This window comes from Diadema setosum, unplaced genomic scaffold (genome assembly GCF_964275005.1).
Source record: "Diadema setosum unplaced genomic scaffold, eeDiaSeto1 scaffold_41, whole genome shotgun sequence".
Taxonomy (NCBI): Eukaryota; Metazoa; Echinodermata; class Echinoidea; order Diadematoida; family Diadematidae; genus Diadema; species Diadema setosum.
In genome coordinates this window covers 140,243-281,235 of record NW_027307667.1, presented here as the reverse complement: position 1 = coordinate 281,235, position 140,993 = coordinate 140,243, and the positions used below count along the sequence as shown (strand labels likewise).

The following is a 140,993-nucleotide window of genomic DNA, read 5'->3' as shown; positions in this document are numbered from 1 at the left end:
TTAAGCCGAAATATCTTTATAAAACTCAAACGTAAAAGTTCGGTGACTTATAATTTTCCGCCTGTCTACTGAAGCTGCTACGCAGAGTGCGATGCTGCAGCAGGTAGGTTTTAAAGCATAATATGCCATATTGTGCGGTGAGCAGAATGATATGAATATTCACTGTTTAGCTAAAGGAATTGATATGCGTCTGTGTATTCGCTTGCGAGGGTTGGATATGTGTGTAGGCCTACGTGGTTTTATGTTTATATGCTTGTCTGAGCCAACACCTGCAGAAACCTTGTCCCGTCATTGAACTTATAGTTCAATTTTTAAAGAGTGATGGTCGGGGCCTATGTATGCATATAAGCTGCCAACATAAAAAAAAAATAAATAATAATAATAATAATAACAATAATAATAATGATAATAATGATGGGCATCTATATTGCGCAGCTACTATAATGATATACTCTACTGTACATTACAAAGTAATAATCACTTCATACATGATTCAAACAAAATGCATTGTTCAAAAGATGGCTGTCTTTTTAACCTGACCTTAAATTCAGTAATTGTAACTGCTTGCATGATTAAGTGGTTCTTTCTCTGCATTTATTACAAGTCATAATTGATATTACATCTCTACCCCGATAATTTATTGTCATAATCATCGTTACCACCACGCCACGTTTCAAAGCATCTCATAACTATATATCAAGCGTCCAGACTTTTATCAAGAATGTTAAGGGCAATGATCCGTACCCTGAATCTTCCATTTGCACGTGGCTAACGCTAGGTGGCGCTGATCCGACTTTACTTGCAGGAAGTTCTTCATGATTATTGCTGGCCGACCCGACGTGTTGCTGAGTAAAGTGATTACATTACGCATATTGTCGTAGTATTGTGATATAATATGATATAATATGATATGAAAAGAATCACAAGAAAATAATTCCGGCCTTTAAAGTTTATGTTCGTGAACCGCCTGCACTGTAAACAACACAAAATACTCAATTCGTTAGAAGGAGGAAGTGTGTGAGCAAGTGATGTTCATTTCCAAATTTGCTGCTGAGAAAGTTACGTCGTTCCTGCAGTGGGAAACACAAAATGAAGAGTACCTGATGTCTATGGCCTCTACACTTAGAGACCTACTTTTGTGAATAAGAAACTTTTATTTTTTATCATTAATTGAGTGAGTTTGCTATAATCTATTGAGTAATGTATGAATTCGTATCTGTTTAACGGAGGAGGGGGGGGGGGGGGTCACTGCATGGGCTCGCTGTATTTCCCATATACTGTAGGTCGTTTATGGTCTCGGATGCGAAACGGACCAACAACCATGCCAACTGGTCCATTTTGGAAGTAGCAACCTTCTGACAAGCCTTGGACTCGCTCTTATCTTCCAACATCTTCCAATATGAAATATGGCAACTCTATCACACAGTGCATTCTTATCAAAATGCGTAAGATAAAGATATTTAAGATTGTTAGTTGCACTTTAATTGTTTCATGGCTGCTAATTAAATTGTGTATAAATGACATCCTCGTTTCTTTCATTTTTGTGTGTGTGTTTTGTTTTAAGAGCAAAACACACACACACACACACACACACACACACACACACACACACACACACTCAAAAGATCATGAAGATTTCTGGGTGCTGTTCGTTATTCCGAAGGTTCGCTATTCCGAAGGTTCGTTGTTCCGAAGGGTCGTTAATCCGAAACACGCAAATTCCCTATACCTAGAGGTTCGTTAATCCAAAAATGAAAAGGGGTTCGTTAATCCGAAAATTTGTGGCGTTATTCCGAAGGTTCGTTATTCCGAAGATCGGTTAATCCGAAAATGAAATTCGGAACAATGAACCTTCGGAATAACGAATCTTAGGAATAAAGAGCCTTCGGAATAACGAACCTTCGGATTAACGAGCAGTAACCGTTTTTTAAACGGAGGTCCCTTTAACCCGTAGGTTGGGTAAAAGTTGTATGGATAAGATTTTCAACTGAATCTCGAGAGATTAACCTGTTGGCAATTTTGCTCAATTTTGTGTGAGGACATAATTATGTTTGGGTGACTAATTAAGAGAGAGCTAGTTTGGTAAATTTACAAAAAGAAAAGATCACAGAGCTAGAAATCCATACAACTTTTACCCAACCTACGGGTTAAAGGGACCTCCGTTTAAAAAACAAACAAACAAAAAAACAAACATAATTGGTTACCATTGTGAAGAAAAATGAAGGATTATAGAGTAAAAAATAATGACGGTCAAGAGTTTAATTATATAATTATATGGGGAATAGTAATTACAGCTAGAAGTGACATGGCCAGATTAAAAAGGATTCCATCTTGATTCATAACTGGAACAATAAATTCGAGACAATATATCACATCGAACAATAATTATTAGCAAAGGAGCCATGCCTCTTGAACTGACCGATATCCTATACGAAATATGACAACAGAGCACGGCACTTCCATAAATTCATTAACCCTCCGTCTCCTATACATTAAACTCCTGTCCATAGGTTTGTGTGAGAAATTTGTGCACATTTCACCCATTTGCACAGAAAGGGTTAACAAAGTTTTTGATTGTCATGGTTACATCTCTTATTTTGCTGAATATTTTTGGAAACAAGAAATTAAGTTTTAAAAACATGTAACGGTGATTTACTACACAGAAGCCAAACATATCTGTTTCAAAAATAACTACGTGTCAACTGCTCTACCAACCAAAATCTAAAAAAAAAATTGATGAGACAAAATCAAAACATGTAGTCAGCCAAGAGAAAGAAAGAATGAAAGAAATAAACAACAAATACACTGAATAAATTGTGCAAGATTTACTAAATTATATATTCATAATTATGTCAAAGATACCGATACCCAATGAATCAACCAGTCAGTCCTGTGGCGATGTTGTTTAAGTGTTTTTTTTTTTTTTTTTTTTTTTTTTTTTAATCTCATGTCTACACTTTTGATCCTGAAAACGATTTCTGGCCAGACAAAAGATGATGTACTAGTTGAGCAAAAAATGTGCATGGCCCTCATCCTCAATACTGCTGCTTCGACAGAAGTATTTAGTGTTGCAGATCGAAAGCCTCAGGTAAATATTAATGATCTATCTAAAATTATCATATCTGAATGTTGATATTGAAATAGAAAATTTTATGAAATATATAAATAGGTGCATCCATAGAAAGTTTTTTTTCCTGAATTAATATTTGCAAAGCGTGAGCAGGCAAGGTATCCCTCATCAAGTAAGCATAAGGTCTGTTATCTACACGTCTCTCTAGCCTCACAGAAAATAAAGTTAGAATCGGAATGTCTCTAGAGTAACCACAGACAGACGTAATCTTTACCGACAGATGACCGACGGATACAGCTTTTGCTGATCCGATTTTCTTCAGAAAGATACACCTAAGGTTGATCATTAACCTGCACAAGCATGAATGTGATAACGCAAACAGAGCGAGTAAACAATGTCGTTATTTCGTTGTAAGCGGTCGAGCTGCGTGACTCCACTTTATTTTTCACATCGCTTACTGGATGTTCTGCCATGCACGATATCCAAGGTTGCACGTACTCAAACAAGCCGTGGTCACAACTCGCCGTACTTGCAAGTGCGTGCTGTCTACTTACAAAAACGTGGACAAAATTTGGGGATCCGTACGTAGTAAGTACCGCCTCCGCAAGAATTTTCGAGCACGCAGACACGCCGTAGCACTTTTAGGACCCGAGGAACTTTCGCTGCGTTCGGGCTACGGATTCACCCTAAGTGCGGGCAACGTACGTGCACTCTACAGTGAACGTGCGTACAACCCACTGACTCCGTGCGTTTTTTAAAATTTTCCCACCGTCACTTGCTCGGCTGACGGCACACGTAGCACGTACGTGTTGAGCACGTAATAAGTGCGCAGCCCGTGCTTATTCGACACTTCCCTGAGTTCAACTGTTCAATAGAGCACGCAGACTGTACCGAACTTGCCGAATAAGCACCTGCTCCGCACTTAAAACGTAAGTTGTACGCAGTGATCTCTGCAAGGTACACGAACCGAGCTGACGGACGAGTATCATCATTTTCGTCTCCAAGATGTCATGATGATGGCAATTATATATTCATACTGTTCTATTTCACCTACCGGGCAGAAATTTCCTGTAAGGATTATAGGATCGAAAAAATCGCATACACAGTAAAATGATTGTTATATCACTTGAAAGGGCTTTCAAAACTCTTTCGAATTGTGTCACAAATCGAAATTATTATGTTAAAGGACCCTTTTGCCTGGTAGGCGATTAGTAATATATTTATATATATGTATATACACACACTTGTATACACTTGTACCATGTTTTGTGGCACATAAGACAAAGTAAAAAACATCTTGAAGAAGCAAAACATAGAAATCTTGAGCTCTGAATGGTCAATGCATGAAGTACAGTGGCGTATCTAGGGGGGGGGGGGGCAAGGGAGCACGTGCCCCGGGCGCCACTCTTGGGGGCGCAAAAAGTGAAAAAAAACGAAGAAGAAGAAGAATAAAAAAAAGAAAAAAAAAGAAAAAAAGAAAAGAAGAAGGAAAAAAAAAAATCACCGGGGGGAGGGGGGGGGGGGGGGGGAAGGAGAATGGTGGGGGGGGGGGGGGGGCAGAAAACCAAATCAAACAAGATAATTTAAACAAAACATGATGATGACACTGACATAATGACAATGTTTATTGTGTTCACACAAGAATTCCATGTTCTGTCAGCTGAAATAGAAAAATTTTCGGCTCGCTCGCTGCGCTCGCTCGCCAAACTTTATATAAAAAAGAAGTTTAGAACAAAACGTGATGATGACGCTGTAAAATGTCAATGTCTACTGTGTTCACACATGTCATTTTATATTTAGCAGGCAATATGTTTCACGAAGAATTGTAAGATTTGATGAGCAAAAAATGACGAGAATTCCATGTTTTGTAAGCTAAAACATAAAAATTTTCGGCTCGCCCGCTGCGCTTCCTCGCCAAAATTTATCAAAATTCATTACATTTATATCACCCTCAAAAGACCCCTTTTAAGTGCTTGAAAAAGCATATCATGAGGACTTGCTTTAAAGTCCCTACCGGGATGAGGTTGGGGTTGAACACTTTTTCAGAAGTTAGGGGCGCAATTTTCGCGCTTGCCCCGGGCGCCGTTTTCCCTATACGCCACTGATGAAGTAAAAGGATTTTTGGAGTTAAAAAAAAAGTTACATTTAATCTGCACAAGCGTGGTTAAAAGGCATTGATCATCATTGTATACATATGCAGAACAGTGATAAAGTCAGTATTCTCTGAAATTGAGACTGTGTATATTTTGAAATTAAGCAAGGAAGAATTTTCTATGACAGTATTACCTTATATAGGGCCTTAATTGCAAACGTGACACCTTTAGTCTCAGATGAAACTGCAAACTCATAGGCCTTCATTCATTGTTCTATTAATATGCTGATAAATCTAGCTAATAAATGCCTCCATGTCTGAAATGACACCACCTCTGAAACTGGGTATAAAGATGGCAGACTTAATAACAGCAAATTATACGCATCTCACCTCTTGAAAGTGCCAATGTGTTAGGATGTTTTAATCCAAATAATGTTATACAATGTCATTGTATACCTGATATTGGCATTAGCCTATTAGCCTATATCAGGTATACAACGCCATTTTATACGTGATGTAACCTAGGTCCTATACATAGAACTGTACAGCTCTATGGTCCTATACCTGATATAGCCTATTAACCCTTTTTCTGTCAATGAGTCAAATATGCACACATTTCACATATTTCACTTAGTTTATTTATTTCAATCTCATTTCTTTCAACAGAATCTAAATAAAAACCTATAGACATGAAATGAATATGACACACAGAAGGTTAAACTACCATATACATCCATGGAGAAGAAGTATGATTATACATCTGAAGAACCTTGTAAGGTGATCCTATAATTAGGCCTACCCCTAGTAGCATCTGACGGGGAGAAAAAGAAATCATCGCACTTGCACGCACTTACAACATGCGACAGAGTAGGGATACCTTACGTGAGCAGCACGTGTAATTACAGCCTCCGCAAGAGAACGTAGCAATCTCACGCAGATTGTAAGTTGTAAGCACGTACAACTCACTTACCACGTGCACAACGTACGATGCACGTAACCCCTCATTGCCAGGCGTGGCGTGCGGGCCACGTACTTACATCCTGCGCAACCGTGCGAGTGTCGTGCGTTGACGTACTTCCTCCCTGCGCTAGTCACTTCCTCCCCACGTTTTTAGAAAAAACGTGAACGCCGTGGCCTCCGCCAAGAACGTACGGACGAAAAGCACGCACGGCGAGTTGTGACCAGGGCTTAACAGTTGTAAGCCTACAGCACTCATGCGACAGTACATTTCAGGTCGGCCTTTGGACATGAAGAATGAATCCAACACTATGATAGAAAAGAAAACTGGTCGTGCTGAGAATCATTTCGGATCATTATCACGGAGATTTTGCCCGTTGCTTTTTTTTTTTTATAGAATTTCAGTAAGCGATCTTGAACACACAAAATAGATAGAATACTTGTGAATTTTTTAAGTGAAATGAATAAGAAAGAAAACATTCGGGGACGTTGTAAATAATGGGTTGCAAGTCAGGAATCATACAACCCACAAGTCATACAGTCCACCACGAGCTGGTTTTTAAGTGTTTTATTGCTCGTGGGCCTTGATAACTTGATTGGTGTCTAGCTTGTGGTCTGTGTGAATTGTGGGTGTATGACTCAAAGGGTGCTGTTCGTTATTCCGAAGGTTCGCTATTCCGAAGATTCGTTATTCCGAAGGGTCGTTAATCCGAAACACGCAAATTCCCTATACCTACAGGTTCGTTAATCCGAAAATTTGTGGCGTTATTCCGAAGGTTCGTTATTCCGAAGATTGGTTAATCCGAAAATGAAATTCGGAACAACGAATCTTAGGAATAAAGAGCCTTCGGAATATCGAACCTTCGGAATAACGAGCTGTAACCGACTCAAAGACCCCTCCTGTCTTCAATAGCTTGTGGGCCGGATGACTCGTGGGTGTCTACATCGTGGGACAACGCCGTTGAATCGTGGTAAAAAGTGTCACTTCTTCCGTGGGTCCGTCTGCTCTGTGAACTTATTATGGAGGTATACTGAGCAGGGAGGGCGTCAGAAGGGTATCCTTTCATCTATTCGAGGGAGCTTTTACATTATTGGCATTGTAATTTGAAAACATGGTGCCCCGCTTTTGGTGGCTTTGTCACAAGTATAGAGTCTGACAGCATAAACACCATAAATACGGGTTCAACTCTGCACCCGATAGGGTGCACAACTTTGTCGCTATATCTATAGGATCCTACCCTATAGGCTGCAACTTCACACCCCAGAATAGGGTGTAAGTTCACACTGCACATCCTATGGGGTGCAGAGCTGAACCAGTATATTTTAAGTGTGTAGTAAAGGGATCGAATAGTTTTGGTTGAGACCTAATTTTAGGTTTCTAACACTTTTTGGTGAGATAATGAGAAACCTCTTCTGAAATATGAAAAAGCATGTAATTCTATAAGGAATTCAACTTTTATTTGATGAAAATTGGTCTTGAAATGGCTGAGATATCCAAAAAAAAAGAGTGATTCTAATGAAGTGTAGGACCCACACTTTATTACGATCGCTTTGTTTTACTTTGTTTTTGGATGTATGTATGTATGTATTATTGTGAAAGTTAAGTAGGACATAAACGTGTCAATTTTTCACCCCCCCAGAAATGTTTGTATTTATGTAAGTACATGCATATGGCTGAGTATTATGTATGTGTATACCTGCATATGCAGATACATGTTCATCAACATATTTGCTAGATTAGTTCTAATCTTTTTGTAATTCTAAGCGTTGCTTTAAAATATTGCTATAATCATTTTGGAGGAAATTACTGGGGGCCGGGGAACAATATTTTCCCCTAATATTTTCATTGCCAACTGCCCCAAACCCTCCCCCGCCCCGCCCTTCACGATTCATGACTGAGCAGCTCTTATTTCAATATCGGGAGAGGAGGGAGGCTTAGTAGGAGGGGATGAATTTTGGAAAATGACAACAATCGTGAAGAAAGCCTTTGCTTTTGAAGAAACTGTCGATTTCATTTATTAACTTATTAGCATAATTATTTTTTTTTCTAGAATCAGAATAGATACGAATGTGTGTGTGTGTGTGTGGGGGGGGGGGATGAACCACAAATGAGTCACGAAGAACAGTATAAAGAGTAAACACACTGCACGATCGATAAACGTTTTGAATATTAGGCTAAGCGTAACTCTTGTTTATATCTGTTATTTTTTATGCATTTTCCAGTTGATTGCTATTATATTCGTTTTGTATAAATGCGCGGGAGCAACGCCACCGAGAGCCCGACAATTTTGGCATTTTTGCCTATCTATAAACGTCATTTCTACCGTCAATTAAATTAACATTAATGCACATTAAAATTCACATTAAATTCTTAACAAATTAAAAATGGTTTTAACTAGGAAAATCAGGCGATTTATCATGAACACATATATCATGATATCTCTAAAACCTGCGGGGGATGATTGTATATACCACCGCCCTGCTATCTACGCCCCTGCTTGGTGGGGAGGGGTGCTCTGGGAGATGGGAAGAATATAATTACGAAATATGATATTGCTGTATCGGAACGAACATAATATACATGATAAGTGACAGGTTTATTAACTGAGCTGCCTTCTCCACTCCACCTCCGTAAATCGATCTATAAGCTTGACTCTGTTATCTTTTTTTTTTTCTTGCAGCTTGTCAAAAAAGTTAGTGGTAGTGGTCGTAGACAAATATGCCCTCTCCGAAGTTCGCCCCTGGTAAATCCACGCTATGTGTTAATATCACATTTTGTTGAGAAATGCTTATGATATTACTTTTGTCAATTGTTGTTTGTAGGTTGAATAACGCCAAACGCTTATTTAATGATTCTATTTCAAATTTCCAGAGTAAATGGCTAAATAGTGCAGGTCTTTGATTTGGTTTTATTCCCAATTAATTGCCTAATCTATTTTCAGTTTTTCCCCAAAATTTCAAAATTTCAAATGGAAAGGCGTAAAGAGAAAGGCGCATAGGTACGTATTATTTACTGTCTCAATTCATTCATAGTTTAATATAATATCAGATAGTTTCAGATAATAAAGAGCAAGTTTCTGCCTTCCGTGTGACAAATACGTATTCAAGCACTATTCTTTTCCATGATAACAATTTGTGGAACATGGTAAATAGCTTAAAAAATCAGGAAGGATATCAATTTTCACATTGATTGCTGTTGAGTGGAAGAGAAACTCAGATTGCAAATCCATGACGCAATGAGGTTGGATGTCGCAAAGAAATCTATATATTGACTTGCCGAGTTTCAACAACACAGCTTCTTGTCTTCTTGTACAAACAACTGGTCATCTTGATTTCTTGTCGTAAGCATGTTGAATTGGACAGCTCCAACAGGTCATCATCTTGTCTTCTTATCCCCCAAAAGTCATTTTCCGAGTTTCAACAACTCGTTATCTTGTCTTTATGTACCAAGCAAGTCGACTTGCCGATTTTCAACTCGGCCTCTTGTCCCAAACAACTTGTCATCTTGAATTCTTGTCCCCAACAAGTCTACTTGCTGAGTTCTAACAGCTCATCATCTTGTCTTCTTGACCCAAACAAGTCGACTTGCCGAGTTTCAATAGCTCGGCTTCTTGTCCTCTTGACTTCTTGTTCCAACAACTTGTAATCTTGACTACTTGTCCTTAACAAGTCGACTTGTCGCGTTCCAACAACTCATCATCTAAACTGCTTGTCCCAAACAAGTTACCTTTGCGAGTTTCATGAAAAGGTAATCTTCTTTTCTTGTCCCAAACTAGTCGACTTTCTGAGTTCTAACAACTCTTCATCTTGTCTTCTCATTCTAAACAACTCGACTTGCCGTGTTTCAACAACTGGTCATCTTGACTTCTTGCCCCAAACAAGTTGACTTTCCGAGTTTCAACAACTCGTCATTTTGTCTTTTTTGTCCCAAACAAGTCGACTTGCCGAGTTCCAACAACTCGGCTTCTTATCTTCTTGACCCAAAGAAGTCGACTTGCCGAGGTCCAACAACCCGTCATCTTGTATTATTGTCTAAAGCAACTCGACTTGCTGAGTTTCGACAGCTCATCATCTTGTCTTCTCGTCCCAAACAAATGAACTCAACAACTCAGCTTCTTGTCTTCTTGACCCAAACATGTCGACTTGTCTTCTCGTCTTCTTATCGCGTCATCTGGTTGGGACTTATAAGCTTCCGTAAAATAGGCCATAAATGTGTAATTTTTCACCCTGCCCCCCCCCCCCCCCACACACATACAAAGGTTCGTATAACTTGTGTACATGCACATGGCTGTGTATTTGTGTGTATACCTGTATAATGTATTGTACGCACATATCTACTTATTCCCATCTTTATCCCTCCTTCTTCATCTATCCCTCTCGTATCTCTACTCCATAAGATTCTTCCGTATTGATGCTTACTTTGAGGATCACTCTCATAATGTCATTTCCCCCCATATTACTGCAACTCTGAATGGAGATATATGACATTTTTATGTACATAATGGGACAGTTGGAGGATTTTTTTTTTTAAATTTGATGTTGTTATTGTTATTTTGGATGATGTTTAAAGAAAATGTGGGTTACAGGTATTGGAGTACTGGTCGTGGTCGGATGAGAGTGTATTCCCAAGTATAAGTTTCCTGGGATAATCTAATCATTAGAATGAAATTTGGTTACGAAATAATTTATATATCATAAACAGTTGATATAATTATATTTGGCGTATGTGCAATCATATTTCTAAATATTTTATTTTTGGTTATTATCAGTCATGTAAAATTGATGTCTTACGTATGATGTTATGTAGTCTCATTGGAGTAGAGGCAAACCAGTCGTCACAGTATTTTCCTTAATGGTTCTGCTTGTTTTGCAAAATGTGGAATATGGTCCTATCGTGCATGTTATTTATCAAATATTGCTCAGCCTCTTGATTTGTGTATTTACGATATTTTTTTCACTCATTTTTATCATACGTGTTAAATGCTTTATTTCGTAAATGTATGAATGTTTGAATTTATCTGTATATATCATTTGTAATGTCATTCGCAATTTAGCCCCTGGGCTATGAGATATGATATAAGTAAATAAACCTTTCTATCATATTTTTCAGTCATTGCAAACTCGATTTTCATGAAATAAATTTTGAATTCCTCTTAAAATGATATACTTTGTACTATTTCACATATGTTTCCTTGGTATCTCGCAAAAAAAGTTAAATCATCTCCAATACTGTACCATCCCTTTAGGATAAATTCATAAAATGCATTCGCATGTATCCAAGATTTCATCATGTAGACTAATAAATGCAAGTTAAGTGGAACAAATTTTCCTAAATGCATTTCTCTTTAGGAATGAGCGGAGTATCCCAATTCAAAAGTAATCATGCAGTTTATCACAATCAAGTCTCTCTATGGTATCTTGAACGAAAATGGCCAATAAGCACGGGTCTGTTGCAATGCCCATGTCTGACGTGGAATTCTTCTTGCAGCTTTTGCTTATCTTATTTTAGAATAATACTCATACTCATTTACGCTGTGCCCTCTTTATTTTAAATGTTCTTCATAATGACAACGTAAGGTCAATGAAAAGCGTTTGATAACTGAAAACATACGCTGAATTTTTCTTTGATTATCGAAAAGACACGTAATCACTATTTCCATGTCATAGGCCTTCATGTTACGATACTGAAGTCTTATTTTTGGATTTTGGTTTTGGTCGCGTAAATGTACAAATTTTGGTGTGTATCTGTGTGTTTTCCTTTTGTAATTTCTCGCTGTTTTACGCATACTATAGCTCAGATAAGAATTCTCTGTTACTCCATCATGAACTGCTTCACATTTCTGTTATTGCGTCTCGGTACATGTCCTTAATGCTTTTTAGCACACGCGTTATTTATTCACGAATGCAGTCCTCTTTTGAGCGAGCCTTCTGCTACACACCAGAAAACGTGTCAATTCTTTTTTAAGTCACTGCCCTTTGTAAACATGTCGGCAAGCAGTACTTTTTCGACTTAATTTGATTTCACTTCTTACCCACATTTCAACGTATATGCAATTTCAGAATTCCAACCTTGCTGTATGCTTCCTACATGTTTTTGGACATGCAAGTTTCTTGTCTTACGTAAGTCCTCCAACAAATGCTTAGCAAGTCTTTGAACTGACATGACTGATACGCATTCTTTTTAATCGACCGAATTCCCAAGTTCAATCTTTTTTGTTCCCTGTCCCAGATTTTTTAAGTCTTTTGTTTGGCGATGTCGTAGATTACCAGGTTCACTTGGAGTAGTTTGGAAGTATGTGGTTTTGCAATTTTAAACTGGTTATTCTTTTCTTGCTATTCATACCACCGTATCCTACTTGTTGACACCTTTCCTTCTAACATTTTTTTCTCACTCTCTTTTGTTTTGTTTTTCTTTATATTCTTGTCTTACGTAAGTCCTTGACCCTGAAGTTAAGTAAGTTCTTGAACAGCTGCACATTGATAGAATAATCGTTGATTTATGTCAACACATCGACAGAATATTCAGCTTTACGTGCATTATCACATGATAATCGTACATTTTTTCTCTTTCTTGCTGTTGTTAGTATAGCATTCATTCTATACTTCCCACTCGTTTTGATATGCAAGTTTCTAGTCTTACGCAAGTCCTCTGACTAAACGCTAATGCTTAGCAAGTTTTTGAACCGATACACATTCCCTTTAATAGATCCAATGTCCAAGTACAAACGTTTTGTTCCCTGTTAAAGGAACCTTTCTCCGATTTTTGTTTGTTTTGTTACAAGTTGGGAATAGGTTAATTCCCTCAATTCATTATGATGATGGTCCCCTGCATTTCATTTTTATCATTTCCTATTGCTTCCTTTCATATACGATATTCGTTCTTGAAAAAAAAAGAAAGAAAATGTATGTAAGATCCAAACGTTACGAATATTAGCTGTGTAAATGACTATGTAAGTATTTTGTTGATTTGTTGATTTGTATTGATTTTGAAATGCAGAAATAAAAACTGAACTGAACTGAACTGAACTGATTATCCTTGTTTAGTCTTTGTCGATGTAGCAGATTACCGGGTTCAATTGGTGCTGTTTTGCCCACACCCAGTTCAGAAGTATGCGGTTCTATACGTTTTACTTGCTAACACCTTCCCTTTAAACATTCTTTTTTTTCTCTCTCTCTTTCTTATTTTTTCTTTCTTCATATTTTGTCTTACGTAAGTCCTTGACCCTGATGTTGAGCAAGTTTTTGAACAGCTGCACATTGATAAAAAAAATTGATGATTGATGTCAACACGTCGATAAATTGCTCAGATGTACATGTCTTATTTCATGATATATGCACATTTTCCTTAACCTGTACAGAGTTCTTCTGATCTTCTGTTTTTATTGAATACGTCAAAGCCCCCCCCCCCCCCCAAATCTCTACCCTTTCGAAGCCCTTGGGTTTATTCGGTGTCATTCTGCATATTCCAAGTCCACTGAGACGAGACTCTCCCCGCCGCACTTATTTCTTTTCAAAACACAAGGTGCTCTGACAATGTACTCTCACTATTCAACCTCTTAATCAATTATCCCACTTTCTCTTTTCTCCTCTTCACAAAGGCCTACCTCATTCCATGTATCTCGATATAAATCAGCTGTTGATGTTTTTTTAGCACTTATTGGCGGGAGCTCTACCCGCAACTGGGATTACACCCTCGTTTCATACGAGAAATTTACCTGTACTGTAGTGTATCGTGTTAGATCAATGTCCATCATGTGTATTTTCAACATTTTGTTCTTTTCTTTTCTAAGTATGTTGTGTTTTATAACGAAGTGTAAGCCTACAGAGACATTAGCCATGTTTGATATTTTCTTGACTGTTCAATGCTCCTCTTATTTCCTTGCCTCTAACTACTCTATCTGTACCCCTGGTTTTGCTGACAGCCAACTAGCCCGAACATTTTGTTTGTATGCCTGTGAGAGGCACGTACCCTTCATTGTCACACATGGCGCCAGCCTACCATTTCACTTTGCGCAGAATGCGGTGCGGTATCTGCCGCGTCGACTTTGCTGTTATGCCTATGCTGGTTTCTCCCTGTTAGCATCATTTGCGCGCTCAACTGTCAGAGAATTTCTCATTCAAAATGGCTGAAGGGATAAATGTGCCTTTTCATTCCGTATTGGATGATGAGTTTTTTGATCTATTTAGACCTACTACACCAGAATATGATTTCCTAGATGATGTAGTTTCTCATTCGCATACATCTTTTTATGATAAGTTAGTTGCCGATAATATGAACTCAACAGCTGAAGAAATACAGTATGATTTTGATGATTTAACCCAAACCCCATTATGTAGTTATGTTACTATGAATCAATTTAAAGAAATTCGTAAGGGTTTATGTAAAGACACATTTTCGTTGATACATTTGAATATAAGAAGTTTAAGTAAGCGTGTTGATGAATTACAGTTATTGTTGGATAACCCAAATGACCCTTTATTTACAGTGATAGGATTAACTGAAACGTGGTTATCTTCATGCCCCAAACGATCTTTTTCGCTTGAAGGATATAATGGAATTCTTTACCCCCTAATTTAAAACAACGTACGTCGTTGAACATGTTCAAACGAGAACTAAAAAACACCCTCATAATCCAGTATACTTCTGACACATAAATATTCATACCACCTGGTCAACAAACACCCTAAACAAAGAGTTCACGGCCATAACTGAAGTAACATTCACCTCATCACACTGATACACAAAATAACACTCAACGTACAAACCAAGATTCATCCCAACACAATGCACACCGCACTGCACCGCACGCTCTTCGCACAATTACTTCCCACTCAGTGAGTGGCAAGATTTTCTTTATGTATCTCTTCGTTGAGCCCTTTGCACAATTACCCCCCACTCAGTGAGTGGCAAGATTTTCTTTATGTATCTCTTCGTTGAGCCCTTTGCACAATTACCCCCCACTCAGTGAGTGGCAAGATTTTCTTTATGTGTCTCTTTACCTGGGGCCATCATCCTCGTCAAGCTTAGCTTATGATGATGGTCCCCTGCATTTCATTTTTATCATTTCCTATTGCTTCCTTTCATATATGATATTCGTTCTTGAAAAAAAAAAAAGAAAATGTTTGTAAGATCCAAACGTTACGAATATTAGCTGTTTAAATGACTATGTAAGTATTTTGTTGATTTGTTGATTTGTATTGATTTTGAAATGCAGAAATAAAAACTGAACTGAACTGAATAATGTTTTTGTGAATAACAGACCCGATCGTTCTGGCGGTGGGGTTGCCTTATATGTTTTAAGCAGTTTTGAATGTATTGTTTGTGAAAAGTTAAGCAAAATGAATGATATTGTGGAGTCCCTTTTTGTTCAAATTAATGTTCCTGGTAGTAAAAATATTGTGATAGGTATTATTTATAGACCCCCAAATTCTAATAACAAAGATTTTTTTTTATCATATCTCACCGAGCTGCTCACAGATCCTTTATTTGCTAACTCAGAGTCCTTTATACTCGGTGATTTTAATATTGGTTTGTTAAAACATACAAGAGACAATAAACCGGGTGAATTCCTTGATACATTCTTATCCTTTTCTTTGTTACCTCTTATTTCTAAACCAACATGTGTTTCTAGTCATTCGGCTACTTTGATTGACAATATTTTTTGTAATGTTTTAACTCTCCCAGATTCTTCTATAATTTTGTCTGATATGACTGATCATTTTCCTATTATGACGCATTTTAAAGGGACTGTACAGTACTGGTTGAGGTAGGGATTCATGTTTTGAACATTCCTAAGTGAGATATTGAAAAGTCTCTTATGAAATATGAAAGAGCATGTAATTTTAAGAAGGATTCAACGTTTGTTTGATGAAAATTGGTTTTCAAATGGCTGAGATATCAAAAAAAGAGCTAATAATAAAAGGCGACATGCCCCAACTTTATTAGTATCTCTTTGTTCGCCTTGTTTTTGGATATCTTAGCCATTTCAAAACCGATTTTCATCGAATAAACTTTTGATACCCCTTAGAACTGCATGCTCTTTGACATCTCATAGAGTGGTTTCTGAATATCTCACAAAACGTTAAAAGCTAAATCTTCACCTCGACCAGAACTGTACACACCCTTTAAGTATAATCATAGCAATGTTAATCCATTTCATTGTCAGGAAAGGCGTAGAGTAACTCAAGAAAATTTGTTTTCCTTTTGTGCTTCTTTAGATAATGCTAATTCGGGATGTGTGTTTGATACAGATGACATTAATTTGTCTTTGAATAATTTTTTTTTTGATGTTTTGAATAATCATTTGGATATATGTATTCCCAAAAGAAAATACAAACGGGGGAATTATAAAACAACACCAAGGCTTCCTTGGATTACAAAGTCCATTTTACGATCTATTAATAGAAAAAATAAATTGTTTTACTCATTTAAGATGAAAAGAAGTGAGCAAGCACGTTTGAAATACACTTCGTATAAAAATCACAAAAATATTACGTATAGAAAAGAAAAAATATTATCATAAGCAATTGCAGAGATATAGATATGACATAAAAAGTACGTGGAATGTATTAAAATAAGCTATGAATATATCAACCGAAATCTCTGGTATATCAAATATTCGATTTGATGACAAGGTTATTGATACTTCTCAAGATATTGTAAATATTTTCAATAAATATTTCACAACTATTGGAGAAGATATTGCTCAAGAAAATCCCAATACTGAGAAACATTTTACTGATTTTTTGAATCAGTATAATACACATTCTATATTTTTTACTCCTACCACTAGGTATGAGGTTATTGATATTGTTTCTGGTTTGAAAAATAAAAAAAGTGCAGGTTATGATGATATAAGCAATATGATTTTAAAAGGAGCAATATATTCTATTGTGGATCCTTTGGTGTATATTTTCAATTTGTCAATGTCAAATGGTCAGTTTCCGGAACAAAGGAAAATAGCCAAAGTTATTCCTATATTTAAGAATGGTGATAACTTAGATATTAGTAATTATAGACCTATTTCTTTATTATCTTGTATATCAAAAATCTTAGAGAAAATTATATATTAAAGAACAATAAATTTTTTGAAGACGCATTGTGTTCTAACAAACTCCCAGTTTGGTTTTCGAGAAAAGCATAGCACCTCTCATGCATTTTTGAATTTCATTGATAAAGTAGCACATCCTTTAGATAATCACTCTCATATGATCGGTATCTTCCTGGACTTCTCCAAGGCCTTCGACACTATTAATCATAATATATTGCTTTATAAGTTATCCCACTATGGTATACGTGGGAAGGCCTTGGAGTGGTTCAGGAGTTATCTAACTGATCGTAAACAATATGTTTCAATAAACAATTATAACTCTGATATGAGAGAACTAATTTGTGGCGTGCCACAAGGTAGTATATTGGGGCCGTTGTTGTTTATTGTTTATATTAATGATTTATGTGCTTCCTCCCAAGTGTTATCATTCATACTTTTCGCCGATGACTCAAATGTGTTTTATTCTCATGAAGATCCAAATACTCTTGTGCATACAGTAAATTCGGAGTTACAAAATTTACGAGATTGGATACGAGCTAATAAGCTGTCCCTGAATATCAATAAAACCAAGTATATGTTTTTTACTAACACTTTAGATAATTTGAATATGGATATTTATTTTGATGATACTGTTTTAGAAAGTGTTTCATATACAAAATTTCTTGGAATCACAATAGATAATAAACTTTCTTGGAAATTTCATATAGATTATGTTTGTAAAATTATTTCACGTAATATAGGCGTCATTAACAGGTTCAAATTGTTTCTTCCCCCACATTCTTTATTTATACTGTATTCGTCTTTGATATTACCTTATTTAAATTACGGAATTTTGGCATGGGGAAACACGCATCAAACATTACTAGATAGGGTTTTATTGTTACAAAAGAAGGCACTTCGAATCATTTGTAATGCCGCTCCTTGCTCTCATACAGCTTCTTTGTTTTCTGAAAATAAGATTCTGAAAATTAAAGATTTGTTTTTATTTCATTTAGGACAATTTATGTATAGTTATAATAACAACTGTCTTCCGTTTATATTTGATTCTATGTTTCCTCGTAACCTGACATACCATAGTTACCCAACAAGACAGTCTAATGAATTTCACTTGCCCCTGCTTAGAACTGTGTTAGCTCAGCAGACATTCATTTATACAGGCCCAAGATTCTGGAACTCCCTTAGTCCAGACATAAAAAATGCTCCTTCTTTGTTTTCATTCAAAAAAAGATTGAAATCATTCCTCTTTAAGTCTTATAATGTAACAGAAAGAAATTAATTTTGTTTGTTTATCTTTTTCAGTAAGTAGGTTTTGTAAGCACCAGGATGCTATTGATTTTTCATAGGCTTGTTATAGGTCGCGTCTTTCGCGGAATTCCACATCGCATCCCCTGTTTTTCTTACTGCAAACTTGTACATTATTACACGTGCCTTTACAGAGCAGATAATATGTTCTGCTATCAGCAATTCCATACAATTGTATATATCACTTTCTCGTCGCTTTCAACGCTCTACACTTCTAATATGGCTAATAGTCTCTGTTGGTTTGATCTTGAATGTATCGATTGATCTAGGCTTTTTGTTTTTAGTTGTCTCGTCTCTTTACTTGTATTTCTGCTTCTTCCCTTTCCCCTTTTCCACTTCTTTTTTCATCCCGCACACTTGTAGTTAAGTTTTCACCTTTTTTTATTCCTCCTGTGAGGTGCCCACGTTGTACAAGCATAGTCTTTTGAGTGGGTACCTCCACTTTTTTTCGCAGAATGTATAAATATGTCTGTATGAAAAATGCCTAATTTTGTAATGATTATTGACAAATGTTATTCTTTGCTATCTATGTATCATTCCTTCAAACGCATGTAGAATCTATATTTTTTTTTTTTGTACATTCTGTTGAAAGAAGTGAAAATAAAACCTTTGAATTGAATTGAAATTGAAAAGAATGAAAGATACTTGTTTGTGATGTTTCAGGTTAATCTATAACTTGTACATGAATAGGATGATTAATCAAACGCGAGTGATAATGTATTTATGCCTGTTTTTACTCGCACTGAGCACCTATACTCACATTTTATTGTATGATAGTGAGACATGTGTACATACACTGAATGACACCCCCTCATGACACACAGCTCGAGTTCATCCCAGTATAGCTTCATGTACAAGCTGCTTCAAGGGATTACTACATCAAGGTATCAAGGTATGCCATTATTGTTAGAAGCTCTTGAACTGGGTACACTGCTTATTTCCACAGCGAATGATGGATGTTCCGTCGTGCACAGTTCTAGATTGCATACACAACCACCACAGAGCACTCACGGCATTGGATTTCAGTTTGGCCTTTACTGCCCTAAATAATGAAATTACCCTTTGTTCGATAAGTAAGAACCTAGATTTTTTTTTTTTGCCCTGTGAAATCATAAAAAAATTCATGCATCCGTTTGCCAACGCTACTGTGTAAACAAGCACAATTTATCCAACCTTGTACTTTGAACCGACGTGTCTCCCGCCGAGAGAAAATGTATTGTTAACGATGTGATATAGATATGTACGCCACAAGGAAATTGAGATAATGACATTTCGACAAACCAGCAAGCAAATGGGTACGTCGAGGATTTGAACGACGCATTTACTTCTCCATTATATCGCTAATAAAAGAATCCCTTTATCCTGAAAAGGTGCAGTGTATGTGGTGTGTTCAACAACCGACATTGTGAATGATAATATTAGTGATAATTTGACGGGAGTAATGATTTAAACGTGCGGTAGGATGCTATACTCACTTTGTTTTATGCAAACAGTATGAAACTTTGTATAATGTGCGATGGATGGAAGATACGACCTCGTTCTCCTACTGACACTGACGTCGTTTACGTTCTGGTGCCCCACTGCAAAAGGTATGTGTAACATTTCCTAATTGAAACTGTAGATCTAATGCAGAAATCATGGAACAAGAGAAACTTGTTAAATTTGATTATTTTTATTAGAGGTTCAGATACCAGATAAGATTGACATCGCTAATTCTCTCAGTTTAGGGAAAGTAATATATATATATATATATATATATATATATATATAATATATATATATATATATATATATATATATATATATGTGACCCGCTACAACAAAAAGGTCCTAAAGTCGCGCACGGTCGAAGCCGTGAAAATCGAGTTTGAAGTCAGAGCATCATAATTGATCAAAACTTACGATTTTCTGATTTTGACATATTATTGGAGTCTGACATGTCTTCTATCATCTGTCGAAATTTTGAAGCAAAATGATGAAAGGAAAGACCTAAAAATAGCGTTTTTCTGGGCCATGTTTTTGGCGTTTCAACCAAGCAGAAACCGGTTCGAAAATTTGGATTGAGCGCCACAGATAGGCTCCGCCCCTAACAACGACCGGAGTGATCTCATTGGTCAGTTTGCTGCTTGCCGCTAACTGAAGCGTGAAGCTCGCACACTGCCAAGTCGACTGGTGCGTGCGGGCGGGGTGCGCTATGCCCAGCCGCTTTTCCTGGCATCCTGGTCACTGATTGGTCGGTGAGGAGACCGCTGACGCTGTGCTTGAATGAGCATTTCGGGGGTTGCTAGGGTTTGCCTTCTATTGTCCGGAGGTGAAAACTGACTTGCTGTCCCTTGATCGTGATTGCGTCGCAAGGAAAACTTTTAGAGCGCTTTTCTCGAAACAGTGATTTCCCATACGTCTCGACATGCTCTCTTTTAAACATCGATATCTCCGCAGCCGATTATTTTCATAAGATGTGTTATATATCAATTTAAAGCAGAAAGATTAGGGAATTTTGTCATGCAAATTTCAAATAATCGACCTCACCCGACTTTAGGATCATTTTGTTGTAGCGGGTCACATATATATATATATATAAATATATATATATATATATATATATATATATATATATATATATAGATATATATAAATATATATATATATATATATACATTTATTACGTTCAAATTCTCTAAGCGGAAGCAATGTTAAAAAAAACAATAATGAGAAGCTTTGGCCGCAGGAAAAGAAAAACACATTAGGAGGTGAATAGATTCAAATAAGGCAGCTGGTCTGGATAGCTGACTTTCGAAGGTTGCTGCTGCTGTTGATTAATGATTTTGAAAGTTGCGACGGGGTAGGATTCAAATGACTTGTCTTTCCCAATCTCTGTTTGACTTCCTTTGTTTTAAAGGTTTTCATGCCGATAACAATTTTCCCGAGTATTTAGCTGCTCAAGGTGAATTTTAACGTACTGTATATACAATTAGTGTACATGACTTTGTAATGTACCTTTGTCACGGCCGAGCAACTCTGTTATCATGGTTGTGGTGGCTTAAGCCTCTCCCCCGCCCCAATCAACTTCTTTTTACCCAGTCATCTTCATATTTGACATACATGTAAAACTAAGCACACTACTCAAGTTTAATTCCTCAATTTTAAATGCTCGAGGTTGCAGAATTGCGGCTCTATACGAACACATACCAAAATAACTGTACATGGACGATCTTTGTGAAATGGTTTTTGTGGCTATTGTGGCTTCCTTGTAACAAGTTCGGGAGTAACTGCGATGAACTGCGAAGCATGCATTATTCACACTTCGAATACTTTGTAATGAAATGTTGTTTCTAAACAATTAGTGTGTGAATGCATGGGATTCATGGGAGTGGCCGGGGAAAATTCAGACACGAGCCAGAGAAGTCTGGCAAATGAAGCTAGAGAGAAAGAAAAAGAAAATAGAATGGGGACAATCAAGTATTTATCATGCCGTGGTTGGTAGTTGCAAAGTATTGAAGTGTCATGAATAAGCAACATGCATGAGAACAGAAACGATATGCCTACTCCAAAACTAAAACTTTGTATACCTAATGACCGCATCTTGACCATTAATTGCCAATATCCTAATTCCATCATTCCCCACATTTTAGAAAAAGAATGTCCAGAATAATCCGATTGACTTCTGATTTATTTTTCTTCCAAAAAAGTGCTATTTTCTAACCTTTTTTTTTGTATCATGGAGAATGAGTAACAAGATAGACCTATAAGATCACAAAGAACCAAGAATAGAAATGCAACAATAATTCTCATTACAGAATGCACAACCCTAGAATTAACAGACCTATTTAGCAAAGTGTTGATAAAAAGAAATATTTTTCAATAAAGCATCACTTTAATTGAGAGATTTAACCTCATACAATGTATATAATACCAGCTGCATTCTACAAACGCGCTATGTTATCTCATCTCTCTTAATGCCGTGCATTCAACACTAAGCTTTCTGGTGTTCATCCAACCACAACAGATTACTGACTCTAAACATTCTATACACCCGTATCCTTGTAGGATTTTGTCCGCAGATTTTAATGGTGTATATTGCGAAATCATGATACAAGTACAAAGATTATAAGTCATAAGTCATAAGTTCTGCAGGAAATTGCTTTTACAAGGTAGTATGTGAGAAAGACTGAATACTGCCTGGAACAGAGAGGTAGTTTTGAATCTAAAGTGTTACCAAAGGGTGGACCCATTGTCATGAATGCAGTAATACATAAAGATATACATATATACAGATATACAAGCGTCATGTACCTGATCACGGACAAAGAAACATAACGTTAATCCTTGTATACATGTTAATGTGTTTAAATTATGTTCACGGAAGACGATAGCACATTCTTAGATTCAAGATGAACTTTGCCAATCCTAGCAATGGGAAAGAGTGCAAGAAATCAACGAAGAGGAATGTAAGCATAATATTTTGAATGCGGGAAATTTATCAAACATGGCAAAAGTAGAGATTCAAAGACAAAAGAAAACAAAGAAGGAAACCGCCCCCCCCCCAAAAAAAAATCAAACAAGAAAAAATGAACACCTATAGGATCATTTTCCACCACGAGCCATGTGCATGCTTATTTATTCTTAATTGTTTTATACACATGTCATATTCCATTATCAATATGCGTCTATCAAATTCGCCGTACTTGTTATGTCAGCTCCTAGTGAATAATTGCCTTTTTTGATTTTTTTTTTTTGGGGGGGGCGGGGGCATTAAAATGAGGATGCCACATTTGAGAATATATATACACAAATTATATGAATCCAAATATCTTTAATTTAAGTTGCTGATTATGTTATAAAAGTAAAGCAGCCAAAATTGAATTCGACAATCATGCATGCAGTTCTTGTGGTGACTGCTCAGGCCAATAAGGAAACTCTCAGATTTCAAAAAGTCCTACTAATTTATTACCGCTTATATAGATTTACATTTATACATGCTGAGATGGAAATTAGACGTCTGAATTGATAAAAAAAAAAAAACTGTGAGTAGAATAGAATGAAAACTTGTCCCACTCCGGACCTGACACAATTTTGAGTGAGCTCTATGGCTTGTTTCACTGCCCATAGTAATGATAACACGTTTACAGTAACAATTTTACGTTTGTTGTGCATATGATAAGGACTTTCTTTATTCAATTAAATTTCAATTCAATTCAATTCAATTCAATTTATTCGGCACAAAATAAATCAAAAGTACATTATGTACACAATAAAAACAAAAGCAATGTGTAAGCATACATGCACATGTTATGGAAATTAATGCCGGGACCCCTTTGAATCACCTGGTGCTTGTTGTTGGGGCTCAAAATATGGTTATACAAAATACAGTCGTTAAATGGTATATTTTGCAAAAATGAAAAGAAAAAAAAGTACAAAAAAAAAATCAGCCCTACACACATACACCACGTTCTTATCACACACACAGCGCACACCCAACACACTCATTCAGTAGCAATGTCAGGATCAGAGAAGTAAAGAGAAGAAGAAATTTGGTAACAAGCAGTCTACTCAGTCATGGATGCTGTTTGAATAGTGTTCTGAAGCGAGAAAGTGTAGTGCTGAACTTGAGATCTGGACTAATTGAATTACATTCATTTACGCCTGTAAAACGAATTGAAAGAGTTCTAACTGTTAAACGGGCTAATGGCATTCTCAGGCTATATCTTTCCCGAGTAGAATAATCATGAAAACACAAATCACATTTAAACATATCATGAAACAAAGTTGGGAGAATACTTTTATGATACTTAAACATAAACACTAATATATTAAATCGAACAAGGTCATAAATGGGTAGAATTTTTAACTTGACAAAGATTGGCACACTTGAACTGCGAGAATTCAACTTAGAAATCAATCAATCTTATCGCACGCTTTTGTAACATATAATTTCTCAACATGAGTTGTATATGTCTTACCCCATATTTCATTACAATAATTAAAATGTGGTAATATTATTGCATTGTACTAATATAAAATAAAATGTTTCTAGGTACAAAATCTACCAATTTAGATAACACTCCAACACATTTTGATACTTTCGAAAATATGTTTTCTAAGTGGTGCTTGCATTCAAGAGACTCATGAATAGAAATACCAAGAAAATCTATAATTTGAGTTCTTTCAGTCATTCCATTTTTAATCTTAATCAAATCAGAATTTACGGAAATTTTCTTTCTCTTAGAGTGAAATAAAACATACTTTGTTTTTGTAAAATTCAAAAATAAGTTATTACATTTAAACCATTCATTCAACGATTGTAATTCATTATTCAGGGTAAATATAAGTGTGTTTACATTTCTGTGATAATATGATACTATAGTGTCATCAGCAAAAAAAAAAAAAAAAAAAAATCAGTAGTTTTGAACAATTGACAATACATTAACATAAAAATAACAGTGGCCCCAGCACAGAGCCCTGAGTTACACTGATGTTTACCTCTCCTTGCATGGATTCGACACCATCAACCACCACATATTGCTTTCTATTCAATTAGAAAACCAGTGTAGAGGTAAAGCCCTTATTCCATATGAACATAGCTTTGTTAAAAAGTCATGGTGGTTGATGGTGTCGAAAGCTTTTGAGAGGTCCATGAACTCTCCACAACAAATATTACCTTTATCAATTTCTTGTAAAATATAATCAGTAAAATATATAAAATTCAATGAGGTGGAATGATTTTTCCGAAAACCAAACTGTTCAGGAATTAAAATATTCTCCATGGTAAGATAATCATAAAGCCTATCATACATAAGTCTTTAAAGTAGTTTAGCAAAAATAGAGAGGAGAGCAACAGGTGTATAATTTTCAATATTCTGTGAACTCTCTTTTTTACAAAAAGGAACTATTTTGGCAAGTTTAAATTCATTTGGCACTAACAGCAGTGCTCAATGACATATTAAAATATTACATAATTGATCAACGTTTGTTGGTGGTTGTTTCATACTATTCTCGACATGCCATATCTTTTTCTTATATAGTTGCTATGCATTTTGAAGCACCTTTTTGGAAACATAATATTCCAACGTGTATAACAAAATGTCTACCCATTGATTGACACACTTAACGTCTCTCGGAAGTTTGATGGAGGAAGGACTGTCATAGATATATAAAAGATTCCTTTCAATCTTCATTATAACATATATACCGTTTACTGTTTTTACTGTTTTGCTTACGAAATCTTATTCCTTGTTATCAGATTGTCTTTTAATTGGACTGGAATTTCATCGAAAAAAAAAAATCGGGTTTTTCTCCCTGACCGAAGTCCACAAGTGGATTTTCTGCTAAAAGCAACTCCTTTGTGTAACATTTCGTATTGGAGGTAACATGAGGTGGCAAAAGGAGGTTGTATATACTTTAAATAAGCATGCCATTAATACTTCGACGTATATTTATCGTCTAGCCTCAATGGTAGGCACCGCTCCTAACGTTCTGGGATGGAAAGGGGATGACATCCGACTACCGTGTGAGTTCCAGGAGGAGCCTGTTGCTGTTGCGTGGATCAAGGAGAGCGTCTCACATCAGAAGGAGACCAAGGCTGGATTCTTCGATGGGAGCTTCGAGAGCACAGAGGAGCGATTCAATGTCGACAAGAACTTCAACCTCCTCATCAGTGACTTGGAGGTGGCAGATGAGGGTCTCTACCATTGCGAAGTGGCTCTGCGCGATCACCAGATTTTAGAGAATTCCACCCTCATGACAGTTAATGGTGAGTAACATTTTTTTTTTTTCATATAGACTTTTTTCGGGAACAAGGGACAACCTTACATGAAGTTGATGAAATAAAAAAAAAAGAAGAAATGTAAATGTGCAAGCTAAATCGATTAAAAAATTGCTGACATAATAACAAATATGTCAGTATGAAACATATAACTTAGTGTGGCATTAAATGATAGTTGATAAAATAGAATTGTCTTCTTCACTCTGGTTGACGACATTATTATTACCTTTGTCTAATTCTGGTATTTTTGTAAATCTTTTCATATCCACAGTTTTTTTTTTTTGTCAACAAAACGGAGTAAAATGACAAACACACATTCTGCCGTTATGTCGTATCAAATCTCATTGATGAAGTCCACCTGCATTGTACAGTAACATGATAGAAAAAGTGAAGGGAAAAGATGTATTTCTGTGGATATGAATAAAGGGGCCATGATGCCAAAGTCTTAACGAGAGTCCTAGTAGACATATATCCAACTCTATTTTTACCTTAACTTAAATTACGGAATATTGGCCTGGGGGAATTGCTCAGACTAAAATTGATTGGTTATTTTTGATTCAGAGAAAGCCCTTGAGGATTATCAATTGTGCGTATTTTTTGGATTATACAAATGAATTATTTGTTTCCAGTAAATTACTAAAAGTTTCTGATTTGTATTTGTTTCACGTTGGAATTTTATTTATAAGTTGAACATTAACGTTCTTCCTAGTTTACTTTCCTCAATGTTTGTTAAAAACAGTGGAAGTCCATAATTACCCTACATGACACAGTGGATTATAACTTTCCCCCTGTTCGTACAGTTTTAGCCCTTGAGACAATTACTTCTACCAGCCCTTCTTTCTAGAATGAGTTAGATTCTGTTCGGTTGGAATCAAATTTTCGAGTTCCCTTAAGCAAATCTAAAAACCGTTCTTTTTTAATCCTACGTTTATATTCTTGCCGTGATCATTTGATGTATCTGTAGGAATTCGCAATAATGCCTCGCTCGGGTGACTAAATTTGCTTGACCAAAACTGCAACCTTATGTAGTATTGAAACCTTGAGTTTTATCATGAACATTACTATTTTGTACATACCGTAGATTTTATCATAATCTCAACATATTATTTCGCATATATTTCGTCATCTTTCGTAGTAAGCATGTTGTATTAGACGCCCATATTATAACTTTGGAACCTACATCCTACAAGCACTGCTTTTTAGTAGGTTCCTCAGATTACACATCATTATATTATATGTCCTTATAGGAGGACGAGAGTAATCAGGCCAGACATATTAAATAGCAAACATATCTCCGAAACACCAACATTTACACATGAAAACGTACAAAATAAGGGTGCCGTGTGCTACTATGATAAAAAGGTACTTCAGGTATGAATGTCTTCAATTTGTCTCCCTCTACAAACTAAATATCTTAAGATCGCAACTGCTGATCTGTAAATTAACAAACATGTCAAAAATGAAAGGAACCAGTGGGACTCGAAGCTGTAATCTCACTCCTTTCCGGGCAGCAACACTACCACCAGGCTGTCCCAGGCTGCCGGCAGTGACACGATGACCATGGAATAAATACCCAAGCTCCGGAATTATAACGTTAAGTTGTCCAAGGCGAAAAAGGCATTTAATATGCCTTGAAAATTTAAGGAAGAAAATGGAGTAAACTTTTCTTTTTGAGAAAGGAGGTGGGGCAAACACAACCCATGAAGGCTTGCATATAATGTAATCATAATTGTTTAAAAGTTTGATATTGTTTTATGTTCATGTGAAGAGTTTGTTTGCAAAAACCGATAAGTCCATTTTTGAAGATTTTGAAGTAAATATACGGTCTCTGTCATAAAGTACAAAATAATACCCTTTAAATGATATATTGGTCACAACATATAAAGGTATATTTTTTAAGTTACGGTCAAAAGAAGCAACAATTTTCTTATTATTCTCTCTATTTTTCTTGACCTTTAATCGCAAATATCTCCATTTGACAAATATGGACTTATCGGTTTTTGCAAACAAACGCTTCATGTATTCTTTGCTTTGCATCTCATTAAATTTTCAATTGTAAGGTCGAATCAGCAGTGCATCCAAACAACAATACGACAATCTAATCATATGTCTTGATATTGTATGCTGACAACGCCCCAACACTAACCCGACAATGACAAGTCATCAGTGCCGCAAAAGTAAACAATAAGATAGTAATAAACAGCAAACAAGACGTACTGTTATACAATGTTCATGTTGTTGGTTTCAATAAAGTCAATCATGTTGTTTTTTCCCCGAAGGTGTCAATCAACCTTCCATATTATGCTCGTCTGCAGGCCAACATAGTGCCTAATGTGCATGCCTGTATATTCCTTTTCGTGAAACCCCAGTTCAAATTTGAGAATGAACAGGTAGACCTATACTGCAAATCTTCAAAACCATAAATTCAAATAATATAATAATAGTATAATATATATATATATATATATATATATATATATATATAATGATAATAATAATAATACCCCAAACTCACTAAATTTAGGCCTTCTTTTAATTTAATGCAGTTATTTGGAGCAGGTTGCCTATTCACGAATTTGAATGACCGACGAGATTCCGTCGAAATGCTGACGAATTTCGTGCTCTTCTCTAAAATCTGAATGCTGCGATGGTGAATTTTAGAGTTTCGATAGTAAATTCGAATAACTGGATTTTGAATTTGATTGCTGATTTAGTGCTACGAGCGTGGAATGCGTGAAATCGAATGCTCGGAAAAGGAACATAAAGGGCAAAAGTATAAAATTGACCGGGAAAGCCTATAGACCTATTATTCTTATCATTGTATTATCATTATTATCATTATTATTATTAATATCAATATTATAATTAGCATTATTTTCAAGATAAAGCAGCATATCAAGTAAATTCGTAATGCGAAATACACATTTGCTTCACAGCTTCCCCTTCTCCACCACAGTGATAACTGTCACATTCAAATATGACATGATACACAGAATATTCACAAACCACGAGTAGATAATAAAGCAAAAGAAATATGCCAGTAAATACAATTATTTCACGTCCTGAAGCAATCCTGATAGTTAAGTACACATCATAGACGCCTGGATAGAAGATAATTTGGACCTGCGGAGGAATTTGATCGTCACTAGCATTAAGAAGGCACTCTAAGTATCTATGAAACATGCAAAATAACATGAGGGATACCGGATGTGTCATGACTATGTCTTATATGTTCCATCATCATGTGCACTTATCAAGTTTTGTATCTTCTTTGAACATTGTAGAATCATTTTACTGATAACGCAATATTAAGTTCTTACCATAAAAGTTTATATAAGAAGTGTCTTTACCATTTCTGGAGGAAGCTGGGTTTGAGTTCAAGTACCAAATAACATTGTTTGAACATTTTCATTTATTGTTTGTATTTATAGCAATAGCAACAAAACATGAAATCAAGGAATGCATCGGTAATAGCCTAGCCGATCAAAGCCGTTGTTCATACCAAACTCCTCTCAGCACTCCTTACATGAATCTAACGTGTGTCGTTAGTGGATTCAGACCAAACATTTCGATGTCATGGACCGAGAATTCGGGAAAGAGACTGAATTCCGTGGTTTCGCGACAGACGACACTACCAGACGACACATACGAGAGGCTCGAGACAATCACTGTCTTTGCTGAACATGGGACAGAGCAAACCTTCCTGTGTAATGCTACCGGTGACTCACTGAATGGAATGTCTACTGCAGAAATCACTGTCCTACCTATATCAGGTTCAGTGAAATCTTATCTGTGTCATGCTTCAGAACATTTAAGAAAATGCATTTTTATTCCCTAGTAGTCAAGAAAAAGAAGGACGGTTAGATGATAGAGTGATAAGTAGTATTCAACCAGAAATGTTATTTCTATCTTTATTATTATTAGTGGGATGATATGCGTGTGATTCTAATTTACCTAGGAAAAACTTAAAAACTATACTGTCCTACCTCACGGCTTTTCGAGATATTTTCTGTGACCATTTTGCTAAAAGAACTCATTGCGTAGTATACATGGTATACGTACACCCTTGTTATGTTTGCAGTCGATTACTTCTTGGGCACGTACATGTTTAAGTAAATCATATTAAATAAATTTATTGATGATATATAAATAATGTATCTCAATCTCCTACAAATTTCAGGAACAAGTGATAATTTCGGTCTCATCATTGGACTGACTATTGGTCTTCCTGTTGCCGTAGTCATCTTACTCATCCTTGTTGCTGTACTTCTGCCAAAGCACTATCTGGAGGACCTCCGAAAAAGTATGAAAAAATGCTAACCAAATCGAAGTGAACAACACATGATTTGGATCTAAGGGAAGACCGTTCGAAATATTATAAGCTATGTAACAATGAACATAATATCGGCCCCCTTCAATAATAGTATATGTTAGTGGCAATCAACCACTTCTGCGAGATATCTAATGGTTTATCCATCATTAATTAGAGAAAATACATGAAAAATATGAATATCAAAATGAATAGTCAAACTCCTTTCTTGTTAAGTTGATATATTTGTAAAGCTGCAGGAAAAACCAAAGAATCCAAAGGAAATAATAAGAAACTACAGCATATTCTTAATCATAACGTCTACAATATTCCTTGTCATGTCACAAGTCAGGTATTACCGAACAAGTCTAATTTTCTAATCTCATGATGGACTTACTTCGATTTTTCTTTAAATGGCGCTGAGCTCATTTTGCAATAAAACTATTCAATTACACCATTGCATTCGTGATTTGTCGACTGTTCAACCACTTCTGTCAGATATGGACCTTTTTATGGACGACAACAGCATTGACCACAACATATACACACACGCATGCACACATACACACACACACACACACACACACAAACACACACACACAAAAAAAAAACTCATGCCCACATGTATATATATTATGTATATGTTCATAAGAAATATATCTATATATAATCTATATCTGTATCTAAAGAAACATAAACATATAAATATATATCAAAATCGTGTCACAAATCAAACATTGCTACCCTTATCATTTGGCACAGGTATTTTGACATTCATTAGCTAAAGGTAGGCCTCGGTCCTGAATGTTTCCTCTGCTCTATCGTCATTGCATTAACTTGAAATATTGGTCACTGAAAAAAAAAATAACAGCATGTACAGAATATAAATAATGTATATATTAATGCTATAAAATATAGGGAAACAAGGTATTCTCTTTTAACATTCAAATACTTGATTTGGGTTTAAATACAAGTTCAGGCCACAAAAATATATTGTTTTGAAAATTTGGTAGTTCGAAACCAATTTTCAATGGCTCAGGGCTACCAACAATATCGAACCTTGGATAAGGTCTGTGTGAAAATAAAAGTTATCTCTTTAGTCATACGTGAGTGCTTTCACATTATCGACGAAAGACTAAAATGTGCACGTGCAAAATGTGGTGGTAACGGTCATTGATGCGTGTGTGAGACACTATGTTCGTCGTGAGTGTTTAAGTGCTGACCCTTCACAGTTGTCGTGACGCATTCATTTTCAAAGGTGTAACGAAATTTCGCGGAAATATGTTCAGATGAAAAGGAAATTAGATATAACACGACACACACACAAAAAAAAAACCGACATCAGATACTGTTGCTAACACGTAACAGCACTTGTGTAAACGTTCAAGAGGTTCGTTATGTCGTAGTCGTTTAAGTCTTGGTCTTTTTAGAACACAATAATGGTGCAGGAACTGTCAAAATGTTTATATGGCATAAGGAGGTAACGTAATGGATGATAAGGCAACAGCAACAAATTAACATGCACCAGAAACAGAATGACAATTTCGTCTTCGCCATTTTCAAAAATACTTTTCTGATCAATGAGTCCAGTTGTCTTTAAAAGAATTAAACAATTTGATCACGCGGATTAAATTGTCTGTTGAGTAACCTTTATTACACTGTTTATGATTTTGTATTTTCTAATGATGCTATATTTCACAGGATGTGGCTGGAATTCCAACCGAAGACGGAACAATACACAACAAGATGAGGAGGAAGGACTGCTGATGGGTAATCTGAGTCAGAGAAAGCTGATAAGAAAGTTGTTGTGCCAATCATAACTTGCTATAGTTGCGAATGGTTATTCAAAAGGAGGTACAATACTTTTACACTAAACCCCTTTGCTTATTTGCATCCATGACCAAAATAACCTTCTTTTTTTAATGTAAAATTAGTTTTATTGAACATTTCAGAGTGGGAATGATTATGCGATAATATGGAATACACAATATATCTCTCCACCATTAGATATATATTTACTTACCTTCTTCCATTAATGCTAGTCCTAAGCACATAATAAACGCAAGAAACCCAAAAATTGTCGCTGAAACATAATATTTATGTTAAACATCACTGCGCTAAAGGGCGTAAAGGTGCTTAGGTAAAAAAGAGATGATTGTTTAGAAATCAATGTGAATAATTATCTTTATTATCATTATCTTTACTTGATAATCTATTTATCTTATTTAAGATTTCGTTATCACAGTACTTCTATAGGACATACATTCATAGCATGAAAGTATTTAGAAGCATATGGAATATCAATCCAGGTCTTACTCCTCTGTATCAAAACTAGATTTACCACCTGATGGTAAGAAGCTAGTCTTTATAAAGGCAACGATAGCCAGTATATCAAAATGTGAAACGTTATCGTTTATTTCGCGTATCGCTGAGAAAGAGCTTAAAATTTCAGAAGAAAAATATGTAATCACTAGTCCAACCCGAACTAGGAAAGAACACATCAGACCATAGTGTAATTACAGGGCTAGTTTAGGCAGCGGTTGATGATTTTGTGTGTGTGTGTGTGTGTGTGTGTGTGTGTGACCTAGAGTGGAGACAATGCGAAGTCTAATAAAACAGTACAAGTGATATATTATTAGAATTAAAAGCAAAAGTTTCTTATTTACCAGTCGTCACCAAAAACTATGCAAGGATATCTTTCTAGAAAAATGAGTGTGATTAACAAAGACTTTTTTTTGCATTAGTATTATTGGCTAATATGATGATAGAGCTAATAATATCGGATACAATTCGAGATGATGTCAGAATTATGTTGGTACTTCAACTAGCATAACTTATGCTAATAATGATATAAATCACATAACTAGAGTTCATAACGTAAAAACTCTGATCCACAAGTCCCAGACTCTACAAACAGTATGCTTTACATACAATTATTAATGCAGGTTGAATGTTGAAAAAAATCCTGGAATTGTTAATTAATCGGAATTGTTAATTAATTAATTGTTTCTTTAGATAATCTATGGTGAATTAAGGAGCTTAATTTAATAACAAGTTTGAGATATCTTTGACCGGTATTTAATTAGACCATGTAGTGAAACGTATGTTCTTTTAGGCTTTATAAGAATACATCTTGCAAAATAAGGGAATTTTCAAAAAGAAACCAAATGTATTTTTGGGTGAAGAATTTCCACTGACGCCACCACATAGTGGCAGCAAGTGGGTCATATGTAGCTGTAAAAATACAGTAATCACCCCTACTCCTAGAAAGTTACTGTTAAGCATGGGGTCATACCACTTAATCAATTTACTCGAACTTTATATCTAATAACGTGTTGTTCACTCATTTCTTATGTAACTTATAAAATGAAGAATAGTGTTGTTACAATCACATGCGAACAAATGAGAAAATTACAAGTTATAATCTAAAGAAACAGTAACAGTAGTTTTCTAGTTGAAAACTAATCATTTCATAAACAAATGTTTAGGCAGCAAAGTAAAAAAGAACAAATGATGCACATGGATGTTTATGTTGGCTCGTTTTAATTTGCATTTATGCTAATTAGAAACATGACAAAATAACCTCATGCATCACCAATTCATAAATTTGTATTAAAAATCCCAATCGGAGCTGCTAGCCGATATTTGAACGCAAGTAGGCCTACAGACACAGACACAGACACACACACACACACACACAGCACACACAAACACACACAACTAACGTTTTTCTAATATGCAAGTTCCATATCTGTGATATCTTTCTCTGTCGTTTATCTTGTCACTGACGATTTCCTTTTCTTGTCCCTGTTGTTCATTTCTAAGATGCTACAAGCTATCCGTCGCTCACAAAGGAACAAGTGCAGCAATGCAAAGACGAACTAAAGGATTACTACCGTGAGACTCGACGCAAGGTCACAGTGGATCCGCTTAACTTTATGGAGCGTGTAGACTTGAATGACATCTACACCAATTTGAGTTTAGTAGACCAACGCGGCATTCGTAAAATACCAATAACATACGAAGATCTTCTGAAAAATGATAGAGGTGGAAATATTACGCACCGCCTTCTGATCCATGGTGAGGGAGGTGTTGGTAAAACAACGCTTTGTTCAAAAATCGCCTGGGACTGGTGCAAGGGAAATATTCTCCAAAATCTGGAAATGGTGCTGGTAATTCCTCTCCGAGAAGTCACTGTCGGCAAAACAATTGGCGACATTGTGAAAAAATATCTCCCTGACTCAAATTCAGTGAAACCAGACCAAATAGATGACTACATTTCAAAAAATGCAAAGAAAGTGCTACTTGTGTTCGACGGTTTCGACGAGTTCGACGAGACACTAGAAGAAAGCAGCAAGAGTGTGGTCATTCGAATTTTAGGATTAGAGCAATATCAGTCATGCAAGGTAATAGTGACCACACGGCCTTGGAGAACACATGAATTTACTATGGCTGGGACTCTTTCCGATGCTTACACTTATATTAGCGTCGAAGGATTTAATAAGGGGAATGTATCTGCTTATATCAAAAGGTACTTTCGGATTAGAGAGAAGGACGTTCTTGCAGAAACCTTGCTCAGATTTATGGAAGAAAATGATATTATCCGGTCGAACATGGCCCCGTTTCCAATATTCTGTGCAATGCTGTGCCTCATGTGGAATGACTTCAGTGAAGAGAGACGGGAAGAAATGCAAAAGATGCAAACTTTTTCTCAGATTTTTGGAGAAATGATCTTTTTTTTGAAAGAACACCATGCGGCAAAATTCTGTATAAATCTAAAGATTCGGAATGCTGCTATGTATGTAAGGGAAGCTAATAAAGCAATTCAAGAAATAGGCGACAGAGCACTGGCTGGTATATTAGACAAGAAGCTTTCATTTCCTGAAGAGCACTTCACGAAGTGCCAGGATGCAATGGAGATATGCCGCAAAGTGGGCGTTTTGACAAAAGAGCAAAATATCATTAACAGAAAACTACGGCGCGATGCCAACACCTTAGCATTCGTTGAATCAACAGTTTCGTTTCCCCATAAATTGTTTCAAGAATATGTTGCAGGAGTATATATCGAATATTTGTACTCTACTGATCCTGCCAAGTACGATCAGCTAAAAAACGAACTTGTTTCTCGATATGAAGAGTTCCGCTACCTACTCTACTTCGCCTCAGCTTCAAAAAAGGAGCTCGGTCTTGATATCATCAATGAATTAATAAAGTGTTCTGATCGTGATTTCTGTGTTGACGTTGCATTCGAATGTCATACCGGGGAGGCCGCCAGAGCAGTTGGAAAACAATGGCAAAAATATGAAATATCACCAAATACGTCAGAGCATACAAAGTCAGCAGTGGTATTCATGGGGAGCTGTGACCAGGCAGTGAGTGATGCATTATATTATTATTATTACTATTATTATTATTATTATTATTATTATTATTATTATTATTACATTATATAGATGATGACTGGCGGGGAAGGCAACATAACGAATGTTCCACCCGAAGGGTTTGAAATGCTATTGAGGGAGGTTACAAGTCCCGAGACGAAGTCGAGGGACTTATAGCCTCCCGAAATAACATTTCAAACCCTGAAGGTCGAACGTTTGGTGTGTTTCCGACAACAAAAGTCGTCATCTGTTATATAATATGGGTTAGTCAAATACCATCATTATCACGATCTGAAAGTGCCGCATCAAACCGTACCGTACCTTATTGATATCATGGTACAGGTACGCTTAGCGTAAAGGTCCAGCACGCGCACAACGCACTCGATCGCGCTAGCTCGCGCAGAGCCAAATTCACTGTGCGCGCGGGTATTTGTTACGTGAAAATGTTTTCCAATGGGAGAACAACAAGAATGTTGGCCCATGGGGCGGACATAACGAATGTACCTCCATCACGTGACTGTGTCTAGCCAATCACTAACCGGTATTTGACTAACCCATTTAATATTATTAGTTATCCCCTGCTTGTTCACGAAATACCGGCAAATATCTACGGTCTGGTGCCATATTCCATGAGGCCGAAGGCCGAATGGAATATGGCACCAGACCGTAGATATTTCCCGTATTTCGTAAGAACAAGCAGGGGGTAACGGTTTTATCTTTTAGTGTATTAAAGTGCTAACCTTCTTCTCACTGATTTCCCCTCGTGAATGATGTTGAAATCGCCGGCTGTCAGCCATGACCATGTTGACTTAGGCCTACGTCTCGCGAGCTGATTACTGCATGCGATGCTTGCATACAAATACGTACACGTACACGCCATAAGATACTGCAGTGCAGTAGCCAGATAGATATAAGTTGCTGTTGTTTATCAAGCGTCTAGTGGTCTCAGGTTATGTGCGCAATACGCTTGAGGACCGCACGCTGTCCATTTGTTTTGTACAGGATTAGCGCGCACTTTCCTATAAGCGTCTTTGGTACACGCGCAGCTGGCTGTGTAATACAGTATCATGACGTCGTATCCACGTAATACGTTATATATTAAGTGGTTGATTGACCAATGAGATTACAGAATTCACGATCACTAAAAGATAATACATTATATTTCATCTTTTAGTGATCGTTAATTCTGTGATCTCATTGGTCAATCAACCACTGAATATATCCCGTATTCCGTGATAAGGTCATATTGTGCGCATGCGCTAAATCCACCGCTGAATATAATTCCGTGATATGACGTCATGATATTACACAGCCAGCTGCGCGTGTACCAAAGACGCTTATAGGAAAGTGCGCGCTAATCCTGTACAAAACAAATGGACAGCGCGCGGTCCTCAAGCGTATTACGCACATAACCTTAGACCACTAGACGCTTGATAAACAACAGCAACATATATCGGGCTAGTGCAGTATCTTATAGCGTGTACGTGCACACATGCGCGCATACAGTAATCAGCTCGCGAGACGTAGGCCTAAGTCAACATGGTCATGGCTGACAGCCGGCGATTTCAACATCATTCACGAGGGGAAATCAGCAAGAAGAAGGTTAGCACTTACACTTAAAAAGATAAAATCGTTACCCCCTGCTTGTTCTTACGAAATACGGGAAATATCTACGGTCTGGTGCCATATTCCATTTGGCATCCGGCCTCATAGAATATGGCAACAGGCCGTAGATATTTGCCCGTATTTCGTGAACAAGCAGGGGGTAACTAAGAATATTATATCATATTATATTTATATAATATTGACTGGCCTCAAGGGAAATACCCGAAAATATTGCCCGAACTGAAAGAACATTGCCCGAGTCGAAGACGAGGGCAATACACTTTCATTGCGGGCAATATTTATCTGGTATCTCCCTCAAGGCCAGTCAATATCATGATTATTACCTATCCCCTAGGTAAATTAAGAAAATGGGTGAATACGGCTATACACTATGTTATAGATCAAGCCACATCTGACTACCTTTAGATCATCAACATGTCGAATAATTGAAAAATTGTTCATTAATGTATATCATTTAACTCCAACTTCAAAGATACATATGTAGTTGTAATAAGCGAAACCTCAAACATCTGAACGCTTTTACCCTTTATTTTTACTTCTGTTTAAATTTGGAGAGTTGTAAAATTGATGGTCGCTGTGCAATTATTGAGCACAAATGGACTAGTCATTGTTTGACGCGTAGTGCTGCTGTAAGTGGTCGACCTTGTTTGAGTTGATTTATCAGCGTTCTTCAGCGGTGCGTGAAAAAGACACCCAGCGACGTCATGGAATGTTTTCTTTTCGTGTTCGATCGCAATGTTTGCAAATTAAAGCAGCAAGGAGGTGGGGAGAGAGATTCCACTCTTTCTCTTCCCACCTCCCTGTGTAAAGTGAATGGCGAAAACCGGAAGATTGCATTGTTTGCACACATTGTTTTGTGTACGGTACGGTGTGTGTAACTGACACGCAGCGACGTGGCGAAACGAATATTGACTGCTGACCTTTGACCCTGCAAAATAACAACTGCTGACCTTTAACCCTGCAAAATTACAACCACAATTGCCTCGCAAAACCACCTCGTATAGGTAATAATATCGTTTATTATATAAGTCGGGTGCAAATGCGTTTTGTTTTGCTTTGTATTTTCCTAAATGCGAGAAATCATCAAACTCCTACATTACATGTACAATATGAAGTGGATGAGAAAGTAATTCACTAAATATTTCAATACCCAGTAATAGAAATCAGTTTGTTTTTGATAGTTTAAATGAATTTCTTACCGTTAGGGGGTTGTATGTTGAAGTAACGTGTAAGTTGATTCGAAGCTAAGTTAAGTGGAAACCGTTTTCCCGTATCATGAACCTTTAATAAGTACTCTTCTTGTTGTTGTTGTTGGTTTTTTTTTTAAGACAAACAATAGTTTGGCTTTGATAGCTGTTCAATAATGTTTCATGCTCGGGTAAAATCTGACAGATGTGAGAAAGCGATATTTGCTAAGCTGCTTCTGGTTTGATAAACATTGAATTAGAATAATGACTATAGTGAGGATGATGTGTATCTCAGCGAGATGTTATACTGCAGGGTGTTGTATCATTACGTATATTAGTGGTACATAGTAACAAATCTGATAGTCAAGTCCGTTATTTCTCACCTCTTCGTCCATATTACTAGTACCCTGCTGCAATGACCACAGTGTACTACAGTATGAACACAGTGTGAAGCATATTGTGAAGCGTTTTAACATTGTGAACACATTATAAGATCATTAATTCACAGCGTTAAACAGAGCTATTAGAACATTCTATGGAAACCAGATAAAATGTGAAATCATCTTCATTCTGCTAAATTCTAGTGTTTTCAAATAGCCAACTACGTGAACACACTGTGAACGTACTTTGAGACATGCACTGTGCTCTTATTCCAACATGGTATTATATTCTCTATTACAATCGCTACATTATATACCAGTAATACTTTGTTTCCTGCATTGCTGTTTACTGGATCATGGCCTTTTAATACCATCAATCACTGTTCGTTCCCATAGAAATCATTGCACATTACTAACGTGAACTTAGGAAGGACGGCGTCACTTGATTTGGCGAAGGGCATATATTCTAGCCGTGTACTGTGCAAAGTAGACATACTTGTTACACAGTTACACTCTGACTTCTACAAGATCGTCGGTGCAAACTCTTCGAACTGTCAGGTAAGATCTTATTCCTTCATTCATTCATTAATCAAAGCTTTAAACACAAATTACCTTTGTACCATATACGTAAAGATCAAACAACAGTCCCCAACAGAAGAAGAAAAAGGAAAAAAAAAAAAAGATGCTACCTTTTGTCGGGTTCACGTCACGAGACCGACACCCACGAGTCACACAGCCCACAAGTTATACAGCTCACAAGTCATCCAGCCCGCGAGTCATACAGCTGACAAGTCATACAGCCCACTAGTTATACAGTCCACGAGTTCGACACTGAGTAAACAAAGCCCATGAGTTCGACATCAAATAAAATGAGCCCACGAGTTATATAGCCTATGAGTTCGACACTACGCACAAAAGTCTCACGAGACCGACACTAAGCAGAGAAAAACCACGAGACCGATACAACGCTTAAGAGGCTCTCGAGACCGACACCCACGAGTCATACAGCCTACAAATCATACAGCTCACAAGTCATACAGCCCACGAATCATGAAACAGCTCACAAGTCATATAGCCCACTAGTTATACAGTCCACGAGTTCGACACTGAGTAAACAAAGCCCATGAGTTCGACATCAAATAAAATGAGCCCACGAGTTATATAGCCTATGAGTTCGACACTACGCACAAAAGTCTCACGAGACCGACACTAAGCAGAGAAAAACCACGAGACCGATACAACGCTTAAGAGGCTCTCGAGACCGACACCCACGAGTCATACAGCCCACAAATCATACAGCTCACAAGTCATACAGCCCACGAATCATGAAACAGCTCACAAGTCATATAGCCCACTAGTTATACAGCCCACGAGTTCAACACTGTGTAAATGAAGCCCATCATTTCGACATCAAGTAAAATGAGCTCACGAGTTATACAGCCCATGAGTTCTACACTACGCACAAAAGGCTCACGAAACCGACACTAAGCAGAGAAAACCCACGAGACCGATACAACGCTTAAGAGGCTCTCGAGACCGACACCCACGAGTCATACAGCCCACAAGTCGTACAGCTCACAAGTCATACAGCCCACGAATCATGAAACAGGTCACAAGTCATATAGCCCACTAGTGATACAGCCCACGAGTTCGACACTGTGTAAATGAAGCCCATCAGTTCGACATCAAGTAAAATGAGCCCACGAGTTATACAGCCCATGAGTTCTACACTGCGCACAAAAGGCTCACGAAAGCGACACTAAGCAGAGAAAACCCACGAGACCGATACAACGCTTAAGAGGCTCTCGAGACCGACACCCACAAGGCATACTACAGCTCACAAGTCATACAGCCCACGAATCATGAAACAGCTCACAAGTCATATAGCCCACTAGTTATACAGCCCACGAGTTCGACACTGTGTAAATGAAGCCCATCAGTTCGACATCAAGTAAAATGAGCCCACGAGTTATACAGCCCATGAGTTCTACACTGCGCACAAAAGGCCCACGAAACCGACACTAAGCAGAGAAAACCCACGAGACCGATACAACGCTTAAGAGGCTCTCGAGACCGACACCCACGAGTCATACAGCCCACAAGTCATACAGCTCACAAGTCATACAGCCCACGAATCATGAAACAGCTCACAAGTCATATAGCCCACTAGTTATACAGCCCACGAGTTCGACACTGTGTAAATGAAGCCCATCAGTTCGACATCAAGTAAAATGAGCCCACGAGTTATACAGCCCATGAGTTCTACACTGCGCACAAAAGGCTAACGAAACCGACACTAGGCAAAAGAGGCCCAGGAGACCGACACAAGGCAAAAGAGGATCAAGAAACCGACGCTAGGCAAAGAAGGCCCACGAGACCGACAGGATGAACAGCGCCACCTATAGACCGATAACTTGTACAATTGCCCTCCCTCACCCCCTGAACGGTTCAAGTTCTTTCTTTGTTTTTGCGAAATTATTCACAATATGGTCAGTGTTGTAGGGCACACCTGCTTTACACGATATGGGGGGGGGGTAGTCATCTGTAAAGGGGTAGTCATTTGCAAAGAAAATAATGTAATTGGCAATTAAGGCAGCGTTAAAAATTCGTAAAAAAAGAAGATGCATCCATGAGAACAACTTTTCTATTTCATGAAAAATGTACCGTTTGAGAAGAATAATTTTACAAACACAGCCACTGAAATCAAGGTGAATCGCTGTGATAAAAAACAAAAACAAAATTATCCGTTGAATTTCATAAATCATAGTTTAAGAGAAAAAAGAAAGAATGAAACTCTGAGCAGGCAGAAAGGATATCTCATAAGGCCTACTTAAAGGGGCTGTACAGTACCGGTTGAGGTGGGGATACATGTTTTTTTACATTCCTAAGTGAGATAATGAGAAACCACAAACTGTGGTTGTCCCCTGAAGAGGACAATTTTATTTTTAAAAAAAGAAGAAAAAATAGTAGCAATGTCGCTTTCCGGAGCGAGATAGAACTGCCCCCTTAAAGCCACACGTGTACAAATACATACTTAATTTCGTCGATATGTAGATGGTGCTGTTGTTGATTAGTTGCAATGTCTCGCTCGACAGCGTAACGAAATGGCACCCACTAGTTTGTAATTTTCCCCTAATGGAACACCCTGTACAGGTACATATTGGTAATTGACATGTAGATGGCGCTGTTCATCCTGTCAGTCTCGTGAGCCTTCTTTGCCTAGTGTCGGTCTCGTGGGCTGTCTTTGCCTAGTGTCGGTCTCGTGAGCCTTCTTTACCTAGTGTCGGTCTCACGAGCCTTCTTTGCCTAGTGTCGGTCTCGTGGGCTTTCTTTGCCTAGTGTCGGTCTCGTGAGCTTCTTTGGCGTGCTGTCGGTCTTGTGAGCCTTACAAAGTGTGTAGTGTCGGTCTTGTTGGCTTTCTTTGCTTAGTGTCGGCCTTTTGAGCCTTTTGTGCTTAGTGTCGAACTCATGGGCTGTATGACTCGTAAGCCGTATAACTCTTGGGCTGTATGACGCATGGACCTATTTTTTATGTCGGTCTCGTGGACCGTATGACTCGTGGGTGTCGGTCAAATGGGATGACCCCCTTTTGTCATACTGGGAGCACCTTTAAAATGAGCACATTGTGATACTGATCTGAGAGGTAAACAGGTTCCCGCAGAAGTTATCCCCAGTGTGACATTGGTAAATGTGCAAAGTTGAATCTATTCTTTTATCAGGATGAAGAGATACTGCTTTTCGAATATTCAATTCACTTCAATTCAATTCGTTTATTTCCATTTTAAATCACAAAAGACAACAATAAGCATCCAGTGTTATAGGATGAAACATGCAAACATTCACATATAAATAACATACAAATCACAGTCATAAAGTGTTCCAGCTTACAACATTTAAAAGGTAAAATGGAAAATGGTGTACACATAAAAAGCTAAAAAGGCCTGTAGGCGCGCGTAAGAATTTTTAATTACTAATCAATAACTGATTATTTTTTTCTACTAATCATGCAAAATTGGAATCTAAGTTATTTTCAGAGATCATAAATCAGTTTAATACAATAGGTACACAGAATATTAACAAACATAAAACAAAAAAGGAAAGAAACATGAAAAAAATCGTCAATTACATTGATGTAGCTTCAATAAAAAAGACAAAGGATGTTTTTTTTTTATACTGCTTCTTAAATGAATTAAGTATTACAGGTTCATGTACTGTAAGTGTGTTTATTTGAGTTCAAAATGTGAACAATGCATGTTCATGATGTAAGTATATTCAGTGTGTGTATTAACACTGAAGTTTAAATCATAGGTCGTGATACAGAAATAATCAAACTATAATATGTTTAATTAAAATTGGAAATTAAAAATAATCGGGGGGGGGGGGGAACCAATAGAAAGGCAAGTTATTGTCGAGTTAGGTTGTCAAAAAAAAAAGTCGGAACACAAGACCATGTATACAAGACCATGTATACCTGCTTAACAACTATGTCGAGAAGTCTAAATCCAGATCACTTCTAAATTCCAAATCATCTTTTAATCCACGCTGTAACCAGGGTATATTGAAGGAAACTTATTCTTCAAGGGAACCCGAACCCCAAAGAGCAATGTGGATTGAGTGAAAGCAGCAACATTAGTATAATACATCACTGAAAGTTTAGAAAAATTGGACAACCAATGCAAATGTTATGAATTTTTACGCTTTTGGTTGATTGAGGAGACTACTAGATGTTCTGACGTATATGTGTGGACAGCAATACACAAAAGATATGAAGGGAATTCTACAGGAATTTATTTCTCATGAAACTTACTCATTCCATCAACTTAATACTGCCATATGTTAAGGGTAGATATTATACCTCTGGTTTCTAAAAGCGGTTAGTCAAGTGCTCTTCTAATACGCTACAAATGTGCATTTTTTTTGGTGGAATTTTCTATATTATTTTCTGTATATTGTTGTCCACACATACGTCATAACTTCTAGTAGTCTCCTCGTCTAGCGGTTCCAACACAGAAAGTTTAAAAATTCATAACGTTTGCATATTTTTCTTTTTTTGCAATTTCTCTCAACATTTTCTGATGTGTTCTACAATAGATGTTACTGCTTTCACCCAATCCTCATTGCTCTTTGGGTTGGGTTCCCATTAAGCTTATTTTACGATTAAATGTATGGAATCCGGATTTTCGTCATCAGCATTTAAAGTAGTCAAGTTTTGGGTATATGGTACATGAAATTTGTCGATATATTCATCAATGCGTTTCTTTGTACTAATAAGATATAAAAAAGTTTATTAAAAAAGATTAGTCGATATTTACATCAAAACTCATAAATTCGCTAAATGAATAAATCTATCCCAATAATCAAAATCTATTCCAAGAATATTACTTTTTTACAGGAAAAAAGTGTGAGCACGTTAATTGCAACCATAAATACACTTTGAAATTCTCTATTGCCTGATCAATAATCTATAAATTTAAATGATCATGGTTACAATAAAGTTGAAAAAAATATGATATTTTAACGGGGAAAGACAAGTTCAGTTGATGTTGTTTATTACCAATATTGCCAATCACGTGAAAAAGATGGCGATCTGCAGATACCACCCTCGCTATTACAAAAATGTTAAAACTCTTTACCCGTGTAAATTCAGTGGTCTATCAAGATGAAAAAAGCCAAATAAAGAGAAAGATAATTGTTTTAAAAAAAAGGAGGAGATAAGCGAAAATATCTTAATTAGAATCGAAGCAAAACAAATTACGAAAAGTTATGTTACGAAAATTGTGGTCTCAAAAGTATCCAAATCGACAGAAAAGTTCAAAGTTCAAATTGAGAGAGAGAGAGAGATAGTAAATTTCAGATTTGAGTCTTCAAATAAACACTGAGACGGCGAGGATTAGATTCAATTTCGCAAAAATTGGAATTCATTTCCTGGAATATAGGTCGTTTTGGTCATATTCTTTACCGACAGGTAAATGTAAATGTGCCCACTGGTCACCACAGATACAGGTTGTTTTTATGTTATTGTTGTTGTTGTATTTGTTTGCTACAGATTCAAGACCTGAATTTGTCATTTGATAGCTTTGACGACAATTTTCAAGATCACTCCTTGATAGGAGTAGACTTGGCCAACTGGGTTTGTACTATGCCAAGACTTTCGACCCTCAGTCTGACGTCCCCTTACTTTCCTGATAAATTCCTCTCAACAGCTGCCGACTTAGCCACATCAAGTCAGGTATGTCACATTTGACTATGCATGTCTGGAATATGGAAGCGAATGTGGATGTGTTTTTTTAAGAGAACAATCATGCCCACAGCGCGCTTTACGTCCGCGAATTATAGCTTTGATTTAAAAGCTTTTGATAGATCTGTTTATTAGATACTTTATTTTCTGCAAATCAATATACATAAGTTACATAATCATGAACATGTGGGAAACATACTAAGTAAATAAAAAAAAGGGTTGGTTTGACTTGCATAAACAAAGATATAAAAGGAAATTAATGATATAATGTACAGTATGCATGTCTATGCAGCAGGGATCACAATAACAATTGTAGTTAAGAAGCGATTTTGCAGAGGGCCGCCATTTAAGCATTGCTTGAAAAGATGGCCGGCCCGAGGAAATAGTAGGGGCCTACTAGATAAAGTATCAATACAAATTCTGCTGCGAAGATAGCAGGGGAGAATAAACTCTGATGTATGATGGTGGTGAATGTGCGTACAAGTGCTTGAAGGTGCACAAGGGCATATAGGCTGGAGTTTGACATAATAGAATTGGTTTTCTGGAAGAGGGAACGATATACCATGCTGCTATCGGGAGATCAACATTAGTCGTATAAGTTATTTGTTTTTGGTTTGTATTTGAAGTATACTGTAATAGAATGTGCTTCTTTAAGTTTGCTTTGAATGAAAACAAGGTGGCGCACTGTTTCAACTCCTCAGGAAGAGTGTTCCATGTATCCGGACTGTGATGTCTAATCGACTTTTGAGCAAGTAGAAGTTTTGGAATGCTTAAATGAAAATCATGGGAACGACGGGTAGGGTATGAATGATTATGATCATTGGTTACTTGGGCATTATGAAAAGATGGTAATAAATTTCGAGTGTTTTTATACATAAATATGGCAGTTATAGGTATAAATGTATATCATGGGCCTTAAGAGTTTTTAGGCGATAAAATATGGGGTCAGTGTGAGCCAAGAAATTTGAATGGGTGCATATACGAAGAGCCTTTTTTCTGGAGAAGAAAAATTGTGTTCAATTTAGATTTGCTACAATTGCCGCATACAATATTATACAAATAATGACCCGAAGCGAAGCTGAGGGCATGGTTAGGGTTTTCACATCACCGAGGGCCTACATAATTTTAACTGTGTCCCGAATATCAAGCAGCTATTATTTGTTTTATATACCGAAAATATCGATTCTAGTCTCTTTTACCATGTTTACAGCACTCGTAATCAATGCTGATCGACAGCGAGGCGGTCGTATCATTGGTACGTACATGAGTGATCATCAATATGTGTACAGTGTACGGGGTTGCGACTGTACGTCTCCAAACCAGTCCGCTAGTCTCTTTCACAGCACGCTGATCGAATGCGCGGCGGTCGTATCATTGGTGCGTACATATGAGCGATCTATGTGTACGGGGTCGCGACTGTCTCCAAACCTATTTACTAACTGTGCCCGGGCCCCGGTCACAGTAACTGAAAAAAGGGGCACAGCTATTTTCATGACTCCCCATTTAAGCAATCAGATGAGAGGATTCTAGAAATGAGGTATATAATGCAGTACTGTACATTACATATGGTAAAAATAAAGTGTTATATAACATTATTAGAATTTGATCATCAATTATTTTATCCTCCTTAAAACACCAGTTGCTTTAGGCATTGCTGTTGTAATATTTTGGACATGAGTATTCCAAGCTTATATGATATCTTACTTTTGCTATTTTGGAGACAATTTCCCAGGGCGACTCTATCTAAGAGATTATATATTTTTGATTAAAGAAATTTCAAATATTCCACGAAAAGCGTGTACCAAATCGATTAAAAAATCTCGATTTTCTGAATGAAAAACTTCCTCGTGTGGAGGATGACACCACAGCCAGCACAATCTCCTTCTTTCCACCTCAATAGATTTAGTACACGGTTCACCTTGTTCCTAAATATCAATTCTTCTAACTTGGTTGATCGAAATGAAAAAAACAAACAGACAAACAAACAAACAAACAAAAAGAAATATTCCACTTAAGTGTGTAACCAGATCAGCGAATTTCTTTTCTAAATATGCGAAAGGTCCAAACCACTACCCCCCCCCCTTCCCTTCGGGCAACCCCATAGACCTTAGTCTAGGGAGCTGCACATGTAGTACAAGTGCACACTCGTATCAAGCCGTGCAACCATGCGCTTGTACCCCTGATTCACATTCTTCTTGAATGTATAGTGTAATTCCTTTTTATTTGCAATTTGCGCAAAATTTTCACAATGATTGTGCGCAAGATCATTCAATTTCGATTCTAAGAATGTAAAAGCTTTCTCGTATAATCTGATACCCCGTCCCACACTCTCTCTTTGCTCTTTCACTGGCATGACGTCTTTTTCCGACACAAGACTTTAATAATTTTTTGTTTCCCGTCCCCCACTCGTCACATAAGATCGACGCCAGTAGCGCGAATAGACAGCAGCCTCGGGTGAATCGCGCAGGAAGGCGATCTTTTCAGTGTTCTCTGTGCGATCTTTTTTTGCGATCTTACGGCGACTTCCCCTGGGAAACGCTTTGGCCCCATACAGGCCAGTTACACGCTTGCGTTATGGTCGAGGAATATAACAAGGAACGTGTAACTTTTTGTTATTTTTAGAATGTCGTCTGCTGCTGTTGTTTTATTTAATTTTTAAGTTTGAAGGGTTGGTATATTGGTTGAGGTGAGGATTCAGCTTTTAGCTTTTTTAGAGATATCAGAAAGAACTTTATGCAAATGCTACAGAGCATACAATTTTGCGAATAATTCTGAGTTGATTTGATGAATATTGGTTTTGAAATGACCGAGATATCCGAGATGGCCGAGTAAGGTGAGCATCACCGCTTCACTGCCACTGCTGCTTGGGACCATGCTTCCGAGCAAGATTTTACCCATTTTCTTCCAAATGAAGTTCATGTTATAAATTGAAACCACATGAATGGGCCTACTCATTTCTTCTGTGTTCTGTGATAGTTCCCCCTTAACTGTCTACATTGATGTCCCGGTTCTCTCCCATTTGTGCAGCTTTGTATGCCTATGTCTTTGTATGTGAGCTTGTGACTCTCTGTGTCCTCTGTGAAGTTGTGCAAGAAGGGATTCCGATAGTTTGAGCATTTGACAAGAAACACGCTCCCATTAAAGTCTGCCTGAAACTTTACATTTCCTCTCTGTCACCTTTACGGAGATACCGTGGTTTTAGCTCAATGCCAGTGCACACCAATATTTTAATGAGTGTCTAAATACAATGAAACAAGTTTGCCTGCAATACTACTGGATATCCAGAACTAGCACAGATTGTCTTTCGATCACCCTGTTCAAGGGTTGCCATGGGGGAAAACTATGCTTTCGGAACAACTTGTCTCATAATTTACACAGTCATATCAAGTTAAACGTTCGAAACTGAAACTGAAAATGTAATTATTACACCAAAGTCTAAACTACATATTTTACTGCAGATGAAAATAGTAGTAATGATTTACAACATGAATTGTCTTATGTGGCTATGTCTGGTCACTCATTTAGTCTGGATCACTTCTACCAACTATCTTTGTGTACTATGCCACACATGACTTGATACGTCTCTTGCACTGAAATGATATCTTGAAGCAAGCAGAAAGAAAGTAAACATCGGTTTTCATGTCATCATGATACGAGGAATCTTTGACCTTGGTTCTCAGTTTTTGTTTTTTTTAATGAGTGTAGATGTTTTCAGGCATGATCTCAGCTTCAACATACACATTGATATTGGTACCGATGAGCAAATTTGTATTCTTTCCAATATTTGTGATTTCCAGTGCTTGCGATGTGTTGGTTGTTATATATATATATATATTTTTTTTTTTTTCTGCAGATACAAGATCTGACGTTGATCATTCGCAACTTTAGTCACAACTTGCAATCTCAGGTGGCTGCAGAAAAAGATTTGGCCCAATGGGTTTGTACTTTGCCAAGTCTTTCGAGCTTCAGTTTGGAATGCTACTACTCCCTCGATAATTTCTTCGCAACAGCCGCCGACCTGGCGCAATCCTGCCAGGTTTGTCATATTTGACTGTGCATGATTCACGTTCGACTCTAAAAATACTAACAAGTTTACATCATAATCCTAATTGATGGGCACACCAATCACTTAAATACAATTTTTCGATACACATTCACTCAATGTGTGCTAACATTGAGGTGATTACGATATTGTGACGTTGATATTATTACTAACCACTTTTCGTCCTTCGAAGAGGTATGTCTAAGAATGTCTAAATCTGTAAGAATCTTGAACATGGGCATGGTTGACTGTCTGATTCGGGGGGGGGGGGGCGTGTAACATGCAGACATACAATACTGACATACACAATTTACCTTCACATATCTGGTTTTACTCTTGATTTTTTTTAACCATATTATTTCCTTTTTATTCATGGTTCTTCATTTCTTTTGTTTTATCCATGACCGTGTTTGCAGATAAAATCAGTATTGCATATATAAATATCATTCAAGTAGCTGAATTACATTTGGTTTTGAGGTAATTGTGTAAACAGCCTGCATGTGCAATATATGAGCACTGCCATATACAATGATAATGCAGGAACCAATGTAATAAAAAAAAAATCAAAGCGAACACTAAAAATCCAAACTGACCTTTCTGGGCTCGATCAAGAGATTGTGATCAAGAATTTAACCCTAAACTTTTCTTTTGTTTTGTTTCGTTGTTTTCAATGCGCGCACATATTTATGGCACATTGTTTGCTTCAACATTTTACAACGATCTAAAGAGCGCATTTTAATTCATAATCGTTCCGCTACTTACAATGACATTTGCTATTGCTTTCGATTATTAACAGATTCGAGACTTAAACTTAGTGATTTACATATGGGAAACCTGTTCTCAACGTCAATCCTCGATGGGAAAAGATTTGGCCCTATGGGTGTGTTCTTTGCCACGTCTGTGGAGCTTCGGTGTGGAATGTTACTACTTGTCCGACAATTTCTTCTCAACAGCCGTCGACTTTGCACAACATTGTCAGGTATGTGATCTCAAGGTACATGTATATCACATCAAGTTTTGTAAACAGATTTGAAATTACACGAGTCAACTGCAAATTGCATGGTGTTAGGTGAACTAGTTAGGTGATACGCTAACGGTATATCACTTATTGTATTTGCTCGAAATTCCGATTTTTTTCTTATTGATTTTGTGAACAAAATATCTCAATAATGATATTATCAATTCACATGAAATTTTCAGTCATCATATCTCATGACAATTTCAGCACAGCAACACTTCCACGACGATAACGTATCTATGACGTCATGTAGGCACCATTTTGTGATTTTCAATGATCGATCGTAACTTCATAACTAAATGTTATTTCTTTACCATTTTCGGTAGATATAAAATTGAAACGAGATATGAAAACTCGTCACACTGAGGACGAGTTAGGTGATACGCTTGGGGTCATCAGATGTCGGTCATCTGTGATCGACAAAGAAAAGAATGTGATATAGGCACCTTGAAGTTATATTGAACCTGCATGCGAAACCGTTTCTCTAACCACTCGGCCACGTGACATCCACGAAAATGTTAAGACAAAAAAAAATGTATAGATATAACAGGGGAAGAGTCAATGACCACTCAACAGACGTGGCCGCGTGAACATGTATTGCATTGCTAGATGGAAATGCGGACTTGTAACGATTGATGTCGCTAGGCCATTTCTGGCAACTCGGGAAAAATACGTCCCGCAGACATACAACCTATAATCGGCTGGTTTTGATACCTTGCTTTTAATCACAATTTTCAGTGTTATGACGCCATCAAAGTACAAAACAATGACATAGACTTGAAAGACAATTGTTCAAAGTACAACACCTCCGTCGTCGTCATTACATACTATGATCGGTTTGAAAAACCCACCCTGCAGAATTTTGCAGCAGTCTAAGCAATATGGTCTCCAACACAAAACAGAGTGATTGTGTGTGTGGGTGTGTGGCTGTGTATAGGTGCGTTTATATACGAACGTGATTTCTTCGTGGACGAATGTGTAATACACCATTGAAGAAAAAAAAAGTAAAATAGATAAGTATTTTGTTTCGTGCTCTTATGGGGTTCGAACCCGCACATGTAGAACCTTACGTCTCTGAGACGTCGCCTTTAACCTCTCAGTCATACGTCTCGACGAGAAAATATGAGGAACATAAGCTTATATGTGAAAGATGACTCAGGAATCGTTTCGTCCACCTTCCATTCTCATTTTCAGTTTTAAGCCGCAAAATTCTCAACCTGGTGAGAAGATTAAAAAAAAAAATGTATGATTCCTGCAGCTTATTGTCTCAGCTACAATATACTTAAGTTTCAGAGGAAATGAAGCAAAATCAAGTGAGGTAAAGGTGCTTGAGCGTTATCGAGTCAATGCATGGTTAAAAAACAAAAAATCCCCTCCCATAGACATAACATATAATCTTCGCTGATTTTGGTATCTTGCCTTTAATTACAACTTCTAGCATATTGACGTCATCAAATTAGAAAACATCGATATGGACTTGAAAGGCAATTGTTCAACGTACTGTGTATCAAACATATTCATCGTACGTTGTCAGTTTGCTATTGACATGACAATCGATCACAAGAACATGAGGCAACTATTAGTACCTGTATGAAATTATTATAAGCATGGTTATCAAATTCCCCTAAAATTTCCTTATAATTGCTTTACTTTTATACACAGTTAAGCTATCCCTTTAAACTCTTCACAGTTTAATTAGAATCATTAGCATCATACATCAATACCATATTCAGTTCCATAGCTGATCACGTTTGCTAATTAATTAAGATTAATTGTCTAGAATGTGTCATATGGCCAACCTGTATACACACATATACACTCACACAATGCTAAATGTATGTATCAAACCTCTGTAACACAACTTTGAACTAACTGTAGGAATTATCGCTGCACTTATCATCCATACTTTTTATCACTATGTGAAACTCCAAAAAAACAAAACAAAACACTAATTGACAAATAATCATCAATACAGAAGACTGACTTAAAGGAACAATTCAAATACTTTTTTACAATGTATAGCTTGTTACATGTATAAATAAGCAAAAAGTAACCACGGCTACATTGGGTTACTGAATTGATATGAACAAATTTCATTTTGTTACAAGTTACCATTATCAGTGTAAAAAGCCCAGCCTACACAATTTTGCAGCAGTCGAAGCAATGCAGTCTCCAACGCAAAACGAAGGGATACTGTGTGAGTGTGTGCGTATAGGTGTGTTTACATGCGAACCTGATTTCTACATGGGCGAAGGTGTAGTACTCCATTGAAGAAAAAAAAAGAAAAAAAAATATAAGTATTTTCTTTCGTGCTCTTGTGAGGTTCGAACCCGCACTTGTGCAACCTCACGTTTCTGAGACGACGCCTCTAACCACTCGGCCATACGTCTCGACGAGAAAATTAGAGTAACGTAAACTTATGTATGTGAAAGATGAATCAGGAATCGTTTCGTCCGCATTCCATTCTCATTTTCAGTTTTAAATTGCAAAATTGTCAACCTGATGAGGAGATTTCAAAGAACAAAATGCATGATTACTGCAGCTTATTGTCACAGGAACAACATACTTAAGTTTCAGAGGAAATGAAGCAAAACCAGCTGAGATAAAGGTGCTTAAACGTTGTCAAGTCAATGGATGGTTTAAAAAAAAAATCATCTCCCATAGACTGGGTAAGACATAACACGTAAACTTGTCCGATTTTGCGTGTTTACTTTTAATCACAATTTAAAGTATGATGACGTCATCAAATTTCAAAACCATGATATGGACTTGAAAGGCAAATGTTCAAAGTACAATATATCTGAATTTGGGATAATATTGAGCTTAAACAACAGAGATACAAGCAAATGAATGTCAGAAACAGTACCTTAAAAAAATAATTCCACTTTTTTGATTTCAGATGACGATATGATGACGTCATAATGTATTTATGGAAACAATGATACTTGAAACGTTATATCCAATTTATATGCTTTTGTAATATGCAATAAAAACATAGGGTCACCAGACGTTTTAAAGAGCTATGGCGAAATAAACAAAGACATGTTTTTTCACTATATTTGCACATAGACGCGCACGCGAAACTTTGAACTTTGACGCAAGTGCATTGCTTTGTTATTGGACAGAATCGATCAGAAATCAATGGATATTGTTACTCAAAGTATCAGAAATCCAAATCAGTCAAAAAAGTGTATTTTCATGTTGTTGACGCGGCTGTGCGCGCGAAAATGCGCGGACGGACGCGCACGCGCAAAATTGTTTGAAACGCTTAAAATTGTCTGAAACTTCGAGATTTCCCATTGGTAAGTTGTTTTGAGCCTTTGAAAAGTTTTACGCGCTCGTACTCGCGCATAATGATTTCCTAGGTAATTAGCGTTAAGAAAGAAAGATAGAACGTGACCTGAACTTTATGTCCACAAAAAATGAAACAGAAATGACCTTTAGTTATGAAGTTATGATCGATCATGTAACATGGTCCGAAAATCATAAAATGGCGCCTAGATGACGTCATAGATACGTTACTGTCATGAAAACCTTATTGTGGCTAGATATTGTCATGAGACATGGTGACTGAAAATGTCATGTTATTCCGTAATGTCATTCTTGAGATATTGACGACACAAAATGTGGCAGAAAGAAAGAAGAATAAGAAACGAGATATGAAACTCGTCACACTGAAGACGAATTAGGTGATACGCATGGGGTCATCAGATATCGGTCATCCGTGATCGACAAAGAAAAGAATACAATATAGCACCTGGAAGTAATGAGATACTTAGTTGAACTTTTTGGGCCTACATTATTCAGATCACATTTGTTTTTCTGTCACACAAACTAAGTGGAAATTCTGTGCGTGTGCGACTAAGTCGATTTACGGACTTTTTGAGTACGTACAGTGCATAAACTTAGTCCCCGTTAACGGTGCGGGGCTGGGCGGAGACGCGGCCGAGCCGCGGCCGCGGCCAACCTCAATTGCGAGGCCGAGCCCCGCAATTTAGTCCGTTTACACTGCCGGGCTCGGCCGCGCTTTTAATTCAAACCTTTCAATATTTTGTCGTAGTGGCGCTCTACTTGTAAACAAACGCAATTTGGTATTGTCTGGTTTTCAGATCCTTTGCCAACTGAATTCCGTGGCGACGAAGTCGCCGTTCGGGCAAAGGCCTTTGCCGAAGGAGAAAATCCTTTGCAGGACAAAACCACCTTAAACTATACTAGTTTTCGACGTTGAAGTGGTTAATATCCTCAATAGCGAAATAGTACAGGCTAGGGTTTGGAAGCCAGATTAAAATTGGCCGCGCATTTAGCCCAGTTTGCGTTTACACTGAGAAAAAGGCCGGGCGCGACCGCGGCTCGGCCGCGGCCGAGACCACCTCCAGAGCGTGGCCTAATGCGAGGCCAATTTTGGCCCCGCATTTGGCCTTTTGCGCGTTTACACCGAAATGAAGGTGGGCTCGGCGCGGCCGAGCCGCGGCCGAGCCTCGCACTGTAAACGGGGTCCAAGGGATCCTCGGCACGTACAAATAAAACATGACAATTAAGTGTTTATAACCATCCTGGCTTTAGCAGTGGCCTTTTAAAACATGACCTTTGACCATTATTTACATAACCAATATGACTCCCTCTAATCTTGCTATCATAATGATCAGTTCAGAGAGCTCTTACAGCTATATACAAGCCTGTGAGATTTACCAGCAGTAAAACTAATGAAGCCTCCGATACAAAACAAGGGATATAGAGCAAGTGAGTCTGTTTACATTAGAATGTGATTTATCCTGGACGAAAGTGATACCTCAATTAAAGAGAAAAGGGCAAAAGAAAAACGGACCAAACGTACGGCTCCAGCGAAAGAGACATCGCCTTTAACCATGTAACTATAGGTCTCCTCCAACTAAGAGTACACTTTGAACGTAAGCTTATACGTGAATGATAATTTATGACGATCTCACGTGATCGACACACATTCAAAGGGGACAGTTAAAAGTGGAAGGAGTGCTTAATCGTGTCATTAATTCCTAATCAATGACACCCCTACTATAGGCATATCATAATTTCTCATCTAAAATCAATGGCCTATAGGACTCATGCACCATTACTTGTATCGTGCATAAACTTTGTTTTTTAAGCTTTGAGTGAAACGTGTCATAACATAATTCTGTCATTCCATCAGCAGTGATTTACATGATAAAGAAGAGAGATATATCACCGTATTGAACGCTTAGAACCTAAGGGGGGGGGGGTATTATAGCATGATACTCGGTTCTTTACTGCCCAGATGCCAACAACACCCATCACCCACGGCCACGCATAGAGAAACAGCCATGGCAAAAATAAAACTTTGCTTTCTCATAGGCAGAATGACACAGAACCCCGTCAAACACACTTCACTTTTATTGGCAGGGATGGACATGAAAAAATTCATTACTAATACTAAGCAGCGTATGCATTCCATTCATGTGGCGCGAGATACCTCTATAGCAACATAAAGCCTATAGCAACATAAAGCCTGTCTTCAACTCCGTTGGTCGAACAATGACAACTTGAAATTTCAAAGAGATGAGCGAGACGCTATATACACCTGGCCTAGAGTTAATTTATTCAGTTCTCATTCCTGCTTCAAGTTGGGTTATGTTAGTGTAATCATTCCCATCTGCAGTATAACAAAACCAAAGTGAGGGAAAAGGGGAGAGAAAAACGAGAGGTGGCAGAAGTAAAACTGCATGCACAACTGCAATCCATATCATTGCGTGTGACAAGTGAAGCAAATGTATTAGTTGTTATAGCAGTGTTTTATGAGCATAAACAGGCAAATAGACAGACAATGTCAAATATAAAAACCATCAATTTAATGTCAGAGAAGATGGTAAACAAGATGCATTGAAACTGTAACTAAATCGCTGCTCTTCTACTCGCTCACGGAACGTCCAACTTTATATTCAACAACAAAAAAAAAAATGTTAGGGGAAAGAAACAAATTCAGATATAACATTCGTAAATTAAAAATAACAAAAAGAAAATGTCCACGTCAGGATTTTAAAAAACACCGCATGAACATGCATTATATTCTAGATGGGAATGCGGTCTTGATGCAAAGGTCCAATGATTGTCTCATTACTTTAAAAGCAATCTATGGTTCCCTTACCATCACCAGTACCACACCACAATGACGTCTCTAAAATCAATGGTAGCACATTTATCATTGCATCGTGCATTAATTCCCTTTTCCTAAACTACCAGTGGAACGTGTCGATTGTGTATTTCGATCAGTAGTGATTGACTTTAATGAAGAAAGATAATGCAAAAAATTTAACGCTTACCACATTGCTTATAGGGCTATTCCAGCTTGGTACTGATCTGTTCTATTCTCCCAGATGCCAACAACATATCACCTATGGCTAAACTAGTGAAACAGCCATGACGAAAATAAACGACAGAGAACCCCTTCATAATCACTACACTTGGAAAGGTGTTGCCCGAAATTCCTCATTATGAAGCAATATCAAGTCACTTCCTTCCCTGCCTGTCTTTAACTCCGTTATTTGGTCAAACAATAACAACCTGGAATTCCAAAGAGGTAAGCGAGACGCATGCACGTGGACTAGAGTTAATTAATTCAGTTCCCATTCCTGTTAGTTATGTAAACGTACACGTTCCTAAATATCCTGCTACAGTATAAGAAGAACAAATGAAGAGAAAAGAAAAGAGAAAACGAATGGTGGCAAGCGGGGTACTGTTTCAAGGGGCAATTTACAACATTACGTGTGACAAAATTAAAGAAGTAAACCCAACCTCCAAACTCCAATACAAAACAAGGGAAATAGAGTAGCTGTGTTCATGACATAAGAGTGAAGCTGAACTGCAGAAAAAAAAGAAAAAAGAAATAAAAGGAAAAAGTCCTGCGGGACTCGATTAACTTCCCTCCTTCCGGTCGGGCATTATAAACACGCAGCGTGCTAAGCGATTCTGCCACACGGAAGATCCGAAGATCTTCTGCGAAAATTAAATCTATCTATGTATGCTATACACAACACAAATTTACATTGATATTCAGTTTTTTTGTTTTTTTTTTTTTGGCGATATACGTCAAGTGATTGATAGCGCTATTCAACTTCCCACGAGTGGCCGCGTGGATTCGATCAATATACAGTTGCAAAGATAAATCGGGAATCGTTTCGACCAGATTCCATTCTCATTTTCAGTGATCGACAACGAAAATAATGTTAAGTAGCGACTTGAAGTAATATTGAGAAATATTCGTGAAGTCCAATTCTTTATACAGTCCTACATAATTCAGATGAAATTGTTTCTGTCATGCAAAATTTCGTGTGGTGTCGGCGTGTCCAAGTAAGTTGATTGGAAAGGATATGTGAATGAATAATTTTACCAATAGGTCTTTATATTGTAAAAGAAAATCAAACATGGCCACGCGGTCTTTTAAGAGTAATCTTCACTTTAACATTTGTAATTTCAAGTCCAAGTTGCAAGTCAAAGCAATGAGGTCTCCAACACAAAACAAAGGGATATTGTGTGTGTGTGTGTGTGTGTGTGTGTGCCTGTGTGTGTGTATACGTTTACATGAAAACGTGATTTCTACATGGACGAAGGTGAATACTCCATAAAAGAAAAAAAAAAGCAAAAGATGTAAGTATTTTGTTTCGTGCTCTTATGGGGTTCGAACCCGTACGTGTGCAACCTCACGTCTCTTGGGACGTCGCCTTTATCCTCTCGGCCATGTACGTCTTGACGAGAAAATATGAGGAACGTAAGCTTATATGTGAAAGATGATTCAGGAATCGTTTGGTCCACATTCCTTTCTCATTTTCAGTTTTTAGCTGCCAAATTATCAACCTAATGAGGAGATTTAAAAAAATAAAATACATGATTACTGCAACTTATTGTCTGAGCTGCCACATACTTAAGTTTCAGAGGAAATGGAGCAAAATCAGCTGAAATACAGGTGCTTAAACGTTGTCAAGTCAATGCATGGTTTAAAAAAAAATCACCTCCCATAGACATAACACGTCAACTTGTCTGATTTTTAGTCTTTACCTTTAATCACAATTTGAAGTATGGCGGTAAGTCTTCTCGAACTAAGAGTGTGGAACGGAAGCTTATACGTGTAAGATGAATCATGACGATCACCCGTGACCGACACATCTTCAAAGGGATCAGTTATTAAAGGTGGAAGCCCTCGTGCCAAGATATTGTCTCAGCAATTCCAAGGCAATGATACCCTTACATTTAGGTATACCACAATTTCCCTCTGAAATCATTGGTATTATTCATGTACAATTGCTTGCCTTGTCCATAAACTTTGCTTTACAAACTTTCAGTGAAAGGTGTCATAACATAATTCTGTAACTCCATTAGCAGTGATTGACTACATACATAAAGATATATCAAATTTAACGCTTAGCGCGTATAACTAAGGGGGATTTTAGCCTGGTGCTGTGTTATTCACTGCTCAGATACCAACAACACTCATCACCTATGGTTACGTATAGAGAAATAGCCATGACGAAAATAAGGTTTTCCTTTTCTTTGGCAGATAGACACACAACCCCTTTGAACACACTATAATTGACATGGAGGGACATGAAAAAGTTCATTACTACTACTAAACAGTGATGCCTTCGACTCATGTGGCACAAGATACCTCTATAGCAACATCAAACCTGTCTACAATTCCGTTATTGGGTCAAACAATAACAACCTGGAATTTCAAAGAGACGAGCGAGACGCTATACACCTGGCCTAGAGTTAATTTATTCAGTTGCCATTCCTGCTCCAGTTGAGTTATGTAAATCATTTTCCGACCTGTCTTGTGCAGTGTAACAGGAACAAACGTAGAGAAAAGGAAAGAGAAAACGAAAGGTGGCAAGCGGGGCACTGTATACCAAGGGCAATTTACAACATTACGTATGATAAATGAAGCAAATCCAACCTCCAGCCTCCGACAAAAAAAAAGGGAACTTGAGTTACTGTGTGTCGTGGGGTAATGACATCGGAATGAAGCTGAACTACCAAAGAAAAACAGAGAAAGAGATAGAGAAAAAAAAATAATAGCGTCCTGCGGGTCCCGAACATCTCGTCTAAGGTAGTGCATAATGACCATGCAGCGCGCTAAGCGACTATAAAGCCGCACGGCTGTCCCGAAGATTGGATGTGAAATTCATATCTTTATATCATTTACAACATGAAAAAGTTCATTACTACTACTTAACAGTGATGCCTTCCATTCATATGGCACAAGATACCTCTATAGCAACATAAAACCTGTCTACAACTCCGTTATTGGGTCAAACAATAACAACCTGGAATTTCAAAGAGATGAGCGAGGCGCCATACACCTGGACTAGAGTTAATCAATTCAGCTCCCATTCCTGCCAGTTATCTAAACGTACATGTTCCTACCTATCCTGTTACAATATAACAAGAACCAATGAAGAGAAAAGGAAAGAGCAAACGAAAGGTGGCAAGCGGGACACTGTAACAAGGGGCAATTCACAACACTAAGTGTGACAAAATGAATGAAGCAAACCCAATCTCCAAACTCCAATACAGAACAAGGGAAATAGAGCAGCCGTGTTCACGGGTTACGTATACTTGATAAAATAATACGATAAATGACATCGGAGTAAAGCTGAACTGCCGAAAAAAAAAGAAAGAAAAAACTCCTGCGGGAGTCGAACTTCCGGTATGGCGTCATGAACACCCAGCGCGCTAAGCGATTACGCCACATGACTGTCCTAAAGACCCATTGTGAAACTTAAATATATAATAACACTGTCGTGACAGTGTTGACTTGTGATGGCGCTATTCAACTTCCCACAAGTGGCCGCGTGGATTCGACCAATATAGAGTTGCAAAGAACAATCGGGAATCGTTCCGTACATATTGCATTCTCATTTTCAGTTTTTAACTACAAAATTGTCGACCTAATGAGGAGATTTGAAAATATAAAATGCATGATGACTACAGCTTATTGTCTCAGCAACAACAAACTTAGGTTTCAGAGGAAATGAAGCAAAATCAGCTGAGATAAAGGTGCTTAAACATTGTCAAGTCAATGCATGGTTAAAAAAAAAATCACCTCCCATAGACTTAACACGTAAACTTGTCCGATTTTGCGTCTTTACCTTTAAACACAATTTAAAGCATGATGACGTCATCAAATATCAAAAGTATGACAAGGACTTGGAAGGCAAATGTTCAAAGTAAAACATATCTGAATTTGGGATAATATTGAGCTTAAACAACAGAGATACGAGCAAATGAATGTCAGAAACAGTACCTTAAAAAATAATTCCACTTTTTTGATTTCAGATGATGATATGATGACGTCATAATGTATTTATGGAGATAGTGATACTTGAAACGTTATTTCCAATTCATATGTTTTTGTAATATGCAATAAAATCATAGGGTAACCAGACGTTTTAAAGAGCTATGGCGAAATAAACAAAGACATGTTTTTCGCTATATTTGCACATAGACGCGCCCACAAAATTTCAACTTTGACGCCAACGCATTCCTTTGTTGTATGTCAAAATTGATCGGAAATCAATGGATATTGTTACTTAATGTATCAGGAATCCAAATCTGTCAAAAAATGTGCATTTTCATTTTGCTTACGCGCACTGCGCGCGAAAATGTGCGGACGGACGCGAACGCGCGAAACGCTTAAAATTGTCTTAAACTTCGAGATTTCCCATTGGTAAGTTGTTTTGAGCCTTTTAACAATTTGACGCGCGCGTACGCGCGCGTAATAATATTCTAGGTAATTAGCATTAAAATGTGAGACGAGACATGAAAACTCGTCACATTGAGGACGAGTTAGGTGATACGCTTGTGGTCATCAGATGACAGTCATCTGTGATCGACAAAGAAAAGAATGTGATATAGGCACCTTAAAGTTATATTGAGCGTGCTTGCGAAACCGTTTTTGTAACCACTCGGCCACGGGTCATCCACGAAAATGGTAAGACAAAAAAAAAAAACACAAAACCAATGTAAAGATATAACAGGGGGAAAGTCAATGCCCACTCAACTAACGTGGCCGTGTGAACATCTATTGCATTGCTAGACGGAAAAGCGGCCTTGTAACGACTGAGGTCGCTATGCCATTTCTGGCAACTTGGAAAAAATACGTCCCGCAGACATAAAACCTATAATCGGCTGGTTTTGATACCTTGCCTTTAATCATAATTTTCAGTGTAATGACGTCATCAAATTAATAAACAATGACATCGTCTTGAAAGACAATTGTTCAAAGTACAACACCTCAGTCGTCGTCATTACATACTATGATCGGTTTGACAAAGTCAACCTGCAAAAGTTTGCTGCAGTCGAAGCAATGTGGTCTCCAACACACAAAGAAGAGGGATATGGCGTGTGTGTGTGTCTGTGTGTGTGTATAGGTGCGTTTATATACGAACGTGATTTCTACATGGACGAATATGTAATACAAAGTTGAGGAAAAAAACAGTAAATAGCTAAGTATTTTGTTTCGTGATCTTGTGGGGTTCGAACCCGCAACCTCACGTCTCTGAGACGTCGCCTTTAACCACTCGGCCATACGTCTCGACAAGAAAATATGGGGAACATCATGGATTTGAAAGACAGTTGTTCAATATATAACACATTCAACGTACGTTGCCAGTTTGCTATTGACATGACGATCTATCACACGAATATGAGGCAGGTATTATAACCTGTATGAAATTATTATAGGCATGGTTATCAAATTCCCCTAAAATTTCCTTATAATTGCCTTATTTTTACACACAGTTATGCTATCCCTTTAAAGGGGAAGGCTAGTAACTGATCAGTGGGAATCAATGGAAATGCTGGAAGATGATTGTTCCAATCCTTATGGGATTCATTCAAGAGTTCATTGTATATCTATTGTTGTGTGAAAATGATTTGCTTCAGAACGGTCTCATATTCAAGTGATGTGCAGATTAATGCACCGTCACTGACCAGGGACGCTAACCTGGAAGCACTAAACTGCACATTACTTGAATATGAGACCATTCTGAAGCAAATCATTTTCACACAACAATAGATATACAATGAACTCTTGAATGAATCCCATAAGGATTGGAGCAATCATCTTCCAGCATTTCCACTGATTCCCACTGATCAGTTACTAGCCTTCCCCTTTAAACTCGTCACAGTTTAATTAGAATCATTAACATCATACATTAGTACCATATTCAGTTCCATAGCTGATCACGTTTACTAATTAATTAGGATTAATTGTCTAGAATGTGTCATATGGCCAACCTGTATACACACGTATACACACACACACACAATGCTAAATGTATGTATCAAACATCTGTAACACAACTTTGAACTTACTGTAGGAATTATCGCTGCACTTATCATTCATACTTTTTATCACCATCTGAAACTCCACAAAAACCACTAATTGACAAATAATCATCAATACAGAAGACTGACTTAAAGGAACAATGCAAATACCTTTTTTACAATGTATAGCTTGTTACATGTGTAAATCAGCACAAAGTAACCACGACTACATTGTGTTACTGAATTGATATGAACAAATTTCATTTTGTTACAATATACTATATCAGTTTAAAAAGCCCAGCCTGCAAAATTTTGCAGCACTCGAAGTAATGCAGTCTCCAACGCAAAACAAAGGTATACTGTGTGAGTGTGTGCGTATAGGTGTGTTTACATGCAAACGTGTTTTCTACATGGACGAAGGTGTAGTACTCCATTGAAGAAAAAAAAAAAGTTAAAAAAAATAATTATTTTCTTTCGTGCTCTTGTGAGGATCGAACCCGTACGTGTGCAACCTCATGGTTTCTGAGACGACGCCTCTAACCGCTCGGCCATTCGTCTCGACGAGAAAATTAGAGGAACGTAAACTTATGTACGTGAAAGATGAATCAGGAATCGTTTCGTCCGCATTCCATTCTCATTTTCAGTTTTAAATTGCAAAATTGTCAACCTCATGAGGATATTTCAAAGAATAAAATGCATGATTACTGCAGATTATTGTCACAGCTACAACATACTTAAGTTTCAGAGGAAATGAAGCAAAATCAGCTGAGATAAAGGTGCTTAAACGTTGTCAAGTCAATGCATGGTTTCTAAAAAAATCACCTCCCATAGACATAACACGTAAACTTGTCCGATTTTGCGTCTTTACCCTTAAACACAATTTAAAGCATGATGACGTCATCAAATTTCAAAACTATGACATGGACTTGAAAGGCAAATGTTCAAAGTACAACATATCTGAATTTGGGATAATATTGAGCTTAAACAACAGAGATACGAGCAAATGAATGTCAGAAACAGTACCTTAAAAAATTTAATTCCACTTTTTTTATTTCAGATGATGATATGATGACGTCATAATGTATTCATGGAGATATTGATGCTTGAAACGTTATTTCCAATTCATATGTTTTTGTAATATGCAATAAAAACATAGGGTAACCAGACGTTTTAAAGAGCTATGGCGAAATAAACAAAGACATGTTTTTCGCTATATTTGCACATAGACGCGCACACGAAATTTCAACTTTGCCGCCAACGCATTCCTTTGTTATAGGTCAAAATTGATCGGAAATCAATGGATATTGTTGCTTAATGTATCAGGAATCCAAATCTGTCAAAAAATGTGCATTTTCATGTTGCTTACGCGCACTACGCGCGAAAATGTGCGGACGGACGCGAACGCGCGAAACGCTTAAAATTGTCTGAAACTTCGAGATTTCCCATTGGTAAGTTGTTTTGAGCCTTTTAAAAGTTTGACGCGCGCGTACGCGCGCGTAATAATGTCCTAGGTAATTAGCATTAAAATGTAAGATAGAGCGTGACCTGAACTTAATGTCCACCGAAAATGATACAGAAATTACCTTTATTTATGAAGTTATGATCGATCATGTAACATGGTCCGAAAATCACAAAATGGCGCCTAGATGACGTCATAGACATGTTACTATCATGAAAACCTTATTGTGGCTAGATATTGTCATGAGACATGTTCCCTGAAAATGTCATGTCATTCTGTAATGTCACTCTTGAGATATTGATGACACAAAATTGTCCAGAAAGAAAGAAGAATAAAAAGAAATAAAGAGAGATTTTGACAATCACAATAGGTGATACGCTGATAGCGTATCACCTAATAAAGCGTGACCTGACCTTAATGTCCACCGAAAATGATACAGAAATGACCTTTAGTTATGAAGTTATGATCGATCATGTAACATGGTCCGAAAATCACAAAATGGCGCCTAGATGACGTCATAGATATGTTACTCTCATGAAAACCTTATTGTGGATAGATATTGTCATGAGACATGTTCCCTGAAAATGTCATGTTATTCCGTAATGTTATTCTTGAGATATTGACGACACAAAATTGTCCAGAAAGAAAGAAGAATAAAAAACGAGATATGAAACTCGTCACTCTGACGAGTTAGGTGATACGCTTGGGGTCATCAGATATCGGTCATCTGTGATCGACAAAGAAAAGAATGTGATATAGGCACCTTGAAGTTATATTGAGCGTGCATGCGAAACCGTTTCTCTAACCACTTGGCCACGGGACATCCACGGAAATGGTAAGGCAAAAAAGAAATGTATAGATATTACAGGTTAAAAGTCAATGCCCACTCAACAATCGTGACCGCGTGAACATGTATTGCATTGCTAGACGGAAATGCGGCCTAGTAACGACTGATGTCGCTATGCCATTTCTGGCAACTTGGGAAAAATACGCGCCGTAGACATAAAACCTATAATCGGCTGGTTTTGATACCTTGCCTTTAATCACAATTTCCAGTGTGATGACGTCATCAAAGTACAAAACAATGACATGGTCTTGAAAGACAATTGTTCTAAGTACAACACCTCCGTCGTCGTCATTACAAACTATGATCGGTTTGACAAAGTCAGCCTGCAAAATTTTTGCAGCAGTCGAAGCAATGTGGTCTCCAACACAAAAAAGAGGGATATGGTGTGTGTGTGTGTGTGTGTGTGTGTGTTTATGTGTGTGTGTAGGAGCGTTTATATACGAACGTGATTTCTACATGGACGAATATGTAATACAAAATTGAAGAAAAAAAGTAAAATAGCTAAGTATTTTGTTTCGTGATATTGTGGGGTTCGAACCCGCAACCTCACGTCTATGAGACGTCGCCTTTAACCACTCGACCATACGTCTCGGCGAGAAAATATGATTAACGTAAACTTATGTATGTGAAAGATGAATCAGGAATCGTTTTGTCCACATTCCATTCTCATTTTCAGTTTCAAACTGCAAAAATTGTCAACCTGATGAAGAGATTTCAAAAAATAAAATGCATGATTACTGCAGCTTATTGTCTCAGCTACAACATACTTAAGTTTCAGAGGAAATGAAGCAAAATCAGCTGAGATAAAGGTGCTTAAACGTTGTTAAGTCAAAGCATGGTTTAAAAAAAAAATCACCTCCCATAGACAATACACGTAAACTTGTCCGATTTTGCGTCTTTACCTTTAATCACAATTTAAAGCATGATGACGTCATCAAATATCAAAAGCATGACTTGGACTTGAAAGGCAAATGTTCAAAGTACAACATATCTGAATTTGGGATAATATTGAGCTTAAACAACAGAGATACGAGCAAATGAATGTCAGAAACAGTACCTAAAAAAAATTAATTCCACTTTTTTGATTTCAGATGATGATATGATGACGTCATAATGTATTTAGGGAAATATTGGTACTTGAAACGTTATTTTCAATTCATATGCTTTTGTAATATGCAACAAAAACATAGGGTCACTTGACGTTTTAAAGAGCTATGGCGAAATAAAGAAAGACATGTTTTCACTATATTTCCACATAGACGCGCACACGAAATTTCAACTTTGACGCCAGCACATTCCTTTGTTATAAGTCAAAATTGATCGAAAATCAATGGATATTTTTACTTAAGGTATCAGGAATCCAAATCTGTCAAAAAATGTGCATTTTCATGTTGCTTACGCGCACTGCGCGCGCAATTACGCGGACAGACGCCCACGCGCGGAACGCTTAAAATTGTCTGAAACTTCGAGATTTCCCATTGGGAAGTTGTTTTGAGCCTTTAAAAAGTTTGACGCGCGCGTACGCGTGCGTAAAGATGTCCTTGGTAATTAGCATTACAAAGTAAGATAGAGCGTTACCTGAACTTTAGGTCCACCGAAAATGATACAGAAATGTCCTTTACATTACATTATAACAGAAATGTCTGTTATATACAATTGATTCTTTCCAGAACTTTTGATATACGAGAGAGAATAGATATAGGACGGTAATTGCATATAAAGGAAGCATCTTCTTTCTTGTGAATAGGTATAACTTTGGCAAGTTTCATTTTACTTGGAATAACACCAGTACTTAGTGATAAGTTGACAATATGAGATGAGTAAGTGGGGTAACAATATTCAAAACTACTTTCTGTAGAAGATTATTACTTATATCATCATGACTTACTGAATCACTACATTTTAGCGAATTAACAACTTGAATGATTTCACTATACGTTGCTGGAACACAAAATATAGAAAACTCACATGGTGTTTCCAAATAATACCTTAAATCTACCGTTGTGCCTGGCACCTTTGAAGCTCGATTAGGTCCAATATTTACAAAGTATGAGTTAAAAACATTTGCTATATATATTGTTTTATCATATACATGATCTCCATTCCTGAAACTATTTTGTGTTGTTGATTCTTTTGAACGACCAAGTACATCATTTATAATTGTCCATGTAGCTGTAATATTGCCATTCACAAGCTCGAATTTAGAAGCGAAATATGATTTCTTAGACAAACGAATAACAGATGTTAATTTATTCCGATAAACCTTATATCTATATATATTACTCAGAGTGGGATTTCTAATACTTGTCTTATAGTACATAATCCTTTTTCCTATTGACTTCAGTATTCCTTTAGTTATCCAAGGCTTAATTCTACGTTTACGTTTACATTGCATTTTAACTTTGGGTATATTTTTGTATAAATATTGAAAACATGTCATAAAAACATCAAAGGCTTCATCCACATTTTCTTCCATCAATACACTGTCCCAACGTTCATAGCTGAGATCAATATCTAAATTTGCTATTTTTTCAGTGGTAAATTTACGAGTCAATTGGGTTTCTGTAATGTTGAGTTTGCTTTGCTGCTTCATCTCAGAAAACACTGTAAATAATAGGTAAGTGGTCTGATATACCAGAGTAAAGAATACCTGACGAGGAGAAAGTGCGGCACACGTTGGTAAATATATTATCAAGAAAAGTAGATGTTTGTTGTGTAATTCTAGTCGGATTATCTATCCTAAGTGGTTCAAAAGAATTGGAATTTATATTATTTACTAATTGAATAGAAACTCGATCATTTGATAATAAATCAATATCAAAATCACCTACAACATGAACATTTTTATTCTCTCTACAAACACATGATAAAATCGAATCAAAATCTTGCAGAAAATTATCATTATTACTGATAGGAGGTTTATAAACTACTCCAATAATGCAATTTCTACTATTTTCATGTTCAACCTCAATAAATAAGAACTCTGCATTACCCTGGGAAAAATACATATCAGGTTTCAGCTTAAGCGACAGGGAATTGTTAACATACAATAGAACACCGCCTCCTTTACCATGCTTTCTATCGTTACAGAGAAGTTTGTAATCACTGATATACTAATCACTGTTGATGAATAACTTACACCTGTACGTTCTAATTTAGTCTGAAACACATTCATTGTACTGACATAATTCAGATTCTCATAGTTGCTCGAGACTTCTTTACGTTTTAAAGTCAGTGGCAAATACACAGACGTTCTCATTTGACCTTTGTTCTGCACATGCGCAAATCACAACCGTGAACTCCCTTATACATTGCTTTGAATTCACGTGCTATTATGATTTCTTCTGATTTGACTGAACAACAAATATCAACGTTATTCAACTTCACTTCCTTTTTATTTGGCAAATATTCTTTTGAAATACTGACTAATTGTCTACTACATGTATAGTATGCACGTTTTCAATATTACACATTGATTATGAAACTGACATTTTATTCAATTTGTATATGTCCGAAAAAGTATATACTTTTAGTATTCTGCATGCTATATTGTTCTTTTCTGTTATTGTTCAAATGTTCAGTTTAATCATTATCCTTGCATATTTGTGTTGATCCATATTTGTATATCATCGACGCTTACAGTTGAACGTTGATTGAATAAATTGGATGATTTTACTATTTTCTTGGCCTCTGTGTAATTTATCCTATCAGATATTTCACATCTCTTGAGTCAACGTACATTTCAACCAACATTATACTTTATTTGATCCCTCACATACCTTATATTTATTATTTCTAATTTGTTGTAATTTTGTGAATGTATTTTCTTACATATGTGTGCATACATGCATGTTTGTTTTATTTTAGTAGCATTTATGTTGTATATTATATAATCATTTATGTGTATCATATATAATTGCAATAGGGAGTACCTCACCCGACAAGCGTTCGCTTCTTGGTGTTACCCCAGGAATTCTTGTAATATTTTAACCTTGGTTTTTTTTTTGTTGTTGAAATGAATATGAATTGAATTGAACTACAGAATCTTTAAAAAGTCTCTTCAATAAAGAAAAAAGTTTATTACTGATCTTCCTTAAAAAAAAAAAAAAAAAAAAAAATGTCGGGAGCGCGCCATTCCATTAGTCGACCGGAACCCATTAATATGAATATTCAATAGGGTTGTTTATGTGTTATGGCTGATAATGTGTGAAGCAGATCTCAAAAGGCCGCCGCGCTGTTGCGCTCAGCATGGGCGTACTTAGTAAATCCGGGGGGGGGGGGGGGATGGGGAGGGGAATGGGGGGATTTATCCTCTCTGAAATTGAGGTAACGGACAGACAGGTAACAGAGCTGAACAGTATTCTATCTTGTAGGATAATGTATACATAATAATCAAGGCCTCGCTCGCTTCGCTCACTCGCGAAGAAAGTAATATCGACAAAAGGTATGGTCCAGACGTTGACAACGGCAAATAGCATAGGTTTACACGTAAACATGCTATGACGCGAGCAACTCGGTACCATCTGCAGATTATGTACGAAAACAAACAAACAATATACCGCCATAATTGAACCCCCCGCTTTCATTTCCTGAATCATTCCTGAAACGATGATGATTCTGATACATCTATGGGCATACCCAGGGATGATCAGGGGCGTCGAATCTATCTGGGGGGGGGGGGGGGGAGGGGCATTTGCCCCTCCCCTACGGAAATGCTGGGGGCAGACACATCATTTGTTTCCCAAGCAATTGCCGAGATGAGGATAAATCTCGAACTTTCTTTATGGAAAATTGACCAACTACCTCCAGAACTATGCACCGGATCGTTGCTGCTGGGACCCTTTCCATAAACTTTGTACACTTTTGATATTGACGTATGTCCTTAATTTTATCAAAGAGTGTGCAGCAGATCTTTCACTTACAACAGCTCCCTCACATGCAGAGACGTCGATGGAGGGGGAGGGGGATGCCCCCCTCCCCCCCCCAAAAAAAATGTATTGGGGACAAACAATTCATTTTGCTCCTCCTCGTAACTCCCGAGATGTGGAGATTTTTTAAACTTTTTTTTTGATAGAAAACTGTCTAAATATTTCACCCAAAGATGGCTGAATTTCATTTCTGAAAATACAAAATCTCCCTCACGTAAGAGGAGAATAGGCCTAACCCCTTCCATACCCTCCCCTTTCAGTCCTTTCTACTTAATACACTTTAGATTGACAGATTTTAAAATGCTTCATCTAAAGTGTGCACCAGGTCTGTTACATCAGTTTAAAAGAATGCAAATGTTCCGTGGGTGGGAGGAGATTTCTAGATACTTTCAATAAACGGGGGGGGGGGGGGGGGTCCCCTAAAAAGGTTCTAGGAACAGTACCCCCTGGAAAACCACCCTCCGGATAACTACCACCCGGATAATTACCCCTCAGGAAAATTCCCCCCTAGGGCAACTACCCCCCGGACAGCTACCCTCCAAGGGCAATTACCCTCCAGGGTAATTACCCCCTAGGACAACTACTCCCCGGACAACTACCCTCCTAGGGCAATCACCCCCCAGGGCTATTCCCCCTTAGGAAAACTACCCCCTGGATAACTACCCCTCGGATAACTACACCTGGATAACTACCCCCTCGGAAAACTACCCCCTGGATAACTACCCCCCGGAGAACTACCCCCTATGTAACTACCCCTCGGAGAACTACCCTCTGGATAACTACCCCCCGGAGTACTACCCCCTGGGTAACTACCCCCCGGAGAACTACCCCCTGGGTAACTACCCCCCGGATAACTACCCCCCGGATAACTACCCCCCGGATAACTACCCCCGGATAATTACCCCCGGATAATTACCCTCCGGATAACTACCCCCCCCCCCGATGATTACCACCGGTATAATTATCCCCAGGTTAACTACCCCTTCCTCCGATAACTAGACCCCATATAACTTCCACCCGATAACTACCCCCTCCGATAACTTCCCGTGAATGATTACCCCGGATAAGTAGGCCTATAACTCCCCCTCCCCTATATAACTGTCAAAAGGAAAATTACCCCCCAGGACAGTGCACCAATCAATTACCCCCTGGATAACTACCTCCCGGGTCATTGCCCCCCCCCCCTTTTAATAAAAAGAATATTATTACTACAGGAAACGAAGTTCTTTGTATCATTTGCCAGGAATCACGGAGATGCCATACTGATACTTCATCTTATGAAAACAACATCGTAAGGATTTACGATATGTATCGTTTGCATTTAGGACGATTTATGTACAAGCTTAATTCCTCCCTTCTGTATTTTGACTCTATGTTCATCAAAAACGAAACTGTCCCTATCCTACCCGGTAATCCAGTAAATGTCAATGCCTTTAACCAAAACTATTTTCGCTAAATCTGTATTTTCTTTTACTGTTGCGAAATTTCGGATTTCTCTTGATAGTAGTATAAAAGAAGTTTTAAGTTTGAATGCCTTTACCATTGAACTAAAGACATTTTGAAGAAATGTTACACTTCACTTTTAGCATTTTTTAAAAACCACAATCGTCTATCGTTTACCACAACTCCATGTAACACTTCTTAATTTTAAGGAGCTTATATCTCATGCCTCACGTGCCCTGGTTTTGACCCATCATCTTCCTCTTCCCTCTCGCTTTTCTCTGTCCATGTACCGTGAAGGTAGTCTATTCCTGTCATTCATTACTCACCTTTCCTCTTTCTCTCATTACAAGGGATTTATCTCGTGTGTGTTCATGTGCAGTGCACTCCCGTTAGGACGAAATGCCCAGGACCGACAGTTGTTTGTTTGTTTGTTTGTTTGTTTTTTTTTTTCGTTTTAGCGAAATATCGTTATAATAATATGCAATGTATAACGAAAAGAAGGAAACCACACATAAAAATAAATTCCTGTTTGTTGAATCCTCATCATACGCTGGAAAGCTATGTGAAATGGGAGAGTACCTTTTTAATTTCGTTTAAATATTACATTTTAAAAAAGAGCATAAAGTTGTTTGTGTTGTCACACATGTGTAGAAAATGACGGTGTAGGATTTGGTTACAGTTCGACATTCCAAAGGTTATGTTTTTATTTATTTATTTTTTTTTCACTTAACTACAGACTTGTTCGTTACTCCGAAGGCTCCTTATTCCGAAGTTTTGCCATTCCCGGGATTCCGATGGTTTGTTTATCTGAAGGTTCGCATTTCCGAAGAATCATTATTCCGAAAGTTCATAATTTAAGTTAAAATAATATATTGTTCATTTTCCGAAGGTTCGTTGATCTGAAAATGAAATGAGGTTCGTCATTCTGAAGGTTAACTATAAATCAAAAAAAAAAAAATGAGAAAGGTTCACTATTCAGAAAGTTCGTTGTTCCGAAGGCTTTTTCATCCGAAATGAAATAAGGTTCGTTATTCCGAAGAAAGTTTGTTAATGAAAAAAAAATAGACAGGTTAGTTATTTCGAAGATTTATTTATCTTCAGACGATTATAAGGATTGCAATTCTTAAGTTTTGTTAGTGTACTCACCTTTCTCCACCATGGATTAACGATTCTTTTTGTAATGTTCCGATTAACGAACGTTTTGAATTCCTATCATTTTCGGACTAACGAACCGTATAAGAATAAGAACCATATTTTATCATGGGATTAACGAACCTTTGGAATAACGCCAAAATATGCTTAATATTTCATTTCCGAACTATTACGGACATTTAGTTGTATCAAAATCTGTGTGTTTTGTATCAAAGGACTTCGGAACAATGAAACAAACCTTATCTGAATTCAGATTATTGTATTACAATAACGCAAGTTCCCCTCGGAAACTGTGCGTGATACACGGAGTGAACATACAATGATGTGAAGCGTTCGCTCATGCATGCAGAGACGCTATAAAAGTGCTTGTTCCGCTATGCATTTTCGAATGCGATCCGCATTTCGTTGTAAAGGAGCACATTTCTTTTGTTTTTCTTTGTCAGTGGCGCTCAGAAAAGACTGCTCGGTAACGAAAATTTTGTTATAACCGTCTTCGTTATAAGCGAATTTTGTACCATAGACTTTAATGGCGATAATTTTGGGACCAGAAGTTTTGCTTCGTTATAACGAAATTTCGTTATAACCGTGTTCGTTGTAACGGGAGTTCACTGTATCTTTATTTGTGTACTTCGTCTCTGTCTTAATTTGCTTTCTTTGCATTGTTTCATCAATTTTGTAACTATTTTACTGTTATACCGTTAACACTCATTTCAGAATTGCCCTACTGCATCATTGGGCATTAACAACTAGTACTTATCAAGGATGTGGGAAGAGATTGTCACCTCCTTGGTACGATCACCGCGGAGCATTACCTCCCTTGACAATTACTCCTTATTAAAATTAGGCTCCAACCAATCACCCCTCTTACAGTAACTCTCCCCCAGAAAATTACGTCTCTCATTTTTATTTTCGAACAACGTTTGCTATTTCATATCGTCTGGTTTTAGTCGAGACCTAACTTCAGGTTTTAAACATCTTTTGGGTGAGATAATTAGAAACCCCTTACGAAATATTAAAGAGCATGTTATTCCAAGAAGGTTTCAAATTTTTGTGAAAAAAAAAAATACTCTTGAAATGGCCGGGATAAAACAGAGCAGCCCTATAATGCAAAAAGGATTCTGTCAACGACAACTCTCTATAGATCTATTCAAAAAGAGGGTGCAGGACAAAAGACTTCGTTAACAACTAGGGGTGTTTTGTAAAAAAAAAAAAAAGAAAAAAAAAGAAATACCGTTAAACTCGTAATATTTTACTCTTTCTAATCAGACTAACTTATATTTGAACTTGATTTCAGTGTCGAGAACATTTAATTTGAAAGCTAGCACAATTCTACTTGTATGTAAAACAAGCTGTAATTTTACTCTTATGACAGATGAGGTCACCGTTTGATAAAAGTTGCCAGTTATGACATATTGTTAGTCCCTAATAATTTCAATAAAAACATGGGTTCTGCTTGATTGATAAGCTCGAGTCACTGACTTGTTACCATGGACCTGCTTTGATCGACCTACAACGATTGGTAATTGTGTGGAACTGACAGCTTATCAGGACTGATAACTTTTATAAAACCGTGCCCGGATCCTATCAGAAATTATGGCTTTAATCGAAGGGTCCCTCGCTAATGTTAAGGGAATATGAATTGCAGTGCAATCAACTCTCCTTTTCTTATGTTTATCGTCTAATGTGTTATAACGGTAGAAAATGGCAAGCCAAAAGAGTAAATGATGACAGTGTAAGAGAAAGGTGCATCTTCTGATATGGTGTTATGAACTTATGGAAAAATTACAACGGGTGGTAACTTTCGGGGGCGGGGTGGGGGGGTAGTAATCCGGGTGGTAGTTATCCTGGGGGTAGTTATCCGGGGAGTGATTATCCGGGTGGTAGTTATCCGGGGGGTAGTTATCCGGGGGGTAGTTATCCGGGGAGTTGCTATCCGGGTGGTAGTTATCCAGGGGGGTAGTTATCCGGGGGGTAGTTATCCAGGGGGTAGCTATCCGGGTGGTAGTTATCTGGGGGGTAGTTATCCGGGGGGTAGTCATCCAGGGGGTAGTTACCAAGGGGGTAATTATCTGGGGGGTAGATGTCCTAGGGGTAATTGCCATTGGGGGTAGTTGCCCTAGGGGGGTAGATGACCGGGTGGTAGTTGTCCTAGGGGGTAATGGCCCTGGAGGGTGATTGCCCTAGGAGGGTAGTTGTCCGGGGGGTAGTTGCCCTAAGGGGGAATAGACCTGGTGGGTAATTATCCGGGTGGTAGTTATCCGGAGGGTGGTTGCCCAGGGGGTAAGTGCCCGGATACGCCTAAAAAAAAGATAGCATATAAACTTCTCTGATTGAAATTTTCCCAGGTTACATCATAAATGTATTTACGAGATATTTTCATCTAAATTCTAAAAATGCAAAAGCACCCTCGTATGCAGGGACGTCGATCCTGGAGGACGAGGAGCGTGGACGGGGGAAGAGTGGAGGGGCAAAGATATCATTATGATCACCAATGATTTCCGAAATGAGGAACATTTTCTTGCGTTTTTGATAGAAAACTGGAAGGGTGGTGTTAGCACTCGCCATAGCCTTCTCCCTGCTCGCCTGTCCCCTCCCCCCCCCCCGCCCCTAAGCATAGTAGTAGACTGTGGTTACACTTGAACATAGACAGTTTTCCAAATATGCCACAAAATGTGTGCACCAAAACATTTAAATGCAATAAAAAAATACAGAATCTCCCTCGTGTAGGAAGGGGAATAGAGAATAGGGCTTATCCCCTCCCACCTTTTCTGATTGACACATTTCCAGATATTCCAACAAAAGTGTGCACCAGATTGTTGACTTTTAGTTCTAAAACTGAAAAAAAAAGCTCCCTCGAATATGGGAGACGTATCTTGCCACTCTCCCATTGATTGGTCTACTCTATAAACTTAGCATACTTTGGAGAATGACAATTTCCGAATTTTCCACAGAAAGTGTGCTTAAGACCGCTTTATTTGAATTCAAATAACGCAAAAACTCCGTCTTGTGTCCCCCTCCCACGCCACAAGTCACAAGTAAATAAAACGCGCAAGAACATGCTCAAACAAAACTATATACATCATCAAAATGCAAAAAGTTCTAACCCTGGGAGGGGGATTACCCCCCTCCCACACCATGATCCCCTCCTCCCACCCCCAACCCGCTCGCTCCGCTTGCTCGGGCTCGGTCGCGTTCATGATCTACAGTGTATGAATTAATACAAGAAGTTTTTGTTTAAATGATACCATTTTATGGACAAAATTGTTCAATGATAATCTACATAAAATGTACTGCTACCTTAAACATGTTGGACTGTTTCAAGTCGATAAAACACGCAAAAAAAAAATGCATCAAATGGCACCATTTACAACATTATTAGGCAAAAAGTTCTCACTGTGGGAGGGGGAAACCCCCTCCCACACCTTTCTCCTCGCTCGCTTCGGTCCATCGCATCTAACCGCTCCCCCTGAGATCAAATCCTGGCTACGCCGGTGATGGGCCTTCACAGTGATGTCGCACAGGCGAAGCAAGAGCTGAAACACCACGATGTAGTCATTTAATTATCTATTAATATTTCTTTTTATTAGTTGTTTTTTATACGAAAAAACCCACCAAATTCCACCAAAAGTGTGTACCAGATCGCTGAATTTCAGGTCTGAAAATGCAAAATCTTTCTCGCGTGGGAAGGGGGATATCCCCCTCCCACACCCTTCCCTCGCTACGTTGCTCCGCTCCCTCGCACAGATATTTAAACTCCAAGTCCCTCCCCCACCCACCATTATTAAAACGCAACGATGCGCCTGGGATGATTGCTTTATTGACTTAAATCAAGAAAATTGAAGAATACAATTCATGGCTACAGGAATACATCTACTACGTTATTACATACAAAGAAATGGATATCCATATTACCATTTTATTGAATTTGTACCAACTGAATTGAAACTGTGTCTGACATAAGAATTGTTTCAAGTGTCTCATTTGCATAATGGTTTTAATGCACCGAATTTATGAATCCTTTTTATTCTCAGTTTTCCATTATTTTGAGGTCCATGCACATCCGCACTTTGAATAGCACGATTCACCTTGCACAATATCAGACTAACACTCTTACTTTTTTTCGATTTTTTTTTTTCAATACCACTTCCTCACGCCACTATCAGTTCAAGCACACGCTTTCGATATGTGGTCTGATGCATTTTTCAACTTATAAAAATTTCGTATCAAATTACGTCGTTTATTATCATCGCCGACAATACGTTAGGTATGTACTGTATTTTCCTTAAATGTTATTGATGATGTTATCTAGTATTGAAAATGTAAAAAAAAAAATCATGATGTTACTTTGAATCTAAATAATGAAAAATGCAGAAATAAAAACAAACAAACAAAAATATATTATTGAATCTATTTGGGCATTATTCAGGGCTGCGCTATGTTTTTCAAAGGGGGGGGGGGGTCAAAATCGCCTGTCAATCCAAAAAAAAAAAAAAGAACATCCAAAGAAAAAAGAGAAATACAACAAAAAAGTCTCCATACTTTTAAGGTCTGATTTGCCGGCGAAAGTCAGCTGACAAGCAAAAAAAAAAAAAAAAAAACCAAAAAAAAAAACAACAACAAACTAACAACAACAACAACAACAAAAACAACAAGAACAACAAAAAAGAAAAACCAAGAACAAAAAGTCTTTATATTTTCCTGCCACTTCCCTCCCACTTTGCACGCAAAAGAGTAGGACATTCGATCCTGTAAAGTGTGTATGTGTGTGTGTGTGTGTGTGTGTTTGGAGGGGGAACCAAGCTTTACTCTCCCCCCCCCCCCCCCAAGGGCTGCGCCGGTCCGGTTATTGGTTTGTAATCGTCGTGATGGTAACTATCGCCGAGCACTCCCCCCCCCCCCCCCCTCCCCACTCCTCAGTACGGATTTACGCCTTTGGCGCTCAGCACACCTGGGCTCGCTTCGCTCTCCCATAACAGAGAGGGGGCCTTGACAAAAGATTACAGTACCTAGTTCCAAGATGATGACTCCGAATGTTATTGATGCAATTCTTCCAGGAGTTGGGGTTTTAGGATGTTAAATATGGCAGCCAATTTGATCAATATATGTACATCCAAAAAACCATCATAATGTTGTCTATTGTTAAGGTAAACAGATATACATGGGGAATATTGTGTACACACACACACATATATATATATATATATATATATTCATATATTGTGAATAAGTTAGTAATTACCTTTATAAAAGATAGAAAGATAAACAAGATACAAAGAAAACTTTCATTATAGTGCACAGAATCCTTGAAAAGATGAGATACTTTAGGGATTGTGTGCTATGGAGAAAATCACAGATAAGTACTACTTCGTTTAGGGCATACCATTATATGCACCCATGTGGGCACATATCAGGCAACAATGAATTGAGTATCTGAATATAAGAATGACCCAAGTACATGGAAGGCCTTTTCCAGTTAAAAAAAAAAATCATATCTGTTTTATTTGTCAAATAATTTTCTATTCAACTGTGATGGGAGGGCAACATTGTACTTACAAATTAGAACATTTAGCATTTACATTAATTGAAGAGGGGCCATTTTGTGTGATGGACTTTGGTTGTTCTTTAAAAATCATCTGGACTTGGGTCAGTCTTTGAATCATATACAGGATGGGCTGCCTGAGATGACAGGAGCGATGAGAGAGGGCGCTATGATATGAATGTAAAAATGATCCAAGTCCTGGACTTGGGTCATTCTTACATTCATTTGAGATTTCACTCATTCATTTCAGGCACTTCCGGAGGACCGGTAATTAGTGTTTATCATTTATACACAAGATGAATCCATGTATAGGCTACAATTTCCCATGTCAAACTGAATTTGGCCAAAAAATTGGACTTGGGTCGTTCTTATATTCAGGTTTTCACATCATATCATACATGAAATGTGTTCCAGAAATCAAATCCTATTCTTCTTAAACTGAATTCAGGCAGCCTTGTCAAAATTGAAATTTCGCGTCAATTGCGAAATAAAGTGTAAATATGAGGGAAAAAAATCATATCTTCATTTTCGTTAATGATTTCTGTCCAGGAGTTATGTTTCACAAGTGATGGGCTCATCACGTGAAATGTAATAAAATGTGCGCTTCCTCACTGTAATAACAATGGGTTGAACTTTGCACCTTTACGTGTTACGCAATTGTAGCATCTTTTCCAAACCAGTGATTGCTTCTTACGTGCAGCTTTGCACCTTTCTGATTTAAAAGGTGCAATGCGCATTCATCTTTTTTTCTTCTCGTTTATTTCAGATTCGTGAGATTCACATGGCGACTTCGACGCACTGGAATTCAGAGCCAGCAGCAGCAGAAAACTTAGCCAAATTTCTGTGTTGTATGCCCCATCTTTCACTTGCTGACCTCCAATGCGATAATCTGCCCAGAGAATTCTTCCAGACAGTTGTTTCGCAAACAACACGCACCAAGGTACAGTTAATGGTAAATGTTTGACTTTGGGACATACAACACAGATTGTTTGAATTAATAGTCGTTTCAAATAAAAGATACCAGATTTAGATTTGGTATTAAAGTTTCAAGACAGTATACAAGTAAACCACATAATTAATTTATGAAATTGCATGCAAAGGAAAATGGAACGTGACATTTGTTTATCCTGAGGATATGGAATCAGGATCTCTAACATTCCCGATGCCAAATGTAGCAGCTTGTAAAAGTATAGTGGGAAACATATTTTTTATACATTACAATCATGAGGAATGTCGCTGCTATACTCAGTAGTGAATCAATACAAGCCTATCGGAAGGAAATACTGCGATTAATTTCAGCAATTTTCTTCTACGAAAATATTACTTTCATCTTAAGCTGTAGATATGCGTATTATACACGCATGAATATTATATATATATATATATATATATATATATATATAGCGAAGAATCAAGAAATAAACTAGTAATGCATTATTTCGCCAATAAGAATGAGTTTATTGAACAACTCAAATTTTCGGTGGCCTCCACCTTCTTCAGGAGTCTCGACGCGGAATGTCAATACCAAAACATAAATTGAACATGAAGAGCGCGCACCCATATACACAGAATTGGTTGCTATGAGAGTGCGTACCCTTTACAATGATGTTGCCATGTAGACGCAATGTAGTCAAGGTACCCCACGCATAAGGAGGAGGACATTGACATGTTTATTACGTAACAATGGTGTTCAATTACTTTGTATTATCACATGTTAAGATATCGACATATGTACTCATCAACGTACCATAAGTTACAAAATTAGGTTAAAGAGCGCTCCAACAATCAAATTGTTTCATGACTTAAAATACAAAAATCATCGGTAGGAAGAAGTTGGTATAATAATTCCTGTTAAGAAACTGATGAAATCGTCAATTACAAAAGTCACAGTTTGGTGGTGTCTCGCTGAAAGCTAAACAGATTTGAACATGCAAGTGTGAAATTGATTGACTCATACAACTGAGTAATAGGATGACAGTGTGAATCCATCTACAGAAAATAATACAAAATAAGAGTAAATTGATTATTAAGATGGAGACATGAAATCATAATATTCGCTATAATTCGTCATAATCTCAGACAGAATAACCAACTAATTTCTCTATCACAACACCAGTGGTTGATTTCATGTCTCCATCTTAATAATCAATTTACTCTTATTTTGTATTATTTTCTGTAGATGGATTCACACTGTCATCCTATTACTCAGTTGTATGAGTCAATCAATTTCACACTTGCATGTTCAAATCTGTTTAGCTTTCAGCGAGACACCACCAAACTGTGACTTTTGTAATTGACGATTTCATCAGTTTCTTAACAGGAATTATTATACCAACTTCTTCCTACCGATGATTTTTGTATTTTAAGTCATGAAACAATTTGATTGTTGGAGCGCTCTTTAACCTAATTTTGTAACTTATGGTACGTTGATGAGTACATATGTCGATATCTTAACATGTGATAATACAAAGTAATTGAACACCATTGTTACGTAATAAACATGTCAATGTCCTCCTCCTTATGCGTGGGGTACCTTGACTACATTGCGTCTACATGGCAACATCATTGTAAAGGGTACGCACTCTCATAGCAACCAATTCTGTGTATATGGGTGCGCGCTCTTCATGTTCAATTTATGTTTTGGTATTGACATTCCGCGTCGAGACTCCTGAAGAAGGTGGAGGCCACCGAAAATTTGAGTTGTTCAATAAACTCATTCTTATTGGCGAAATAATGCATTACTAGTTTATTTCTTGATTCTTCGCTATATTGGAGCCAATACGTGAATTCGCAACATATATATATATATATATATATATGTGTATTGTAGCGAATTTTGGCCTTACGGGGTTGATTGTAGGCTCGTTTTCACAGAAAAAAAAATATATTGTGATCTTGCACATTACCATCACACTCTCACAATCCACTCCGCACATCACTAACCATAAACTCCCATCACATACATCGCACAGCAGACAATCAGCGGCAGTGCTTACAACTACAAAGTTGACATCAAATTCTGAGTCATGGAGAATAACATATCGTTACTGTGTGTTTGTTAAGCAGAGCCTGTGCAGTCGTCCTCCGAGAAGTCGGTATAACAAGTAAAAATACAAGCAATGTGTGCGATACCAAGCCAAGCCACCAGAAAGTTTAGAAAACATATCTTCCAAACAGCTCTATCTACACCCCATGCAGGGCAGAGCCCTTCTCCTACAGCTCTCTGGCTATCTACTTTCACTATCTACTACTCTAACTCTAACTCTCCAACTATCTCTGGATCTCAGAGCAGTGTCCTTTTATACCTTCTGCACTAAGACCTTTGTACCCGCTGCGTGTGTCCCTTGACATCGTTCATACCCCGTACACACTTTCGTGTTCACGCACACTGCACACCCTGGGTTGGTCCATTATCTTGAGAGGTGTGTCTCTATACCAATTTTGTCACATTACCCCCAACCGAGTTTGAAACGTCCTCGTTTCAAAGAAATACAGAAATTATTAAAGAAAAAATTGGGAACGATATACGGAACAAAACGGAAGAAAACAAAAGGCTATTTACATATCCTTTGATCCGCACTTCTCATCTGTAAAATGATAAGTAAAAGTTATATAACATATACCATCTTCAAATACATTGGCAAGCTGCAACATTCTGAGGCTTAAAATGTCTTTCGCAAGAGCTTCTAAACTTATATAATCGTGCACCAAAAGTTACACTTACAAGGCACCAAATAATACAAAAGCATTGACAGTTTTGAAAAACAAATAAAAGTGTCATGCAGCTTATAACCTGTACGTGTATAGTACATATTATAACACACAAACAAAAATATTATCCATTTCTATCTTTCCATATCAGTACTGACATGCAAATCAATACGAAGGGCAATTTCCTTCATCTCGTTCCTCTTCGAATTCGATTTCTGTTACGTAGGTGCGATTGATTACACGAAAGAGAGGTAATGAGCAGAAGTAGGTATAACTACCCATGTTACTTAAACGCAATGACAACAGAAACTCGAACTAATCTATTTACATAATGAAGACAGCAATTTTGAACATCTGAGGTAACATGTCTCTTAATCGTAACACTATTGTGGTGACAAAGTTAAATGTTGAGTAAACGTTTACAGCAAGTATTTCATATACCATTTTTCTTGATTGAAATAACAACCAAAGGCAAGATCGAGTTCACAGATTACCTAAATGAAAGTATTCCACCTTTAATTTGTTATAAAAATAGGCAAGATGACGTATTTTCCTTGCAAAGACATACCAGAAGCGGTCTATCAGTCTTACAGCGAAAAAATACAATTAAATCATCATAAGTTGTAAATGAACTTTGGTCAGAGAGTTTTGTGTACTGTACAATGACATAAATTGAATACCATGGTTTGAATCACACACTGTGTCATTAAGGTGAATTGCCTGCGTTTACTGTCGAGGAATGCGCCCCAACAGCATAACAACTTAATCTTAAATATATCAAAACACAGTATAATATCATATTTGTTCTCTTTCACGGAAAACAACATCAAGGTTCAAAGCGATATAACAAAACAAGCAAATTGCATAAATATCATTATACTTCATTCATTAACCTCAAATATTTACAAAATAAGTGAAAATGTATATTTCCTTGTCACTAAAGCCTACTTTGGCCAAAGACCTTAATATACCAATACATTGATATAACATACACGCATGAATACAACTTTATTTGTTTCTTCTTCCTTTTTTCCTTCATGATTGTATGTAATGAGAATGAAAAAAAAAGCACTCTTGATTAATTTACCTACCTCATCAAGCATTGTTTGTGCTTATCTTCCTTGAAATATTAAGAAAACCAAGTATCACCATCTGATTGCTGACCTTATCCTTATATGCAACAACAACAACAACAACAACAACAAAATGAAAATCAACAAAATATTCCCTTAATCTTTCATTCAATAATTTCATGGGAATGACTTATCCCAATCGGCTGGTACATATACTGGATATGAATGACTTGTTTCAAATCGCTTAAAGGGAAGCAGTCCTGAGATTTTCAAAGTAATGATAATTAAGAAGAGTAAAAAACATAACCTTTCACCAGTTTACACGCGTGCAAATGAAAAACTTTCACCGTACGCGATTTTTGAAAAATAATTCCTGCAAGCGATGGTGTAAGAGCCGGCAAAAAGATGCTACGTAGTGCATGCCCTACTCACCAAGTTGACAGCCGTGCCTCTAAAAACCAATTTAAGTGTTAAAATGATTAGTTGCAAATTTATCATATAATGTGAAAGTTTGTGGTTTTATTATTTCAAACAAAATATTTCAAGCTTAGATATATATAATTCATGAAAAATTGATATTGTTAACATAAATTTATACGTATTTTTAAACCAAATATACCATGAACTTGACATCAAATCGGCACGGTCCTTTTCTAGCTTCCGTCCGTGTTGCATACTTCTTAGCGTAGAAACAACTCTCGCGTGCGAATTCTTACCATACTAATGTACACAGTGCTAGTACTCCGTCTAGCTGATTTTGCCGAAGAGAACCTGTGCATGAGAGAGTCGAATTCTTCAAAGAAAATATTGTTTGTATCTCAGTATTTTTGTAAGTAGTCAGATATCGCCTTTCCTCGACGTGAGCCGGGAAGGGTAAACACAGGGGGTCGTAGGGATATGATTTCGCTCCACTTTGCCGTGCATGTCCAGTCGGCACTGGCAGCAGCTAGCTCAGTGGCACTGTACTGCAGTCCAACCCCGGCTGCAGCCCCACGGTAAATGAAACAAAGCTAGCAACTTTCCTTACCTCTCTACGCTTTTTCCCCTCGGTTCTCTTCGAAGTCGATGCTTGAGGTGTTTCTGTTTTATAACTCATGTGAGCAAATGGTCGGGATTGCATCTGGCTTCAGGAGTTTTCTCGGTTTATAACCGGAGGGCCACAGCCTGCCGGTCCACGTAAAAACATCGCTTCTCAAATGGTCCACGCACAGGTAGGTCACAACACGATATCGAGATTTTGTAGGCCCTAAGTGTCTTATGTTCGGCATCGTTGTACCGAGATTTCTCAGCTATACAGCTCATCTTTCACGATACTTTTGTGGGTCTGGGACGGGAAAAAAGGATTTTCCTGGGAAATTTTCTGCACGATTCGAGCAAAACTACTGATGTAAGATAACCTGACCAGACGCTAATGCGGTCGCCCCTACAGTGTACTAGCAGGCCTGTAGCTAGCTGTGTAGCCGTTTCTACCTACAATCTGTACGTACTAGAACGTATACATGAGCGGCGACAGGGCTGCAGCTGCGCTTGTGATACAGTAGACTGGAAAAGTGTGAAGGGCAAACCGCGTACGGGGTATCTACCGTAGATCTAGTTGTACCGTCCACACGTGTACTGTGCGACTATAATACACAATACACACACACACACACACAACGTAGAAACAATGTCAATTACTACTACACGTAGTAGCCACCGACGTGTTCATGCATCCGGGTAACTAGGGAGCGTACGGATAACGAGCAGAACACGGCTGGGAAGGGTTGTGCATCGGTGACGTCTGACTCTCCGCCAGGATTTGCTCATTAGCATATTCACCATGCAGATTCACACTTTTTCAACCAAAATTTACGAGCTTATTTGGTGATTTGAAAGTTTGTTTTCGGTGAAAGTAGTTCATTGGAGGTACCAACAAACAACATATTTTTTTTTTTTAATTTCGTAAGGACTGTGTCCTTTTAATACAAATGTTGCCAGAAAAAAATATTCGATTGTTTTGTGTTCGACAATGGATACTAAAATTTTATTCTCACATGCATTTTCATCGGCTTTCCCGTTGTCATGGCGATCATCTAGTTCTGGCGATGAATCTGCACCCGGTATTTGGTTGCTGGTTGGGTCGTCGATGGTGGGCTTGGGCAGGGCCGGTGGTCGGGAGCCATCCTCGTCGGAAGAGCTGCCTGGGTCTGGTTCCACACTACCTAATTCGTGGAGCATCATTGCCAGGGGTTTTCCCGTCAGTGGTGGCGACGTCGAAATGGGGGAGCAGTCCACATAGATTCATACCGGGCTGCTCCGTTGCTCACTTGGCAATCTGGTGGTGGTTGGTCGTGGCGTCCGCCGTGGTGATTGGGGGGACCTGCTCCTGCCCCGGCTGTGGAGACCTTCATGCACATGGTGGATGTGCCTCCTTAGATTACTGGACTTATTTGATGAATAATTACATTGAAGGCAGTCATACTCACCCTTATTGTAGTGGCACCGATGACGATACAAATCCTCCCTGTTCCGGCACACTTGATGGCATTTGCGACAGGTAATCACCCTCCCGATGAGGCGGCGATCATTATATATTTAGTCAGCCATCTGACAGGGATAAACAAATAATAATTCCTTCCAGTCACTGCAACGGCCTTAACCTACTATTTTACGAACTTTATCTGAGCATAACTCACCTTACTGGTCTACGTTCGTATGAATATATTCTGGCCTTCATCTGAGGCGTTTCGGATAGCGACGATTTTCATCAACATTGCCACTTTTACATTGGGAAGGAGTGTGAGAGGGAATGTCGACTGTATTTGATTGCAACTGTTCTGGAATCGCATTGGCCTGTGGAATCTCACTGGCAGCATCCAACTCATGTTGGGGTGATGACGCTGCCCTGTCTTCACCTGTTGCAGTGGCGGATTGAGGCCTTTGCAAAGTCCGTGCAGTCAGTTTCTCTCCTTCATATGGCTTGAGTCGGTCGCTGTGAACCACTAAAGGTTTTGCTCGTGGGGAGGATTGTATACGAAAAACTACATCAGATAACTAAGTGATTATCAGAAACAGACCTTTCCAGCGCAGTTGTAGCTCAGGTGAAACACCTTTTCTTTTGGAAGGACTGCACAGCCAAACAAATTCACCCTCCGTTAGTCCAGGGGAGTTGGTTCTTCGGTCATAGTTTCTTTTCTGACGCACTGCGCTTTTGCCAGTGCACACTTCTGCACGGGCATGTACTCTCGTCATTCGTCTGCGTAGTGCAGCCGCATAATCCTCTGGTTCCTCTTCATCCTCATCTCCCACTGTGATGGTGGTGAGGTCAATGGGAAGTCTTGCTTCCCTTCCCAACATCATCATGTTGGGGCTCTCACTGGTTGTTTCATTAGGCCTAGAACGGTACGCAGATGTTGCGAAAGGCAATTGCACATCCCACGTTCTCTGAGAGTAGTCCTGCTCAATTGGGATGACTAGTATGTTGATCAGAGTGCGATTAAAGCGTTTAATCATGCCATCAGATTTGGGGTTATACGCCGTTGTGCGGGTTTTCTTTACCCCAAGGAGTTGGCACACTACCTTGAATAACTGCGATTCAAAGTTCGAACCTTTCTACGAATTGATCTCTTGAAAGTGGAATCCCAAAACGGCAGACAAATTTCTCTACCAACTTCTTGGCAACCGTTTCTGCCCTAGCATCTGGTAGCGCGTAAGCCTCTACCCATTTAGTGTGGTAATCGCCCACAACAAGGATCCACTGATTCCCTGCCTCTGTCTTTGGCAATGGTCCCATCAGATCAAGTGCAATTCTCTCCATAGGCGCACCCACCCTACTCTGTTGCAGGGGCGCTCGGCGTTGCTTAGTAGGGGATTCCTTCTTGCGCACAAATTGCACATTCTAATGAACGAGCGTACATCAACAGCCATACCGCTCTAGTAAAATCTACTCTTCACGTTTGCCAGCGTTTTCTTCTGCCCGAGGTGAGCACCCAACGGGCCGTGATGCACGTCCCTAATAGCATCCGTCCGGAGCTTCTCTGGCATGACAATTTTCCTCTTGATGATTCTACCGTCGTCAGATTCCCATCTTTAACTTCTAGCTCGCTCCACTGGGCCCAGTATGTTTTCACTGCTGCTGATTTCTGTGCAATTTCTCCCTTCTCATGCCTGGCCTGGTCCTTCTCTTTTAGTTCTATTATGCAGTGCATGGAATCATCAGCAAGCTGAGCTTCTCGCAAGTTGGCTGTGATCATGGACGATTGAGTAGCGATATCTCTGACATTTGATCATACCTGCCCCTGCAAAGGAGGTGCAAGTTGAGTGTTCAGGATTCCAATATCGTCTTCCTCTCCTGTCTTCCACACTGCTTACATTTCGTGCGAGACAGTCCATCCGCATTAGAGTGGTTCCTGCCTGGTATGCGTTCGATGTGAATGTCATACTCGGCGATCTGTTCAATCCATCTGGCCAATTGCCCTTCTGGGTTACGGAAGTGAAGGAGCCATTTGAGAGAGGCAGATACTGTCTGAATTGTTTCAGACCAGTTATTAGGGCTAGCAGCTCCTGTCTGGCTACGCAATAGTTCCGTTCAGCTTCATTGAGCTCCCTGCTGAAATACGCTGTGACTTTTTCTTGCCCACCCTGTAGTTGGGACAACACAGTTCCAAGCGCATCTGAGCTAGCATCTGTATCAAGCACGAATTTATCCTCTAGAGTGGGGAAAGACAATATCGGCGCACTCTGCAGTCGTCGCTTCAAAGCCTGAATGAATCCTCACAAGCTTCGCTCCATTCGAACCTGACTGTCTTTGCTGTAAATTTGTGCAGGGGGGTGGGGGGCTGCCACTTCTGTAAATCCCTTAACAAATTATCGATAGTACGAAGCCAGTCCTATGAAACTCCTCACTTCCTTTTTTGCACTGTGGTCGAGGCCACTCAACTATGGCTTGCACCTTTGCAGGGTCTGTTGATACTCCATCGCCTGATACCACGTGATCTAAGTACGTCACTGACTTGCAGAACAAATGACACTTGCTGGGCTTTAGTTTTCAAATGGGCGCCTCTCAGCCTTGATAATGTCACGTTCAGAGGTTCGATCTCCTCTTCTACAGTTCGGCCATACACACTGACATCATCCAAGTAGATTAGAAGTATCTCCCACTGGAGTCCTTTCATCACTTTCTCCATGAGGCGCTCGAATGTAGCTGGAGCATTGGTGAGCCCAAACGGCATCACTTTCCACTTATACAGTCCATTTCGAACAATGAATGATGTCTTCTCTTGTGCATCGGGGTCTAGCGCTACCTTCCAGTACCCTGAAGAGAGGTCAAGTGTAGAGAACCACTTGGCAGAACCTAATGCATCCAAGGTTTCGTCTATTCGGGGTATAGGATAGGCGTCTCTGATCGTCACCTCGTTCAAATCGCGGTTGTCGACACACAACCTTTTTGAACAATCTTTCTTCTTGACTAGCACGATGTTTGCTGCCCGAGGACTCTCTGATGGCTCAATCACTCCACGATCTAAGAGGTCTTGCACTTGCCTTTCTATTTCCTGCTGGTTTCACAGCGGGAACCTCCTTGTTTTCTGTTTCACTGGCTTTGCGTCCCCCGTTTTGATACTGTGTTGCACAATGTCGGTGGGACCAATGTCCTGACTGTTCTTTGAGAACATGTCTGCATTCTCCACGAGACACATTTTCACCTGCTGATGGCATTGTGGATCTAGATTCTCGCCGCTTCGCTCGTGCAGGTCTTGTACATGGGGAGGAAGTTTATCAGAGTCACAGCATTGGGTTTGCACATGTTCCACATCTGCAGGCTATGTTATCATTACAACTGTAAGTTCTTCTTGGACTTCACACGTTGAGTCCCCAGGATTGAAATCTCTTACTGGAGTGACATCTTTCCGTGCATCCACCCGGGTCCTGCCAATTATCACTCCCTTCAATGCGACTTCTTCATCATTCTCTAATGGTTCAATAACAGCCGTTCCTGCCATACTCAAACCCTTATCAATTATCCGTCCAGGGACAATGGCCTCATGTCCTGCAGGTATTGTCGTGGTGCTTGCCACTTTGACTCGTGCAACAAAGGTTTCGCCTCTCTGCGTGGTGCATTGTATCTCTTCACGGTGTATTTGAAGGATGCGTCGATTGAAGTCGAAGATAACTTGAGATGGAAGGAGGAAACCCATCCCAAGGATTCCTTCGCTCTTAATGTCTGCAAATAACACTTTAACTGATTGAATTGTTATTCCAACTATGATATATACTCCCATTCACTTGCTTCTTCCTGTGAATGGAAAATGCTCTGGCTTGCATTTCTTGTCCATTTGATGGTAAATGCAGGCACTTCGAATTTTCAATCAAAAACCTGCATTTTGTTGACCTTATTGTTCCACTGACATACAATCTCTGCTTGGCACTAGATACTATGTTCAGGATAATGTTGCTTGGATCTTTGTTTATTGGCTGCTTTCCATTGTTGGGTTTGTTTTCTGCTGGCCCTGTGGGTTTTCTAGCCTGCCATCGGGCCTCCCGGCGGGCTGTTCTCCGTTTCCCAGTGCCTTGTCTTTTCTTTTCTTATGGTGACAGTAGCGAATGAGATGCCCTATCTCTCAGCACTTAAAGCATCTCCTCCCTTCTCTCTACTGGAGGTTTTCCGAATTTCCGTGAGTAGAAGGGGTGGGTGGCTGATTGATTCCTGCACTTTTCTGTGGGGCGTTCAAGTTCACATTGGCAAACAATCCCATTATTTGATCTTGCATGCGATTCATTCGCTGCGTCATCATCTCCTCCAATTTCTTAAGGCGCACATCTTCCTCATTTCCCAGGCCTCGGGTATGTCTACCCGACCTGAGACGCTCGTTCCTCCTTTGCATTTCAATCCTTTCTGAATTTCCTGTTTCAAGCGCTGCTTGAATGGCTTTATCTAGATTAGATGGTGCGCTCTGTGGATTCCTTCGCGGATTGTTTGACTCTCCACCGCGTCAATGTAGTGGTTTCTCTCCAACCTTTCTCTTGAATTTGCCGGAAGTTCTGGGTATGATTTTATGGTAAGTTCATGTATTGTCTGTCCCAGTTCTTGCAAGGTTTCTCTTGCGCCTTGCCTTCGATGTCTTAGTTCGGCTAAGAAATTCTCGGCTTGCTGACCTGTACCAAATCTAGTATTCGCAGCAGCTCATGGTATGAACATCTCACTCTACTGTCCACACCACTAACACATCGGAGAGCCTCGCCCTGCAAACTTGCCATCAAAAATGAGGCTGCCTCAAAGTCATTCCACCCATTCACTTCCTTGCACGCTTCGAAGTGATGTTGGGAATCTATCCGTGCCGCATTTCCATTGTACCTGTCTGGTACCAGAAGAGGTCGCTGTGGTTAAACATGTCCTTTGATGTCATGTGGAGCATGTGACATCATGGTCGACATTGGGTACGGATTGAATTCAGGCAGCATTGATTTGTTCAGGTCCAATTGCGCTGCGTGCAAATCTTGGGGAGTTGATGAAACAGGGGAAATCTGCTGTTACTGTGGTGCAAAGGTGACATTCCTACCCATTGGAACTTTCGACGCATCAGAATCACATCTAATAGTTCCCTTTTGAACATTGGGAGTACCAGGTACATTAAATCTAACCTCAGAGTCCGTGTTATGACACTGAACCTGTGTCAACGTGTCAGGCCGTCGTGGACTTCCCACGGTTCCTCCTGAACACTCTGGTTTCATTTCGGCAACACATTTCCTTCCCAACTCTGCCTGAGCTTGCACTTTATGCCACTCCAACAGTTCCTTTTCAAGTCGACACTGACTAATCTTTTCTTTTAGTTCAGCCAATTCTCTCTCAAGCTCCTCCACATGCCCCGTTTTTTTTCCATGTTTGTTTCAATTCATATGAACCTTACAACATGAGAAACTTCAAAACACATTAAACATGTGAATAATTGGCTATCACGGAGTGTCCACTTTTATCGAATTACACTACTATACGCATTTTGGCATCCATCCAATAATCAAAACATAAATCAACACTTTCAAATTCATTGGTATACATGAGGGGATTTAGCCCACCACACTTTGCACACTAGTCAATAGATAAAAAGCTGTCAGTAATTTGGTCCTGTAAACCAAAGTTGAAAATCAGGCTTGCACAATGAGCTAGCAAACTAATTTCATAATTCTATCTCCCTATTTCAGCTCGCAAATCGAGCTGACAAATTGAGCTCGTAAGTCGAGCTCCTTAGTCAAGCTTACAAATTGAGCTCGTCAAAACGAGTAGACAAATTGAGCCTGCATATTGAGCTTAGTTAATCAGCTCACAAAATGAGCCAGCTCAAATTTTGAGCTATAGGATCCCGCTCACAATTTGAGCTTTGAGCTCACAATCTTAGCTTGCAAAATGAGCTCGCAATTTGAGCTGCAAATTGACTTCACTATTTGAGCTGATAACTCTAGCTCACAAATTGAGCTACCAAAGGAGCTCACAAATAGAGCTCTTACACTTTGAACTTCTCAAATGAGCCAGCTCATAAATTGAGCTCTGAAGTGGGCGTTGCTCTCTCTACACACGTTGCCACTTGTGATATTGCATCAATTAGAGCCATCTATAGGCATCTTTCAGAGCACTTTGCTTCACTTCTGAGCACTTCTAATTCCATATCATATCCTGGTCGAGATAACGTGAGGTTTATCAGTAATGCATCAAGATCCCACCGCTGCTACCATTTGTAGCGAATGTCGGCCTTACGGGGTTGATTGTAGGCTCGTTTTCACAAAAATATATTGTGATCTTGCACATTACCATCACACCCTCACACTCCACTCCGCACATCACTAACCATAGACTCCCATCACAAACATCGCACAGCAGACAATCAGCGGCAGTGCTTACAACTACAAAGTTGACATCAAATACTGAGTCATGGAGAATAACATATCGTTACTGTGTGTTTGTCAAGCAGAGCATGTACAGTCGTCCTCCGAGAAGGCGGTATTACAAGTAAAAATACAATTAATGTGTGCGATAGCAAGCCAAGCCACCAGAAAGTTTAAAGAACATATCTCCCAAACAGCTCTATCTACACCCCAGGGCAGAGCCCTTCTCCCTTCATCTCTCTGGCTATCTACTTTCACTATCTACTACTCTAACTCTAACTCTCCAACTATCTCTGGATCTCAGAGCAGTGTCTTTTTATACCTTCTGCACTAAGACCTTTGTGCCCGCTGCGTGTATCCCTTGACATCGTTCATACCCCGTACACACTTTCGTGTTCACGCACACTGCACACCCTGGGTTGGTCCATTATCTTGGGAGGGGTATCTCTATACCAATTTTGTCACAATCATATATATATATATATATATATATATATATATATTACATAATGTGTGTATCAATATATAAGATAACATGAAATATTAGATAGAAAATAAGAATACTCATAACGGACTGAAAATTTGTTACAACCACCTTTATTTTTTCTGGGCCCTGTTTTATCAGGATAAAGTTAGCGTTGATTGTGAAATCAACGCTAACTTTATCCAACTTGAAGTCCGCTATAACTTTAAATCAACTGTAAGTTTCCGTTTTACGAAGAGACTTAATAGTCGATTATAGTTATAGCTCATCACCATGACTAAATTTATTGATTTAGTCAAAACAAAAAACACGGGACGAGGCTGGTTTCCGGTACTGTCTGCTTAAAAACAATACAATACATTAAGCAAAACAACAACAACAACAAAAAAAAAACATGAATGTTTGCCATGGCCACGGAAGCGTAGTCTGCTAGTGCGACGCAGTATTATTAGCACTACAGCCGCTGAATTAGAAGTAGGCCTATAAGTTTGCAACAGAATCGCAAAATACGCCGTTTTGCGTTGTATATATTAGAGAGCTTTAGATTTTAGACGCGCGGACGTTCAAAGGAAAAAAAAAATGTTCTGAGCGTGCGCAGTAGCGCGCGTAAAGTCAATCTATTTTTAGCTTTCGTCGCCTGAGTTTTTCACTACGCGTACTGGGCTATTTTCACGTCCGCACAGTTTGCGACGTAGAGAGCTTCTTCATGTACTGATCATATGGGGCGCGATTGTATTTTTATACGTTGCGTCCCAGCGTAATCGAAAGCTACTTTTCCACACAACGCAGGGAGAGGAGAACGTCCAGCGCAAGCGTCGGCTCAAACGTCCGCGCGTCAAAATCTAAAGCTCCCTAATGACGGTGAAGAAAGTAGGTCGATAGATCCAGCACATCTCGAGCTCAACGAAAGTCTGCATACGCGCGTACCGTTTATTCCGCACACTACGTAGGATCTCAGTAAATCTAATGTTATAACACTCAAGTATTGATTGGCATGGATCTAAACGTACAGTATGACTCCGGACCTGTCCAAGGTGAAGGTCGTGTAGGCATGCATTGTTTCAAGTCTTAAATTCAATAGGCTGAAGTCATGTGTGTTTACGTGCAGGATTATGGAAAATTGTGAGAGTGTGGAGAGTATGGTACAGTAGCTTGTTTTTACCTCTACGGCGCAGATCAGCTTTGTAAAGAATAGATCGCGAGTCTACATCAACATGTCGAAATTCTAGACTTAAGACGCTCTAAAGCAGTACGTGTTACGGTAAGTACAAACGACTCGCTGAAGAACGTTACTTAGGCCTAACGTTAAGCCTATTACTGGTTAGCCTAACTTAGATCTCAAGTTACTGTCGTACTCGGTGCTATAGAATCAAACTCTTTATTTTCTGTATAGGCCTACTAAACTCTCAATTAGTATCTATTGACGAACTAGCTATACGTAGACCTACGCAGGTCAGAAATCACTGGTTTCCTCGCATAATGGGTTCTTTGGCAAGATATGCATTGCACACAGACGCGGTTCCAGTTAAAGTACCGTACTCGGTTACTTGCCCTTGCTGGCGATGGCTTGATTGGCGGGCGGGCCGAGGCGTCGGGCGCGCAGGCTGGGATTGAGACTGCTGTCTCGGGTGTTTCCGTGCAGCAGTCGCGTAAGCAATGCGTGCCGATCGTGAATTTCATGCCAGGAAAAGACCATAATTACATGAAAGAAACGCAACAAAATGTTAGAGAAAGGTGAGCAGTTAACTCTTTATGTGCCACGTTCGCACGTCCGACTCAGTCGACAAAGCCGCCAAAACCGATCGATAAATCACTGATCCGCTAATCCCGCGGCACAATGAAAGCGTCTCGTGCTTTTTTTCCTCTCATATCCGGCTTTCATTCTATGTGGTGATTGACTATCAATGTTCCCAACTAGATTTGCTCGTATATTCAAAGTTTTTGTCACGGCTTTACAAGCAAAAGTCATGACTTTACAGTAATGTAGCAACTGGTCATTCAAAAGAAAAATTTAAAATAGATTCGTCATACAATTTATATCGAAACAAAGCTTGGCATTCCTTTTTAACTATGCCTACTAGTATGCCCGTCTTAACAGAAATTTGTAGGAGTTATACAAATTGGAAAAACAGAATTCTTTCTCAGAGCATGACTACCTTCCTGTCTCAGAATAAAGTGGCACACAGGGGGTTTCCACCATGGCACATAAAGAGTTAACAGACGAACATTTGTGACAAGACCCCAGCTCGACTAGGAAAGTGTGACAGTCATCTTTCTTCTGTAAATTGCCTTACAATTGAGTCTACCTAGACTGTTTCTACTTAAAGTTGATATATCAACTGTTAAGTTAATCATGGATTTGGAGCGGTTGAGAAAACTTATACATGTATGTTGATTTTGGAGGAAATTATTTTTTTTCCAACTGTGGGTTTCTTGATAAAACGGAATTCAAGTGAACTTGGAAGTTAATCATAGATTGAGTGGACTTAGAGTTGATATGAGAAGTTAATCATAGATTATTTTGACTTAACGTTAAATTTATCTTTTGATAAAACGGGGCCCTGGTCTTTCAGGCGTATAATGCATTATTGACCTCGTCCTTTTTATGTTTTTGTAGTGGAATCAAAATGTATCTTAACTGAAATTATATTATATATGTAGGGTTGGACCTACTACTCATCGACCGCCTAATGTTTATTTGCTTGATAAGAATATTTAACACTGAAATTCATGTAAAAAACTTGACCTACGTGATTGAGAAAATCCAGCTCTATCAAATGCCGTTGTTCCCTTTTCGATTCGAAGTTTCAGTGCAAAAATATCGCCGACGAACTTGCGTGGCCTCGTTTCATCTCCCCGCGGTAAATCGCGTTATTAGGATCGACCGCTGTTTTTGCATTGACAATGCTCGCAAACCGAGTTGTATTGAACACCGTGTTGTACGAAGCTTTTAGAAGTCTTTCAGAAACTTCCATAGACATTACATTGTGCTGTCATTACGATTCGGTAAAAATATTCATTCGAAATTTTGTCCTTGATTAAAACCATTAATGAACAGTGAATTATCGCGTTTTCCCACACCATCCTCATCTTCATTCAAAGCCAATCCATTTTTATGTGCTTTGCGCGCAGAGAACTGCGTACTAACGTGTTCAGTGCGCGAATTATACGCGGTCGGTTTAAAAGAAGGTGGTCGATATGTAGTAGGGCTACCTTATATATATATATATATATATATATGAAGAGTTTGTTTGCAAAAAACCGATAAGTCCATATTTGCCAAACGGAGATATTTGCGATTAAAGGTCAAGAAAAATAAAGAGAATAATAAGAAAATTTTTGCTTCTTTTGACCATAATTTCAAAAATGTACCTTTATATCGTCGGTGTTTTCACGAAGTGGCACGACCGGCCAAAATCGAGTAAATTTTCGATTTTAAGATTTTTGCATGTTATGATAGTAAATACCGAGATCTACAACCTGACAAATTTTTGGACCTCAATCTCAAATAATTACGTAATAATAACGACCGTGTCACTTCGTGAAAACTTCGACTGGTCGGTCTACGATTTTCACGAAGTGGCACGATCGCGGGTTGATGGTGCGTATACGCCGGACGTCATCATAAATCATTTATCCGCCAAACGTCCTCGTACGCGCGCGTCTAAAATGGCTGCGCCCAGAGCAACGGAAACTAGACGGATGAAATCGGTAAAGTTACATTTCGCTCTGTATTGACACTTTAATTGTTCGAATTTTTCACATTCTTGAATGTAGATTTATGAATGAGGGATTAGAATATCAAAACAGCGTAAATATGTATTCTTGCAGATCACATTGACTTTGTTTGGTGCTGTCCTAGGTTCGTTATCTACGTGTGCAGTCCCACATCTATTATTCGGTGTAAGTGGAGAATAGGCAGGGAAAGTGATTCGAACTAAAGTCAAATGAACACGTCTCACATTTGCATCGAATCTTAAACGCACTAACTGGTGATATATTGTGAAGTTTTATTGTTTCCTGTATTACGAGCTCAAATATGTAATGCAACGACCTACTTCCCAGGTGGCAGGTAGACTGATTTAACTCTCTTATCTTGCTTATGTCTGAATCTTCCTGGAATTTAGATCCATTTAAGGGAGTCTATATCTAGGCCTACAACTTCAAGATCTAATTAAGATAGTTAACAGTGTTACAGTGTTAATAGTGTTCTTGACCTGTCCAGGTTACCTGTCCAGGTTACTCTAAAAGTGATGTTATTTCACTGACTACCTTTGAATTCTCAATGAAAAAAAAAAATGATTTTAGAGTTACTTCTGCTAAAAGTCTTAACATTAAATCAGGGAGGTCCTCTTCCCACCTCCCTGTCTAAATTCAGGCGTTACCAACAACAATGAAGACTTTGATAATGTTGTCGAGAATACCGTAACAGCAAATTTGATTTGGATAGACAACAATTAAGCAAAATGCAACGTTTTTGCTCAGCACCTGAATTCATAAATTGTTCTATTATGCTATATTATGAGCCTAAAAGCCTCAATTTGGTCGTAATTGGCCTATACGTGGCAAGTACTTTTGCCTTAGTTTGCAATTTTTCGTTTTGTTTGTTTTGATTTTCTACAATCTATGGTTCTTTGAAACACTAGGGTTTGTTTTTTTTCGGGGGGGGGGGGTGGAGGCTGGGGATTGGGAGCTGGGCAAATTGTAAAATTAAACCAAAGAGATGTTCATTGTTCATAAACTTCAGATTCTGGTAAGCCGTAGAATATAGACCTGAAAGGGATTGGGGGGGGGGGGGGGCAGTGTGATGTTTTGCAAATCTGTGCATCAATTTTATGATCTTACAGAACTGGTAGTGATGGAGTTTCATGTGACTGACATCTTTCATTCATCTTCCATTACAAACAGATATTGAGGCCTTTGTGTGGACAACCCAACAACTTGCAGACTGGAATGAAATGAGTGCTGTCCTTCGATGATGGGCAACTTTACAGTATTGTACTCCATACCGCATTCCTGCAGATTTCTCCTATCATCTCAAGCTTGAACAAGACCCGTAAGTTACATTGATATCTGTCAAGGATTTAGAGTAAATTAGACAGACCAGTGTGTAATAGACAGTGCAGGCACTCTACAGTGTACTAGTAGTAATAATATTACTAATATGATTTGCCACATACTAAAATAATTGTTTTGATTAACTTTGAATTCTCAATGAAAAAAAAAATGATTTTAGAATTACTTCTGCTAAAAGTCTAACGTTAAATCAGGGAGGTCCTCTTTCCACCTCCCTGTCTAAATTGAGGCGTTACCAACAACAATGAAGAGTTTGATAATGTTGTCAAGAATACCGTACCAGCAAATTTGATTTGGAATAATGGATAGACAACAAGCAACAAAAAAAACAACAACAACAACAACAACAAAAAACTCCTGTGCAACGTTTATGCTCAGCACATGAATTCATAAATTGTTCTATCATGCTATATTATGAGCCTAAAAGCCTCAATGTAGACGTAATTGGCCTATATGTGGCAAGTACTTTTGCCTTAGTTTGTGATTTTTCATTTTGTTTGTTTTGATTTTCTACAATCTATGGTTCTTTGAAACACAGAGGTTTTTTTTTTGGGGGGGGGATGGAGGCTAGGGATTCGGAGCTGGGCAAATTGTAAAATTAAACCAGAGAGACGTTCATAAACTTCAGATTCTGGTAAGCTGTAGAATATAGACCTGAAAAGAATGGGGGGGGGGAGGGGCAGTGTGATGTTTTGCAAATCTGTGCATCAATTTTATGATCTTACAGAACTGGTAGTGATGGAGTTTCATGTGACTGACATCTTTCATTCATCTTCCATTACAAACAGATATTGAGGCATTTGTGTGGACAACCCAACAACTTGCAGACTGGAATGAAATGAGTGCTGTCCTTCGATGATGGGCTACTTTACAGTATTGTACTCCATACCACATTCCTGCAGATTTCTCCTATCATCTCAAGCTTGAACAAGAACCGTAAGTTACATTGCTATCTGTCAAGGATTTAGAGTAAATTAGACAGACCAGTGTGTAATACACAGTGCAGGCACACTACTAGTAATAATAATATTCCTAATATGATATGCCACATACTGAAATAATTGTTTTGTCTTACTCTTTCTTTAATTACAACTGTATTTGTAGTTTTATGAATGTGAAGCACTGACATAACATGGAATCCAACATTTTGACATCTAATTATCTGTAGTCATGTTGCATTTTGTTATAAAGGCAATGCTGTCCCTCAGTCTCATTTTGATGTGGTAGCAGTATGCATTTCTTCAGTGTCATGTATCTTTCAGGACTGTTGTAACTGTAGTTTTTTATTGTTAGTTTGATTATTGTTGTGTTTTTATTTTTTCATGGGGGGGGGGGGCAAGGGAGATGAGGAAGAACAGTTATATACTCTGTACTGATATGAGATACCATCAACTTTGCAAAAGTCAATGGCACATACTGTATGACAAATTCTTGGCAGAGACGATGAAAATGAACTGTCTTAATATACATTTATAGTTTTACTCATGTCAATGTGTTTTTTTCTTTGTTCACTCAGAAGTCAAATGTCTGAGACATTACTTACATGGAATTGACTGTGTCACTGATTTTTACTTGTGATGTCCTGCTTTCTTTATTCTTTACTTTAGTTCTGCTCCTGATTCTAGTCAACAATGTGTTCATTCACCATTTCGTCTGGCGTAGCATCCTCTTCTTACTGCACTCAAAGGTTACATTGTGCACCGTGCTAAAGGTGAGCAAGATCAATAAACAGCAATCCATGCAACACCTTTTCATGTAGTATTTGGTTTTATTTTGTCATAGACAATTACAAAGAAAATCCAGTGTCAATGGACAATTACGTGTAATCCTACTACAGTCTTGTTATGCACATTGTCACATTGATTTAAACTTTATGATTAGAAAAAAAATGCATTAGCACTTTTGAGTAAAACATTACCAAAGTGTTGATATGAAAGGAACATTATCATATAATTATTTTCTTAGGGAAATCGGTGTAGTTTTAGAAATGTGTAAAATTAATTAAGAAGTATGTTATGACTGTTGTATCAAATGTCATCATTCTCCTCTGCAATGGAGAAGTAACATTGTCTGTGAAAAACAATTGTTCCTCTTTGCATAGGGAGAGAAGCAGATAACAACTGTCTACTGGAGAAAGCCAAGAGAAACCTGAAACAGCTACAAATGACTAGGGTGGCTGAGCTGAACATCTGCACTAAAATCCAAGCCATGGGATCATTGTGGAAGGAGATCATAGCAATATTTCACCACAATCACAGAGTTGCTCCACACAGCAGCATCAAACTTTTCACAAGAGTGTGTGCTTTATGAACGGACAGGCAGGTTCTAGCAGAACATTTCGATGTTCTTTTTGATTTTCTATTTAATGACTTTGGGTTTGTATGTGTGCAAAAATGGGGGGGGGGGTAGTGGTGTCATAAAGTAGGACATCATTTTTAATAATGATAATGATAATAATAATGATAATAATAATAATAATGATAATCATCATAATCATAATCATAACAATAAAAATAGTAATAATTATAATAATCAACAGTGCTTATATAGCATATGGAAACATTCTGTATTATGCCTTTTGTGCTCAAGGATAGAAATGATTGAACAAAAACATATAATTGCAATTACAATGATACCTTTTTTCACGTTTAGACTGTAATGGTAGAGACATTACAAGCAAATGTATGCCATTGCTTTTTTATTCAGAATAACAAATAAGTCACTACCTTTTGAACGAAGGTTTCTCTTTGGTGTGTTTCCTATTTAAAGTAGTTCTTTCAAATAGTGTGGATTCCAAAGTTAATATCAACAGTTTGATCTGTATATGAATTTTGACTGGAAGCTAGTGCAAGCTTCTTAGCACTGGTGAAATTTTTGTTCATTTCTTTTTTTTTTAATTTGGACACTACTCTTGCAGCAGAGTTTGGAATAGCTTGTAATCTCTGTATCTGTTTGACTGACAATCCACAAAGTAATGAATGACAAGATCAACCTGTCACATTAAGAAACCATGAACTGAATGTACTGCTGTGCGTTTATCAGTAAAGTCTCAAATTTTCAAAATATTGTATGTGAAAGAATCAAGGAGACATTAAGGGACATTAATCCTACATACAGTATCTCTCACTGTCACCTTATTCACTGATATTACTCTTGATAACCATCAATCCACGGGTCTCTCTATACTGCTTTGTCACAATGATGCCATCCTCAATTTCCACTGTATTATGCTTCCCCTCTCTGACTTTAAACAGTGCTTTTCACAACAAAACCATAGCTATGTCAAATACCATATAGATGTCTCTTCTTTTACTTTGTTTATGAACCAGCTCTCCCATCAAACGATTCATTTTGTCTCCCTTAGCCCAGTCACCATTAGGCCAAACCCATAAACAATTTTCAGTATTTTTAAATTATGCCTACCCCAGCACCTGTGACACCCACAGCAGACATAAACTAAAGTCAGGACCAAGTCAAGTCAAGTTGTGCAAATTAGAAAGGTATTAGTAGACTGCAAGAGGGATATAAACAATTGGATGCTTACATTTCCTCTGCTTGCTCTCTCTCTGCAACTAAAAAATGCCTAATAAACTTTGACAGAAAATGTTTTCTTGGATGATAGATGTACTGCAGTACATAGCCATATTATTGCAGTCTGTGTCCACATCAGAAATTATGGCCTAGACATCATTATCTATGTCTTTTTATATTGTATATTTTTGTGGATTTTACTTTTGAAACAATAATGAGTAAATGCAGATCTGATAGCCACTTCTTACTGAGCTTAGATAAGGAACTTTGTATATGGTATCCTCTAGCAGTGAGAGAAAAGAAAGGGAAACATGAGAATTTTTTATCTTGCAAAATAACATGGTATGGTAATGAATAAAATTTCAGGCACATACTGTGCATAATATGAGTGCTTACAAACTTTTACAAAATTAGGGAAGATCAAGACTGCTTGCAGAAGATTTATAATACACTTTGTGAACTGTCACAGCACTTTAAACATCAATTAGTTCAGTCACTGTCTACGACATTGTATTGCCTTTAATATGAAGAAGGTTATCCATACCAAATCAGCTAGTGTCTTTGTAATTATGTACTTGTATTCATATCATCAAATTCTAGATTGATTATAAAGTCAATGTTTGGTAAATAGCATTTGACCAGGTTGAAGTTAGGTGATGGGATATGGAAGGAGGTGGAACATTTTGGTCATTATTTTGTAAGATTTTGGGGCTTTAAAGGCAAGAGTCAGTCTAGTCTCATACGTCTGAATAACATTTTTGAATCTACACAAAAAAAAAATGAAATATTGTAGTACCCTGAATGCCATGAAATATAGATATCATCAAGGTGGATGATACATACAGAGCTTGGTATAAATGTTAGAACATAACAGAAACCTTCGTTACATCTGAAAAATAAATGAAAGGTAATGAACTGTACCTTTACTTTATTCAAGTTGGAATCTGCATTATATGAGTAGTATGATCCACGTATAGTTTATTGAAAAGCCATATTTAAAACTTGTGTACACACGTGGTAATAAATCCATGAATGAGAAAAGATACCCAAGTAAAGCTCATTTAGTTTTTATGTACTTTAAAAAGTTTTGTAAGGTGTCACGTGTAGGAAATGAATAGAGAGAGGGATTGTGTGTTTGTTTGTGTGTATGTGTGTGTTTGCGTGTGTGTGAGGGAGAGAGAGAAAGAAAGCGAAAGAAAGGGTGGAAAAGAGAGTGAAAGAGAGTATTACCAGCACAGAATTATTTTCTTTACAAGAATGACACATTCACAAAGCAATAGAGCAAACTGATTACATTTCATATTCGAAAACAACATGCTTCGTGGTTATCGCACGAGATACAGTAATGCTCCGAGGAAGAGAGTGAATCTTGAAAATTATGATTCGAAATAATGTGCAGAAAGACCGATGCAATGAGCTGAGAGCAATGATCAATGTGTAATATAATGAAGAACAACTCAATAATAATGCCTTTCTGCGAATGGATGAGAGATTTAGAAGGGGGAAAGAAAAAAAAAAGTATCAAACAAAATCTTGATACCCAATTCATATCACTAGTATACAAAGGAGCATCGCTAATGCGTGCGCTCGATTATGTGCGCGCGCGGCTATGAGAAATGATGAAGATAACCTAACGCGCAGCGCGTGCGCGCCGATGGTGTCACTTCGTGAAAAATGAAATCCGCACCATGCGCGAAGAATCGAAGCGGCACGGCCGACGGTGCCGGTTCGTGAAAATATTGGAAGCGTTGTTTACGTGTTTTTGTGTTTTCACGAACCGGCACGACGGACTTTGCCCGATATTTCAACGAAACTTTTGTTTTTCACGATGAACCAAGAACATGAAACACACAAACAACTCCTAATCTGTCGTGCAGTGTGATATTTAGGTAACTGGACGTGAAATATAGGCGCAATCATGGATTTTGCAAAGGCAAAAACTTCAAACGCGATTATCTCGAAACTTACTTTCGCGGCTCCGGGGCCGGCTGTGCCGGTTCGTGAAAACACCAGCGATATGTAGTGACCAATATATCATTTAAAAGGTATTATTTCTTACCTTATAACAGAGACCGTACTTCAAAATCTTCAAAAATGGACTTATCGGTTTTTGCAAACAAACTCTTCATATATATATATATATATATATATATATATGAAGAGTTTGTTTGCAAAAACCGATAAGTCCATTTTTGAAGATTTTGAAGTACGGTCTCTGTCATAAAGTACATACCTTTTTTGCAAACAAACTCTTCATATAAAGTGTGTGTATGTGTAAACACATTTTTCATGCTTTTTTCTTTTTCATTTCATCTTGTACATTCCATAGGTGGATAGCATCACCGTCAATGGACACTTAGTAAACGAGTTGCTTAGTGAGACACAATCAAGGATTCATGACACAGGTATTTGCATAATTCATGCAAATAAGGGCAATTTGAATACATGTGTAGTGTCCGTTTAATAAAGAAAAATCAACTTGAACACAAAAAACATATGCGCTAAGTAAGACATTTGTTTTATAAACCGCAGTGATCTCCCCTTTTTATTGCCCTTATCAAGTCTCCTAAATCTGAAATATTTCAAAAAAAAAGCCCAAAAGAAAATATCAGATTCAAAGAACACTTATAGGGAAAAAAGTGAGAAAAAATACATGCCAAATTTACTCCATATATATGTATACATTTGCTTTTTCTTAGATCAATTTTCTTTTACAGTTACTGAAAACATGACTACTTTCATTCGAAAAAAATGCATTGTATTAAAGTTGCATTTGAAACTTTAAGCAAGCCTGCCCTCGACTTTATGATTTACATCATTTTATGTTTAAAAATTAGTGACTTCAGTAAAAAATAAATCTGTCTGATATATATATATATATATATATATTATTCTTAGTTCATTTTCTTCACTTTCAAGGATCAATAACTGGCCATACGTCTCTCAGGAAAGAGCAAGTGCAACAATGCAAAAGAGAGCTGAAGGCGTATTACCGGCGGACACGTCGCAAGCTCTCAGTAGATCCACTCAACTACATGGGACGTGTAGACTTGGATGATATTTACACCGATTTGAGTTTAGTGGACCAAAGGGGCTTACCAATAACTTACAATGATCTCTTGAACACTGATGAAAGCGGAAGGTTTTCAAGGCGCCTTCTGATCCAGGGTGAGGGAGGTGTCGGTAAAACAACGCTTTGTTCAAAAATCGCCTGGGACTGGTGCCAGGGAAAGATTCTCCAGGATCTGGACATGGTAATCGTTATTCCTCTCCAAGACGTCACTGTCGCCCAAACTGTTGGTGACATTGTGAAAAGATGTCTTCCCGACTCAAGTGAAGCAACACCAGAACAGATATACGGCTACGTTTCACAAAATCCTAGCAAAATTCTCCTCGTGTTTGATGGTTTCGACGAGTTCAGCGGGAGAATAGAAGGAAAGAGCAGCAGTGAGATCATTCGCATTATATCATTAGAGGAACAAGAGTCATGCAAAGTAATAGTAACAACAAAGCCATGGAGAAGACATGAGTTTACTATGGATAAGACTCTTGCCGATGCTTACACTCTTATCACGGTCGAAGGATTTAACAAGGATAATCTAAGTACTTACATCAAAAGGTACTTTCAAATAACAGAGGAGGACGATCTTGCAGAAACTTTGCTTAGTTTTATAGCTGAAAATGATGTCATCTGGTCTAATATGGCTCTGTTTCCTATCTACTCTGCAATGCTTTGCCTCATGTGGAAAGACTTCCCTAAAGAGAGACCAAAGGAACGTCAAAAAATGAGAACCATTTCAGAGATCTTTGAAGAAGTTATCTCTATTCTGAAAGATCACTACGCGTCAAAGCGTTGTAAAAATCTGCAGAATCAGAACGCCGCTGAGGAAATAAGAGAAGCTAGCAGAGCAATTGAAGACATAAGTGAGACAACATTGGTTGCATTGATGGAAGGGAAGTTTTCATTCCCTGAAAAGCACTTTAAGGAGTGCCAGGATGCCGTGGAGGCATGCTGCAAAGTAGGAATTTTGACTATTGAGCGAGATATCATGAAAAGGGATATTCGGCGGGATGAAAACATGCCATCCTTCGTTGTGTCAACTGTGTCATTCCCCCATCCATTGTTCCTAGAGTACATTGCAGGCGTATATTTTGCAAGTTTATTCGCCAGTAATCGCGCCAAGTATGACAGGGTGAAAAACAAACTTCTCCGTCAATATAAAGAGTTCCACAACCTACTCTACATCGCCGCATCCTCACGGAATGAACCTGGCCTTGATATCATGGACAGCCTGATCGAGTGTGCTGACCAATACTTTTGCGTTGACGTTGCGTTTGAATGTCACACTGAGGAAGCAGCCAGAGCAGTGGGAGAAAGATGGAAAGATTACACACTCTCTGCAGAAATGCCAGAACATACTAAGTCAGGCGTTATATACATGGGGTATTGTAACCACGCGGTGAGTGAAATTTAACTTGAACAATTCTCTAGCATAATGTTGAATTAATGGGCACGAAGGTGCGTTTTTTTCTTTTTTGTCCGATAAGATACTCGAGATCGGCCATATCCTTCAAATTCAGGGTTGTCTAAAAGTCCGACGAGGATTCGAGAAAATATTTTTGTAGATGCAAATTCGTAAAGATATTTAGTCTGGTATGATTTAAAACATTTTATATCTCAAGACAGTTAGATGATCTATAGACATGAAAGTTTAATCGCTGCTGTAATCAGTTGCGCCTCTGCGAACCTTAATCATGGTCCTCACTCAAACTAAAGGTAAAACCCTATCACAACCGTGTCCAGAAAATACGATCGGAGCAATTGTCCAAGGAGCAAAGGTCGTGACACCGTTGCAGACATATCCGCTGTAGTCATCATTATGCTTGTAATAGTCCACTGCTAAAACACTACACCTACATAATCGACATCAATCTTCTCAGAATCATTACTTTTTATTTCTTTTATCCATATCCGTTCCTATAGCAATCACTATGTATTGAAAAAGTGGACTGTAGAAGAACCATGTCACATGACTTGGCAAAGGTTATTTGTACCAGCCCTGTACTGCGCAAGGTTGAAATGAATAGCCCACGATTACACATCGACTTCTACAAGATCCTCGGCCAAGAGGCTTCGGACTGTCAGGTGAGACAATACATATTCCTTATGGCTGTAGCAGTTGCATTATTCATGTGTTACTTCATAATTTCAAAGTGGGTTACAAAATTCACGCGTTTTATCGCAATAGTACCATAACGATTACTGTTGATATCATACTACCAATGCTATTCCAGGTAAAAGTTGGTAGTAAGGTGATTTATTATTATCATAAAATTTAGTTAAGACATGTTTCGATTTAGATAACCAAGCACCACCATGACTATAGTGTGTTTAGTGACGGATGTAAAACCTTCCCCTTTTCCTAGAAGCAACCATTTCGTCTTCATCAAGACTACACTATGGCAGTTCCACATTAGGTATTCAAAATGCGTCAATTAAAGGCATACAATCGTGGCGAGTGGTTTGTGCGGCACGGAGACGAGCGCAACACGCTGCCTCCCCCATTCTGTATCAAATGTAGTGACACCGAATAAGAATAGCGCTGGCTCAATAGGTCAGCAAACAACACTCTAGACTACAAGAGTTCTGTGCTACAAATCTCGTGACCCAAAATGGCGGTCCGAGCGAGCAACGAGATCTTCCGAATGGACGCACACTCTCAGTGCGCATGCGCATGAAGAGTGGCTAAAAGAGCCACGCGTCTTCTAGCCTCTCTCCTCCAATCACCGCAGCTCGCGGTCACAACGTTTGTGTATGAAGCGTACACACACACGCACACACACACACACACACACACTTGTCTTAGTGGTAGCATTGTCCCACACGTTTTATGGATATAGCATTGAGTCTGGCATTGGGCAATTGCATGCACAAACTTCAGTCGATCGGGAGTTTACGTACCATTAGGGATGACGATTGTCCGCCTTTAAAGATTCGAAATCGATTTCCAATATTATTGTTATTTTTCTTTTTGCGCGCAATTTTACAATATCCCCCTGTAACACAATTGGGTTAATCCTTCTTTAGTATTTTGTTAAATAAAAGTTTTAGTTGAGCAAAAATGAAGTCCCGCAATATTTACAGGACATAAAGCCCACAAACGTCATAGGCTGTAATTAAGGGGTACTTTAATAGATACAATGCTGAGATGGGAGTTTATTTCATTTAACGCAGTTTTGTATGCATGCTCAAGATGTGATTAGAAGATACTTACAGCTCCCTATAACCAAACGCACTTCTGCCATTCGCCTGCAACATAGTGGGAAAATCTGTCACCAATTAATGACAATATTTGAGCATAAAGCAGTACCTAGATAAAAACAAACCAATAACAAAATTTCACAATAAACTCTATGGATGAAAGCAGCGTAAAGGAAATTATAGGTGTGAACGGGGAAAACCTACGCAAAATGTGATTGACTGATGATTCGACATGTCATGTTTGAATCATGGAAGTGTTGTTAGATATTTCATTTCGTTACTTTGCATTACTTTGCATCACTACACTTACTTTGTATTAAATTTGCACTGCCGATAAGTCATTCCGTGGTCCGAATACATAAAAGTTAGCGATTGCTTGTGCCAGCCTTTTACTTGAAGCCGTATGCATACAATCAAGCAATTTCTTGCAAACAATTTTTTTTAAAGCAAGAACATACAATTGCTTGCTGCCCGCAAGAAATTGCGTAGAGACCAAGCATTTGCTTAAAAACGTATGCATAAAACAGACCTTCTGCTTGTTATCGCTAGCAATTGCTTACGATTTTCCAAGCTCTATAAAATGAGCCTAACTGGAACGTTCACTTTTAGGTATTTTCATATTCATAAAACATAGACATAACTTGTGCAGGAGTGGTATGGTATAAATCTAGAAGAAAGTACTCCTAAGTAGTGAAATATTTTTTTTTTTCGTTTCAACAATGTCCAGTGGTTATCACGAAAAATGTGATGAGAAACAGGTAGAATGTCTGACTTTGGTGGAGAGCAAGCCTGTACCTCTATCCACGTGTGACCTGGCAGATCCGCCGGCTACTAAAGCAGTGATGGGAATCAGCCAGTACGTATAGCGTGTGCGTATGTTTCCATTGATCACCGTATCGATAACAAAGACGTTGGAAAGATCAGACGCCTTGTAGTATGGGGCGCCAAGTGTTCGCTTGAAAATTCCGTCCAAATAGACACGAAATTACCTTTTAAACTACAGAAATCATACACTGAAATCCATTTCGTTACAAAATGAAATTGTACAGACAATTTCGTAACAAAACAATTTCATTTTGTAACGAAATCTGGTTTAATTACAAAATTAGGAAGACAGTTATCCATTTTGTTACAAAATGAAACAACAAATTTTATTTTGTAAACAAAATCTCATTTTGTTACAAAAAAGACTTGTGCTTTTTCATTTTGTGACAGAATGACATGGCAAATATAATTTCGTAACAGAATCTTATTTTGTTCTAAAAAATTTCATTTCGTGTACGGAATTGAACTACAAAACAATTTCGTGCACGGAATGGTTCTACAAACTGCATTTCGTGTACAGGGTCTAACAGAACTGAACTACACTCCCTTTTGTGTACGGAATTGAACAACAAAAGTCATTTCCCTGTAAGGTACCATACGAAATGGATTGAGTTGCACACGAAATGGATTTCGTTGCACACGGAATGCATTTCGTTCCATATCAAATGGATTTCGTACCATGCGAAACGGATTTCGTGTTACATAGAAAGGATTTCGTGTACGGAATGGCATTCTGTCAGTCTCTGCCGAGTAAGGGACATAAGAAGGACGCTGATTGGCCGCCTTGTTGATCCGAGCAAGCTCCGCCCTATATTTTGCATATACCGGTACTTGAATGAAGGGTCAGACAACGAAATTTCGAAAGCCGGTAAGACTTGTAAGTTTATCATAAACTCTTATGTTTTTCTTTTTCTTTTTTTTTTTTTGCTTTATAACAAATGCCTATAACTAGAGTGAAACGATTAACGTTAGGCCTGCACGATATAAGTGGTCTGATACGCTATTGGAAGCAAATCACTGGACATTCTTGCATCTGTCATTGCCACTGGCTTCCAACTTAACGTTAGTTCAGTCCCACGTGTATCTTTCTGCGATGGTAATTTTCTCCAATACATTACCATCCAAATCCACTTAATACATGAACAAGCTTATCTGAAGATAACCTTCTAAGTTAGGGCTGCGTTTCATGAAACCGTCATAAATATAAGTTCATGACATCCCATTGAAGCATGTACAAACTCTACATTACAATACACGTTTCAAGGGGATGTCCAAGAAGTTAGACTTACGACGGTTTCATGAAATGCAGCCCAGATCTAGATCTACTGCGTAATAATAGTCATTACGCTGGATTTGCTTCAATAGCGTTCCTGTGTATCAGTGGGTGTTGGGCACCGCTAGATCTTTCATACATGAGAGGAAAATAATTTTTGGAATTTCACTTTCAGCTCTGAATCCCCAGCCCGAATTGTGGCAAAGTAGGAGTTATCTCGCTTTGAGCAATTTTGTTGTCTGTTTTTGACTGCTCAACAGTGAATGTTCGCTACAGTCCCGCATAAGTTTGGCCCTATGACTATGAGTATGAGTGATGCAAATCATGAGTTATCTTTATATAAGCTTGTACATGTCATGTGTAAGTGGGCATGTAAATGCACTCATAGGAACTTGGTAATGTAGGGTTGTGTAGAACAAAGTGTCCTTGTTGGAATAGTCGGATAGACTTCCCTAACACTAATAATATTTCAAGTCATACCCATTTTCTTGCAATCAGTTTTAGCGGGAGTTACAAGGAAATCTTGTCGAGTAGTCAAAACAGACATCAAAATTTCACTTAGCAAGATCCGACCCCGACTGCCGCGGGGGGGGGGGGCACTCATTAACCTAATATAATAATGGTATACTCGGTCTTGGGTGTGCTGCTCAGCTCAGATGGGTCACTTTTTTTGAAGAAATCCCTAACCCAGAGCCACCAAGTCTCACGCATTGTGAGTGAGACTCAAGCATTTAGGGTCTGTCTCACGATCTCACGCATGACGCCCATTTTTCTCACGCATTAGGAGCATAGCTTAAAGGATTAAAGTAAGAGTTGCAATTGAAGGCATATTTCCCTTTTGTCTTTCAAAATAAGTAAAAAATAGTCACTTAAATATGCACCAACTTGTACCATTAAGAGCTAAAAATTGAAAAAGTTCCCAACCATGGGAGGGTGGACACCCCCCTCCCACATCCTTCCCTCGCTCATGCACATGCGCGCGCGCCAAAATGCCGACTCATGAAAATCTCACTCATAAATTTTTTTTATTACGCAGTAGATCTAGATCTGGGCTGCGTTTCATGAAACCGTCGTAAGTCTAACTTCTTGGACATCCCCTTGAAACGTGTATTGTAATGTAGAGTTTGTACATGCTTCAATGGGATGTTATGAACTTATGTTTATGACGGTTTCATGAAACGCAGCCCTAACTTAGAAGCATATCTTCAGATAAGCTTGTTCATGTATTAAATAGATTTGGATGGTAATGTATCGGAGAAAATTACCATCGCAGAAAGATACACGTGGGACTGAACTAACGTTAAGTTGGAAGCCAGTGGCAGTGACAGATGCAAGAATGTCCAGTGATTTACTAGCGCTTCCAATAGCGTATCAGACCACTAATATCGTGCAGGCCTAACGTTAATCGATTCACTTTAGTTATAGGCATTTGTTATAAAGCAAAAAAAAAAAAAGAAGAAAAAAATAAGAGTTTATAATAAACTTACAAGTCTTACCGGCTTTCGAAATTCAAGTACCGGCATATGCAAAATATAGGGCGGAGCTTGCTCGGATCAACAAGGCGGCCAATCAGCGTCCTTCTTATATCCCTTACTCGGCAGAGACTGACAGAATGCCACTCCGTACACGAAATCCTTTCCGTGTAACACGAAATCCGTTTCGCATGGTACGAAATCCATTTGATATGGAACGAAATGCATTCCGTGTGCAACGAAATCCATTTCGTGTGCAACTCAATCCATTTCGTATGGTACCTTACAGGGAAATGATTTTTGTTGTTCAATTCCGTACACAAAAGGGAGTGTAGTTGCATTTTGTAATTAAACCAGATTTCGTTACAAAATGAAATTGTTTTGTTACGAAATTGTCTGTACAATTTCATTTTGTAACGAAATGGATTTCAGTGTATGATTTCTTTAGTTTTATGGTAATTTTGTGTCTATTTGGACGAAATTTTCAAGCGAACACTTGGCGCCCCATATTGTAGGGGGTTCCATGGACGATTGAATTGGGCTACGTAGGCCTACGTCGTCGTCATGTATGCTTCCCTAGTCTACTACAATAGTTTGCTGGAATATTGGGAAGGGTATTAATTTCGGCTTGAATAAACATAATCTTACCGAGCTATTTTCATGCCCTCTTTTTTCCAGCATTTATACCATAGTGTCGTGTGTAGGCCTACTTTTGTTCAACTATTCTTCTTACTTTATAGCAGCACCCGTGGAAATCCACGGGTCTGATGTTTTTTTTTTCTTTCTCATAATACGATTTTGCACATTTTTATTGAAGAAATAAAAAGAACGGTTTTCTCATTCTTTCGTTAATTTTGCTGTCTTCTTAATGACCTCCCTTCCCAGAAATTCAATATTACATTTGTAGTCCATTGGTTGGGATCGTTCCCGCCACTTGCTCCTATTATAAAACTTGGGTTTCGAGGGGTTATTTGCACCCGTTGAAGTCCAACAGTTGTTTTGTTGTCCCTCACCCCCCTCCCCCCACACACACACATTTCCATCCCCGCAGAGAGAGAGAGAGAGAGAGGGGAAAAAAAAAAACAAGCATTCAGGGAAAATTACGAAAAACGCAAAAGTTCTGCCCACAGATTCTTCACGTCGAATCGGGAAAAAACTATTTACACTATGACATTGATTTTAATTACCCCCTGCTCTTGCATCCATGCAGGCACCTGAGGAATCCACGTCTGGTCTCGAGGCCTGTTTTTCTTTTGCATTCATATTTCTTTTCTTCTTCTTCTTATTATTATTATTATTATTATTATTTTTTATCATTAATGTTACTATCATCATAATCATTATCATTTGGGGAGGGGGCGATTACAGTCATCAGATTTAATAGGCACCCGTGGGGCCGTGGGAATCCATGGGTCTCAGGTCAGGGCCTTGTATTTTTTGTTTAATATTTGTTTTTCCCACGTTTATGGGAGAAAAAAAATATTTTTGTCAACATTTGCTCCCTCTCTTTTATTTTTATCACCAAAACTTGGTTTGATGGACCATACAACCACCCATTTTATTAGGTGATCCAAGTATCCTCTCGGATTACCTTCTGTATCCTTTCCACATGTAATTTCAAAAATATGCGGTCGGCAAAGAGAGGTTTTCCCCCAAGTCCGCTCATCTTATGAAAGAAAGAAATCGCAAGTTCGAAAATGAAATACAGAGTGAAACTTCAAGAGTGTTTTCGAACAAATAACGCGGGGGAAGCATGGAAATGTTTACATACTTTAACAGGATCTAAGCAGAAGAAGAAACAGGCTTCTGCATTTGTGTAAAACAATCCCCTTATTACAGCGAATGAACTCAACAATTTCTATGCTCGTTTCGACACCATGGATTTCTCTGCCGAAGTCACCGCAATGTGTTCAGAGCTACGAGAGCTTAGCGTCACACCCCCTCGCGTTGACCAGCAAACAGTCGCGACGCTTTTCAAACGGGTTAAAGTGAACAAAGCAATGGGCCTGGATAATATACATTGTAAACTATTAAAATGCTGCGCCCAACAGCTTGCAACTCCCTACTGTGAACTTTTCCAAATGTCATTGAATGAAAGTATGTCTCCGGCCAGCTGGAAATCAGCGATCGTGATTCCGGTGCCGAAAACAAATCGCACTTCACAGCTTAACGACTACAAACCAGTCGCACTTACCTCGATCGTCATGAAATGCTTCGAAAGACTGATAATGCAGTTCCTTTATCCATCAGTGTCCCATCTTCTTGACAAACTTCAATTTGCATATCAACCTAAAAAGTCTGTGAATGACGCTGTTCTCACTTTCGTACACGAGCTCGCTCAGAACACCTATAAACCACGACGCTATGCACGTGCTTTATTTGTAGACTTTTCCTCGGCGTTTAATACTATGCAGACTCACATTCTTCTTCAGAAGCTGTGCCACATGAATGTACCATATTATCTGATCTTATCCCGTTGAGGACGAGTATACTTGGGCAGGGGTCTATAGGAAATGTGTGCTGTAGCAAAAGTCAGTCCTCAACGGGTTATGGATGAAAGATTTCTTATGTAATCGGTCTCAAACTGTGAAGGTCCAAAATTGCTGTTCAGACCCTGTTGTATTGTATTGAACACAGGTGCTCCACAAGGTTGTGTTTTTTGTCGGCGTTACTGTTCATTCTGTACACGAACGATTGTAAATCAGCAAGGGAAAATGTATTCATTTTGAAATAGGCCTATGCAGGTGACACTGTCATTTTAGGACTTATCGATGAGGATGAATCTAGTTACCGGGCCGAGGTTAAACGTTTCACCTCTTGTTGTGACAAGAACTGTCTGCAGTTAAACCTCACCAAAACTAAGGAGATTGTGTTTGATTTTCAGAAAATGCCCCCACAGCCAAAACTCATAAATATTGGTGGTATAGATATTGAGATAGTCAAGAGTTATAAATACCTAGGGACAACAGTAGACAGTATTCTTTCTTGGACTGAAGAGTCAGTAGACAGTATTCTTTCTTGGACTGAAGAGTGCAGATCTGTTATCTCAAAATCCCGGACTCGTATGTACTTTCTGAGAAAACTGAGATCACTACACATTGATAGAACTATTCTCAATCTTTTCTACAAATCAATTGTTGAAAGTATTGTATTGTTTAACTGTGCCATCTGGTTCGGGGTCTGCAGGAAACAAGACTTCAAGAAAATGGAAGTTATAGTGAGACAGGCTAGCAAAATCACTAGAGAAAGTTACGACCTTACAAAGGAATGTACAGAACGGATCGCCAATATGGCAGATGGTATTATGTTAAACGAGAATCACCCGCAACATGATTATTTCGAATTCCTACGATCAGGCTAGAAGACTACGGTCTCTGAAATGTCGTGCAAATCGATATTCAGACTCCTTTGTTCCATACGCAATCAGGATGTGCAATAACCGCTGACTTTTGCTTAAAGTGAAGGGAGAGCTGTAGCTGCTTTTGCGTATGAAGGCATGCGGGGGGGGGGATTTTTGTGCATTATTAGAAACACACAAGATTTGTATGGTTTGTGATGTTTTGAATAAGATAATTCTTAAGTGAAATAAGATTATGAATTCTTTTTTTCAGTTTTTGTTTTGAACGTATATTTTGTTATGAAATCACCCGATGAGTATATTTTGTGCCTCTGTGTTTAAGTTTAAAAACAAAAATGGTTTTTATGTTATCTGAAATGAAGTATTAACAGAAATGTATTTTTCTTATTTGTTATGGAAGTATCCTGTGATCCCTCACAGTTTATCGGAAAAAGACACATTTGATTCATAATGATGTATATGTATGTATGGATTTTTTTTGGGTATATTAATGTGCAATAGTTGTTTGATTATGCACATCAGATTTTAGCTGTGTGTATGGGGGAGGGGTGTAAGGAATATGTGCAATATGTGTTATAATTTATGGACTATGATGTTGGGATGGATTGTATAAAGTGAGGTGTTTTAGAACTTGTGGTTATATATATCTCTTGCAGCAATTGACTCTTCTATAGTTTTTTGTGTATGGACACACATATATTTATTTTTCCCCTCTTTGCACGTTCAACACATGACGTTATTCAGTCTCTGTCGTGATGTATGTTTAGTTCCCTGAATCTTTTGAGTATTCATTTGATGTTTCATATGTAATGTAATTTGTTATTTATCTGTTGTCAATATGTGTTATGAATGTGTGACAAAATCAAATTTCCATGTCATGTTTTTATACATAATTTGGACAATAAAGAAATGAAATGAAATGAAATGAAATGAAATGAAATGTATGTTTACAGCAGCTGGCAGTATAACGAATGGATAGCGGCGCGTGTAATCTGATATGTAAGGGTACGATCGGCAAAGTTAGCCGTCCTCAACAATCTGAGTACAATGATATCCGATTTGAGAGCAAACGGGAGCTTGCCCCCCCCCCCACCCCCCAAACACACACACTTTAACAGGGATCAAATGTCCCACTCTTTTCCATGCAAAGTGGGAGGGAAGTGGCAGCAAAAATATGACGACTTTTTGTTCTTGTTTTTGTTTGTTTGTTTTTTTCTTGTCAGCCGACTTTCGGCGGAAAATCAGACCTTAAAAGTATGAAGACTTTTTTGTTGTTGTTTCTCTTGTCTTTTGATGTTCTTTCTTCTTGACTGACAGGCGATTTCCCCCCCCCCCCTTCAAAAACGTAGCGCAGCCCTGAATAATGCCAAAATAGATTCAATAAAATGCTAATAAGGATATCCATTTCTTGAATAACGTAGTAGATATTTTCCTGTAGCTATTAATTGTATTCTTCAATTTTCTTGATTTAAGTCAGTGAAGCAATCATCACAGGGGCATCGTTCCGTTTTAATGATGGAGGGTAGGGGAGGGACTTTGAGTTTGAATATCTGTGCGAGGGAGCGGAGCGGCCTGGGGGAGGGTGTGGGAGGGGGCATCCCCCGCCCACACAAGGAAAATTTGGCATTTTCAGACCTCTAATTCAGCGATCTGGTGCACACTTTTGGTGAAATTTGGGATTTGTTTCCTATAAAAAACAAGTATGAACTAGACTTGGAATTTGTCAACACTGACAAATTAGGTGATCCGATCTTTTCGAAAATCAATGATTTGAGTCCTGATCCCATTATAGGCATCTAACGATAGGGCGAAGTCTCAGCTACAACATATTAGAATCTGGAAGAAATTCATGGAAGGTTAAGTGAGCTAGTGCTCGATAAAGACAATCATATCAATTTTCACCTCTAGAAAAATTCCCTCCCATAGAGATAACACGTCATAACGAAGATACAGAAAGAAGGAGTTCACCCCACTTTGCACAGACAAGATGGCATCTGAGCAAAAAGTGGTTATTTTGTGAAATATTACTTATAACATGGTCTTTACGTGTGCAGAATGTGGGAAAGATAAGACTTGTATTCACCAAGATAGAGGATGAAACATCTATGTGAGAACTTTTTAGGTAATCCGAGTATCCTTTCGGATCACCTTCTGTATCTGTACGGATTCTTTGTTAGGTGATCCGAGTATCCTCTCGGATCACCTTCTGTATCTGCACTGATTCTTTGTTTTTCTTTTTCTTCTTTCTCCTCAAAAGTTGTGTAGAGTTTAGCTCAGAAAATCCTCATCCTATCAATGTCAAAATTATACCATACATGTATCATGTCCCAAAGACGGCAAATCTAATAAAATTATAGTGATTAGTCGACCGTGACGTCACTATGACGTCATTATATGAAAACACAATCTCAATCATATCTCATTAATGGAATAGAATTTGTCAATGAAATTTACGTCACATATATTTCAAGTTATGCGCATTCTACTCATATTCTCAAAATTCATATCTACTCTTAAAACGTGCGCGTACGCGCGCGTTGAAATATTTGTATGCTCCAATCAAGCTCAATTTTTTTTTGCACACGTTTCAGACCATTTGGAACATTTTTTGAAAAATTGAAAAAAAAAATCGACGAACGCGTACGCGCGCGCACATATACGCACGCACAGCTCATATGGAATAAAAATTTCCAGTTTTTTCACGTTCATCGGATGCCTGAAATGTCAAGAAATATTTCTACCAAGTTTCAAGACAATCCGACTTAATATGACGTCATACGGGCTCGTCAAAGTTGAAATTCCGCGCGCGCGTCAATGGCGATATACAGTGCAACAATGCCAAAAAAACTGCCAATTTAAAATCCGATTTTACTCGTCAAGATGGACGGTGACCCCCAATTTTCTTTACATATTCTGGAAGCTCATGAGTTGTACATGTCATTTCATGGGTTGGCGGTGCTGAAAAAATGATCAAAAGATATCAAATTTCTTAATAAAGTAAAAAAAGTAAATTTTCAAAATGACGACATCAAATTTCAAGTTTACTCGAGCGTATCTCACTTATCCTTTGCCAATTTTCACCCAAATTTCGATATGTTGTATCTTATTAAATGGTCTTTTATAAATTTACAACACATTTTTGACTTTATGACGGTATCACCTCGTAAAAATGGATTGAATGTAACCTTGTCAAAGTTGACCAGTTTACGTGTTATCTCTATGGGAGTGCAGTTTTCGAGCACTAGCTCACTTATGCTTCGGTGAATTTCTCCCAGATTTTAATATGTTGTAGCTGGGATTTTGGGCTATCGTTATTGTGCCCTTCGTTTTTTCATGCGATGTCGGGATCACGTCAAAAAACTTGGTTGAAATTAAAGCTTATCTTCGATGTATTGAACTATTTCTTTCTTCAACTTTCTTTGCAATAACTAAAAAAAAAACATACCCTATCAGCATCATATTTTGCACATGTTTAGTTCATGTCACGTACATTATTTCATAAAATAACAACTACTTGATCAGACGCCGTCTTAGGTATGTAAATTAGGGTCAAAGGTCATAAATGTTTCATCCTGTATCTTGGTTAATACATGTCTTATCTTTCCCATATTTTGCACACGTAAAGACCATGTTACAAGGATCATTTCACAAAATAACCACTTTTTGCTCAGATGTCATCTTGTCTATGCAAAGTGGGGTCAAAGGTCATTATGTACTTCTTTCTTCATCTTCGTTATGACGTGTTATCTGTATGGGAGGGAATTTTCTAGATGTGAAAATTGACATGATTGTCTTTATCGAGCACTAGCTCACTTACCATTCGGTGAATTTCTTCCAGAGTTTAAAGGGTGTGTACAGTTCTGGTCGAGGTGAGGATTTAGCTTTTAGCGTTTTGCGAGATATTCAGAAACCACTCTATGAGATGTGAAAGAGCATGCAATTCTAAAGGGTATCAAAAGTTTATTTGATGAAAATCGGTTTTAAAATGGCTGAGATATCCAAAAACAAGGTGAAACAAAGAGACCTTAAAGTTGTGGCCTGTCGCCTTTTATTATTATCACTTTTTTGGATATCTCAGTCATTTCAAAACCAATTTTCATCAAATAAACGTTGAATCCTTCTTAAAATTACATGCTCTTTCAAATTTCATAAGAGGTTTCTCATTATCTCACTTAGAAATGTTCAAAACATGAATTCCTTACCTCAACCAGGACTGTACAGTCCCTTTAATATGATGTAGCTGAGACTTTGCGCTATTATAAGTGCGCCCTTTGTTGTTCATACTCTGTCGGGATTACGTCAAAAACCGTGGTTGAACTTAAAGCTTATCTTCGATGTATTGAGATATTTCTTTCTTTCTGCAACTTTCTTTGCAATAACCCAAGAAAATCATACCCTATCACCCCCATATTTTGCATATGTTTAGTTCATGTCACGTACATTATTTCATAAAATAATAACAACTACTTGATCAGACTCCATCTTGGGTATTGAAATTAGGGTCAAAGGTCATAAATGTTTCAACCTGTATCTTGGTGAATACATGTCTTATCTTTCCCATATTTTGCACACGTAAAAACCATGTTACAAGGATCATTTCACAAAATAACCACTTTTTGCTCAGATGTCATCTTGTCTACGCAAAGTGGGGTCAAAGGTCATATGTACTTCTTTCTTCATCTTCGTTATATCTATGGGAGGGAATTTTTCTAGATGTGAAAATTGACATAATTGTCTTTATCGAGCACTAACTCACTTACCCTTCGGTGAATTTCTCCCAGATTTTAATATGTTGTAGCTGAGACTTTGCGCTATCGCTAATGCGCCCTTTGTTTTTCATACGGTGTCGGAATCACGTCAAAAAATGTGGTTGAACTTAAAGCTTATCTTCAATGTATTGGGATATTTCTTTCTTTCTGCAACTTTCTTTGCAATAACCCAAGAAAAACATACCCTATCACCCCAATATTTTGCACATGTTTAGTTCATGTCACGTACATTATCTCATAAAATAACAAATATGGCGGCTTTGTATAGTGTTCTGCTCGCTCTTTCTACCCCGACAAATTGCTGAATTTCTCCTGTTGATGACATCCTTGCGATCTTGGGAGTGTTCACATACCGGTAAAAAAAAGGTGACATTTTTCGTTTGTTCAGTCTGTAATTTTTATGAATCCCTATTAACTGACGAATTCACTAGAGTTGTTGTTGCGCCACAAACGTGTCTTCGGTGAAAACAGCTCGCCCAGTCCGACGTATTGCGTCTTGTGTTACTGTGGGAGCCAGTATTCGGGTCCAGTATGGAGCTGCGTGATCGCTCCGCCGGCGGCGCTGGCGGCAGTAGGGATAAAGCAAAGCCACGACATATGAGCGCAGGCAATGTAGCGGACGATTCTGACTTCGAATCATATGCCATACAGGCACTTAGATCCATTTTAGATGGCCAGGAATCAATGAAGCAGTGTATCCAGGAACTTAAAACTACACAAGCTGAGCTGAAAGACTCGATTAACTTCGAAGCAGCAAGAACCGATGAAGTTGAGAAAAAAAAGTAAAGGCTCTCACAAAGAACATGTCTGCATGCATGAAAAAAATTGACAATCTGCAGGTCGTCAATAACAACCTAGAGCGTCACTCTCGCAGATGTAACCTGCTTCTCTGCAACCATGGCCCAGAGAAAAAGGATGAGATCCCTGCCGCAATAGTCAACAGTGTCTTGAAAGGCGAGCTAGGCATTGATGCAAAGGTGGAAGTAGCCCACAGAGTTGGAAAAAAAGGAGTGATGGGGCTGCCAGACCTATCATCTTCAAAGTCAGCTCAATCGAGGTGAGAGATAGGATCCTACGGGCCAAAGGCAAACTTCGTGAGGCAAAGTCTCAGTTGTACATCAAGCAGGATGAGACCTTGTGTGATCGTAAAGCGAGCAGCAACTGAAGTCTGTAGCTTCTGAGGCCTTCAAAGCAGGAAAGAAAACGTTCTTCCGGCACGACAAACTTTTCATTGACGGAGTAGAATACAAGAAGCCAAACGTTGGCCCCCAAGCGGAAGTGGAAGGAGTCACCAAGGAGATAGCGTAGGATAGCGATGGCTCTTGTCAGTTAAACATCGGCTGCTGGAATGTTGGTGGTTGGTCTGATTCATGTTCATTGAGTAAAACCATTTTAGCGAAGTGTGATTTTGATATTATTTGTTTGGTGGAAACTCATCTTGTTGAAAGTCAAACAATTCAAGTTAGCAACTACATTTGGTTTGGGCATAACCGGTTACAATTGCACAAAAATGCAAGGAAAGGATCTGGAGGAGCCGGCTGCTTGATACATCGTCGCGTGCTTCAGTATTACTCTGTTAAATGTTTGGAGAAATCACATGAGGGGTTATTATGGCTGCAGTTGAAAGACAAGCAAGGAAAGGATATGTTTTATATATGCGTCTGTTACTTACCCCCAGAAAACTCAAGCAGAGGGGGACATGGTGAAGAATTTTTTGATAAGCTACTTTCCGGAGTATACAAATATAAAGATTGTGGTAAAATTCAAATCTGTGGAGATTGTAATGCGAGAACTGGAGATTTATCAGATATTATTGAAGGCATAGATTGCATTAGACAAAGAAAGACTATTGACTTTGAAACAAACTCTCAAGGAAGATCATTTATGGATTTTAGTGTTTCGTCAAATTTGTGCTGCTTAAATGGCAGATATACAAATGATAATTTTACTTGTGTATCTTATAAAGGAAGTTCTACTGTGGATTACTGTATCGTACCCTACCATGATTTAAACCTATACTCCAATTATTATGTTCTGCTCGTTGTAGAGCTAATTGACAAGCATTCTATTCCAGTGTTAGGTTCAATTCCTGACCATTCTATTCTATGCTGGTCACTCGACAGAAATCCTTCAGGTGATAGAGCCAAATCCACAGAGCCTGTTAATTCTTGTCCTCAAAATCTGTCTAAACTGTATCATTTAAATGATATAAATGATAGCTTTATGTGTAATGAGGAAAGTAAAAATGCAGTAGATTCTCTTAGAGAAGATTAGCAGATGGTGTACCATCACAAGAGCATTTGAATGAAGTATATGGTGAATTTGAAAAAGTTCTGCAAAATGCAGTACACAGGCATTGTAGGAAAAAGAAAACCAATAGACCCGTAAAAGGTCTGCCTCACACTCCTAAATCATGGTGGGATGAAAATCTCCAATCTTTGTGGAATAGAGCGAAATGTAAACAAAAAGAATGGTTGAAATGTAAAAATGCTTATGGTAGAAAGATGAAGTTTGATGATTATAAAGCTGTACATAGAAATTTTGATAAAGCTGTACGTCAAGCAAAAAGAGCATATCAGCATAGAAAAATTAATGCATTGGATGCAATGGTTAATAAAGACTCTAGTAGTTTTTGGCTCAGATGAAAGTAACAGGTGTCACAAAATTCCTATGGAGGTAGTCAATAGTGGTGGAGAAATAACTGAGAATTTTGATATTGTATTGAGTAAATGGCAAATGATTCCTCCTCTCTTTTTACTGATAATGATGCTGGTTTTGACGATGATTTTTTGTTTGGCATAAAAAGGAAAGTATTGGAGTTGGAATTAAATGTTCAGGAAATTGATTCACGGGGAGATGATCTGAATCATCCTATTGGTTTATCAGAGGTAAGTTCAGCAGTAAACAGAGCAAAATTAGATAAAGCAGCAGGAATAGATGGTTTTATTGCTGAGGTAGTAAAAAATAAAGTTTCTATTCAGTTCCTGCATGCTTTATACTCTTTTTGTTTTGAACATGGTATTTCCCCTCAGATATGGCAAAAAGGTATTATTCATCCAATTCTTAAACCTGGTATGGATGAACGTGAACCTTTAAGTTACAGAGGTATTACATTGATATCTGTGATTTGTAAGATTTATTGTGATATCATAAAAGAAAGATTGATTAATTTCCTTGAAAAAGAATCTGTTATTAATTAGGAACAGAACAGGGTTTCGAAAGAAAAGGAGTTGTCTCGAGCACTTATATAGCCTCTATTCTATAACTGAAAACAGAAAGCTGTGTAAAAAAGATAATTTTGTTTGCTTTATTGATGCAAAAAAGCATTTGACCGTGTTAACAGGATTTTGTTATGGTACAAGCTGAGGTCTATTGGTGTTCATGGCAAGTTGTATAACTCCATAAAGGCTCTTTATCAAGATACCAAATGTACTGTAAATGTGAATGGTAACCTTACTGATTTTTTTAATGTGGATCTAGGGGTAAAACAAGGTTGTCTTTTGTCCCCAGTCCTGTTTAATATTTTCATTAATGATATAGTTGATAGTGTGAGGCTGTGTAACAGAGGTATCCAGGTGTTAGATACAAACATTGATATGCTTATATATGCAGATGACATTGTGGTAATTGCTGACAATGAAAATGATCTTCAGTTGAAGCTTGATAGTATATGTTTGTGGGCTCAGAAGTGGAGGATCGAATGTAATACTTTAAAAACTCAAATTGTACATTTCAGGAGAAAAGCCCAAGCAAAAACCACATCTTTATTTCATTGTAATGGTCAAAAGCTTGATATTGTTGACTCATATAAATATCTTGGATTGTGGTTTGATGAATTTTTAAGTTTACAAAAAGGAACCAAGATATTGGCTCAATCTGCAACTAGAGCCCTTGGAGTGGTTATTAGTAAATTTAAATTGATCGGTTTTTGTCTGTTTATGACCCATAAAAATTGTATGATGCTATGATTTTGCCCATATTGCAATATGCAAGCGGTATTTGGGGCTTAGAAGAATATTCAGCCATGAATAGTGTTTTTTATAGAGCATGTCGTATCTACCTTGGAGTGGGGAAATATACCCCTAATGATGCAGTTATGGGTGATATGGGTTGGGATCCCCCTTTTTATCATCAGTGTCAATCAATTGCTAGGCTTTGGTGTAACCTGAGTAAGTATACTAGTGACCGTTACCCTGGAAACATTTTCTTGTGGTCAAAGTCCCTGACAAATAATGGTATTAAGAATTGATGTTATAAGGTTAAACAATTATTTGCAAAATTGCAGTGTATGCATGTTGAACCATTGGCTGAGCTTGTCAGTACACATAATTTTGTGAGCACCGTATCCAAAGCATGTACATTATTTGTTGAAAATGAGTGGAAATGTTCACTGTTTGATGATAAAAGGAGAGTTCCCCAATTCAGAAACAAACTCAGAACATATCGTAATTTTAAACATTCTATGAATACTTCTAATTATGTTATGCAGTGTCAGAATAGATCTAACAGGCGAGCATTAGCTCTGTTTAGAAGTAGTTGTGCCCCTATTGCCCTTGAAACCGGACGTTATAAAAATGTCCCACACGATGAAAGATTTTGTATAATCTGTAATTCTGGTGATGTAGAAGATGAGTTTCATTGTTTTATGATTTGTTCGGTATATGATGATTTCAGATCACAATTATTCAGTATTATATCAGAAAGAGATCCCACCTTCCCTCAGTTACCTATTTACCAACAATTCCTTATTTTTTAATGTCATCAGAGTCACTGTGCTGTCAAGTAGCCAGTTTTGCCAACCTTATTTCAACGTGCCGTAACAATTTGTTATATTCCCACAGCTGAATATTTCTTTTATGTATTATTTAGCCCACCATATTCTCTCTTTTGTTATGTTGAATTATTTTTTATTGTATGTATGTCTTACATGATTCATTTATATATTTTGTATTAATTATAATGTTTGATGTACACATGTATCACTCATAGGCCTTTTAGGCCGGCCGTCCGTGTGACGGGTGTGATTTTTAAAGAATAAACTACTACTACTACTACTACTACTACTACTTGATCTGACACCATCTTGGGTATGTAAAGTAGGGTCAAAGGTCATAAATGTTTCATCCTGTATCTTGGTGAATACATGTCCTATCTTTTCCATATTTTGCACACGTATAGACGATGTCGCAAGAATCATTTTACAAAATAACCACTTTTTACTCAGATGCCAACTTGGAAGTGTAGAGGTGGGTCAAAGGTCATATGTATTAGTTGCTGTATCTTCGTTATCTAATGTATACAGAATTTGGTACCAAAGGTGGCAGATATGACTCCCTTTTCTAAATGAGAATCCAACCATCACACGGCCAATGTCTCTAAACACAGATGAAACCTGTATGGTCATGCCTATTGCGATCAGGACTCGAATCATTGATTAAAAAGAAATCGGATCACCTTAATTTTTCAGTAATGACAAATTACAATCTCTAGTTAGGTGATCCGAGTATCCTCTCGGATCACCTTCTGTATCTGTACGGATTCTTTGTTAGGTGATCCGAGTATTCTCTCGAATCAACTTCTGTATCTGTACTGATTCTTTGTCCTTCTTCTTCTTCTTTTTCTTCTTCTTTCTCCGCAAAAGTTGTGTATCGGTTAGCTCAGAAAGTGTTCTTCCTATCAATTTCAAACTTATACCATATATGTATCATGTCCCAAAGACGACGGGTCTAATAAAATCATAGTGATCAGTCGACCGTGACGTCACTATGACGTCATTATATGAAAACACATTCTCAATCATATCTCATCAATGGAATGGAATTTTTCAATGAAATTTACGTCATATATATTTCAAGTTAAGCGCATTCGACTCATATTCTCAAAATTCATATTTATCCTTAAAGCGTGCGCGTACGCGCGCGTGGAAATATTTGTATGCTCAAATCGAACTCAAATTTTTTTTTGCATACGTTTCAGACAATTTAGAGCATTTTTTGAAAAATTGAAAAAATTGGACGGGCGCGTACGCGCGCGCACATATACGCACGCACAGCTCTTATGCAATGGAAATTTCCCGTTTTTTCACACTTATCGGATGCCTGAAATGTCGAGGAATATTTCGACCAAGTTTCAAGTCAATCCGACACAATATGACGTCACACGGGCCCATCAAAGTTGAAATTCCGCGCGCGCGTCAATGGCGATATACAGTGCAACAATGCCAAAAAACCGCCAATTTTGAATCCGATTTTACTCGTCAGGATGGACGGTGACCCCCCACTTTCTTTACATATTCTGAAAGCTGATGAGTTGTACATGTTATATCATGGGTTGGCGATGCTGGAAAAATGATGAAAAGATATCAAATTTCTTAAATTTTCAAAATGACGTCATCAAATTTTAAGTTCACTCGAGCGTATCTCACTTATTCTTTTGTTGATTTTCGTCCAAATTTCAATATGTTGTAGCTTATTAAATTATCTTTCAGTGATATATAACAACATTTTGATTGAATGACGGCATTACCTCGTAAAAAGGGATCAAAAGTAACATTGTCAAATTTGACCAGTTTACGTGTTATCTCTGTGGGAGTGCAGTTTTTCTGGAAATGAAAACTGACATGACTGTCTTTATCGAGCACTAGCTCACTTATGCTTAGGTGAATTTCTCCCATATTTTAGTATGTTGTAGCTGAGACTTTGGGTTATCGTCAGTGTGCCCTTCGTTTTTTCATACGGAGTCGGCATCACGTCCAAAAATTTGGTTGAAATTAAAGCTTATCTTCGATGTATTGAAATATTTCTTCCTTTCTGCAACTTTCTTTGCAATAACTCAAGAAAAACATGCCCTATCACCACAATATTTTGCACATGTTTAGTTCATGTCACGTACATTATTTCACAAAATAACAACTACTTGATCAGACACAATCTTGGGTATGTGAATTAGGGTCAAAGGTCATTAATGTTTCATCCTGTATCTTGGTAAATACATGTCCAATCTTTCCCATATTTTGCACACGTAAAGACCATGTTATAAGGATCATTTCACAAAATAACTATTTTTGGCTCAGAGGCCATTTTGTCTGTGCAAAGTGGGGTCAAAGGTCATATGTACTTCTTCCTGTATCTTCGTTATGACGTGTTATCTCTATGGGAGGGAATTTTTCTAGATGTGAAAATTGACCTGACTGTCTTTCTCGACGACTAGCTCACTTACCCTTCGGTGAATTTCTTCCAGATTTTAGTATGTTGTAGCCAATTTAATACTCTTTAAGTTTTGTTCAATCAAAGTTTTAATCGAATGATGTCTTCACCTCGTGAAAATGGATATAATGTAACCTTGTCAAAATTAACCAGTTTACGTGTTATCTCTATGGGAGGGAATTTGTCTGGAAATGAAAATTGACATGACGGTCTTTATCGAGCACTAGCTCACTTACTCTTCGGTGAATTTCTCCCAGATTTTAATATGTTGTAGCTGAGACTTTGGGCTATCGTCAGTGTTTTCTCCAATTTTTCATACGACGCCGAGATCGCGTCAAAAAACTTGGTTGAAATCAAACTTTTCTTCGATGTATTGAGATATTTCTTTCTCTCTGCAACTTTCTTTGCAATAACTCAAGAAAAACAGCCCCTATCATCCCCATATTTTGCACATGTTTAGCTCATGTCACGTACATTATTTCATAAAATAACATCTACTTGATCAGACACCATCTTGGGTATGTAAATTAGGGTCAAAGGTCATAAATGTTTCATCCTGTATCTTGGTGAATACATGTCCTATCTTTCCCATATTTTGCACACACAAAGACCATGTTACAAGAATCATTTCACATAATAACTACTTTTTGCTCAGATGCCATCTTTGGTGTGCAAAATGGGGTCAAAGGTCAAATATACTTCATTCTGTATCTTCGTTAGTGCATACGGAATTCGGTACCAAAGATGGCAGGTCTGACTCCCTTTTCTAAATGAGACTCCAAACATCACATGGCCAATGTCCCCTCAACACAGATGAAACCTGTATGGTCATGCATATTGGGATCAGGACTCAAATCATTGATTTCCCAATAGATCGGATCACCTAATTTGTCAGTGTTGACAAATTCCGAGTCTAGTTAGGTGATCCGAGTATCCTCTCGGATCACCTTCTGTATCTGTACTGATTCTTTGTTCTTCTTTTTCTTCTCTCTCCTCAAAAGTTGTGTATGGATTAGCTCAAAAAGTCCTCTTCCTATCAATGTCAAAATCATACCATATATGTATCATGTCCCAAAGACGGCAATCGAACTAAAATCAAAGTTATCAGTCGACCGTGACGTCACTATGACGTCATTATATAAAAACACATTCTCAATCATATGTCATTAATGGAATGGAATTTTTCGATGAAATTTACGTCACATATATTTCAAATTATGCGCATTCTACTCATATTTTCAGAATTCATATTTTCCCTTAAAACGTGCGCGTACGCGCGCGTTGAAATATTTGTATGCTCAAATCGAGCTCAAAATTTTTTTGCACACGTTTCAGACCATTTGGAGCATTTTTTGAAAAATTGAAAAAAATCGGACGGACGCGTACGCGCGCGCACATATACGCACGCACAGCTCATATGCAATGAAAATTTCCCGTTTTTTCACTTTGATCGAATGTCTGAAATGTCAAGGAATATTTCTACCAAGTTTCAAGTCAATCCCACTCAAAATGACGTCATACGGGTCCGTCAAAGTTGAAATTCCGCGCGCGCGTCAATGGCGATATACAGTGCAATAATGCCAAAAAACTGCCAATTTTAAATCCGATTTTACTCGTCAGGATGGACGGTGACCCCCCATTTTCTTTACATATTCTGAAAGCTGATGAGTTGTACATGTCATTTCATGGGTTGGCAATGCTGGAAAAATGATTAAAATATATAAAATTTCTTAATAAAGTTAAAAAAGTTAATTTTCAAAATGACGTCATCAAATTTCAAGTTCATTCAAGCATATTTCACTTATTCTTTAATTGATTTTCGTCCAAATTTCAATATGTTGTAGCTTATTAAATGGTCTTTCAGATATATAATAACAACAATTTGATTGGATGACGGCATCACCTCGTAAAAAGGGATTAAAAGTAACATTGTTAAATTTGACCAGTTTACGTGTTATCTCTATGGGAGTGCAGTTTTTTTTGGAAATGAAAACTGACATGACTATCTTTATCGAGCACTAGCTCACTTATGCTTAGGTGAATTTCTCCCATATTTTAGTATGTTGTAGCTGAGACTTTGGGCTATCGTCAGTGTGCCCTTCGTTTTTTCATACGGAGTCGGCATCATGCCCAAAAACTTGGTTGAAATTAAAGCTTATCTTCCATGTATTTTCATATTCCTTTCTTTCTGCAACTTTCTTTGCAATAACTCAATAAAAACAAGCTCTATCAGCCCAATATTTTGCACATGTTTAGTTTATGTCACGTACATTATTTCATAAAATAACAACTACTTGATCGGGCACCTTCTTGGGTATGTAAATTAGGGTCAAAGGTCAAAAATGTTTCATCCTGTATCTTGGTGAATACATGTCTTATCTTTCCCGTATTTTGCATACGTAAAGACCATGTTACAAGAATCATTTCACAAAATAACCACTTTTTGCTGAGACGTCATCTTGTCTGTGCAAAGTAGGGTCAAAGGTCATATGTACTTCTTTCTTTATCTTCATTATGACGTGTTATCTCTATGGGAGGGAATTTTTCTAGATGTGAAAATTGACATGATTGTCTTTATCGACGACTAGCTCAATTACCCTTCGGTGAATTTCTTCCAGATTTTAGTATGTTGTAGCCAATGTAATACTCTTTAAGTTTTGTTAATCAAAGTTTTAATCGGATGATGTCTTCACCACGTGAAAATGGATATAATGTAACCTTGTCAAATTTAACCAGTTTACGTGTTATCTCTATGGGAGGGAATTTTTCTGGAAATGAAAATTGACATGACGGTCTTTATCGAACACTAGCTCACTTACTCTTCTGTGAATTTCTCCCAGATTTTAATATGTTGTAGCTCAGACTTTGGGCTATCGTGACTATACCCTCCATTTTTTCATACGGCGCCGATATCACGTCAAAAAACTTGGTTGAAATTATCCTTATCTTCGATGTATTGAGATATTTCTTTCTTTCTGCAACTTTCTTTGCAATAAGTCAAGAAAACCAGCCCCTATCACGCCCATATTTTGCACATGTTTAGTTCATGTCACGTACATTATTTCATAAAATAAAAACTACTTGATCAGACACCATCTTGGGTATGTAAATTAGGGTCAAAGGTCATAAATGTTTCAACCTGTATCTTGGTGAATACATGTCCTATCTTTCCCATATTTTCCACACGCAAAGACCATGTTACAAGAATCATTTCACAAAATAACCACTTTTTGTTCAGATGCCATCTTGGCTGTGCAAAGTTGGGTCAATGGTCAAATATACTTCATTCTGTATCTTCGTTATAGTGTATACCGAATTTGGTACCAAAGATGGCAGACCTGACTCTCTTTTCTAAATGGGAATCCAAACATCACACGGCCAATGTCTCTAAACACAGATGAAACCTATATGGTCATGCCTATTGCGATCAGGACTCGAATCATCGATTAAAACAAATCGGATCACCTAATTTGTCAGTCTTGACAAATTCCAAGTCTAGTTCTTCTTATTTCTTTATTTCTGGACAAAATTTGTGTATCGATTATGTCAGAAAGTGTTATTCCTATCAATTTCAAACTTATACCATAAATGTATCATGTCCCAAAGACGACGGGTCTAATAAAATCATAGTGATCAGTCGACCGTGACGTCACTATGACGTCATTATATGAAAACACATTCTCAATCATATCTCATCAATGGAATGGAATTTTTCAATGAAATTTACGTCACTTATATTTCAAGTTATGTGCATTCTACTCATTTTCTTAAAATTTATATTTTCTCTTAAAACGTGCGCGTACGCGCGCGTTGAAATATTTGTATGCTGAAATCGAGCTCAATTTTTTTTTTTTTTTGCACACGTTTCAGACCATTTGGAGCATTTTTTGAAAAATTGAAAAAATGGACGGACGCGTACGCGCGGGCACACATACGCACGCACAGGTCATATGCAATAGAAATTATCCTTTTTTTACACTTATCGGATGCCTGAAATGTCAAGGAATATTTCTGTTAAGTTTCCAGTCAATCCGACTCAATATAACGTCATACGGGCCCGTCAAAGTTGAAATTCCGCGCGCGCGTCAATGGCGATATACAGTGCAACAATTACAAAAAACCGCCAATCTTAAATCCGATTTTACTCGTCAGGATGGACGGTGACCCCCCATTTTCTTTACATATTGTGGAAGCTGATGAGTTGTACATGTCATTTCATGGGTTGGTGATAATGGAAAAATGATTTAAAGATATCAAATTTCTTAATAAAATAAAGTAAATGTTCAAAATGCTGTCACCGAATTTCAAGTTCACTCGAGCGTATCTCACTTATCCTTTGCCAATTTTCACCCATATTTCAGTATGTTGTAGCTTATTGAATGTTCTTTCATTAATGTGATAACATTTTGATGGGATGACGGCATCACCTCGTAAAAATGGATTGAAAGTAATTTTGTCAAATTTGACCAGTTTACGTGTTATCTCTATGGGAGAAATGAAAATGAAATGAAAATTGACATTACTATCTTTTTCGAGCACGAGCTCACTTACCCTTCAGACAATTTCTCCCAGATTTTAATATGTTGTAGCTGAGATTTTGGGCTATCGTTCTATGCCCTATGTTTTTTCATGCAACGTCGACATCACGTCAAAAAACTAGGTTGAAATTAAAGCTTATCTTCGATATATTGAGGTATTTCTTTCTTTCTGCAACTTTCTTTGCAATAGCGCAAGAAAAACATACCCTATCACCCCAATATTTTGCACATGTTTAGTTCATATCACGTATATTATTTCATAAAAAAAACAACATATTATTTTATCATTGTATCATTTAGAGAAACTTCTTGTCTTCTTCTTACACTGAAGATCATGAACGCGATCATGAATTTTGACATTGTACAGTCCAAAAGCGGCCGTTTGTAGCTATATCTTTTTCGCTTTGAAAAATAAGGGGGGCGCACTGGGCACAACTGCTGATAATTAGCCGGCACCGACATCAGGAGAATGACATGACGATTAAATGCGAGCGAGGAAGCGAGCGAGCTTGAAAATTTTGACATTTTACAGTCCAAAAACTGCCGTTTGTAGCTGTACTTTTTTCGCTTTGGAAATGAAGGGATGGGGGCGCACCGGGCGCAACTGCTGGCAATTACTGGCAGCAACAAATATCTCGTTAACACATTTATGATGTAATCTGGGTAAATTTCAATCCCAGAAGTGTATACTATTTTTTTAAGGAGGGGGGATCCTCCGTTTATTGAAAGTATCTAGATATCTCCTCCCACCCAAGGAACATTTGCATTTCTTTAAACTGAAGTAACAGACCTGGTGCACACTTTGGATGAAACATTCTGAAATCTGTCAATCTAAAGTGTATTAAGTAGAAATGATTCAACGGGGAGGGCATGGAAGGGGTTAGGCCTATCCCCCTCTTACGCGAGGGAGATTTTGTATTTTCAGAATTGAAATTCAGCCATCTTTGGGTGAAATATTTAGACAGTCTTCTATCAAAAAAGTAAGAACATTTCCACATCTAGGGAGTTACGAGGAGGAGCAAAATGATCTGTTTGTCCCCAATACTTTTATGGGGGAACCATCCCCCTCCCCCTCCATCGACGCCTCTGCATATGAGGGAGCTTTTGTAAGTGAAGGATTTGCTGCACTCTCTTTGATGAATATAAGGAAATAAAACGTCAATCTCAAAAGCGTACAAAGTCTATTGAAAGGGACCCATTATAGCTTTTGCATATTTATGATTGTAGCGGTAGTTGTCCAATTTTCCATAAAGAAAGTTCGAGATTTGTCCTCATCTCGGGAATTGCTTGGGGGACAAAATTATTTGTCTCCCCCAACTTCATCCACTGCACACGATTGAACTTTTAAAGCGCTCGGTTTCGCGCTTTTTGCGCTTTTTTTTTTGAGGGGGGGGGGCGGTATAATGGTACTTGGCAGAATAACGAAGAACGGTTTCCACAGAAGTCGAGTTGTAGTGGCAAGGTATAGTGACAGCTCTTTATGTAACCCGGGATAACTTGTGACATGCGATAACTAACACACTAGTTTTCCTCTGATTAAAACACTATTGAGAACAAGTTGCTGGATAAACGTGAATATAATAGTTTTATTCACTTGAATAAATTTATTCCGCGAGATCAGTTCTGTACACTATGTGTTAAAAACCTTAACATAAAACAGTAACAAAGCAAACAAGGTTAAACAAACAAGCACAGTTTTTTTTTTCTCCGTATGTGTCTCTATAACAATCTTTGTGGACTCTAATAATATAATCATGTTCCGTAATTCCAATCGACCATATAGAATATTATCTTTTATGTACCCCATTCCTTTGGAGAGTAAACAATAAACATTATCAGAAACGCAAGGTTATATAAGGACCATATAGGCGGAGATTGAAAACTTGAAATTTTATCTCGTATTGAAGGAAATTTTACCTTTTCACTTCAGTTACCTCACAGGAATAGATAAAGCAAACCGTACTTTGATTGAAGACAACCCAACGTTTACTAACTATAAATCTCGCAACATAGGCCTACATATCAGAGCACTTCTGAAGCCCAGGTCTATCAGATGTTAAAGGTAGGGAATCCCATTTGCACGCCTTAAGTGAAGAGTTGTATAAATACAGTGGTATGTTGAAGAGAGTATCATTTTAGAAACTCCCATAAAGTATTGAAAGTCCAAGGTAACATTCAGTACATTTTTTTGACCGTTAGATTTTGAATTGAATTGTTTTCGGGGCTCACCGTAAATTCCAGTACATTACTAGGCTACCTTTACAGACCCATGTACTGCATGTGTGTCCATCATGTATATTTTGTGAAGACAGTTCATCAACACTTACAAACATTTCTTTATATACATTTTTGCCACACACTCTATATGTTATTACATCAGCTCTTGTACTTTTAGATTTGTGTTTATAGATCACAATGGTTTTAATACAGAAGAATGCAACAAAAGGGCTTAAGTGTGGCTGACACACAGAACTACTGAGTGGTTGAGTTTTGTGCATTATTCAAATTTTAGATAACTGTTGACTTCCAAATTTCTAAGCAGTGGCCTAAGCAAGTCCCCTGAGGTTCATATTTAATGTTTTGCTGTATTTTGGGAGGTCTGTAAAAGGTATCCCCTACCTTTAACATACTGTAGCCTTTGAAAGTTCAAACAAAATTGGGCATATGATGCCGACAATTTGAATAATTTCCTGAGATTTTTTCTTAAAGATTCTTTGTATATTTTATTATCATTTAAACACCATTCATATTTGCAGAAAACAAAATGAGTTCAGCCCTTCCTTTTCGTAGAGATAGTTCTATTTATTTTGCTCACCTTTTTTCCATCTGTGTCAAGTTAATGGCTTCATATCTGGCCCCTACTAAGCATAATAACATGATAAGCAACGTTATTTTCCAACAACATAACAGGCTCATAAATACAGTTGCCAAATTCATTCTGGATCACGGCACACTTCAGGTTTTATACATTCTTACCAACGTGTGAAAATGATTTGGTAAGGTACAATATCCGTTTCAGTACTCAATTCCAAGTAGGTCCTATTCACTGGAAAAAAAGTGAAAATCTTTTTCGTATTATTCTGGCAAACTGTTAGAATATCTTGCCTTTTCTGTGGGATTGTTTAATTAGAGATTAAAGAATCTATTTTTCTGTTCGTGAGATGAATGTTGCTTATCAATAAAATTGGCTGCGAATAAACTTGTCTTATTAATCTATTAATGTGTTTTTGTTAACAGGTGAACTTTCTTGTGTTTTTTGCACATCTCCCATGAAAACAAAAAGAAATGTGGTTAATAGGTCTGAACCATTAATCTAAAGCAATGTTCATTAGATTAAAGGCGGTACTTGCATATGGCAAAATATGGGAATCGACACCCGTTCCTTTTGTTTTTTCTGGAGGCAAACGAAATATACTAACTGAGCCAATCATTGCCAATATCATGGTGAGGGTAAATGTGTTGCAATTCCTACGACTGAAACTCGTACAAGGCTGTTAGCGAACTCGTTTGTTATCTAGATCTTTGGGTGACTCATGCGGAGCTCGACGTGAGTCGTATCGCGCTCGGCATGGTGCACTCGTTCACGCCTCCGTCCATGGCCCTACAGACTGTGTTGCATCAAGGAGGTGGGAAGAGCACCTCCCTGGTTGCATGCAGCTGGTTGACATCTGGTTGTGTGGACTATAGTAGTTCAACATCCGAAGCATGCATTACGGTCGATATTGCTCTACATGCATTGGCGGGCGAGAGTATGGCAAGCCATATTACTTTTTAAAAAGATTTTCTGATATCACGAATTCCCTTTCGTGATATCAAAAATTCGAATTTCTGATATCACAAATTCAGTTTTTGATATCACAAATACCCATTGGTTTATCACGTAAAACCAATTGTGGATATCACGAAATCGAATTAGTGATATCACAAATTCAATTCGTGATATCACGAATTCAATTCGAGATATCACGAATTCACATTCTTGATATCAAGAAATACATTTTGTGATATCACTAATTCCAATTTGTGATATCATTGATTTACATGGAATTTCAGCACATATCTTTCGCAAAGAAATAATTTGATTTCGAGCATTAGTTTTGCGCTGAAATTCAGTTGTGAATTCGAGCGTTAGTTAAGAGCAGAAATACACAAGAAATTCGAGCATTAGTTTTGCGCTGAAATTCAACTGTGAATTTGAGCGTTAGTTGAGCGCAGAAATACACAGGGAATTCGAGCATTAGTTTTGCGCTGAAATTCAGCTGTGAATTCGAGCGTTAGTTGAGCGCAGAAATACACAGGGAATTCGAGCATTAGTTTTGCGCTGAAATTCAGCTGTGAATTTGAGCGTTAGTTGAGCGCAGAAATACACAGGGAATTCGAGCATTAGTTTTGCGCTGAAATCCAACTGTGAATTCGAGCGTTAGTTGAGCGCAGAAATACACAAGGAATTCGAGCATTAGTTTTGCGCTGAAATTCAACTGTGAATTCGAGCGTTAGTTGAGCGCAGAAATACACTGTGAATTCGAGCATTAGTTTAGCGCAGATATTCCTATGGAATTTCAGGTGCTATCTTTACATAGTATATAACGATAGTTACAAAAAAAAAAAAAACAACCTAAATGAAGAGTTTTGGCAACTCGTCTTCATTTAAAGTGATTAGGAATTGGTTTTAAAAGAATCGATGAAAATAAATTGTTTAGCAACATATCTAAAATGCCATTATTGATATGTTGTCAATTACTTCAAAGTCATTATTATATTCTTATTTTTCTCCATTTCTCGCCACTGGTTGACTTACAACTTTTGTTTGCGTTTCTCTTTACTCTGCCATGTGAAAGATACCGTCTCCCGACCTCCCCCTGTTACTCCTCCGAGTTAATAAGAGAGATTTCTCATCGCGCAGATTAACAAAATTGAAGTCCTTCGTACCACTGCTTATTTCTTACCACAAATTCTAACTGTTTGTTTGCCATGCATACTGCTGCATAAACTCCTCATAAGATCTCGATATCTTCACTCTTCTTGATCTGGTCTGAAGACTTTTGGGCTTGTGCAAGCCAGTTTTGTTCTCCCCGGTTTTTGTTCTTGAATAAACTTGCCTATATAATTACACTTTAAATTATTCTGCAAAATCATAAACATATTGGGGCAGGCAAACTGTACACCCAACACTATTGGTCTTAATGGATACACCCCTTTGTTCTGGAGGACTGATTTTGAGGAGTGAGAAAATGTCTTTAGGAGAAACACGTTGCTTTATGTGACCACCAGCCGACACCAGTGGTGGACATTTGACAAGTTTACGACTCCCTCTCGCACCCTGCATGACTCACAGTCTCTCTATCTTATTCTCCGCTGCTGACATACACAGACCAGAGGGGCGATTGCCCTCGGTCGGTCCTCCGCAATACAAACACATGGTATGCTTTCATAACACACATACACATGCAACCACACGTAATTATCATCGATTTGGTGGAAGAGTCTTACTGTAAAGGGTATTATCACATCAAAAATGGGGGGGGGGGGATGTATCATAATTAACAATAATGTAGTAATAGATGACAATTTGAGGACCAAAACGATGAATTAAATGTAGGCCCTAAGTGAACATAGTATCATTGAATTCATGATAACATATTGCAAAACAATTGATTTGTATCAATAATTCATCGAATATACCTTGATGATCATTTAGGGAATGATGGATGTGTAAATCTCTCATATATAGTTATTTGTATTTTGAACATTGTTCTAAAAAAAGTTAGCAGTAGTATACCTTCCATCTGAATATCAGCTCAAAAGTAATGTTCCAATTCCCTGTGTATTTCTGCGCTAAAAAAGGAAAAAACCGCTCGAATTCTCAGTTGAATTCCAGGGCAAAACTAACGCTTGAATTCCCTTTGTATTTCTGCGCTAAACTAATGCTCGAATTCACAGCGATTTTCTGCACTGAACTAACGCTCGAAATCCCTGTGTATTTCTGCGCTCAAGTAACGCTCGAATTCACAGTTGAATTTCAGCGCAAAACTAACGCTCGAATTCACTTTGTATTTCTGCGCTCAACTAACGCTCGAATTCACAGGGATTTACTGCACTGAACTAACGCTCGAAATCCCTGTGTATTTCTGCGCTCAACTAACGCTCGAATTCACAATTGAATTTCAGCGCAAAACTGGCGCTCGAATTCACTTTGTATTTCTGCGCTCAACTAACGCTCGAATTCACAGGGATTTACTGCACTGAACTAACGCTCGAATTCCCTGTGTATTTCTGCGCTTAACTAACGCTCGAATTCACAATTGAATTTCAGCGCAAAACTAACGCTCGAATTCACTTTGTATTTCTGCGCTCAACTAACGCTCGAATTCACAGGGATTTACTGCACTGAACTATAACGCTCGAATTCCCTGTGGATTTCTGCGCTCAACTAACGCTCGAATTCACAGTTGAATTTCAGCGCAAAACTAACGCTCGAATTCACTTTGTATTTTTGCGCTCAACTAACGCTCGAATTCACAGGGATTTACTGCACTGAACTAACGCTCGAATTCCCCGTGTATTTCTGCGCTCAACTAACGCTCGAATTCACAGTTGAATTTCAGCGCAAAACTAACGCTCGAATTCCCTGTGAATTACTGATATCACAAATTCGATTTTGTGATATCAATAATTCAATTCGTGATATCGCAAAATGGAATTTGTGATATCAGAAATTCGCATTTGTGATATCACAAATAAGAATTCTTGATATCACAAATTCAAATTAGTGATATCACAAATTTATTTCGTGATATCACAAATTCGAATTTGTGATATCAAAAAATAAGTTTTTGATATCATGAATTACCATTGGTTTTTCACGTGAAACCTATTTTTGATATCAAGAATTCGACTTTCTGATATCACAAATTCATTTAGTGATATCTCAAATTGAATTTTAGATATCACAAATTCGATTTTCTGATATCACAAATTGAATTTGTGATATCAAGAATGGATTTTGTGATATCACAAATTCGATTTCTTGATATCACAAATTAAGTTCATGTGCTACATTTACGGGAATTTGTGATATCACAAATTTAATTCTTCATATCACAAATTGAATTCTTGATATCAGAAATTTGATTTTTTGATATCAAAAAATGGAATTTGTGATATCAGAAATTAACTTTAAATGTAAAAAAGGCTTGCCATACGAGAGAAGTACGCAAGCGCTGCTAGCACTGTTCAGCAGTATGCTCTCGTCACGAGGCGGGCGTGCGAACGTCATGGCTCATGCATACAGTATGTAGCCTATAACCTAGGTGGGGATGCAGCTGGCCTGATGCGACGAGACTAAGAAGAGTGGATGCGCGCGAATACACCGCCTATGATCAAGTTGTTTGTCGTTGTTTTCTGATTTTTTTTTTTGAATCGGTGGCAGTCTTCTTACACGGAAAAAAAAAAAAATGCCACCGATCGTGGCGCCTAGCGGACGCGGTAGATGCGTCCACTGTTCGTAGTCTCGCCGCATCGGATGTATCGCTTGGCAAAGACGATTATCTCGCTCCATCATACGTTTAGCTTAAAAGCAAATTACAAAGACAATAACTGCATTCTCCGCCTAGATTATAGGCTATGCAATATTCCATCATGCTGAAATCAATATCACCACATTTCTTTTTTTTTTGTTCCTACATCTCTTTCTTGGGAGAAATTCAGGGGGGGGGGGGTATTTGTACAGGCCATCCCCCCTCCTTCAAAAGTGTGTGTGTGTGGGGGGGGGGGTATATCCCCCATCCCCCTGGGATTTACGCCCATGCTACGAAACACATACAAGTCGTACCATGCAGGTTTCTTGGGAGGGGGTGGGGGAGTGATGTTGTTTTTGTGTTTGTATCTTAATTTGTTAGTCGGGTTTCCTCGATACCAGTCAGCTGGCAGTGAGATCATGGATGGTTAGCACGGTACAGTTTGTCCCTGTGCACTAATCAGGCATAGTTATATTCTCTTTCCAATTATAGTTATATTCTCTTTCCAATTATGGAATATACAGTCACTCCCATGACTGCATCGATAACATTTTTTTTTTTTTTTTTTAAAGACCAAGGAGGCACATCGTATAATATCTACTTGGGACTGTGGGAGAATTATAACTGAAAATAGTTCCAGCTTTCATTTGAGAGGGGGATTGTGTATTTTGTTTGTTTGTTTGTTTGTTTTTCATGTGTGTTATTATCCTGCAACGACTATGTGCATTTAGTGTAGTTTAGATTGATTAGTTTCGATTTGCGCAAATTGTCAAAGCCATCTTATCGCGATGTTCGAAGACTGTGCGTGGTATCTCCCCGGCTGACGCTGTGACTTGTCCGGCCTGCATGTTTGTGTATACAAACGGCGCGGACTGTGTGCATGATTGGTACACAAGGACACCCAGATCATAGCCAGCGTGCAGCGCTCGCACGAGCCTGCAAAATCCGCAAAATTTGAGTCATTAATCGGAACGACCGGCAACGAGAATAGCGATAACACTCGCAACGCTTCGTTGAGCCGCTGAATAGCTTTGAGAGGGTAATTCAGGTTTATCCCTGGCAGGGTACTTGCTTGGACCGCCTGAGCTGAATAGTATCCTGCAGTTGTGCAAAATACAATAAAACTAGACTTGGAATTTGTCAAGACTGACAAATTAGGTGATCCGATGTACTTAGTATTCGAAAATCAATGATTTGAGTCCTGATCCCAATATAGGCATGTAACGATAGCGCAAAGTCTCAGCTACAACATATTGAAATACGGAAGAAATTCACGGAAGGTTAAGTGAGCTAATGCTCGATAAAGACAATCATGTCTATTTTCACATCTAGAAAAATTCGCTCCCATAGAGATAACACGTCATAACGAAGATACAAAAAGAAGTACATATGACCTTTGACCCCCACTTTGCACAGACAAGATGGCATCTGAGCAAAACGTGATTATTTTGTGAAATGATCCTTGTAACATGGTCTTTGCGTGTGCAAAATATGGGAGAGTTAGGACATGTATTCACCAAGATACAGGATGAAACATTTATGACCTTTGACCCTAATTTACATACCCAAGATGGTGTCCGATCAAGTAGTTATAATTTTATGAAATGTGACCCTACACCTCAAAACAAACAAAAGTACGTGACATGAACTAAACATGTGCAAAATAAGGGGGCGATAGGGTATGTTCTTTATTAGTTATTGCAAAGAAAGTTGCAGAAAGAAAGAAATATCTTAATACATCGAAGTTAAGCTTTAATTTCAACTACGTTTATTGACGTAATGCCGACACCTATGAAAAACAAAGGGAACCCAAGCGATAGCGCAAAGTCTCGGATACAACATATTAAAATCTGGGACAAATTCACCAAAGGAAAAGTGAGCTAGTGCTCGATAAAGACAATCATGTATATTTTCACATCTACAAAAATTCCCTCCCATAGAGATAACACGTCATAACGAAGATAAAGAAAGAAGTACATATGACCTTTGACCCCGATCTGCACAGATAAGATGGCATCTGAGCAAAACGTGGTTATTTTGTGAAATGATCCTTGTAACATGGTCTTTGCGTGTGCAAAATATGGGAAAGATAGGACATGTATTCACCAAGATACAGGATAAAACATTTATGACATTTAACCCTAATTTACATACCCAAGATGGTGTCCGATCAAGTAGTTGTTACTTCATGAAATAATGTACGTGACATGAACTATACATGTGCAAAATATTGGGCTGATAGGCTTTGTTTTTCTTGAGTTATTGCAAAGAAAGTTGCAGAAAGAAAGGAATATGAAAATACATCAAAGATAAGCTTTAATTTCAACCAAGTTTTTGGACGTGATCTCGACACCGTATGAAAAAAAATGAAGGGCACATTAACGACAGCCCAAAGTCTCAGCTACAACATATTAAAATCTTTGAGAAATTCACCGAAGCATAAGTGAGCTAGTGCTCGAAAAGGACAGTCATGTCAATTTTCATTTCCAGAAAAACTGCACTCCCACAGAGATAACACGTAAACTGGTCAAATTTGACAAGATTACTTTCAATCAATTGTTACGAGGTGATGCCGTCATCCAATCAAAAAATCAAAATCCACAACATACTGAAAGCTTGGTGAAAATTGGCAGAGGATAAGTGAGATACGCTCGAGTGAACTTGAAATTTGATGACGTCATTTTGAAAATTTACTTTTTTTTTAATTTTATTAAGAAATTTGATATCTTTTCATCATTTTTTCAGCATCGCCAACACATGAAATGGCTTGTACAACTCATCAGCTTTCAAAATATGTAAAGAAAATGGGGGGGGGGGAGGGGTCATCGTCCATCCTGACGAGTAAAATCGGATTAAAAATTGGCGGTTTTTTGGCATTGTTGCACTGTATGTCGCCATTGACGCGCGCGCGGAATTTCAACTTTGACGGCCCCGTATGACGTCATATT

General features: G+C 38.1%; 2 protein-coding genes across 2 annotated transcripts; one reads left to right on the top strand and one right to left on the bottom strand.

Annotated features, from left to right (window-relative positions):
* The first annotated feature begins 19,988 nt into the window (after nucleotides 1–19,988).
* On the top strand, nucleotides 19,989–79,062 carry LOC140245844 (uncharacterized). The gene is made up of 11 exons (XM_072325343.1): nucleotides 19,989–20,061; nucleotides 25,917–26,222; nucleotides 29,666–30,007; nucleotides 30,415–30,537; nucleotides 32,245–32,313; nucleotides 32,853–32,865; nucleotides 34,379–35,915; nucleotides 39,514–39,675; nucleotides 45,164–45,346; nucleotides 49,209–49,391; nucleotides 78,865–79,062. Exons 1-11 carry the CDS (start codon nucleotides 19,989–19,991, stop codon nucleotides 79,060–79,062), a joined length of 3,189 nt encoding a protein of 1,062 aa, XP_072181444.1.
* A 6,122-nt stretch (nucleotides 79,063–85,184) lies between these two features.
* Nucleotides 85,185–88,860, bottom strand: LOC140245843 (uncharacterized). Its single transcript, XM_072325342.1, has 5 exons — nucleotides 88,753–88,860; nucleotides 87,874–88,413; nucleotides 87,154–87,502; nucleotides 86,105–86,334; nucleotides 85,185–85,256 (listed from the first exon to the last, which is right to left on the bottom strand). Exons 1-5 carry the CDS (start codon nucleotides 88,858–88,860, stop codon nucleotides 85,185–85,187), a joined length of 1,299 nt encoding a protein of 432 aa, XP_072181443.1.
* Between the last annotated feature and the right edge of the window lie 52,133 nt (nucleotides 88,861–140,993).

What these genes read in the sequence shown, in the direction of transcription:
- LOC140245843 (XM_072325342.1), bottom strand. Translation starts at nt 88,860, where the DNA reads ATGGCAGGAACGGCTGTTATTGAACCATTAGAGAATGATGAAGAAGTC. An exon ending in CACGGAAAGATGTCACTCCA is followed by an intron (nt 88,414 to 88,752) that starts GTAAGAGATTTC and finishes TGAAACCAGCAG; the next exon opens with GAAATAGAAAGGCAAGTGCA. An exon ending in TACGCAGACGAATGACGAGA is followed by an intron (nt 85,257 to 86,104) that starts GTACATGCCCGT and finishes AGGTCTCCACAG; the next exon opens with CCGGGGCAGGAGCAGGTCCC.
- LOC140245844 (XM_072325343.1), top strand. Translation starts at nt 19,989, where the DNA reads ATGGATGGAAGATACGACCTCGTTCTCCTACTGACACTGACGTCGTTT. An exon ending in CACTGTCCTACCTATATCAG is followed by an intron (nt 30,008 to 30,414) that starts GTTCAGTGAAAT and finishes TACAAATTTCAG; the next exon opens with GAACAAGTGATAATTTCGGT. An exon ending in ACTTAGCCACATCAAGTCAG is followed by an intron (nt 45,347 to 49,208) that starts GTATGTCACATT and finishes TTTTTTCTGCAG; the next exon opens with ATACAAGATCTGACGTTGAT.